The 121,896-nt window shown below is 48.4% G+C and overlaps 1 protein-coding gene across 1 annotated transcript; it reads left to right on the top strand.

The window, feature by feature from the left end:
- Positions 1-3,844: 3,844 nt before the first annotated feature.
- On the top strand, positions 3,845-97,758 carry PDIA5 (protein disulfide isomerase family A member 5). Its single transcript, XM_079704241.1, has 17 exons — positions 3,845-3,907; positions 25,295-25,421; positions 28,323-28,410; positions 38,640-38,723; positions 38,977-39,022; positions 42,942-43,034; positions 46,216-46,276; positions 51,141-51,208; positions 57,967-58,058; positions 58,152-58,223; positions 64,922-65,058; positions 82,005-82,075; positions 82,611-82,771; positions 86,564-86,694; positions 90,765-90,835; positions 96,916-97,050; positions 97,539-97,758. Exons 1-17 carry the CDS (start codon positions 3,860-3,862, stop codon positions 97,617-97,619), a joined length of 1,566 nt encoding a protein of 521 aa, XP_079560367.1. The 5' UTR covers positions 3,845-3,859; the 3' UTR covers positions 97,620-97,758.
- Positions 97,759-121,896: the final 24,138 nt, after the last annotated feature.

Genomic DNA, 121,896 nt, shown 5'->3' with positions numbered 1-121,896 from the left:
TGCAGAGCTCAGCCCTCGTCTGGACCCAGGAGCTTTTAGCCAGTCTTGGACTCAGGAGATACATACAAGAGTTACAAGGGATCCTGAAGATTAGCTGATTCACTCTACCCTTCATTTTTTGAACTTTTAAAAAATCAAGATATGATTTACATACAGTAAAGTGTACAAATCTTAGCATACAGCTCAACTAATTCAGCTCAATTAATAAATTAATTTTCATACATGTAGACTCATGTAACCATCATTTAATCAAGATCTAGAACATTTCTCGTACCCAGAGGTTTGCTCATATTTTTTCCCAGTTGATCTCTCCTCCTCCCCGCCCCCACCATGGGAACCCCTATTTTCCTTCTATCACCATAGATTACGCTTACCTGTTCTTGAACTTCAGGTAAATGGAATCATACAGTATGTGCTTTTTTGTGTCTGGCTACTTTTGTTCAACATCGGGGTTTTGAGATTCATCCATGTTCTTGTATATATCTGTAGTTTGTTCTTTTTTGTTGCAGAATAGGATATCATTTACTTATCTACTTTTTCAAGGACATTTGGATTGTTTTCAGTTTAGCCACTGTATTAGTTTGCTAGGACTGTCATCACAAAGTACCATAGAAGGAGTGGTTTAGACAACAGAAATTTACTTTCTCACAATTCTGGAGGCTAGAAGTCCAAGATCAAAGTATCAGCAGTGTAGCAGGGTAACTGAGGACATGGGAAAAGACGTGACCCAAGAATCGGCTCACCTAACAAGCTGGGTGCGTGAGGATGTTTCAGGACTGCAAGCAGTACTGATTGCTCTGGGCACTGATCCACGCATGTCCTTGGTATAATTGGGAACATAAGAAAGTAAGGAGGTGCATTGCTTAGATGTTCAAGGACGACACAGCCTGTGCTAAAAAGAACCTTTTTGTATTAGATAAAGCTTAAATAAATACGCCATAGGACTGAGGGCTTTGCTGTTTTGCCTGAGAGAGCAACAGCCCTCTACCACTGTGCTTTAACGCATACATCTCGTGTGCTGGACTCATTTTTGTCCCTGACTGAACAACTGCAACAAGCAGGGTTGATTTCTTCTGAGGACCTCTCTCCTTGACTTGTAGCTGGCCATCTTCTCTTTGTGTCTTCACACAGTCTTTCCTTTTCTTTGTGTGTCCTAATGTCCTCTTTTTATAAGGACACTAGTCATATTGGATTAGGGCTCATCCCAACGGCTTCATTCAACTTAATTACTTCTTAAGGCCTTATCTCCAAATATAGTCACATTCTAAGGTACTGGGGGTTAGGACATCAATATATGAACTTGTGGGGGAGTAGGCACAATTCAGCCCTACTATGAATAAAGCTGCTATGAACATTTTGGTACATATTTTATACATATACTGTTGTTCAAAGTGGACGAACCAATTTACACTCCCATCGTCAATGCATGGGAGTACAGGTGCTCTATATCCTCACCAGCCACTTCATTTTACAGATGAGAAACAGAGACCAGGAATTCCCTGGCGGTCCAATGGTTGGGACTCTGCGCTTTCACTGCTGAGGGCTGGGGTTCCATTCCTGGCCTGGTGTAGTCACCAAAAAAAAACAGAGGAGGAGCTGAAAGGCCCACTTTCCCATATGCAGATCATGAGCTTGAGGATGCGGAGCATGCAGAGGAAGCCGTCTCCCGCCTGATTCAGGAATTTCTGAAACTCTCCAACACATTACTTCATTCAATCAGTTATTTATCAAAAAGAACTCTGAGAACCACCTGAGGCTCAGGTCCTATGCTAGGCTCTGCAGTTAGGTGGCTAACAAGAGAGACATGAACCTATGTTCCACTTGTAGCAAGAGACCATGAACACACCAACTAAATGAGTAGTGGCAGACTGTGGCAAGTGCTGGCAAGGAATGAGCAGAACCTGAGCTAGAGGATAAGGGGCTTGGGGGTGGAGATCCTTTAGATGGGTTGCTCCAAGGGCCTTTCTGAGGATGTACATGTAGGAGAGTCCTGAAGGGATTAGAAGGTGGTAGTCAGACCAAGGACCAGGGAGAGTGTTAAGGCAGAGAGAATAGGAAAAGTACTAGCCCTGAAGTAGGAACAGCTCTGATGGTGGGGGATGGGCAGGAAATGACGGTTTGTGTAACTGGAGCCAAGTGGACAGCATAGGGGAGAGGCAGGAGATGAAGTCTAGAGGCCAGGCCCAGACCATGCATGGCTCACAGGTCATGGGGAAGTGTTTGGATTTCATTTTATGGGCAATGGGAAACCATTGGAGGGTTTCAAGGAAATGGCTAACAAAATCCGACTGACATTAACAACTGCATTGTAGGGGGTACAAGGAGGAAGCACCAGGCAAATGGAAGGAGCAGTCTTGCCCTTGAGTGGGTGAGACATGTCAGTGACTTAGACTTGGGAGGTGGCAGAAGAGTTATATTTTGGAGGTAGAACTGACAGGATGTGGTAATGGGTTGGATGGGCCTGTTGAGAAGTGAGGATGAATCAAGGATGACTTCTAGGTTTTGAGCTTGGAACCTCCAGACAGTGAGCAACGATCTTTCAGCTATAACCTATCAATCCTAGACTGTGCACTTCCTTGTCCATCTCACTACTATGTATCTTGAGCCTCAGGATATAGTAGGTATTTAATAAAAATTCTTGAATGAATAACTGATTCCACACATGAATGTTTTAGCACAAGGAATGGATTCAATGAAGGTTTTTTTTCTTTAAAAATTTTTTTATTGTGATAAAATTCACATAATATAAAAGTAACCATTTTAAAGTGTACAATTCAGTGGCACTTGGTATATTCACAATGTTGTGCAATCATCGTTTCTGTCTTTTTCCAAAATATTTTCATCCTCCCCAAGGAGATCTTGTACCCACTAAGCAGTCACTCCCCAATTCCTCCTCCCCCCAGCCCCAGGCAATCACTAATCTGCTTTCTGTCACTATGAATTTTCCTATTTCTGGATGGTTCATATAAATGTAATCATACAATATGCATACTTTTGTGTCTGGCTCCGTTCTTAGCATAATATTTTCGAGTTTCATCCACATTGTTGCATATATCAGTAGTTCATTCCTTTTAATGACTGAATAATATCTCACTGTATGAATATATCACATTTTGTTTATCCATTTATCCCTCAATAGACACTTGGGTTGTTTCTACCTCTTGGTTATTGTGAATAATGCTGCTATGAACATTCGTGTACAAGTATTTGTTTGAATACCTGTTTTCAAGTCTTTTGGGTACATGCCCAGGAATGGAATTGTTGGGTTATAAGGTAATCTCTGTTCAACTTTTTGAGGAAATGTCAAACTGTTTTCCAATAGCTCAATAAAGTTTTCTGAATGAAAAAAAGAAACAGTAGGAGGGAGGCAGGGACGATGGCTTTTCCTATCCTCTACAAGCAGCACTGGACTCTGCCATTTCCGGGCTGTGTGATCTGGGTCATATTAAATTCTCTGGGCCGCCACCTCATCCTCAAAGTGGGGAAAATAAAACTTACCTGAGCTGAAGGAGATCTTGTTTCTAAAGCTCTAGGCACAGAGCAAGCCCCCCCAAATTAACTGCTTTCCCTTACTCTTTGACCCTGACCATGTCGCACTCCACTCAGGCTTCTACCTGGCCTGGGGGCCAAGTTCACACCCGCGGACCCCTGCTCAGCCATGCTGCAAACTACAACTCCCAGCACGCACTTCTCCCCGTCAGGCTCTGCCAGCGCGGTGCGCATGCTTTGGCAGACGTGGCACCGGGAACTCGGAGGCGGGGAGCGGCTGGGAAGTGGCGGCGGTGGCTGCCCCCGGCGGAGCTGCGGTCGCGGGAGCCCGAGTGGGGACCAGAGCCGGCCGTGGGCAGCTGCGGCGGGGATGGCGCGGGTCGTGCCGGCGTGGCTGCTGCTGCTGCTGGCGGTCTGGGTGAGGCTGTGGCGCCGGGGTCCGGGCCAGGACGGCACGTGCGCCCGGCGAGGGTCCGAGTTCCCTGCTCCCGGCCCTCCCGGGACGTGCGGGGAGATAGATGCCTCCGGGCGCCTGGGTGGGGGGCGTGCGTGCCGAGCAGGCGGGGACTCGGTGGCTGCGGGGGAGGCAGCGGGGCTGTCGCCGTGCACTCCCAGCAGGGTGCTCCGGGGCTCAGAGGTCGAAAGGAGCCCGGGCTGGGGGACCCCGGGGGCGCTGGGCGATCCCTCGCGGGGGTGGGGGGCTTGCGCCGCGGACACAACTTTGCAGGGGCGCAGGTCAGGGGGCGGCCGCGGGCTAGGGCCGGACGCCGGCGGCTTGCGGGGGTGCTGCACCCCAGACTCCGGGCCCTGCACCTGTGTGAGTACGGGGTAAGAAGCGGGTGCTTGCCACCAGCACTGCCGGAAACCTTGTTTTAGAGCCAGCCACCTAGTTCTTGGTTTCGGCTCTGAGCAGCCGCGAACCTCCAGTCACCACGTGGATCTCCGCCCACCGGCCAGGCTTGGCGGGGCCGGGTGGGGGTCACCGCGGGGGAGTTCAGCTCCTTCACCCAACTGAGGCTGGCTGGAACCTCAGCCACTTTCTGGCTTGTGATGCGGCCTATCATTTAATGCACCTGACTTAATCTTCTCATCCGTGAAATGGGGACGCTTTAAATACCACTCTAACAAGGTTGCCAGGAGGGTCGGATGAGAAATCAGAGGACGAAGCTCTAAACTGCAAAACCGTACAGGAGTGGAGAAGGGGTGGGCCAAGGTGATGGGAGTGCAGGCTCTCTGGAGGAGTTTGCTACCCTTGTGGGGTGGGGGAGGAATGCCGCAGGGCATCCCTGAGAGGGGTTGGAATGGGTGTGTCCACAGCACCCAGGGCCCCTGGTTTGGCCTTGGTGTTGCTGTGGGTGTGTGACAGGATAATACGGCCTCCTTCCACACCTCTAGTATAACTTCTGGTCTGCCTTATTTTAGGACAATCTTGGCTCCTTTTTTTCCTGAAGTTCCTGAAGGGAACCTCCTGCTGCTGGTACTCTCTCCAACCCAGATTTTCCAGTTTTTTTCTTTTGGGTGTGGCAAGGATGCCGGACGAAACGTGAGGAGAAAAAATGGAGTGTGGCTTGAGTTGCTTTAAATACTTCCATCTCTCAATACCCTGCCCTTCTGGGTTCACCAGTGAGGAGTGGCCCTGTATTTTCTAGTTGTATGAAAATGGGTGGGAAAGGAAGGTCCTTGCCCCTCTAGATCTGACCATTCTCTTGGAGAGAAACGAGGCTGGAGTGGGGCAGTGTCACTTCCCCAAATCTAGGTGTCTTTGATCTGTTTGTATTCTGTTCCTGCTGCCGGTTGGTCTGGGCTGGTTTCTAGGCCAGGCAGGACTGCTGGACTGTGTCGAGGGGGCCATCTCCAGTGCCACCCCCTATCAGGTCTTTGCACTTGGGCTGTTTTAGGAGGTCCTACTTTCCTCTCTTCTTCCCCTTTCCTCTCCCTCCTGTGAAAATAAAAGGCTTGAGACTCAGACCAGAAAGAAGTTTCATTCAGCAAACATTTATTTATCAACCCCATTGTTTGGCTGGCACTGGGTTGGATTTTGGGCAGGGAGCAAAACACACATTGTTCCTGCCCTCTGGTGTTGCCCTGTCGGGCAGGGGAGTCAGTCCTGTGAGCAGATAAAGACAGAACAGTGAGTGCTGATACTTGATGTTCTGGGAGCACCCCTGAAGGGGAGCCATACATTAATTTAGAGGGAGGTCAGCCATGACTTTCCTGAGGGGTGGGTTGAGCCCTCAGGAGGGGGTGCGGGAGTCCTCTAGGCAATTGAGGTCTGCTGATGCCTTCCACCTGGAGGTGTGGAGAGTGGGTAGGTTTGCTGAGAGCCCTAGAACCTGGGAGGCCTCAACAAGGAATTGACATTTTCTCCTTTCCCCAAGCCCAAGATTGACTTAGCAGGTGTGAGCCTGAGGTGTAGGGTCAGTGATGAGTGGCGGGTGGACACCAGGGTCGGCCTCTGTAAATATAAACTCTACGTCCATCTGATAAGGGTTCTGCAGCTCCTGGGAGTGGATTGGGTTTCTTTGTCCACTCAGTATTTACTGGGGGCAGATACGCGCGGAGCACTGGGCTGTGACCCAAGAGATACAGAGAAGTGTAAAGGGGTCTACAGAGATTCATGGACAGGGGTGTACACCCACCACGTTTTTTACAATAGCAAAAATATGGAAGTGGCTTAAATGCTTAACAATAGCAGCATGTTTAAATGATTTCTGGCCCTATCCATGCCATGGAAAGTAATGTTTATAAAGAATATTGGTATTTACTAGAATGCTGGGTTTATTATCAAAATATGTTATGATGCTTATGAAGAATATCTAAGGACATGGAAAAGTATTTGAGTGTGATAATTAGGGGAAAAGCAGGATACAAAACTGAATCCCAGGGTGGCTGAAGATAGCTACAAAAGTGTTTGAGGGATTAGCAGTGCATCAACATGTTTACAGTGATTGTTCTGGAAGGTGGAGTTGTGGGTGACTTTTGCTTACTTCTTTGCTTATGCTTTTTTGGTACTTCCCAAGTTTTCTATATCAATGTGCATTAGTTTTTGATCAGAAAAAGTTAGTAAAGGAACTTTTAAAAAAGTTTCTTTGGGGACTCCCAGCCTTCCACACTCTGGGGTGGAGAGAGCGGCAGTCAACACTTGGGACAGGTTAGTTCCAGCCCTCCCAGGCTGGTGTCTCGAACCTGGGCCTGCAGCTGGGGAGGCCAGGCTGTCCTGTCCCTACCCCTGCAGCCGACTGCCCTTTCCTGCTTTCCCACTCAGCTCCTTCCTGCAGCTGACCCTTCTCCAGGGCCGTCCATGCTGATTGTTGTATAGTCTCCATCCAGAGCTCGCTCAGAGTGGAGTAATGTCAGAGCTGGAGAGGACTCAGCCTCACCCAGCTCAAGGGTTCCATCATCAGGCTGAGGCCTGGAGCTGGGCTGTGATGAAGTTTCCACTGGTTCACAGACAAATTGGAAAAATAACAATGGTGAATGGCTTTTTTTTTTTTTCACGATTCCAAATATTTCCGGTTTAAAAACTTCATTTCTCTGACACGGTGTCCATATTGAGGGAGTGCATGTGGGGGGGGGTGGAGGGGTGGTTTATAGTGTCCTTTTGAAAAAAATGAAAGCAGTGATAGTATATTGTGATTTTTAAAAAAAGCCTTTAATTGATAAAATTTATTTTAAAATATATATGTAATACACACTATATATTTTTTTTTTTTTTTTTTTTTTGTGGTACGCGGGCCTCTCACTGTTGTGGCCTCTCCCGTTGCGGAGCACAGGCTCCGGATGCACAGGCTCAGCAGCCATGGCTCACGGGCCCAGCCGCTCCGCGGTATATGGGATCCTCCCAGACCGGGGCACGAACCCGTATCCCCTGCATCGGCAGGCGGACTCTCAACCACTGCGCCACCAGGGAGGCCCCACACTATATATTTTTAAACATATACTTTAAATACATGTTTAAAAATATATCCTGCCAATCTGTGAGCTTCAGAGGTCTGAGAGCTACTGACCTAACTCAGCTCCCTGATTTTAAAAGAGAAAAGTGAGGCTTTGAGAGGGAAGGGACTCACCCACTTGAGGACGCCAGTTTCTAAAGACAGAGTGGAGATGGGAGCCAGGCCCCTGAATTACACATCAGCGTTCTTCCCCCTCCATCTCTGTCGTGCCAGCTCCCACCTGCTTCCCTCCTCCCAAGCCACTGCTCAGGCCTCTGCCCCAGAGGGTGGCATGAAGCTCAGAACTTGATGGCACAGTGTGTAGGGGTGCAGGAAGCAGCAGACGTTTGCCCTGGTCTCTCCTGCAGAGCTTTTAATGTACATGTATTTAGGTTCTACACCTCTATACATTTAATAGGCTTTTGTGGGCTGGCCTGAGAGCCTAATTGCCATTGATAATGCTGCTTGGAACCTGGAGTGCAGTTTTCCCACAGAAGTAAACACATTACAGAGGAAGTTTTAAAACAGAACTGGCACACGAGTTGGGGGAATGGCTGAGTGCCGTAGGAGTGGCAAACACACAGTGTTGTGGATTCGGACCAGGGTCACGCTCTGGGGCATCAAGGGACCAGAGAAGGGCTGCAGCTCATGCCTCACAAGGAAGGCAGACTCTGAGCTCTGTGACAGCAGGGATCCTCCCTCTCCCAGCACCTCGCCCAGACCTGGCATGCAGTCACCCGCAGTCTGTGTTTGGTTGAAGGAATTAGTGTTGTAGGCAGGGAATCCAAGACAGAAACGTGGGCAATGAGGAGTGATGGGCCAGGCTGGATGGAAGCGAGGATTTGAGTGTGGGGTTGGGGAAATGAGGCTGGAAAAGTGAATTGGAAAGAATCTTAAATGCCTGACAAAGCTTTTGGGACTTGATTCTTTAGGCAATGGAGAGACACGATGAAACCGGCCCTTTTAATAACAAGAGCAGTTACGCCACAGTGGAGGGTTGGGTTGGAGCGGGAGAGACTGGATTAATTTTCCCAAAACAACACTTTCTTCCTATTACTTTCCTCTCTGTTATCTACAAGATGTAGTCCAGTGTGATGTTATAGAAAGAACATGGGCTTTTAGCCAGCTAGACACTCAGGAGCTATGTGACCTTGGGCCCTGCCTATTTTCTTATTGTCAGTGGTGGTAATGATATCCATCTTGCAAAGCTGAAAGGATCAGAAATAATACAGGAAGCACCCAGCACACTGTGTGGCACGTGGACGTGCCCAATAAATAGGAGCCACAGCAGTCACCTCAGATCGTTGGAGAAGGGGCGCCCGGAAGCCAGTGGAGGGCCAGAGCGGGTGTGAGCGGAGGCTGCGAGACATGGCTGGGGGGCCTGTGCAGCCAGGACTCTCCCCGTCACAGTCCCCTGGAGCTGAGCTCCTGATGGCTCCTTGCCCCTCTGCACTGGGCCGCTGCAGAGCCTCTGGATGGGGGGGCGGTGTGTGTGTGCGCACGCGGGCACGTGTGCATGTGGACAGAAGAACTGAGGATTTCAGTGCTCTGTGTTTCCCCTTTCTTCTGAAAGTGGATCCTCTCTTGAGAATGGAGATACCAACCACACCGCCTCCCTGGAAGGTACGCCCAGCTTTGTGGTTTTGTTCTATGGGGCTCTTGTGTCTCCCTTGGTGATTGTGGTAGGTTTTGGAGGCTAAATGACAGTGGACCACAGAGTGCGCATGGGGTGTAGGAGAGCCTAAGTTCTCCTACGTTGCCGGACTTCCATGGTTTACTTGCCCCCGGCTTCCTTTTCCCCCACACCTGGTGTCCTAGGTCTCAGTGGGAGAGGGAAGAAGCACTGTCCTCACTGGGCTGCTCTGTTCCTCCTGCCTGGCCCATCCTGCGTCCCTGACCCAGGCCTCTGGCTACCACCCATTTGACCTGGCAACGAGAATTAGAAGACACCTGGTACATTTGTAGAGGGCTTTAGAGTTTGCAAAGCATTTCCACATATTTCACACCTGTGTAGTTTTGAGTCCCCCATGAGCTGGGTGAGGTAAGCTGGTTGAGTACTGTTACCCCGAAAGAGGGATGAGTAGGTTGACAGAGCAGGAAGAGAGAGACCATTGATGGTCATGGCCTGGAAGGGGAGGACATACACAGATGAGTGGGTCGTCTGAATGTTTGAGCAGCCTCCTTGGCAGGTGCTATTTTCTGAAATCGCAGCACCAGCCATTTACCTGGGGAGTCCGTGAACCTTGCTCTTTAGCTCCCTGATGGCCTGAGTAGGGGCCATAGCCAGGCCCTCACTGAGCATCCTTCCTGCCCTTCTCATCACCCTCCCGCCTGGCTCTAGATAGCTGTCCCCTCTGACCACCTACGTCCAACAGGGCCTCTTTCCACACACCAGTTTATGACCACTTCTAAATAATTAGCTTTGCAGTCATGCAGTGGCGGGGGGGGAAGTCGGGGTTAAACACTCAGAAGGAGTATGGGATTAGAATAGCCTTTTTGCGCCTTTTTATCCCCCAGGGTCATACTGAGCCCCCAGGTGGATGTGCGCTCTGTTCCCAGATGGCCTGATGGTGAGCCTGTGCCCCGCTTCAGAGTTCCCCACTCCTCACGGCTGGCTGGGGCAGGGGTAGAGAATCCATGGCCCCAAAGAATCCCACCATTTCTCTAACCCCTTGGCTTGAGCAGATGTCTTTAATTCGTGAGCAGATCCTTTAATCCTTGCCGTGGAAGGTATTAATGGAGATCTAGGTCGAGGGCCTTACATTGGGGCTTAAAACATTAGGGTGATCCAGCTTCTGAGCCAAGATGTGGGCTTGGCTGGAAAGCTCTGTTATAGGGCCAAGTAGGGCAGGCTCCCGAGGAACAAGCAGGTTTGCTGTCATCAAAGGGTCTGACCAGCTGGGTCCTGGGTAGAGTGTTGTACATGCTCCTTATTTCAAAGAAACGTGGACCACCGTCTGCATGTTACACATGTCACAGATGTTCATTTATTCAACAGGTCTTTCTTTTTTGTTGGTGTTTTGCTTGTAATTAATTAATTAATTAATTAATTAATTAATCTTTGGCTGCGTTGGGTCCTTGTTGCTACGTGCGGGCTTTCTCTAGTTGTGGCGAGCGGGGGCTACTCTTCCTTGCGGTGCGCAGGCTTCTCATTGCACTGGCTTCTCTTATCGCGGAGCACGGGTTCTAGGTGCGCTGGCTTCAGTACTTGTGGCATGTGGGCTCAGTAGTTGTGGCTCACGGGCTCAAGAGCGCAGGCTCAGTAGCTGTGGTGCACGGGCTTAGTTGCTCCACTGCATGTGGGATTCTCCCGGACCAGGGCTCCAACCTGTGTCCCCTGCATTGGCAGACGGATTCTTAACCACTGTGCCCCCTTTTTTTTTTTTTTTTAACAGATACTTCTTGAGAGTATTTTATGAGCCAGACATACTATGCCAAGGCATTGGGGACAAAATATAACTAAGATGGACACCATCCCTTCCTCCCATTGCCTAGTGAGAGAGCCACTAATTTATTATTTAATTCAGGTAGTAAGTGCTGGAAGGAGGAAGATAAGGTGGTAAGAGAATGTGTAACAGGGGTCCCTATCCTACTGCAGGGAGTCAGGAAAGGCCTCTCTGAAGACTTATGGACCCTTTCTTAGAAAAATGTTTTTAAATGTATAAAACAGAATGCATAGGATTACAAAAGAAACCAGTGATATTGAAATATAGTTATTAAAATATAATAAATTGTGACAAAACAGTATGTTTTTTTTAATGCGTCATATAAGAAGATCTAGTGGCAAGTTTGATAATTTCTGTAATTTTAAGTGGTGATAAGCATAGACAGTGTTTCAGGATATCTGCAGCAATCCTCTTGTGATGAGAAAATGTGATTTCTGTTGGTGGCAAAGTCACAGACACTGTAAGTGCTACTGTAATTAGTTGCCTACATTCATAATAAAGGGAAGGCTAAATTTCAGTGAAATTAGTGAAAATAAAGATGTGATATTTTCCCATCCAAATTCATAGACCCCCAGTGTAAGAAAAATTATCACCAAACTTGGAAATAAAAGATGATCTAGTGACTTTCTGATGTCACATTGGAGCATTGTCTAGGAAGCCCACCTCGGCGGCATCCAGTACTTTAGGGAATGTCACTTTGTTTATTCCTTAGGACCCATGCTCTGTAAAGTTAGAAAGGATGCAAATGATTTCTGTTTGGTAGAGAAGAGAGATCCTTCAGGACATTAACCGGCTTGGTATCTCATTTAGCAATCATATCATACCTTTTTTTCATCGACCACTTGTAAGTTTCTTATAACTACTTTTTTTTTTTTTTTTTTTTTTTTTTTTTTGGCCGTGCTGCACGGCTTGCGGGATCTTAGTTTCCCGACTAGGGATTGAACCCAGGCCCCCCGGCAGTGGAAGCATGGAGTCTTAACCACTGGACCACCAGGGAATTCCCTATAACCTCTTTTAAAAATCTTTTTATTAACCTTTTTTTCTTATATCCCCTTTTGACCAAGCTTTGTCATTTTAGTGGGTCCCTTATTAATGAGTTAATAACCCTTTGAAATATGCTCAGTCTTTGTTTGTATGAGAATTGGGTTTTTAACATTTGAGAATTATACTCGACCCCGGTTTAAGAGCCGCTGAGTGAGCAGGATGTGAGGGTGTGGTGCTCAGAAAGGAGGTCTGGGCTGAGGATGTTAATTTAGGGGTGCTGCTCAGGTGGGGGACCCCAGGGGAGGGTGTGGGGCAGGAAGAGAAGATGGGCTGAGTGCGCCCCGAGGAACTCCCGCATTTGCAGGATGGTGGAGGTGGATTTACAAAGAAGATAAGAAGGGTGGCTGGAGAGGTAGAAGGGAGACCAAGCGAGTTCTGCCTGGGTTCAGGAGGCTGAGCAAAACGAGGAATGGAGGTGCCCGTTGGGTTATCCATGTGGAGGTCATTGCTGAACCTCCACCAAGAGCCTCTTTGATGGTGGGAGGACAGCTCTGACAATGCTGAGGAGTGGGTAGAAGGCGGGGAGGGAGATGGAACCTTCTGGCTGTGAGGGAGAGGGGAGTGGTGTGGGGTCCAGGGAGGGGGTTTTTCAAAGATGGAATAAGGGCCTTCCAACCTGGCTGTGAATCCAACCACCTTAGGGAGGTATGCGTAAAAATGGATTCCTGGGCTCTCCAGATCCATGAGATGATTTTCTTCAAGGGGAAGGCCCAGGAATCTGTATTTCCAAAAAGCTTATACTTATTGCTGTTGTGCAACTACAAACCGGAGGCCTTTACAAGTTAACATTAATTTTACGTGGTGGACAGTATTTTGCCAGCCAAGGTTGCAGCTTTGGGCCGAGTAACTTCTGCCCATGTTACAAGCCACATACACTAGTGACACTGTGAGGCGTCACTTGGCTGGAGCATGTGCCGTTTTTGCGTTTCTCTGCAGGCGTTTAGGGAAGTGTGCACAAGCAGGTAGCAGAGAAGATGGCTCAGGCAGTCATCGAAGCTCTTTCTCGTTGGTTGTGCTCAGTAGCTAGATTGGAAGGGAAAGCAGACTTGCTGGGCTTTCGGGTCTTGTTCTGGGTGGAGCTCTGGGGAGTGGAGAGACCTCGAGGGATACCAGTGGGAAGTGTGCACATTGATGGGCAAAGAGAAGAGCTTCTAATCTGTGCCCAGAAGACCTCTGAGTCCCGGCTCTGCCGTTTTAGGCTTCACCCAAGTTGAATTCCTTAAGTTCTTTGAACGTCAGTTTTCACATCTCTTAAGTGGGGATGGTACCACCTCCCACACAGATTGTTTATAGCAGTTTTTCAAACATTTTTACTGCAACTCCTGGAAGAACAATTTTGCATTTTACATTATAACCAAGTACATGTATGTCTATATGAACATAACAGATGCAGATTTTTCACCAAAAACAGTCTTGCTGCTTATGGTACAGACTGATGTTTCCTTTTTTCTTTAATTTAAAAAAATTAGTTAATTAATTTTTGGCTGCGTTGGGTCTTCATTGCTGCACGCGGGCTTTCTCTAGTTGCGGCGAGCAGGGGCTTCTCTTCGTTGCGGTGCGTGGGCTTCTCATTGCGGTGGCTTCTCTTGTTGCGGAGCACGGGCTCTAGGCACGTGGGCTTCAGTAGTTGTGGCTCGCGGGCTCTAGAGCGCAGGCTCAGTATTTGTGGCGCCCGGGCTTAGTTGCTCCGTGGCATGTGGGATCTTCCCAGACCAGGGCTCAAACCCATGTCCCTTGCATTCTTAGCCACTGTGCCACCAGGGAAGCATGGATGTTTCCTTTTTAATGTTATTTTAAAAAATGCTGGTGGTAACCCACTGAAGTGATTTTATGACTTGGCTCTTGGGTTAAGGCCAGAGGGGTAGAAAATGCCGGTTTAGACCCTCAGCTTTAGGGGATTGAATGACATACGGTATGTCAAAGCACAGATGTGCCTCATGAGTCATGAGCACTTGAATTGTTATTTTTCTTTTCAATTAATGGAGCTTTGAGGCAGGGCTGGGTTTCCGGAGTGGGAATTCACCTGCTCTTCTGTCGTCCCTGCTACCTCATTCTCTGCTCCCTCCACCAGCTCTTCCTCGTTAGCAGGCCTGGCACACCAGGCTGGCAGCAACCCAGAGCCCTCTTGGCTCTAGAAGAGGTTTTCCACAACATTAATAGCTTTAGGACTTAAGTCCTGGTTAAATGCACTGCAGTTGCAATTTCAGGATAAGAAAACCTGTTTTCATAAGCTCTCAAATCAGTTGTCCTGCCTTGAACTGTCCCTTGTTGACAGCCACGTTTGTGCTGTGGAAACAGGTGGGAAAACTGTGTAGCCCATGTATAAGGTGTGGCTTTTAAAGGAAGCAAAATATAAGACGCGTAGCTGGCTGTGCATTTAGAGGAGCAAGCGGTGAGAAGTGTGTGGCTCTAGGAATCGGTCTCTCCACTTTGTCTTGAGTCTGAGTCACAGCTCTCTTACCTACTTGCCAGTGACGTTGAGCAAGTTTCTAACTGTTCTTTGTCTCGGCTTCTTTACCTATAGAATAGGTATAATGAAAGTACCTACTTAATTCACTTGCCAAGATAATGAACTAGATAGTCATATGAGCAGCTTAGTTGGCTCCTGGTCACGCAGCAAGCACTCTGTACTTGCAGCTCTTATCATTATCATGGCTGCATCCCTAGGCTCTCGATGTAGGGATTAAAGAATCCTCTCTTGGGTTCTGTGCCAGCCAGGCGCTTTCCTACTTCTCTCTCTTTCTTAAGCACATTTAGCTCCTCAGCTGTAGCTAGTCAGGGGTCCACATCCCAGGGCCAGGCTTCTGTCTTTCTGTGTCTCTCTCTCTCTCTCTCTCTCTCTCCCTCTCTCTCTCTCTCTCTCTCTCTCTCTCTCTCTCTCTCTCTCTCTCTCTCTCTCTCACACACACACACACACACACACACACACACACACACACACACACACACACACACGCCATCCAGGCGGTACTCGTTTTTATTTCAAAGCCTGCTGGGTGGTGGACATTTATTTGAACATTGGGAAATATCAGTGGTGAAATCTTCAAACTAGGTTTGAGGTTAGGCCTTAGCTCCTTGTGAAGAGGGTATTTAGCCGTAGTGCTCGGTGACAGACGCTTAAAATTTGCCCATTTAAGGGGCATAAATTACCTATATTTAAAAATTAGCATTTCTCCCCCCCACACACACATCAAAGCCATTCTAGGTACGTGTTGCATGCAAAGTTCTTTGCAGATTCTGTATAATAGTTCTTATTAAAAAACCACACAACGTCAGGTGAGCAGAGGAGTGAGCAGTCAGCTGGAAGTGAAGAAGGGCAGGTAAGCACTGCTCTTACGTGGGAAAGTGCCAGTGACACTGGATAGATGGCCGAGGATTTCAGGAAGCCTGTGGAAGAGGTGGGGGCAGTATTTGGTTGTATTCTAGGCATCTCTTTTTTTTCTGACTTATTTTAGGTGTTTTCCCCCTAACTCTAAGTTTGAAATAGCCTTAGAGAAGAGCTGCAAGAATATAAAAGATTTCCATCTGCCCTTCGGCCAGATTCCACAAATATTAACATTTTATCACATTTGTTTTATCATATTCTCCCTCTGCGTATATAAACTTTACAGACATGACTCTCCTTTGCCCCATAAACACTTCAGTGTTTCCATTCTCTTACATAACCAGAGTACAATGATCAAAGTCAGGAATGTAGCGCTTGGCTCGGGACTTAATCCAGAATCACATGTTGAATTTAATTGCCATATCTCTTTAGTCTCCTTTAATCTGGGCCAGTTTCTCAGTCTTTGTCTTTCGGGACCTTGACATTTTTGAAGAATGTCCCTCAATTTGGTTTTGGATGATGTTTCCCTTCAGTGCATTGTATCAGGAGACATAAGTTGCTTTGACCCATTACTGATGGTGTTATTGTTGGTCCCTTAGTTGAGGAGGTTTCTGCCAGGTTTCTCAACTGTAAAGTTATACTTTCTTGTGGTGGGGAAATACTTTGAGATTGTTAATTATTTCCATGATGGTAGTCAAATGATGGTAAATTTTTTTCTTTAAATATTTCTATTGGACATGCCTATTACGGTAAGTTAGAAAGATACGTACAAGGACGAAGCCTTACTTTGGTGCATTTTTTCTTCCAGTTATTTTCTGAGCATAATTTTGTGTATAGTTGTAATCATACCATGTACATTTTGAATTCTTTTTTTAAAAACTTAACATTAAAAAAATATCTTTTCATTGCACAATCTTTGAAAACATCGTTTAAATGCACGTTTTATTCTGTTGAGTGGTTTACTCTAAGTAACCATTCCCCCGTTGTTGAATATTTAGGTTGTTTACAATTTTTGACTCTTATGAGTAGGACCGAGCAAATCATGTATGTGTCAGAATCTCTGCTAATTTCCTCGGGACACATTCCCAGAAGTGGAGTTACCAAGTCGAGGAGCGTAAATACTTTTAAGATACTTGATTAATTGTGCCAAATAGCTTTCCAAAAGAATTGTACTGGTTTAGGCTTTTGCCAGCACTGTATGACAGTTGGGTGCCATATTTTAAGAGATTCACTAATGGTGTTTCTCAATTTTTTTAAAAAAACCATGATCCAAAAATCAAGATTTGTGTTGAGATTAATTTCCTGTATTTTGAATTATGAAAGCATAGGTATTTATTTCCAAAAGTAAATTATAGTGTAATATGGCACGTTACCCTCTTCAGGCTCTGCCACCGTGCTCCCAGCCTTGGGGTCGGTCACTCTGGGAACCAGGAACATGGCGGTGTCTAGGGCAGATCATTCAGGACAGTGAGGGGCTTGGGGGCACATGAGGAATCGGGGAATTTCACCTACAGAATCCTAAGAGGGAATGTGTTTGCTGTCTTCAGAGTGTGATAGGCTGGCAGAATGGCTTGGGAGGGGGAGGAATTTGACTTTGTAATGACTGGAGCCATCCAAAAGGAAATGGTAGGACACGGATTTCTATGTATTAACATGTTTAGTTTCCACAGCCTTCCGGGCTCCTCTGTACTGTGCAGCCTCAGGAGATTTTGAGGCCTTGGCTCTGGAGGGCTACCTGGAGGCTGGAGATGGCACGTGAGGAATGTTGAGAGGAGTCTTGTATCTGGGAAACCAACCAGCCCAGCTCAAGCCTGTGAACTACAAGGAATGTCCTGGCCTTCTGGTGGCCTGCACTGGTCCCCTTACTAGTAAAGGGCTGAGGTTGTGGGGAAACTGGAGAGTTACTAGCTAATTTTCCTTTCATTTGTGGGTAGCTGTCACCAGGTGACCAAGATACTGTTAGGAACAGGCATAGTGCAACTCGGGTAATTAGGAGGAACACAGTAAGTCAGATCTTTGATAGCCTCGCTGTCTCCTTCTTTGTAACAGTTTATCTAAAGTGTAATGCATGATTCAATGATTTGAAATATCCCAACTGGAGCAGATGTTAGTATTTCTTTCTAGTTAAAGCTTTTGTTTCAATAGGCACACAAGATCTATTTGCATGTGTTCCAGAAAACCCAGAATGATAGTGCTTTAAAGCAACTGTTTATTTCACTCACATAGAAGCTGGAAAGGGGTGTTCTAGGGCCAGTATATCCCTCTGTGGTATCAGGGTCCCAGGTACCTTCTATCTTGATGACTCCACATTTTTAGCAAGTCCTTCTACCTCATTGTCTCAAGGTGGCTGCTTGAGTTCCAGCCATCTTTCCAAATTCTAGCAAGCAGGAAGGGGGAAGAGGCTAAGAAAACTCATACCAGGTGTCTATGAGGGACAGTTCCTAAAAGTTGCCACATAACACTTCTGTTTACATGCCAGGGGCACTTGCTGCAAGGAAGACTGAGAGGTTTGACTTTTAATGTGGGTGGCCACATGCCCAGGGCAACTCAGCAGCTCCTTCATGAGGTGTAATTACCTCACCGTACTTCTCTGCTAGTGGTCATGAAGCTAGGTCTGCAGAATATCACAATTGGAAGGGACTTTGGAAATCACTTTCAACCCCTTCATTTTACAGAAAAAGGAGCAGAGGAGGAGACATGGCTTGTCCAAGGTCACATAGTCAGTAAATATCAAAGCCAGCACAAAACTTGGGTCTCTGACTCTTTCTACCAAACCTCTAGCTCTCAAATACTTAGCCAGCTGGAGTTCTCTGACCTTGGGTTCAAGTCATCTGTTTTTAACCTTATTCCTGGATCCCTTTACCACTAGCTTCCTAAGAGTCTAGACTTAGATTCTGACATTTCAAAACTATTTTGAGCAAAATGTGGGCTACACTAAATTAAACCAGTTTCTTCACAGCTCCCAACATAAGGGTATCTTTTTTCAGGTGACAGAGCAAAAAAGGTCAAGTCCCACCTCCACCCTTTTTCCTTAATGTTAACTTTCTGTCTTCAGCTCTTCTTCCTTTAGCAAGTTGCTTTTACATAATAGAATACCTCTGGCTTCATGATCTGCATTGAATAGTGAATCTATAACGACAGACAGCCTCCCGGGCTATAGAGAATGTGAGGGTGCTGGCATGCGCCCCAGAGATCTGGAGCTTTTTAAAGCTGAGGGTGTAATGTGGCAAGGACTGTTCTCCCTGTTATTTTCCGGAATTGTATGACTCTTTTTTTTTTTTTTTGCGGTACGCGGGCCTCTCACTGTTGTGGCCTCTCCCATCGCGGAGCACAGGCTCCAGATGCGCAGGCCCAGCGGCCATGGCTCACAGGCCCAGCCGCTCCGCGGCACGTGGGATCCTCCCGGACCAGGGCACGAACCCACGTCCCCTGCATCGGCAGGCGGACTCTCAACCACTGCGCCACCAGGGAAGCCCTGTATGACTCTTTATGTCTAGGCTGCTGGTGATGCTGGGTGAGGTTAAGTGAAGAGAGGAGCTTGTGAGTGTGGTGTGTTAGAGGGACAGCGAGGCAGAAGGGAGCCCGGACCCCTGTACACACCTCTGATTAATGGTAGATCTGGGCTGACTGCCCCAGGGTCTCGAGAAGGGTGGTCAACAACAGGGTGCTCTAGGCTTGCGGGAAGCAGAGGGTTAGTGTAAATCCCTGCTGGGACTCTCCTTGCCAGGGGATTCTGGAAGATTTGGGCTTTTCCTGGCTGCTTTGATGGGCCTGGCTGGGGAAGGAGGTGCTCCTGGGAAGGAGGTACTTCTGGGAAGGTGGTCCACTTGGGTCGCTGCGAGTCCAGGGAGCTTGTGGGGTGGAGGGAAGCAAACACCTCTGGCCAGGACCTGAGAGGCCCGAGCTCTAGTCCGAACTCTGCAACTTGACCTACTGTGTGTGACCTTGGTAAGTAAGGTAACTTCTCTGAGCCTCAGTTTCCTCATCTGTAGGATGAGGCTAGTGCCCACTCATCAGGTTATTGTGAGGGGCAAATGGGCACAAAACCCGGAAGGACCGTCCTCCGTGTGCTGTGTGGCCCGTTGGTTGCTGTGCTGATGGGTGATCATTCGAGGTTTTGATGCTGGATGTGTGTACGTGCACATTTCTTCCTGCCTGCATGTGCTGTTTTGCCTGATTGCCGGCAGGGCACTGGAGAGGAAAAGGTGGTGCCGTTTCTTCTGTTGCCCTTGCTCTGTGATTTGTCTCACTAATGGTGCTAATACAGATAATTATCATGATTGTGTACTGTGTGCCAAGCATTATGTTAGGTTCTCTATGTACTTTTCTCCCCCTCCTTTAATCCTCAGCCAGCCCCGCAAGGCGGATATCAGTATTATCTTCTCCACTTTATAGGCAGGGAAATGACACTGAGATCATTTAGCTATAAGTGATAGTGCCTGGCTTTGACCCCAGGTCTGTCTGACTCCAGAAGCAGTGCTCTTTCTGTGGTGTCAGAGGGGTGTGGGGAAACCACAAAGGGAGGAGAGGAGCACGAGCCTCCAGGCTGCAGGGCCATTTGTCTGGTGGGCCCTGAACAGGGCAGACACCTGTTAGGAGAGCACTGCAGGGAGTCTGGAAGGTGAGGGGGAGAAACCAGTGTCCTCGACCTCATTGCCTGCAACCGTGGTGGAGGGTGGAGGTGAGGACTTCCGTGCCAGGCACCCTGAGTGGGCTCTGCAGAGCGCCTTGCACTCTGATGGGGGAAGGGGCTCGGGGTGGAGGGGGCTGCTTCTCTGATGGAAGGGCCCAGTGTTCTGAGGCGGGTGTAGTACTATGACAGGGGTTGGAGGCTGGGGGGACCGGTACTTTGACGGCAGAGGGGGGCACTGACTCTGATGCAGGCAGGACCTGGCTTTGGGGGCCTGTATTCCCCAGCAGTAGAGGAAGGGAGCCGTCCTTCCTGGCAGTGTTCTGCCCTGCACCCAGGCAAAGGTTTTATGGATCTCAGCCCAGCCCATGGGGTAGCTCAGCCCTGATGTAAATGCTGTTAAGGCTGGGGCAGAAGGAAAACAATTATTGGGGGAAAGTCAGAAGGAGTTTGCATAGGGCACAAAGGGGATTTTTTTTTCTCTCCTCTACCTCCAAAGGGAAAGCCTTAGAATGTAAAGAGCCTGCAGAACCCAGGAACAGTTCCATGGCTGGCTCCGAAGGTGGCTGGCTTCCTTCTCAAACATTGCCCTATCCCCCCTGAGGGCTTGACAAAGCAGAGAGTTTGTGCATTATTAACGTTGTTATAGTTGCCTTAGTTATTGTTGTTATCAACGTTTGTGGGTTGTGCCTTATGAAGTCTGCAGGAAGGCTCTTGGCAAGGAGACCCAAGGCTTACTGGAGCTGTATCTTAAGGAAAGGAAGGAGCGCGCACACTGGAAAGGTTAAAATCGACTGAAGTGGAGGAGAAAGGAGAATGTTAAGTGGCTGGAGGAGAGTCCCCTTGGGGTTAGGGGAGGGAGGAAAGGGCCTCGCTCCCTTTGCCCCTGTGGTTGCTTGCTAAGGTGAGGGTCTGTCTAAGGCCAGACACAAGGGCCTTTCCCCCTCTTCTCTCAGGGATCTTACACTGAGCATTGTAGCTCTTTGCACACCAAAGTCCCCTGGTTCCCCCTGGATCTACCTATCCTATTTTCCTCTTGTTCCCAAAGTTTCAAATCCTCTCCCTGCAAATCCTGCCTCTCCAGTGCCCACAAATACCCATGCAGCTCCCCATCTTAGGTGGAGACAGCCCATCCTTCTCCCGACCCTGCGGCCGCCTGTGCTGCCCCCTGCGTGGGGTGTGCTTCTTTCTGCAGCCTGGCTTCCGGCCGCCCTCCCATCACCAGAATGCTCTCGGAACATCCCTGGGGACTTGGCCCTGACCTTTGCCTGCAAATCACACCTGATTTCCTGTGTGTCTCCTCCCTGGTCTGTGTTGACCAGGTACCAGGTCTGTGGTACCTCCTACCTTCTTCCCACCTTTCTCCTGGTCCTTCCTCCTCCTCCTCAGCTGAGGGGTTTCCTGCCTTCTCCCTCTGGACCCCGACCCCTGAGACTTCATTGACATCGAGGCTCACTCTCCAGCCTGGAGGACACCTGCATTGGAGCGTCTTGTCCACATGCCTGCACCTAAGCTTATCACCTTCCTCAACATAAGACAGAAGCCTCTTCTGCTGCTGCTGCTTCCCAGTTCTTCCAGTTTTGGTTCTTGTTCCATTTCTGAGCACAGAATCCTTGGGTCATTTTAGCCTCTACTCTCTTCCTTCCTTGCTTACATATGAATAGTCATTGAGTTCTGTTGTTTTTCCCTTGAGGCTCTTGGATTGACCCATTTCTCTCCACTTGGGCAGCCACCCAGCAGGTCCCTTCACCTCCAGCCTTCTGATGACTGTCCAGTCTGAGATGGGGCCAGAAGGGGCTCTTGAGCCAGGCTTTCAAGACCCCACCCTCCACCCCAGCCTGGCCCCATCTGCCCTCTCCCACCACTCTCCAGCCCAGACCCTCTCTGCCTGCCCTGGGTCTGTCTGGTTTCTGTGGTCCCTCTGGGTCTCCTGAGAGCTGTCATGGACTCACCTTGTAACATGCTCCCAGCAGGGTACCTCTGCAAAGCTCAAGAGTGTGGCAGCCAGTGTGTTTGTCATGTTTATTATGCTGGACAGACATCTCCTAAGGGCTTTCAAGGGGCCAGGTGCTCCTAGTCTAGGGGGTGGAATAGGGATGAGACGAGATGAGGAGGAGATGGACCCTCCATAAAGGGTTCTTAACCAGGCCGGCCGCAGACCGTGAGTTTAAGCCCCAGCATCATTGTATTTCTGAGAGCTGAAGTTCTCTGCTGTGTGAGGGTAAACACTGGCTCAGAGGCTTTGGTGGCTGGCTGAAAAGTGGTTTGTTTACTCTGAGAGTGGCTGTTGGTTAGATGACCTGAGGGATTTGCCGGGCTTTCTAGGAAGGAAGCTGTGGATAAGCCTTGAAACTTGGTGCTCTTGTGGTTTTTGCTGTAGACACTTTGCTGTCCCTTGGCCCAGCTGCACCCTGCTGTGCTACCCAGGCAGGTGGGCACTGGGCCTGCCCTCCCTTTCCCTTTCCCGCTCCCCAGTCTAGAAGTGCAGGTGCCGGCCAGTCTCAGGAGAGCTGGTTTTCGGGTCAGAGTCCTGAGGCACTGGGCAAGGGTAATTGTTTTTCTTGACTGGCCAGGTTATTTGAGGATTTAAAACAGCAGTGTCAACATGTTTTTCCAACAGATTCTTTTGTTTTTTTCCTTTAACCATGTGCACTGTGTTATGGACCTTTTAGTCTGAAGTGCATTAGCTCCCTGGGAGCAATGGAATAACGTGATAATAAGGTGGAATGAACTTTTTGGTGAGCTCTCAAGGTCGCCGCATGAGGGCAGGGGGTCCTCAGGCATCGTGCGCTGCCCTGCTGGGGCAGAATAAGGGAGAAATCATTCCTGGACAACTCCTCCTGATGGTTTTACCCTGGGGAGAAGAGTAAAGTTGCATCCAATGGCAGATTATATTTAGAAACACTAAAATATGGCCACATTTCCATCTTCTACTCTGCTGAGATGGAAATTTGTATTATATATTACGGTAACTGATCCTATTAGAGTGCTTTATGATTTATAAAGCATTTTCGATAAGTTACCCTATTTCATCCTCACAGCTGTCCCATGAGGGAGGTATCATTTTCTCCACATCAGATGCGAAGCACTAAGCGTCTAAAAGATTGAGTGATGTTGCCCGGGCATCTTAGCTATTGAGTGGTAGAGCTCAGACTCAATGTGAGACTTCTGGCTACAAAGAGGCAGTGGCATGAGAGGGCCTGGGGTCAAACAGAGAGACTGGGGTTCAGATGCTGGACCTGCTTCTTATTAGCTGTGTGACTTTCGTCAGATTATTTAACTGATCTATAAGATCAAGCATATAGGATAATCTGTAGTTGCCTCTTCTTATTGACCATGTTCCTCTGTCCTCTGTCCTTGTTCCATTCTGGGCTGGTTGTTCCGTGGGGTCAGGACATTTGTTCTGGGACTTCTCTTCACCATCAACATGGTACTTCTTGCCTCTCTCCTCTGTTGGATCCTTTGTTTCCTAGGTTCCATGTCTTTCTCATTTTTTATTTATTTCTTGTTTTGGTAGAGCATGAGTTCCAGTCACTTCCTGAGAATGGGGAATTTGGTGGTAAATTTTTCACATCTGAGACCTTAAGTCTGTCTGAGTCAATCTCTACTCAAAATTGACAGGTAGTTTGGCTGGTTATAGAATTCCAGTTGGAAATCATGTTACTTGGGAATTGTGGAGGCAATGCTTCATTGTCTTTTGGTGTGCTGATGAAATGTCCTATGCCAGTTCTGACCCCTGATCTTTTGTGTGTGGTGGTTTTCTTGTTTTGTTTCTTTTGTTTCCCTTTGGAACTTTCAGAATCTCCTCTTTGTCAGCAGAGTTCTGAAAATTTTCAGTGATGTACTTGGTGAGAGTCTTTTTTTTATTGGTGATGTTGGGCTCTCTCACCTGGAAACTCAACATCCTTCAGTTCTGGGATATTTTCTTGAATTATTTTCCTTGATAATTTCTTTTCCTCTGTTTTCTTCTTTTTCTTTAGTTCCTTTAATTTGGCTCTTGCACTTAGTGAATACCTATTATTTGTCTTATCTTGTTCTTCTGCTTTTTATTTCTTGATCTTTTTGTTTTATTTCATAGGAGTTTTTTCAGTTCTACCTTCAGCCCTATTGAACTTTTTTATTTCTGAGAGGATTTTATTTTCTAAGAGGTTTTCATCATTCTCTTTGACTATTCCTTTTTCATAACATTCTATTCTTGTCTTATGGATGCACCATTTTATTTCTCTGAGAATAATAATTTTAGTTGTTTTCTTCTGTTCTTTTTAAGTTTCATCTTTCCATTGTTTTGTTCTCATCTCTGTCTTTGTGTCGAGGGCCTCCCTCAGACATCTGGTGAATCTTGGTTATCTGTGTGTAATGAAGATCAAGATATAGGCTGTGGGTTGCAGACTCTTGAGTGTGGGGAGGGGGTGGAGGGCACTTGTTTACTGGGAGGGCCTCACAGTGGGTATTTGAATGGGAATTCAGCTGTTTCATTGGAAGAGTCTCCAAATCACTATCTTTTGGTTGTTTTTCTTATGCTCCTCAGTTAACCTAGAGAAAAATTCTCTAACCTGCTTGGGGGGATCAGATTGGCAACATTCTGGAAAAGGGAAGGGAGATGCTGGTGGGTAGGGGCTTAGGGGAGATGGGTGATCTCAAGTTTCAGTTTGTCCATACTCCCTCCCACCTTTGCCTGGTGTCTCCTGGCAGAGCTTTTCCTATTCAATCTTTGTTTTCTGCTGGCTAGGCAGGGGGCTGTTTGGTCTGGGTGAGGGGATCTGCTGTGTGACAGCTCTTTGTTCAAACATGTAACAACCTCCCCTTCCCCTGCTTTCAGCCCACCTCTCTTCATGCCTGCGGAGGTGCCTGGTACTTCTAGGGCCCAAGGTTTTTAGGGTTTTCTCTGGGAGAATTGGCTTGTTTCTTGTTGGTTGATCTCCTGAGATCATTGGCTAAGTGGGGAAAGTGGAAAACCCCTCACCCATCCATTCCCATCCTAAATGGGATCACATTAAGAGGTGATCGTACTCCTCTGTGGACTTGGGGCTTTGGTGCTTCTAGGTGGGATGGAGTTTTCACATTGCTCCAGTGTGTGGTGTTTGGGTGCAGTGTAGGGTACAGACATTGACCTCCCAGAGAGGTCTTGATTGAAAGGGTGGCAAGAATGTCCATGCAGCATGCTTATGTACCTGTGCAGTCCATACGGCTTCATAAAAAAGATGAAGGGTGAGCTGGTGACTGGGAGTGGTCCGGAAGAGTCCCTGTGGGAGGGGGGCAATTTGGAGAGGGGATGAGGCAAAAGGCAGGTGTAGAGTTGAGAGAAGGAGGGGTGAGCCTTATCCCTCCCAAGGCAACTGTGCCTAGAGGCAGCACATCTGGGGCACCCCTTCTTGCTCAGGCCCAGCCGGGACCTGAGACTCACGGTCCTTGGCTCCTTGATCCCCAGGTGGTCCTGCCGACGTGGCTGTCCTCTACAAAGTTCTCCTCACTCGTCGAGAGAATCTCTGACCCCAAGGACTTGAAAAAACTTCTCAGGACCCGGAATAACGTACTGGTGCTTTACTCCAAATCTGGTGAGTGCCCCTCCTGGCCTTGGGGCCATCGTCAGGGATGCGGCGGGATGCAAAGGAAGGAGTGGGGACAGAAGTGGGAGGCAGAGACCCCGGGACTAAAAACCGCTCAGGGAAGGTCCGTCAGAAGATGCAGGGGTGTTAGTTCTGCTGCTTTTGGATCCTTAAGAGGGCGTTTCAGTTCCCTTTTACCAGTGTTTCTTAGGAAAAGCCCTCTGGAGTCCCTCAGTACCTCAGGAGGGAGAGGACGTGTGTGTGAAGGAGACAGAGGACAGTGACCACCCGGCATGGACGCTCTGGCTCTCTGGACAGCACGGCCAGCCCTGCCAGGGCGTGCTTCTCCACAGCTGTTGATTAATCGACTGGGCCAACCTGTCGCCAGCTGAATTGGTCCCAGGCTTGGGGGCACACACCCAGGCTGGCAACCCTGGCCCTGCCTGGCCCCAGCCTGTCCCGCTCTGGGGTCAGAACGAGAGACTGAGTTTGGAGTGGGCTCCACGCTCCGGACAGGGTGGCTTCAGTGGGGGTAGGACTAGTGGTTTGCCTCTTCTGACCTTGAAGCTGGCGAGGGCATCACAGATGGAGAGAGGTTTGCTCAGCTCTTGGCCGCGACTTTGAATGTCTGACTGTTGATGCTGTTCCAGCAGAGTTAAGTGTTTTCGCTGCTCCTAAGGATGCCAAGTATTCTGTGCCCTGAAGAAATAGTAGCCAGTGGCTGGGCTGGTTCCGGGCAGAGCTCTCCCTGGCAGCTCATCCTCAACTCCCATTGGCATGGGGGACTGATGGATGTTTTGGACGTGTCCCTCCTGAAGCCTGCATCCTCCAAGCACCCGGGCACATGCTGCTCTTTGCCCTTCTGAGGGCCTGGCACGCACTCCCTGGGGTGGTTGTTGGGAGCCCAGCGTGTGACTAGCATTCCTTTCCTGTCGAGAATAGGGGGAAACCCTTCTGAGGCAGGGGAAAAGCAGAGTTGCTCCTGAGGCCTGGGGTCTAGGGCCCTGGACAAGCGTGGCTCAGCCCCCTTGGCTGCTCCCGGAGCTGGGGGGTCGTCAGTGCCCTCCAGGGACTCACTCACTTCCTTCCCTGGGTAGGTCCTCTCACATAAGCTCATCTTCTTAGAAGGACTGACAGGAACTTGTGTGACACGCTCTCATTTGCTGCTTTGCTGTGAGGTTGCGGGTAATGTCCAGTCGAGGGAGGAATTGGAGTTGAGGGAGAATAGCTGCCTGATCTGAGGTCTACCAGCCAGTGGGCGGTAGAGCTGGTCCCGCTGCTGCCTCCGCCTCGCTTCCTCTGCTGGAGCGCGTGGAGAAATGTTCTGAGTCTGCAGCGACAGGAGGCTCGCCACCAGGAAAGGATTCGGAAAGGAGAGAGTGGGAAGGCGAGGGGTCCAGACCAGGGCTTGCAGGGGCCGGGGGCAGGGCTGGGAGCACTCTTGTTTTCTCTTGGGCCCTCACCCAGCCTCTGTCTCTGCCTCTTGGTGGTGGAACTCTCAGTGCTGCCCGTGTGCCCGGCTCCTCCCTGCTTTGGACCGCTGGTCGCAGGCCGGGTGACTTTGCCTCCCTGCCTCTTGCCCAGCCCTGCCCCTGAGACTGGGGACCTCCAGGGGCTTTGGGAGCAGCGCCAGTAACTGGCTTCTCTCCCCCCGCCACCCCTTCCAACCAGTGCCTCCCCTTCCAAGGCTGAAAGGCAGGGTTGGGAGGACCTTCACATGGCTCTACATTCCCTCCCCTGCCTCCCAGAGCCCAGCTGGAAGGGTGGGGGGCGGCTTTTCCCACCTCGGCTGCGCCCCCTCCTCCTGTGGGCCCGGGGGGTTTCCTGGGAGGGCCTCCTGCAGGTGGCTCCGTGCACGGCTCTTGCAGCATGCTTTCTGTTGGCTGCATGAAAGGCTCAGCATGCTTTGTGTTCACAAACAGCTTCCGTTAGCCACACTAGAAAAGGAGATCTGAGGAAGCAGATAGTTCACATAGCATTTCTGCTTGGCTTTGGAACGTCTCCTGTGGTTTCTGCTGGGGGAAGGCGGCAGGCAGCCTGCGCTCTCCATAGTGTCTGCGTGGAGGACCTTTCCAGGGAGCTCACAGGGGTGATGGGGCAAGGGGACAGCCTGGCCACAGCCACCCAGCAGTGGACCACCGCAGGCTGGCAGCATGGAAATCCTGGCCACAGAGGCTCCGTTTCTAAGCGCCCGCCCTCCTAGTTTCCAGGGGCTTTGCCCAAAGCCTCTTCCTTTCTCATGTTCATCCGCCCGGCCCCAAGGCATAGTCCACGGTCCTGCAGTTGTCCCCCAAGGTACTGCCAGTGCTGGGAAAGAGGGCCGTGAAAGTGACTTGGGTACATTTAGTATCGGCCCATCAGAGACTAGTGTCACACGTAAACCTCATTAAGTCACCACGTTGTACCAAGTCCCTAGGTGAGTGTGTGACGCACAAGTGAAGGAAGGGTCTGGTCCCTCCCTTGTCAGCTCCCAGGTTGGGCACCAGGGCAGACCAGCGTGGAATCAGCAGACTCGGTCCCCGCTTAGTTATAGAATTGTAATTGTTCAGTTATAGAATTTTTAAAATGTGTCCCAGAATGGTAATGAGTCAGAGATTCTACTGGAAGTTGAGGGCCGAGAGATTCTTGGAAGAGTGAGACGTGAGGTGTGGCTAGAAGGCGGGTTAGGGTTAGGGTTAGGGTTAGAGTTAGAGTTAGAGTTCTGTGTCTGTGAGGATTCCGGGAGCAGAACTTTCTGAGAAGAGCTGGGCTGGCCTTACAGAACCGTTGCCACAGGGACGGCGTTCTAACTGGTGCTCAGGACCTCACCTCTAGGACTGGTCTCCGTCCTTCCCTGCCCCTGAGGGGAAGATGGCAGGGGAGGCCATGGTGCACTTGGGTACAGATGTTTAATTTTTTGTTTTTTCACAGAGGCTGCAGCTGAAAGTCATCTCAGGTTATTGTCTACTGTGGCCCAGGCAGTGAAAGGACAAGGCACCATCTGCTGGGTGGACTGTGGGTATGTCCTGGGGACGTGGGGTATGGTGGCTGGAGGGCCGGGTGTGGGCTTTGGTGGGTGGGGTGGGAACTGTTCCTGATTGATACTCTGGGAGAGGGGCTGTGATGGAGAGATGGCTGCAGAAGGACCCCCGCTGGCCCAGCGATGCCGCAGGACCGCTGTGGGCTGGAAGAGGGGCAGGTGTGGCTCCCGCGTCTGTCTTTCCGGCCCCACCCCTCTTCTTCCCTCTTCCGTAGTGCTTTTACCTTTTACTCTGTTGTCATGTGTCACTTGATTTTGCCTTCTCAGTGGGTGGCAGAGGGGGCCTTGGTGCCCAAAGAGCCAAGATGATTTTCAGGGCCACTCGGGGGGCTTGCTTATTGGGTGGGGGGTCTGCAGCAAGAACTGCGGGCTTTGCCTGTAGCCCAGGTCTTAATAGAGGTCTCCAGTGCCCACGGTGCAAAAGCGGTGGAGCCAGCTGATGACCTGTCTGTTGCCTTGGCTCCCGAGGTGGCTCCATTAGATGTGTCAGTCCTGGACAGGTGGCTCAGTCCTTCCGGCTCTCTCCTGTGGCCTGCGTCCCTACCCCCACGCGTCCTGATGATGATGCTGTGAGCTACTTCTCCTCCTGCCTCGCCTGACCCTCCCGGAGACTTCCTTGTCGGTGTTGCGGTGGCAGAATCAAGCGCCGGCCCGCAGGAGGGAGAGCTGCTTCTGAGTGTGGCGAAGGGGGCTCTTGCTCGAATTCCTCTGATGCTTTTGAGTTTGGGAGTTTTGAGTCCACGGTGTGCTCAGCTTCCCTTTCCTTTCAGTCATTAGGAGTAATTGCTACATCTCCCCGTGTTCAGTGCTTTTGCTGCTGGGATTTCTATACACACACCTTTTGTCACATAATTAGCTCCCAGTTGGGCATAGATCGGCAAAAACAGAGCAAAGACACATAGACAGTGAAACATACGGAAAAGGTCGAGAAGAACAGGTTTATTCTTTGCACGTTTGTTGAGCACTGGCTGCACGCAAGGTACTGCGCGGCACTTGGTGGATGCCAGTATTTACATGTCCTTTTGACCAAGGACAGGAGGTGTTTCCAGAGCTGCTGAGTGCAGCCACTCCTCACCTGGACTTGGGGTTTATCGGGAGTTTGGGCTTGGGAAGAGGAGAGGAGAGGAGCATAGGCGGTATTTCAGTCTTGTTAGTACGGGGATGAGGTGGGCTCTCCTGGGAAAAGAGGCAGTTCTTTTCCTGCATGGCCCATAAAGGTCTTTGTAACCTTTACTGTCTCTGTCCTTGCCCGAGTCACAAGCCCCGCTACTACCCTGTGGGTTCAGTGAGCTTTTATGGGCTCCACTCCAGTGCAATCTTCTTCCTCTTCATTCTGAGTTCTAAGTGGCTATTTTGCAAATGAACTTCTGGGACACACAGTTTTATAAGTTGATAGCCTCAAGCTGGTCCTGCCCATCGTTGGAGAGAATTGAAGGAGATTCATATTTTGACAAAGCACTGAATGAGACCAGGAGAAGAAGTCTTAGCCAGTCGGTGTTTGCTGTAGTGTGTGTGTGTGTGTGTGTGTGTGTGTGTTTGTGTATGTGCACGCATGTACACACACACGTGCCTGTCTGGCCTCACGCCTCCCAACTGATTCAAACACCAGCGAAATGGAACAGACGGCTCACTAGACAGTTGGCGAGATTGTGGCTGTTGGTTACTTCTAGTTCATAGTTGGTCTGGAAGTGTTCTTATCTTCCAGCTGTGTCTCCGTCTCCCATATTTTACCAGGCGTGATCTGTGTGACTGGCAAAGTACTAAAGCCTATCAGAGGGGACAGGGTGCTTTGGAATCTCCATACCCGAAGACGACATCAGTCCTGCCAAGCTGACAGAGCCTCATCACGGGGAGTTCTCATCAGGCTTGTAGGTGGCAGAAGTGGGCAGAAGAGCTTCGTTTAGCTGCGCCATCCATCTGGGTCCGTTCAGCAGACATTCCCGAGCACTCACTCTGTGCTTTGAGGTACACACATGGCTAAGTGTCCTCGAGGAGCGCAGTGTGCAAGGAAGAGAGGAAGCAGACACCTAGCCAGGTGATTACAGTCACTTCGTTCTGCCTGGAAAGGTTGAGGAAAACTTCACAGAGGAGGTCGAATTCAAATCTGGGGCAAAGACCTCAGAGTAGCAGGTCTTTAAAGTGCCCTGGCTTTTCCTGCAGGCAGTTCCCTGTGGTGTGGGCCCCTCGGGTCATCTGGCCGATGGGTATGGAGATGATAGCCCCGTTCTGCTCCCTGGACAGGCAGGACTTTATGGGGCCGGGGTTAGTATGTGAAGACAGACCAAGAAGAATAGAATTCAGGACTCATTTGGAGACATGCTGTCTGGAATCAATAAAAGTGCAAATGGGAGAAATAATCCTGTGACTTTTTTTTTTTTTTTTTTTGCGGTACGCGGGCCTCTCACTGTTGTTGCCTCTCCCGCCGTGGAGCACAGGCTCCGGACGCGCAGGCTCAGCGGCCATGGCTCACAGGCCCAGCCGCTCCGTGGCATGTGGGATCTTCCCGGACCGGGGCATGAACCCGTGTCCCCTGCATCGGCAGGCGGACTCTAAACCACTGCACCACCAGGGAAGCCACAATCCTGTGACTTTTGATGTTCTAAAATGAAAATCTAGGGGGGCACCTTAGAGCTTAAAAGCGGCAATCTTAAGACAAAAGGATTGACTGTTCACATAATTGCTACTCAATTTATGCCTCTAAGAGGAAGTATAAACTGCAATATTAAATAGCTTTTAAAAGTTTAGATGGGTAGGTGGATTATGGAGCTATCATGGATGATGTTGGAAGCAGGAATACCTGGGTTCAAGTTTGAAGTCAGAGGCAGGATACAGCTAAATCTTCCCAGAACAGCCAAAGGGATAGAACTCGGAGCTCTGGTCCATGCAGGCCACCCTGGGTGGCAGTTCACGGATCACCGTTGCACAGAGAGATCCCCAAGGACGTGAGCTGGTTCTGCCCGTCTGCTCAGCCACTCCTGCTCTGAGACTTCTGAATGTGCCCCGTTAATTAAGGGAACCCACCGTGTGCGCTCCGGGCCCTGTGATGACAGCCCTCAGCTGTTGTCCTAAACACGCTCAGTTTGTGTTTATGAGTCTGAATGAGACGCCCTGGGATGGGCAGAAGCGCTCTGGTGGGTGCTCTCTGCGGGAGAGTGAGCAGGGAAACGGCAGGTGGGCGGCCAGAGCACAGCTGCCCTCGAGTAGGCCCTGCTGTGTATGGTTCCCCACCTCTGCTTCCTGCCCTGCCAGTGAAGGGTCAGAGGTGGGAATGGGCATGCCAGGGCTTGGGGTGGGTGATGGCCCCTCTGCTTTCCCCCCTTAAAAGGCAGGTGAAGGGGGCAGAGGGCATCCTAGGGGGAGAGAAGACAGTGCTCCGGGGTGAGGCGTCTGTAGAGGTGTGTGCAGTAAACACAGGCCCCAGTTGAGGGGTCAGCTCCACTACTTACTAGCCCCATGACCCTGGACAGGTCGGTTACCCTGAGTCTGTTTCCTCATCTGTGAAATGGAACAATAATACATATTCTGCCTTCTTACCGGGTCTGTGTTGAAGATCTTTGTAGAATAGAATTTAATGTGAGATCCCATTCTACTCTTGTTGTTTTTCATCTGGGCCAGATTGTCAGGACACTCCAAGAAGCTGGAGGGAGGGAAATGGTGTGTTTGTCTTCAAGAGCTTTTCCTTGGGTGAGGACCCCTTGGTCATTGTGAGGATGCTCCTGAAGAAACTTTTGGGTGTGAGAGTCAGCCCCAGTGCACAGGGTGTTTTGCTTTGGCCCTTAAGAACTATGCAGTGCTGTGGAACTTGTAGGACTGCAGGTCAGGAGGCCTGGCTCTGAGTCCAGGCTCTGACAGCAAATAGCTGTGGGACCTTTGGCAAGTCACTGCCCCTCTCTGGGCTTCTGTTTGCTCTTGTGTGAAATATGGAGTTGAATCTTCCAAGTTGCTCTCACCCCTGCATAGCCTGGTTCAGAGTGTTCCAGAAGCTGCCAGGCTCATACGTGTGTACACATACGTGCTCGTGTGTATGCATGTGTATACAGACCCATGTATTCATGTAAATGTGTGGGAGGAGTGTGTCTTCCAGTCTTTGTGTCTCTCCCCACCCTGGGTGTCTGCCTCGTACGTCTCTCCGGTCCCTCCCTCTCAGCATCTCTCCTCTCTCCCCCTTTGCTCCCTCTCCCTTAATAGTTTCTGTTGCTCCTTCCCTTCTCGGGTCCCTGCCTCCCCCATTCTTTTGGTCTTTTTCCTCCTCTCTTCTGTGTGTGGATATTTCTTCTCTTTTTCTTGCTTTTCTGGCGCTTTCCTCCCAGCTCCTGCCTGCGTGCCGGCAGGCACACACACCCCTCTCTGTTGGGCCCCGGGCCTCCATAACCTGTTGCTCTGAAGTGTCCGTAGGGTTTTTGGCTTCTGTCCCGGGATTTGTCAGCTCTCCCTTCCCCTCACTCCACCTCCTGGCTCAGATCTCAGCAGCCATGCTTGGGTTGGCTGGTGGTAGTTGTCCAGCTCTTAAGTGGGTTGAGTGTGAGGGAGTTGGTATTCCCCACGTGCCCTGCAGCCTGGCATCGGGGCTCGGCCTTGGCATGGAGGGCTGCTTTCTGGGCGGCGGAGCTGGAGCCAGCAGGCGGGAGCTGTGCCCGGGGTGCTAATTCCTGGGGCTGGTTCTCACGGGGCTGAGGCTGCCTGATGGGGCGCCTGCTGCCTTCTTTTCCTGAGGGTTTAAGGTCATTATTACCTTACCACCTGCTCTCATTCTCCCATCTGCTTTCTTTCCCCTGGAGCAGTGCTGGCTTCCCAGATCCAAGATGTGGGGCCTTCCAGGGCAGGCATAACATATTTTGAAGCCCATGTTTTCTTCCAAAAATTATTCGAACTTAGCATTTGCTCCTTTACATGTAAGCGTGTTGAAATTACCATGGGATAAAGCAGGCTTCCAGAAGAGGCGCCATGTTTTGTGTCGTGGCTTCAGACACCTTGTGGCACACTGCTGTGCCCTCGTGGGGGTGACGTGTCCCCCCTAGAACTGCTGGGCCGGAGAGGCAGGTGGAGGATGAGAAGGCACACTCTTCTTTCTCGTATTCCCATCACTTTCATGAACTCTGCTACATAATTCATGCTTGATCATGTGCCTTCTTGAGGTTGGCACCAAGAAGACAGCCAGACTCCTGTTGTGGGAGTCCCTTCATCATCAGGGCTGTGACCAGCCATCCAGGTCTGGGCAAGTTGAAGGCCCAGCTGTTCTAGGCTGTTCTCTGTCTCCTGCCTTTGTCCTCCAGCTACCTCCTTCCACATTGTCCTCTGCATGGGGCACCTTGCAGGCATGCTGACGGTGTTGTTTTGCTCACTCGCTCCTTATCTTGCATTTTCTTCATGTCTCTGAAGTGGGGGCACGTCCCAACTCTCCTCTGCTACCCACCCTCTGGGGTCACAGGTCATCCACTCAGAATCCTGTGTTAGACCCGAGCAGATGGAAGAAAGGGATTTACCCCTTCTTTGATGGGGAGAGGGACCCCAGGAAGGCCGAGTTGGCCAAGGCACACAGTGTCCAAGACAGGCTGGGGGCCTTGCCTCTGGTCCTCAGTGTAGTCTGCTTTTTACCCGCTGCCGGAGGCGGCCCAGTCTCCACCATCTGTCCTGGCTTCTGGCTCCTGGTCCATCCGTCAGGATACAGGCAGCCTGCCTTGATATTTTAGAAAGACTTGACCCTGTAGGGGAATAGAAAGCTCCATCCAGCTCATATGGACAACTCCCGCATTTTGCAGCTCGGGGAACCAAGGGCCCTGCCAGAGGTCACAGGCTGGCTAGCGGCAGAGCCAGATCTAGAAGCCATCAGTCACTCCAGTTGACAGCGACTCCAGGGAGGGTTTGATACTTAGGCTGAGACTTCTCAAAGTCGAGTACCTCCCCTTCCCGAGCCTCTAGCACCTTATTTCTTCTCTTCTTCCTACTCTCACCCCCCACCTTCCATCCCTGGGTCTGACTCCCAGGAGTGTGAGTTGCCAGTCTCTTGAATGATCGTCACGGCACGTGTACATCTAGTAAACACAGCACCACGTACCTGCAGCCACTCTGCACTGCTGGCCAGCAACCCACAACAAAGTCAAACGAAAACGCCCATGTGTATGTGTCTGTCTGGGCCAGGGATGGGGAGGGAAGTGTGAAAAGGCCTCGGTGACCTTTCACATTCTCTGTAGAGGAGAGCCCAGGGAGGTGGGGGAGGAGGGGATGTAGCAGGTCATGGGTGAGTAAACGGGCAGAGGGTGTTGAGGCTCCAGCCTCCCCAGCAGAGAAGGCTGGTTCCTTCAGGACAGTCGGGGGTGGCAGACGAGGGCCTCTGCATGGCCAGTCCACTCTCTGTGGTTGTCCCCTCCCTCTCCATCCACGGCAGAGCAGCTCATTTTCCTGCTCACTGCCTTTGTCTTTTCCCCCCAGAGCCTCGGTCACTGGCTAGGGAAGGGCGGCAGCACAATTAATTGTGCAGAATCTGTCAACCCAGATCCTTTTAAGTCCCTGAGCTTGGGTAATTTCTCCCCTTCCTGAACTCATGACTTTTATTGTCCTGTGCAATTAGTGCGCTCTCTCTCTCTCTCTCTCTCTCTCTGTCTCTCTCTCTCTCTCGTCTCTCGTCTCTCGTCTCTCGTCTCTCTCTCTCTCCCTCTCCCTCTCTCTCTCTCCCCCCTCCCCCTCCCTCCTTCCCTCCCTCTCTCTCTCTCTCTCTCTCTCTCTCTCTGACAGAATCGTAGGAGGGAGAGCCAATCTGAGAGCGCACTGTCAGGAATTTTCACCTGGCAGGACTCCTGGAGCTCAATAGGCAGAGCCCAGAGAGCCAGCAGTGAGCGCCTCATCCCAGCGCAACAGCCGGCATCATTCACTCACTCACTCAGGCTATTTATAGAGCGCCTGCTATGTGCCGGCAGCTGTTGTAACCCTGGGGAACTAGCTATGAACAAAACAAAGCCCTCGGCTTGGTGGAGCAAACCTTTCTGATGGGGGATGACAGTGGACATGCTGGTCAGGTGTGGAGACAGCGGGGAAGGGCGTGTGACTGTGTTGGATGAGGGGGGCTGAGGCTCTGGGGTCTGTGCCAGAGATGCTCGGAGAGGACGGGAAGCTGGCTCCCCACCTACCCCTCTGAGGGTGTGTGCGTGTGCGTGTGTGTGCGTGCGTGTGTGTGTGTGTGTGTGTGTGTAGGGGGCAGGGAAGAGGAGAGAATCCTCGGAGAGTGTCCTATAACTTAAGGAGGGGAGAGGGTTGCACAGAGTCTGCCACAAGGAATCCTGTGGCAGAGACAGAGATGTGGTCACTGGACAGCCGTGGGGGCCGTAGGCTGCGGGCTGGATGTGCTCTCGGGGAGCCTCCGTGCCCCTCCAGCTTCACCCAGTCTCTTTGGAATGTTGCTCCTCATCCTGGTCTGGGCTCACCGGGATAGTGAGACTTTTCCATGGAGTGGGTTCCCTCACAGCCGGCAGGGATTGGGGTTGCAATGATGGGCCCCATCGCTCCTCTCTCTGCTTTGTAAAGTCATAGGCAGAGGCTGCCAGCCGGGCTCAACGGAGGAGAGAGCTGGCATGGGGCTGCCTTGCAGTCTGGGTGCCCCTGCTGGATGCTAGCATGGGGCGGGGGGTGCCGTGGGCACCTGGACCTGGTTCCTGCTGCAGCCACTATTTGTTTTCACATTTGGGTGGATGGTGGGTGGTCACAGAAACAGTTGCACGCAGCAGAACAAAGCCGGACAGGGAAAGTGCCACGGGAACAGTTATAAACATCCAAGTCGAGCCCTCCTGTCTCCCCTGGGGCAGGGAAACGGCGCCTCAGATGCAGTTGTCACACACAGACCCTCTGCCTGTCAGTGTGGCTTCTCCACAGAGTGCCCTCAGGACAGGGCAGACCAAACTGTAATCGCCACCGTCAGTGGAGGTGAGCCCGGCAACCCCACAGGGCTCTAGGGTAAGAGTTCAGCCACTGGCTGCGTGGGCTGCCCTTATAGGGCCTCCTGATGCACGCTCTCAGCCCTTCTGGGTCCCCTCCGCAGCCCAGCTTATCCCTTCTCTCTGGACTCCCTATCTCAGAAGGCCCTTTCCAGCCTGAGGGAGAGGTCACAGCCTTTCCCTTCTAAGTTCTTCGTGTGTTTCTTTTTCTTTCTTTTTTTTTTTTTGGTGGTATGCGGGCCTCTCACTGCTACGGCCTCTCTCGTTGCGGAGCACAGGCTCCGGACGCGCAGGCTCAGCGGCCATGGCTCACGGGCCCAGCCGCTCCGCGGCATGTGGGATCTTCCCGGACCGGGGCACGAACCTGCGCCCCCTGCATCGGCAGGCGGACTCTCAACCACTGCGCCACCAGGGAAGCCCTTTTGTGTGTTTCTTTAGTCCCCTGTTTGCTGGGGGTGCCGATGGGGGTGCTGGAAGCTGCAGCGGCTGCAGTGATGGCCACCACAGGTAGGGCTACGCAGGGAGGGAAGGCTCTGGGCCTGGGCTGGGCTGGGGGGCCCCTGGGAGTGGCTGACACTCTCCCTCTCCGACCCACACACCTGTCCCGCAAGACATGCTTCTTGAACTGCAAATTGCACATTTACACTTAAAATGAGGTCCCATCATTTTGCTTGTCCATCGATGAGTGTGGCTTTTAGAATTGAGCTGAATGGTGTAATTAGTCCATCTGCTGTGGGGCTGGTGCTCAGCTGTGTGAAGCTGGTGGCTGTCGAAGGTGCTGAGGTAGGTAAACAGGTGGGAGCCGACAGGACTTCCCTCAGGTGGCTGTCATCCCTGGCAGAACAAGGTTTCTCATGTGGTGTAGTCACCGGGGACCAGTGGGGGTGGGTGTGGGAGGAGATGCCCTCGCTGAGTCCATTGAGATGTGGGGAAGGGTCCTGCAGTGAGGAGCAGGGCCCTGCGGGCACGGTAGCTGCTGCCTCTGGCTGGCTGTTGGGCAGACCTGGCTGAATGTGGTGAGGTGTGGTGGGGAGGCCGTGAGAGCAGGTGAGGTCTCTGGGGCGCCAGCATAGGGCACAGGGGAAGCCGAACCTCGTGGAGGGCGCAGAGATGTCGGGGAGAGGAGGAGGAGCAGGGCGGGGCAGGGGCAGATGTCAGAATCACTTGGGAGGCTCCTTAAAACACAGTCGCGGGCTTCCCTGGTGGCGCAGTGGTTGACAGTCTGCCTGCCGATGCAGGGGACACAGGTTTGTGCCCTGGTCCAGGAAGATCCCACATGCCGTGGATCGGCTTGGCCCGTGAGCCATGGCCGCTGGGCCTGTGCGTCCAGAGCCTGTGCTCCTCAACGGGAGAGGCCACAACAGTGAGAGGCCCGTGTACCGCAAAAAAAAAAACAAAAAACAACAACAACAACAAAAAAAACACAGTCGCTTGAGGACCCGCCGGGAGTTTGGACTGAGCAGGTGTGGGATGGGGCTGAGAATTTGCACTTCTGACAGGTTCCTGGGTGGTGGTGATGCTGCTGGTCTAGGGACCACACCTTGAGATCCATGGTCTAACGGAAAGGGAGCCAAGATTAGAGGAAGTCGTGATTGAGCACTCGGTAAACGGTGAATGGCGCCCGGCAGACTCTTCTTATGAGAAGAGTTGCAGGAGTGTGATATTGCAGACGCTAGCACTTCACCAAACCTTTGCCCTTTCTCTTTTCGGCTTTTGTCATACCTGGTCAGATTTCATAACTCCTTCAACATCGCAGAACATTTCCCTCCTACTCTGGTTTGATGGTATATAGAAGGTGGCATATGGCACACATCAGAGGTTTAAAAACAAAAACTGGCTGGGGCTGCAGGTAGAGCTTCTGAAGTCGTGATCTGTGGGAGGGTCAGGGAATCAGTATGCTGAAAAACTTCCCCAGGTGATTCTAATGAGCATCCAGGACTGGGAACCACTATCCTGAGCTTATTTTCCTTCTTAGAATGGGCCATCTGCCTTCTAAGCTTTTGGGGCACTTCCTTTATCTGGATCCATCACGTTGCCTCTTACAAGTAGTGATGTGTCCTCCCCATCTGCTTGCCCCTGTCTTTCCAAATCATTCCAGATCCTGTTGGTTTCTCTATTTCTTCCTGTTCTCTGAGAACCCATGGGTAGTGAGGGCCTCACTTGCTACTGAGAATTCCAAGCTACCTGCCTTATTCTTGGGCCACCAGCAAATTTTACTCCGTTAGCACCTTCGTGAGGGCTTCAGGTAACAAGTGTCTTTTTCCTGACATTTGTGTCTTTCAGTGACGCAGAGAGTAGAAAATTGTGCAAGAAGATGAAAGTTGACCTAAGCTCAAAGGACAAAAAGGTCGAATTATTCCATTACCAGTAAGTACATGTGGGCATTTCCAATTTCCAAGTAAATGCTGAAAGCTTTCATTGGTATTCTCAGCAAACCGCGATTTTTAGTGAGATTAATTTTATTTCAGAATGATTTTTTTTCTGTGTTTACAATTATTTCTTAAAAAAAAAATTGACCTGTGTTCAATAACTGAATCTTATTAAGATGCTGCAGGAAACCAGAGGTAAGTGTCTTCACAACCATTCCTAAAGTTAACACGTTTTTGTCCTTATTTGACAGGGATGGTGCATTTCATACTGAATATAACCGAGCTGTGACATTTAAGGTAAATTTCCCTCCCTCATTCTCAGCAGAGGAGGAAGGGCAGAGTGTACAAATGCCCTTCTGAATGATCTGAGGGATTCTCATCTCTAGAACATAGATCAGCAGAATGCCTGGAAAAGTTTGTAACTGTTAAACGAGTGGGGATAACCGACCTTGTAGACAGTTTGTGACTCTATCAGCAGTTGTCCAGTGATACGTATGACATCATGCCCTCCCCTGCAAAGGCCTGAGTCTCCCTTCGCTGTGGCTTCAGAGACCTCCCTCACCTCTGCAGTGGTGTCCATGGGGGCCGCCCACAGGCTGGAGGGGGCCAGCTGTGCCCAGGTGAGCACAGTGTTGTAGACCCGGGCAAAGCAGCACCTTTGGGGCTGCTGCAGCTCATTGCAGATGAGATGCCCATGTCAGTGAGATCGTTCCCTGCTACAAATGCAATTCAGAAGGAGATGGAAATGCATCAGTGAAAATAAATATGGAGATCCTCTGACCTGCAGGTGCTGTCCTGTTAATCACAAAGTAGCTCCCCCAGCCCTGAGTCCTTCCACTGCCCTTGGATTCTCCTCCTTCAATATGTGCATTTCCTTCCTCAAATCAGTCTTCTTTTGCCTCTGGTCCAGGCAGCATCCCTGTGCCCTGGCTGGGGCCATGTGTTTCTTCTGCTCCAGCATATGCTATATCCACCCTCTCTGACTCTCCTGCTTCTCAGGCTGTGTTAGACCCTGGGCTCCTCTCTCATTGTCTCTCTCTTTCCATCTGTTTCCTTCCATTCTTTTCTGTCTGTCCATCTGTCTGTCCATCTGTCTGTGCAGCTGTGCCCCTCTCCCTGTGCCTCTCTCCCCCCTACCTCCCTGGTCATTTCTTGTTTATCCACTAATGCTTGTTCTTTTTTAAGTTGCTGCAGCTTTTACCTTACACAGGCTCAGCCTGATTACTCATCATCTTAACACCCACTTAGCCACTTAGAGAAAATTCTCCCAACTAGAGTTACTTAACCCCTCTTATTCTGTGTTAAGACGTCAGCTGAAGTCCTTGGAGGGAACACGTACTCCGCAGGAATCAGACGTCGCTGGGTGGGGTGAGGGAGGTGCTGATGGAGAGAGGGGGCGGAGGCTTTTCGTTTTGTTTTTGGAGGTTGTGCTCAGTTTATATTTAGCTGTCTGTCTGTCCTGGGCTTGTGGAGCAGAGAACGGCAGCTGCTCAGAACTGCAGTAGCAGGAGAGGAGCCCGGGTGGTCTGGACTTGCCTGGGTGAGGGAGGCCAAGTCCTGGCCTCTGTCTGCCTCCTTACAAAGACCAGGTGTGTGGGACCTGCTTGCTCCCATCCTTCCTGTGATTTCAGCATCAAGAAGCTGGAGAAGTGGGCTGAGCATTGTATGGGGTCAGGGTCTTGGGCAGAGAGAGGGCATCCTTGGTCCCAGGGTCCCCTAAGCGCATGGGACCATCAAGGACTGGAGTAGAGTCCCTGGGGTTCTCCAGGGTGGGGGGCGATGGCGGAGCTCCCCGTGGCTGCCTGATGGCTCCTGCTTCTTACAGGGAGCAGCCACGAACAAAGCCCTCCTTGGTTACGGATCAGTTTTCCTTTCAGCGTTTCTCCTGAGCCTCTAACTCCGGAAAGATGAAGGAGACCCCCAGCAGGGTGGGTGCACAGGCTCAGGCTCATGGTCTGGCTGTTGTTGCTGTCACCCTGTATGGTTCTGCGGGGGCCAGGTCACAGGGACTAGGCCAGGGTCCCTAGAGTCCAGGGGCCAGATAAGTGAGAGTGTAAAGAGCGGGGAACTCAAAGAGGGGGCCTTCCTGTATAAGCGGCCTTTTGCTTGTCAGCCGACTGTCCAGCAAGATCCTTACTGTATATGAGTGGTGAGGACCAGAAGTGCCTGGAAGGTGAAATTCGGGGGGCCCTCGGGTGACCTTCTCCCAAGGCCTGTGGCCGTGGGTGTGGTTTCCCAGCCATGCAGACCAAGATGCAGGGTGTTGGGCAATTTCCCTGGGATTCAGAGCACCCAGAATAGGACAGCTGACGGCAGTGTCCCAGGCGCCCCTCCCTGCAGACCTTTCTACCCAAGGTCTTGTTGGTTAGACTGATTTGGAGACTAAGAACCTATGGATGGAATTATTCAACTTCAATTAAAGAAGAATAATCACCTGAAAAGCAAAAGATTGGTAGTATGAATGTTTCAATTATTACATTAAAAGAAGTGATTTTTTTTCCTTTTTCCATCCACATTCGTCTTTTTTCCTTGATGCTGAGGCAGGGGTGGGGGTGGTAGCCCTTTAACTTAGCTCGTGCTGGAATGGGACAGGAGCCTCCCAGAGCAGTAGGTCCTACCTGTTTTGGGTTCCTAATCCCACTGAGAATATCCTGAAAGCCGTGGGCCTTCTCCCTAGAAACAGTGTTTGTGCATACATTGAAGGAAGTGTTTTCCTGTGAGTCTGGTGCTTCACAGACTCCTAAAGTCCACTGTGTACCCCAAATTGAGACACCAGCACTGGATCTTCTGGAACAGCAGGCGGGTGGGCACTTACAAGCATCTTTCTCACATGGCTCGTGGCTGTGAGTATGGGTTTCGGGACGGCCCTGCTGCTTCCACTTTGGCTTGTATTGTCACGGAGAAGCTCTCACTAGGGACTGAGAGAAGGCCGATCTGCCTCTGCCTGGTGGAAATGGCCCACTTCTCTTGCCAGCAGGCATTTCACAGCTCTGTTTGGACAGACAGACAGCATTACCTGAATGAAATTCTGCGAAGTCCTGGCTGTCTCCCACTCTCCCATAGTGCTCTTTCCAAATAGGAATTTCCAGAAATAACAAGCCTCCCAGGTCCTCTGTGTGTGACCGGTGGGTGGGCTGCATGCACAGGCTCACTACGGGGGTGTTTCCTTTCTCACCGCAGACCTCCCTCCCTCCTCCACCCCAGCATACCCGGTTCCTCATCTGCTCCCTGGAGCTTGGTCAGAGTGGGCAGAAGTAGCAGAATCTTGCATCAAACTGGGGGACACTGAGGGCTCATCTGTTGACATGGACGGCCAGCAATCCCTTCCAGGGTTGTAGGGATGGAGCCTCGGCTGGTTTCTGTTACCCGTTTCTGGCTCTCACAGGCTTTGAGCAGCATTTCCCACATGACTGTCTGAGAGGGAAGGGAATGCAGCTTCTGTCCTGGATCAGTGAACTGTGGCAAGTGGGGAGGGGAGCAGAGGGATGTGCCCCCTGTTCCTGCTGCAAGTGTGTCCTGCCCGAGGGGAGCAGAGGTTTGAATTTGCTCACTTGTCCACATGACAAAGGCTAAGTAAGCCCTTTATCCTGAAGGTCTTGGTCCGTCTAGAAGGGGGTCCTTAAGGAGAGAAATCCGGCAACCAGGGGGCCACAGCGATGAGCACCCTGCCCTGGGGACTTCCCACCTGAGCCTCACAGGATGATCAGGATTTAACACACTCCCAAACCAGTTTAGATCATGAAATACCAAGCCGGTTACAAGCAGCTGTGATTACTTGCTTATGCGATTGACAGTTTTAGTGGCTGCCTGATGTGTAAGTATCTTACTTTGCACAGGATTGAAGACCTTTATTCAAATTGATCAGGGAGACTTTCTGGAGGAGGTGAGATTTATTAGAAGTATGTGCCTTTGTTTTGAATAAGCCAACTAATTGTCTCAAATTTCCTCTCTTGTCCATGAAGAAGCATCATAGGTGTCAGTGGACCAGAGTTAGGTGTTATGTTGCTGAAGAATCCTGGTGGGGTGCATTTTTAGGGCCCTTAGTAAGCTGTCAGTGGGTGATAGTATGGCACACCCGCAGTCGTTTGCCCATAGGGCACAATGCATCCCGTTCCAGGCACTTGGGTCTCCAGGTAGGGAATAGGGCAGGTTCCTGATTCCCCCACCTCCCTCTTTTCCTGGCTAAAACGAGTTTTCCCTTCTCTCTTGTCGTCAGTCCGTAGTGGCATTTCTGAAGGATCCAAAAGGGCCCCCACTGTGGGAAGAAGATCCTGGAGCGAAGGATGTTGTCCACATTGACAATGAAAAGGTAATTTTTCCGTATTAGTTCTGATGGGCTCTGGAAGCTTCCCCCCTAACCAGGGTCTCCCAGGAGAGATGCCCAAGGAACTGAGAAGTGGGAGTATTTTGAGACCTCCAAGGGAGCTGGGCCAGGGCCCTAACATTTGGTTCCCCTTCCCAGCTCTGTAACGGAACTAACAGGAGATTACAGGCTGACTGCCTGAGCCCTTCCCCTGTTCTTTGCTGCCTTATATAATGTATTTTAACGTGTTTAGATTTTCCTTATAGGAATATTGTTTAAATGTTTTCTCCTCATTAGGTTATTCAGTTGTTGGGACTGCCTTTGTGTTTTTTGGGTTTTATTTTAAAGTGGGTTTTGCTTTTTTGTTTGTTTTAAGAATAATCTGTGAGGTTTGGGTTGGATTGCCAGAGATTTGGGTCAGGTCTTCACAATTCTGGGTCACTGTGTTAACTCTGAACAAGTTATTTACTTCAGTTTCTGGATTTGGCTGGTGTGGGGGGCTGGGGCCAGAAGGGTGGTTCTGATGTAAAGTCTCCATACAACCCTGACCCTTCTCCTTTCAAAGCCTGCCCCGGGGCTTCCGTGGTGGCGCAGTGGTTGAGAGTCCGCCTGCCGATGCAGGGGACACGGGTTCGTGCCCCGGTCCGGGAGGATCCCACATGCCGGGGAGCGGCTGCGCCCTTGAGCCATGGCCGCTGAGCCTGCGCGTCCGGAGCCTGTGCTCCGCAATGGGAGAGGCCACAACAGTGAGAGGCCCGCGTACCACAAAAAAAAAAAAAAAGCCTGCCCCGCCTGACCTGCATGTGCCTCTTTATCCATGTGTACCTGTGTTTGTGTCATGCACACGTGTGCCTTACTTGCTTGGCTGTGCCTTTACACTAGGATGGGCAAGAACTTCTTTGTCACATTTCAAACGGCCTGTGAGACAAGCAGTGCTTTTCTGTAGATGGAAGGAGAATGTTCGTTTTTCTCTTGATAACATAAAATGTGCCTTTTATCTTCCTCTGCCTCCCCTTTTCATTTAAAATTACTGACTCTTGACGCTTGTTAGCTCAGAAGAAAATGATGCCATTTGTACTTTCTGCAGGAGAGATCATATGTGATCATCGTGGGCTAACCAAGTGGGCCTTTCATCTGAGGGGTGATTCGATTTAGGGGATGGGCATCAACGTTTCTGGGATAGAAAGTGCCAGTGTCCTCAGCTTGAAGATAAAGCCTTTTTAATAGGCATGTTGGGGGAAAGCAGGAGGGGCAGGTGTCAGGAGGTGGCGGCACCTGTGCCTATAGCCAAGAGAAGACCAACAGCCTAAACTGATGGTTTCTCCCGGGTAGATTTTGTGGTAATACGTGTTTTTCAACCTCTCTGGAAAGTGATTGCCTCCCTCCCCCAAAATGTTCATGTCCTGAAACTCCTGAAATTGCTCTTCTGTAACTAGAGATATTAAGCAGAAATATTTTTTCCACACCTGTAGGCAATCCTCTTGTTACACTGCATGCTGCTGCTTTTCTGCTAATAGAATCCCCACATAAAATAACAAGTTCCAAATTCAAGTTTGAATTGCCGATTTCTCTTTGTAAGCTTAGAGTTCCACACTTAATTTGAAGGTAATTAAGGATCTATGAATGTAATGTGATATTGTTACCGTTCAGGGTGTGAAACCAAATTGCTACAGGCTCAGAAAAACCTTTTCTTCTCGGATCTTTTACCGGTTTTAGCTCCAGGGATTTCAGAAGATCATTTTCAAAGCATCCTCCACCCCTAGTCAGGGTCACAGATCTTTGTTACTAATTCTGTCTTAAAATGAGTGCCTTAACCCTCTAGTTATGTAAATAAGAGTAAACATTTTCAGAATTTGTTACACAGTGTTATAAGTTCCCACAAAATATTTGTAACCTTTTTTATCTAACTGAAAAATTATAAGTACTATATGTTCATTGTTGAAAATTTAGAAAATTCAGCTTAAGCATAGAAGAAAAGAAAAGAAATCATCCCATCCCTCCCCACTGAGAGATACCCACTGCCAGTATTTTCTGTAGCCTTCCAGGCTTTCTGCTTAATGCATACATAAATACTGTTACTCACAAAAGTGTCATCACATTTTATATGCTGTTTTGTAACTTGCTTTTCACCCTTACTTAATGTAACATGCACATCTTTTTATGACATTAAATATTCCTCTTCATCATTTATAATAATGCAGTCGTATTCCATTGTGCGGGATGTACCATCATCTATTTACCTAATGCCTTGTTGCTGCCAGAAAGCTGCATTTTGAAATTTCCTCTTATTTTCCTTATTATTCAAGAGAGAAAAACCTCTAATTTTCTTCCATGGAAACTGGTTAGAGGAGCTTATTTTAATGAAAATATGCTCTGTCATGGTGCTACTCTGCAGTCTTTGACAGATTTGCTTTTTCCCAACCGTCATTGACTCTGGTTGGAAGAAAAGTCTCCTGCCCTGCTTTACACTGAAGTATCTCCATTAGCACTGTTGTGACCATTTGTCTTTTTACATTTATTATATTCATTTAACAAATGGTTATATATTGTCTGATAACGAGCCAGGTGCTGTTCTAAGGGTTTTACAAACACAAATGATCCATTTAGCTTGTAGCCTCCTGGGGATGGGGGCGCATCTCATCCTTACGCTCCTGTGTGCACCATGGTCTCCTCGGGCCGTGGATGGTGGCTGTAGGGCTGGGCTGGGGAAGATTCATAGCGGTGGGTTAACCCCGTGTTATGTGATGAGCAGATCCGCACCTGGCCAAGTTGGGCCTCCATGAATACAAGCACCACCACAACAGAGCCACTTCATAGATCGCATAAGAAGAGACAGCCTCATGGGACCCAGTTAGCTCCTTGCCGTCTTCATTGTTCAGTGGGAGCTGAAAGTAACGCTGGTAACCTGGTACCGACTACTTCATCCCACCAGGCGGCCTTTGGAAAGACATCTGTCCCCTCGGGCGCTCAGTTTCCCCATCTGTAACATGTGAGGTGGCTAGAATAGATGGTCTCTGAGGGTCTTTCAGCCCCTCACGTGCCAGGACTCTGCACTGCACCCCCAGCTCCCAAGTCAGACCATGGGATTTCCAAACCCCCGCCGCACTCCACCCGCCACTGTGGTTCCCCGGGAATGTCGTCTCCATTCCTGCGTTGTCTGTAACCTGCAGTGTTCTCTGTGCCTCAGGACTTCCGACGGCTCCTGAAGAAGGAAGAGAAGCCGATCTTGATGATGTTTTATGCTTCCTGTGAGTGACTTTCTCCTTCGGGTTCAAGTTAGACATTCAGACTCTGGGTGGGGCTGCTGGGGGCGCGAGGGGGACCGGGAACTAGCCCCGGGCCTCCACTTAGAACGCCCAGTCACGGTGCTCACACCGTCTCTGCCTGCACCTCTTTTCCTTTGTCTTTGCCTTTTCGTCTGGCTCCGCCTCTCCTGTGGTCCACATCAGTTTTTCTCTCACTAGCTTCCGCATCCTTCTGCCCTCTTCCCCCAGCAGCAACGTGGGTCTCTGCTCCAGGTCCCTCCGCCTTCCCCGCCCTTTGCCTCCTGCGGGCCTGTAGCCCTTTGTTGGCAGCCGTGTGCCCGGTGGAGCCGTACCTCGGCTCTGGCTCGCTCTCCTTGGCTGCTGCTGCTGACCGCCCGGAGCCTGGCCGGCCTCGGGGCGGCTGCACGTCCAACTCTGGCTCCTGCAGAGCCACCTGGGAGGGCCGAGGGATCAGGACCAGGGAGAAAGGGGCCCACTATTGGGGTTCAGTCTCTATATGAGGCAAGAGGTTGTGGGAACAGCAATAGGATCATTGAGATGACGACCAGAAGACCTGAGTTCTAATTCCAGCTGTGCGTGCCACCAGCAGGCTGGGTGACCTTGGTCAAGTCCTTCACCACTCTGTGCCTCAGTTCCCATTTCTGTAAGGGAAGGAAGGGGTTGGATCAGTGCAGTGGCTTTCAAACTTTTTGACTGTATTTGTAGTATTAAACATATTTTACATTGCAGCCCAGTACTATAGGTACATAAAGTGTATATAAGTAAGCTGAAAAGTTTCACTAAACCATATTACCCTTACTACTTGCCATCCACTCCACCAGATGTAGAGCACGTTGATATTTTCTTTTTCATTGTTTTATTTAAACATTAATTGGTTTTTCCTACTACTTCGTAACCCTCTAATAAACGGTCAGCAAATCATGGCCTGTGGGCCAGCTGCCTTTTTTGTAAATTAATTTTTGTTGGAACACAGCCACCTCTGTCCATTTGCATGTTATCTGTGGCTGCTTTCAAGCTACAACTGTGGAGTAGAGTAGTTGACAGTATGTCCTCAAAGCCACAGATATTCCCCCATCTGGGCCACCTCTGAAGTCTAACTGGTCCCCCCCGACAGACTGAAAAACCTCGGTTTAGAGCCTGTGTGCAGCCTTAGAGCTCTATCTCTGTGAGCTACACGTGCCTTCAGGAAGCCAAAGGACTAAAGGCCGGAGCGAGGGGGGGTTGTGTGTGATGGGAGGTGGGTGTGCCCAGGCATGTCTGTGGCTCGAGTGGGTACCACAGGCTGTGGCACAGGGTTCTGTTTCCTCTTAAAAGCCTGCCTCCAGTCCCCCTTCCTGAGAAGTTCTCCCAGCACAGGTTCCTCCCATCTCAACCCTGCTGACCATGCCTCCCCAGGCTGGATGCCCTTCTGTGGGTTCTGCCTGACTTGGGCCTGTGGCTTGTTCACTATGACAGCAGCCTCTCCCCAGCCCATGTTGATGGCTGGGTGACCCCCACCCAGCCTCCCCCACCACTCCCTGCCCCAGGGGTGTGCCTGCCCATGGAAAGAGGCCCTGGAGTCCCACTTCCTATTAGAGCCGGCTCTGCCCAGGCGGTCTGCTCTGTAACCCCGGGTCAGTCTCTCTATTAATATTCACTTGTCGGTTTCACCCCTTTTTGTTTCTCCTTGGAGGGATCTTACTACCTGCCCAGCTGTGAATTGCTTCAGGAATTATCCTGCCTGCGTAGTCCCTTGAGGACGGGCCTCCCTTCGTTTATCTTAGAACCCTTCAGGTCTCAACACATTGGTTAAATGAGACTAAAACAGTGATGTCAGTATACAGTACGTGTCACAAGGCAGGGTCATGGTATAACCGTGCAGGTTTCAGTGTAATGTCAGTAGGTAATCACAGGGAGAGGTCCACTAGCAATGTGTACCGAAGTGTGTGTGCCTTTCCCCCTGCCTCACCCCGACTCCCCAGGCTGTCTGGAAGGGCGACCATCCTCCTCATCACAGCAGGCAGAACTGCGAGCAGGCTTATTATCTTTGTAGAATAGCAAGCTGGGACAGAAGAAGCTAGGATCCTTGTAGGTGTCAATGAGTAGTGGAGAGGGAGGGAGAAAACTCGGGGCTGTTAAGTTTACACTTGTGTGGGATCAGATTGGTTGGCCTCCTGGGTTCCAGGTGTCCCCAGATTGTGTTGTTGCTGTTGTTTTTAATGAAACAAGCTTGTGCTTTTATTATACTAGTCCAACCAAGCAGTCATGGCCTCGTAATTCAGCTTATTCCTGGGAAACACCAATTCCCTAACTGGGAAGTCCTTTAGGATTCTTTGATCTTAAAGGATCAAAGATTGGGATGAAGGAACCTAAAGGCAGTGGAAGCCTTTAGTTGTGACAAGTCTGGGTCCCGAGGACCTACTGATTATTCAGTGAATGTTTGTTGACTGAATTAATGAGAAAATAAAAGGGCTGGTGCTCTAACTTTTGGGGTTTGAGAGTGATAATTAGTCTTCTCTCTTCCCCTTCCTCCCGAATGAATCAGTTGAAAGATAAACTCAAATAAGGATCACAGTACCAGCTCTATTTTTGGTAAAGCTCAAGTGGCAACTGGCTTGGCCCAGAGCTTCCTGTTACTCTTCCATCTCTTCTTCGCCTCAATAACTTCTTCAACCGGTACTCCACCCTTGGGGACAGCTGGCTGACTGACACTTGTTTAGGAGTCACGGGGGATAATGTTGTTGCAGGCTGTAGACCGGCAGAGCTGGGGGAGAGAGGCCACACCTGTGAGGACAGGCAGTAAACTCCTGAGTGTGACCCAGTGGGTGTCCAACTTCCCCCATCTCATGAAGTCACTGACTAAAGCGGGGGTGGTGAAGGGCTTCATGTGTGCCCCCTTCATCCTCTCTCCTGGGGAGTGGAGTGACATCCCCATTCCCGGTGGAAGTGTCACCCCACCATGGACGGGGAGGCAGGCTCTCAGGCCTTGTGCTGGTAGAGGCCCCCCTGCTGGTGCCTAGTTCTGCCTGCCCTCCCAGGTGTTGGCTCTGCCCTCAGCCTGCAGGGCAGGTGTTGTCTCCACCTTACAGATGGGGAGGCTGAGGCTCAGACCGCTTACATTGCTAGCCCGGGGTCACACAGGCAGCAGTGGTCAAGGGGTGATGCACACCTGGGTCTCATTCTCCCCAGAGCTGAGCTCCCTCCTCTGCCTCTGCCGTGCGACCTCCCACCCCTACCCCGTGGCATCCACCTGGCGGAGCTTGGGCACCCCCAGGGAGTTGGCATTGCTGTCTCTGTTTCCATTCTCCTCTCCGAATCCCCACAGAGGGAACAAGGCCCCCCTGACAAGTGTCATATTCCTCCCTTCCAGTGCTTGTGGGGACCAGGCTGTGGTGGCAGCTGCTGGGGAGAGGTGCCTCTTGTCTTCTGAGGGCAGATGCTATGGGATTGCGCTGCAGGCTGACCTCACAGCAGCTCCTGTGTCTCCTTGAGTCTGAGCCTGAACTAATGGCATGCACTTAAGCCCAGGCGTAATGCGCTGATGTGTGTGTGTGTGTGTGTGTCCATCTGTTTGCCGGGCAGGAATGTCAAGGAGGGGGCTGTGGGCATTTTGAGAGTTTTATGTCAAAATATCCTACATTGCATCTTGTCTAGTAGACTTGGTGCTGGGGAGGTTCAGGTGGTCTCCGGGGAGTTTTGACCTGCTCACGGTTCTCCAGTGTCTATATCTGGCCCAGTGGCTGAGAGCAGCTCTCTACCTGCGTTACTCTGCCCACGGCCTGCCAAGGCATTAGCTAAACGTGGATTAGAGCTTGTTCGTCTGCCACTGCATGGCCCTGTCCCCACTGTGCCCTGTCAAGATGACATCCAGACTGACGTGGGTTCCAGGCAGCTTTGGTGTCTGTGCCCTTCAGAAGCATCTCAGAGCCTGTTTTGCAGCAGAGCGGCTGTCAGAAAGAGTAACAGCCTTGTGTGTCAGAATTCCTCCTGTCTGAGGAAACTGGGGCTCGTGTCCTGCGGGGTCAGTGCCTATGTGTGGCTTGTTCTGGTTGAAGGGAAGGGGTGGGTTTAAATCAAGAGTCTCTCTGAAGTAGTAGTGGGTGTTTGGGGCCTGGCTGTCTGGGCCCTGAGCCCCCCAGATTTGGAGGTTTCACCACCCAGGAGAGGAGTGTGACCGTGGTGAACCAGAGAGGGTTGAGTCAAAGACATCACAGAGTTCCCCAGTGTCAGTGCTGGAAGGGGCCTGAGGCCATCTGGTCCAACACCCCTCATTTGCTGGAAGGGGCAGCAGCCCAAAGAGGTGACCTGTCGGGGCCATCCAGCAGGTCGAGGGAAGATAAGAACTTGAGTGTCTGATCCTGGCCAGCGCTTGGCTGCCTCTAGCCATGGTGTGATTCATTGTTAATGAAGGAAAGGAGGCAGAAAATCCTCAAAGCCATTATATGTATGGTTGCACAGTTTTCCTCCTAATAGCACTTGATTCAGGTTCATCTGCAGCCCCTGGCTGGGCAGCGAGGGGAGGCTTTTAGTTGCGCACACAGTGGGTGCTTTCCTGGCACCTGCTCTGGCTCCCTGAATTCCCGTTGAACTCATCCTCAGCTCTAAGTTATTCAGTGCTTTGCCCTCCCCCAGCTGCGTCACACTTGCTTGTCAGTCCCGCGTTTATTGAGTGACTGCTGGGCTGGGGTTTGTCAGCTCTTGGGGGTCTGGGGCCTCTGCCTCTGTCCCCATGTGCTCCCAGAGCCTGGGGCAGTCCTGGCTTCTGGAGGTGGGATAAATGCTTGTTGGTGGAGGTTGGCCTGAGGGGAGAGAGGGCGGAGCATGGGGCCAATTGTAACCGTTTGGTATTTCTCCTGCCGGTGACTAGGGTGCAGCGTTTGCAAGAGGATAATGCCGCATTTCCAGAAGGCCGCGACCCAGCTGCGGGGCCAGTTCGTAAGTGAGGCGCCATGGGCCAGGCGGGGCTGCCTGCCAGCTCCCTACTTCTCCCTCTCTCCCTGGGAGATGGCGGAGGACGGGTGCAGGGCGAGGGGAATGGGCAGGTTTTGAAGTCACGGGAAGGACTTATTCTATTACTGCACCCCTGCCGCCCCAGGCGCATGGTTCAGAGACCTGTTCTCGGTGGATGCTGAGAACTCACCAGAATTGCCGGGACCAGGAGAATTTGGCGCCTGTCAAAAACCAGTAACGACATAGCCAGGAAACCAGCGAAACACCCAGGGGCCAACAACAGACCGTCAGGGGTCTAGAAGGATGGGGGCTGGGCTCCAAAGCAGGCCGAGGCTCTCTCGGTGCCGGGGAGCCCAGTGGCAAAGAAAGGGGGGCACGGTGACACCAAGGGTGGGCCCAAAGCACGAGAGGGTCCATGAGGCAGCCTCCTGCCCAGGCTTGCAGGGCTCTGTGGTTCCTGTGGGGCAGGAAGAACGTTGGAACCACAGCAGGGAGAGGCAGTGGGGAGCTGGAAACCTGAGCCCACGGGTTCTCGGAAGGAGAGTGTGCCGGGGAGCAGGCGGAAGACAGTGTTGTCTCAGGGATGCCTGCCTTTAGGAACAGGAGGGGAGGGGGAGCCACTGAGGAAACGGGCCTTCAGAGAAGTAGGAGCAACCAGGATGGTCAGTGAGGCAGGAGGGGAGGCCGGGGCAGTCAGACCTCACCCAGGGCGGAGCATCAGTCACTGACAGGCCTGGTCGTCTCTGTGTGTCCTTCGCCTTGCCAGGCTTGTCTCTTCTGTGCCATAGGTCTGTCCATTTTTGCACTTACCCCGAGCCACAGAGGTTTGGGGGGTTTTGTTTTGTTAGTTTTGGGCGTTTGTTCTTTTTTTTTTCTTTTTGGTAGCAACAGAAAAATAACTGCTAGCTCCTCTGAGAGCATGGCAAAATCCATATTCCTTTCATGAAAGGTCATCAGGTGCCATCTCAGTGGGGTGGGCCAGAGTCCCACCAAGGGAGTCCTGAGATCTTAAAACTGCATCATGATTTTTATGGATCAAATTAAGTTGCTGATTAGTTCAGAGTCAATTAAAAAAAGTTTAAATGGCAGCCCCTGAGCATGGTGACAGCCCTGCTAGCTGGCCCCAGGGTTGGGTTGCAAAGAACCAGGTGCTTTCTCTTTTGACCTCATTTCTGGGGAGACACCAATGTCCTGCTTGTTTCTCACTAATAAACTTTTAGCAACTTGCCTAGAGACGTTTGGCCCTGGGGCACACATATATCACTTTGGGGAAGTTTCACTTCACATTTTGGGGCCTCAATAGATACCATATTTTAAGATTATTTCGCCTGGAGAAGAGACTTAATTACCCACAGAGTTCTTTCTGCTGCACCTATATACACTTAGACAACCGTTCAGCTCACCCTCCAAACTCTGTAGTGCAGTGGAGGGTAAAGAACTCCAGCCCCAATCAGATGACAAATAAGCTGGCCAGCTCCGTCAAAGCAGGTGAGGTCTTGGTGCCAGTCTCGTGCACTTTCTGGAAGATTCTCAGCCAATGCTGCCTCTACCTGCCAAACTCAGCATTCCTCCAGGCCCCTCCTGTGCTCCCCCAGAGCCTGTCCCTGCCTTGCATGGTTGTGTCTGCTCATCTTTGCTTTTGTTCTGGATCGCTTTGTCCCCCAGTTGATACTAATTATAATAAGGTTTTCTCACTGAGATGTGAGTTCTTGAGTATATCTTCAGCACAGAGCACAGGCTAAGCTCAGAGTAGGTGCCCAACACATGCTGATGAATGAATGAATGAGCATGTGGCTTACTGGGTACATTTTATTTTAAGCTCTATATTTACATTAAAAGCGATTTCTCCTTTTTGAAAGGAATTCAGAGCATCAGTTCCTAAGGACAAAGGCAAAGTGGGAGGACGTTTGTGGGACAAGGGCCCTGGGTTCTTTTCTGGCCCTGGGTTCACAATAGGCTCACTTGCAAGGTTAGCCCTGAAGATTACTTGTTAAGGGTACCTGCTTCCAAAAATGGAAAAAGAAAACAAAACAAAACCCAGTGCCTGCTTCTCTTGCTTGGGCCCAGGTCAAGAAATAGAAAAAGGTGACCCTCCCAGTTCCCTAGACAACGTTATAGAAAAGTCAGTGGGATTGTTCAGGTACCCAATGAGGCTGGCCAGTCAAGCCCAGCTTTGGCCAGGTGTTAGTTACCTCTGTGTTATGTGAACTCATCCATTACTTTGCTTCTGTATTTTCTTACTTGGGGTTTGTTTTGTTCTGCTTTCCCCTTAGTTTCTTAGGAAAGCACCTTTTGAAAAGTTCTCACCCTTTCCCAGCTCCATAAAGGAGGAAGGGTCCGAGCCACCGGGGACATCACCTACTTCAGGAGGCCTCTAGAGGCCAGGGCTCATGGTGCAGCCACAGCTTCCCAGGAACGGGGCAGCCAGAGGTGTGGATTCCTTTTCGTCCTTGCACACGAGGCAGAAATGGGCTGCTGGTCCCCTGAAATCAAAAGCTTGCTCCCCACCGCGCTGCTGAAATCCAGCTGGGTTAGCACCTCCTGTTTCCTCTTCATCTCTGTCATCTTTGGGCCCTTTTTGGCTGGCCGTGTCTGTGGCAGGGGTTAGAAACCTTCCTCCTCTACAGGTTTCTTGGGAGGTGTCCAACCTAATGATGTCATTAAGTTGGAAGCGAGGCTGGGTCAGGGATGCACAGCCTTTGCCATTCTCCAGACTCAGATCTGCCTCTTTTTTTTGCTGTCACTGACATCTGGTGAGTCATCGGCATCTGTCCCACCTACTCCTACTAGCTGACATCCTCATCAGCAGCCGCTCCCCGTCTCAGAGCAGAGCCCATCCTCGTCTGTCTCCTCTTCCCAGCCTTGCCAGTTATTGACGTTCACACTGAGTCTTTTGTTAACCTTGGCCATGATGGGCCATCTGGGTGTAAACAGTGAAATGTGTCGGTCTTGGTGCCAGATTTGTGCAGATCTGACTGTGGTGCTGGCTGTTACTAACCGACCAGGAGATCTCGGGCAAGTTGCCTTGGAGCCTTCACTTCACCCATCCTTAAAATGGGGATGATGACACCAACCCTGCCCACTTCACTGGGCTGTTGGAAGAGCGAATGGGCTGGTGCGTGGAGACTGCTCTATAACCTGCAGACACTTCACAGGTACAGATGACTGACACCTCCACGCGGCTCCCACTGCTCTGTGCTTACTGTTCCTTCCACTCACCGAACGGGGTGCTGCCAAGGGTCTGCTTTTCACCCTCTTTCCTTTCTTATTAACACACTGGAACAAGGGCCTGGCACTGTACTCTCCTTGTCTCCTATGGACTGTCCTTCAGTGATTTTTTTTTTTTTTTGCGGTACGCGGGCCTCTCACTGCTGTGGCCTCTCCCATTGCGGAGCACAGGCTCCGGACGCGCAGGCTCAGCGGCCATGGCTCACGGGCCCAGCCGCTCCGTGGCATGTGGGATCCTCCCGGACCGGGGCATAAACCCGCGTCCCCTGCATCGGCAGGCGGATTCTCAACCACTGCACCACCAGGGAAGCCCTCCCTCAGTGATTTTTATCTACATCTATAGCTCAACAAAATGTAGCTCCATGGAGCCTGAGTCTCTAAGCTCCAGTACCACATGTCAGACTGCTTGCTTCCCATCTTGGTCTGGATTCTTCTCCCTGGGTCCCAGACGCAGGATGTCTAAAATAAAATTCAGTGTCTTTCCATCTGGCAGGTGGCCAGCTTTCCTTCACGACTCCTCCCGAGCACCGCAGGCTCTTCTGTCAGTGTGCCCTTTTGCCAAGCCATTGTCATCCATCTCTCCCCCTCACATCCTGCATCCTCTCCCTGCCCACCAGCCCAGGTCAGACCCTGGTTAGCCCATACACGGTAGTTGCCAAAGACTGCTGACTTGTCTCCCTGACCTGTGACTTTCCCCTCACAACCCCTGATAGCTCTCTGGCACCTCCTGAATAAAGTCCTGGTTTCTTAGACATTAAAGCCTGGTCCACAGCGACCTCAGTGAACTCGCCCAGCCTTCTCTCCCTACTCCCTTCTGTGTGTCCTACAGTTAAACCAACATGGTCTCGGTTCTTGAGCCACACCTTGTTTTGTCTTGTCTCCATTTTCTCTTCCTGGAATGTCTGTGGAAATCTTACCCTCCTTGACCACTAGCTCACACGCTCCTGCTCTGTGGAGTTTCCTTGATGGTTCCCGTCACAATATGGGCTGGACATGGGAAGATCATATTGTGTCAGCCGACTGGCCCCCCAAGCACACGTGGCTCGGTGTCAGGCACAGTGACCCTAATTTCTCCTTAGGTTGAGACCAGTTTTGCTTCATTTGGATTCACAAACCCCAAAAAGTGTGTGTAAGTAGTTGTTCAAAAAGCAGTTATCTCATTAACTAATAAATGACCCCAAAGTAGTCAGAAGTGCTATAGAAACTCAGAGAATTAAGAGTTCATCACAAGCAAAGGTGGTTTAGAAAGGCCACCTAGGGGAGTGGGATTTGATTTGCCTTAAAAGATGGATGAGTCTTCGGTGGTAGCCGAGAGAGGGGGAGTGGGCAACATGAGCAAAGGGGGTAGAATACTCGAAGTCAGGGCCAGGAGAATACAGCATGGGTTCTGGGAGTGTGAGCAGATCTGCAGAGCTTCTTAGTGGTATTAGTGAAGACGGCTAACAGATTTTGAGTGTTGTAGATACTTTACTTGTACCATCTCATTTAGTCTTCACAGCAGCCAGAGGAGGGGGCTGCAGATGAGGAGACTGAGGCACAGAGGTAACTGTGACTTGCTCAAGGAAAACATCTACTGAGAGAGGAGTTAGGATTTAGACCTAGCATCCTAACTCCTGAGCCCAGGCTCGTAGCCACTGTGGTATATTCCCATCTGCAAGGGGCCCCAGACGGCAAACAGTCCAACTTCCTCCCTGTGCAGAAATCTCAGACTGTCTCATTCCTGGGAGAATTAAAAACCTAGACCCTAGCAGGTGCACAATTAAGGGTTTTGTAGGAAACAAGAATTAAAAAACGAGACAGGGACCACATGGTTTTTGAGTGTGGAGTTAGACTTTAGCCTGCATTCAGTGGAACTGAAAGGTTTTGCACCGGGAAGTGATGTAATGAAAGAGGAGGATGTGGAAGATTAATCTTGTGGTGAATGTGCACTGACACTGGGGAGATCAATTAGACATTAAAAAAGAACTCTAAAGTAGACAATTATTACTGGAACAGGCTGCTGAATCAGTCTGGGGAAGTGAGCAGACGGGCTTTTAGAGTGTTCCAGGGCTTCTAGTAAGTTCTGTCTCAGGCTTATTTTCCCTGTATTCCTTGTAGCATCCCACAAGGGGGTGGGAGAAAAAAAAAACAGATTTAACAAGCATTTATTGTGTGTCGGCTGTATGCCAGGCACTGTGCTAGGTACTTAAAATGGTTCATAAGATATGTTTAGACGCCTCTAGGGATGGAGCTGCCAGAGGCACAGGTAGCTCCCATCACCCAGGATTTGGTAGGAAATAAAGAACTTGAGCATCAGTTTTGTGCTAAAACCTCTGACTTGGGTCATCCCATTCAGTTCTCTTAAGAGCCCTGTGATAGTCTCCTCACCCACATCTTCCAAACAGGGAACCTCAGGGAAGGTGAGTGACTTGTCCAAGGTCACGCAACTGCCAAGTAGAAACAATCCTCTGAATCAAGTTCATTGTCCACTGAGACTGCTCTTTCCCGTTTTCTCTCCCTATGCCTCCTTACATATTATTCAGCAAAATTCCGCTTCCTGGTTTCTTCTTTCTGCTTCTATAACTGCTGCTGGCTTTTTTGAACTTCCTCTCCCTGCCCCTCTATGCCACCCGGCGTTGTGGAACAGTCTTCTTGCATCTAGCCACACTGTTCTCTTGTAAGAACAGATTCAAAGTCCTTTTTCCGGGCACCTGATCCTGCCATATAGAAAAAAGTTCCTGCTTCAGGAAAGGAGTTCTAGGGGACTCATTCTGGGTTGTTCTTAGTACATAGGCTTGTCATCAGTAATACAGCTACTACAGTTTTCCTTTCCCATTCAGCAGTGTTGGATATGTGGACCCCTGCAACCAGAACATGTTCAGACTCCAGAGAGGATGGTCAAATGATGCTGTAGGTGATGATCACCCACAGGAGGCCTAACAGGGTTTGGAGGGAGGAGAGTTAGGCAGGCGGATGGTCATGAGAACCATGCAACCTCCTTGGCTACATTAACTGAGATCTGAGAATGTTGCACATGAAGCTGGGGCAGACAGACTGAGGTATCCAGGAAGGTGTCCAAGGGTGCCTTAGAATGGTAGAGTGGCTCAGTGGTGATTCCATAACTTGGGAGAAGAGTACAACCTTAGTTGACATGGGCAGAGAAAAGGCATAATATGTACTTGGGTGGCAGTGAACCCACTCTAGGACCTGGTTGACCTTGGTAACAAGGCCAGGTTTCTTCTTCAACCCTCAGAACTTTGTTTTGCTCTGGGATGGTTTTTCCCACAGGGCAGGCAGGAGGGAATGCCTGTATGGGGGGCAGCCCTTGGGCCCAGATGACTGCTTCTTCCAGAGCACTCGGGCATCGTTCCCAGCTGGCTTGGCTAGCCTTGCTCCCCCGCTGCCCTGGGCTGTGCGTCAGGCTGTGAGCCTTCGTCCCCATCATCTGTTTCTGGTGGGACAGCTGGGCAGGCATGGACAAGGTGAGGGCGTCTGTGGGCGGAGAGTGGACAGGTCTGTTCTCCCTTTGCTCCCAGGTGCTGGCCGGGATGAACGTCTACTCCTCGGAATTTGAAAACATCAAGGAGGAGTACAGTGTGCGCGGCTACCCCACCATCTGCTATTTCGAGTAAGTCCCCTGCTTCTCTGCTGACGCTCGCTCCCCTCCATGACAGCGTTTGCCTCCCTGGCTGAGCCCACGTTGTCTCCTCATGTTTCACAGGAAAGGACGGTTTCTGTTCCAGTACGACAGCTATGGGTCCACAGCTGAGGACATTGTGGAGTGGCTGAAGAAGTAAGTTGGCGTTTGCCTTGGTGGAGGGGGGGTGGGGGGGAGGGTACGCAGAGGGGGAGGGGCATCTGCCGGGCCCCAGGGTGTCCCTGGTCACAGGGCTCCGGCTGGTGGTTGGGAAGAGAATGAGGAAAGAAAGGACCATTTTGTGCTGCCCACGCAACTGTCTGTGGGCTGCATCTAGGTGAGGGTGGGGATCTGTGCGTGCAGAATGTGCAAGTTGGGAGGATTTCGTGTGACTGGCCGTGATGACTGCATTTCAGATAGGTTTTTTTCCCCTCAGTCTACCCGATGGCTAGAAGTATTTCTCACCCAGGACGGCAGGTGTGAGAGAGGTTCCGCTGCAAGTCTCTCTGAAAATAGAGTTGTCACTCGAACACTCATTTCAAACATAACACTTTGTATTATGTGCCATGAAGCTAAGAAGTGTCCTCATGCCTTAGATTTGCAGATTGCTTTGTCGTTCACCGTGCAGCCCCGCGGAGCTGCTTCATAGTAACCTGTGGTCCTGTTTATAATGTGATTAGATCCTTATAACCCAAACCGCCCGTGCACCTGGAGTCCCCCGCCCCCCATGCTAGGTGTGTGACTTTTGCATGATGCTTGGACCCTTACTGGTGTGTTGGATGGGGAGTCTATCTCCCCAACACCTTCTCCGTGGCCGGAGCTCTCCTGAAGCCCGCCCCGGAACACTCACCTGCTCTGGGCTCTGCCTGTCACCGGCCTGGCACTTGCCAGTCACTGCCAGTGTGTGGTTATTTGTACACAGTGCTTAGAATAAGAACAGCATTTTGGAGCATTTTGGGAGCTCCACTTTGTGGCTGACCCTGTTAAAAGCACTTTATGTCTCATGGAATCCTCAGGACAGCCCCATAAGGAAGATATTATTATTACCCTTATTTCATGAAGGAGGTAACTAAGCAGAGTGATGAAGTAGCTCGTCCAAGCTCCTGCAGCTGACAAACAGAAGGGCTAGGGTTGGCCCCTGGCAGCAGCTCCCCCGAGTTCTGGCTGGAGCCTCTGCCCTTTCCCCAGCTGCCAGCACGGTGGATATTTATTGACATCATTACCACAGGGGCAGAGGGTTAAAGAATTAGTTATCCAAAGCAATGAGGTTGAAAATGTGTATTTTCAGAATGGGAAAGGAAGATAAATTTTGTACCAAAACAAAAAAAACAAAAAAAACCCCCAAAACCCACAACAAACTCTTTGATTCTAAAGGTTGAAACTCTCAATCTTCCGTTCCATGGGTTCCCGGGGGCCCAGGAGATAAAACACCGTGGCAGAACCATGTTTGCATGGTGTCCTTTATTTCTTGGAAGCATTTTCACATCTCTGTCTCCATCTATTACCTTATTTCCAGCCCCTGCCCAGGAAGGCAGCTCCCCATTATCCTGTACTCATTGTCTTAACTTGGGCCTTCGCACCCCTGTTTTCATTTTTCACTTGATAATAAGCATGTCCTCTCCTCCAGCCAGACATATCTCGCTCTGCTTTGGGAGAAGGTTTCAACAAATGGCAGTCTCATTTGTCACCAGAGCATAAAATCTGTTTCCCTCCCCCTTCTCTAACCTTTTCTGGCTTCAAAGTACACTCGTATCTTCTTGGAAGGATAAGGTTTATTATTTTTTTTAGAAAGTGTTCAGAATTGCTTGCTAGCCCTGGACCAGGGGAACACGTCAGGGGCTTTTCTGAGACGGGGTATTATCTCCCCGCTGGACTCCGCCACTCCGTCCCCCACCCCACCCAGGCCCACCGCAGCTCCTCCACCAGACCCTGTCCCGGGCCCCACTCCTACCCCCAGGGCTGCCTCCTGATCCCTGTCCTGGGCTGGCCCTCCGCACTTCCCACCTCCGCCTTCCTCCCTCTCCTCAACCCCATGGTCAGGAGACCTTGTTAGCAGCTTTTGGTTCACCCTGGGTCTCCAGTCTCCAGGCAGCTGAGGTTGGTGGGGTAACGCCAGGGAAGGGAAGACAGCATCCGGGTCCCCCTGGGCAGCACCTCCGGAGCCACCCAACCACCTGTGGTCCCTATGCTGGAGGTGCACACATGGGGGCAGCTCCTCCAAAGGCATGACCATAACCCACTCCCCCAGCACAGCCGGGGGCAGGGAGGCGACTTCCTTAAGGACCCCCAGTGAGCTGCCTCATCTCATGCCTCAGCAAGATCTAGCAATGTGGGCTTCCCTGGTGGTGCAGTGGTTGAGAGTCTGCCTGCCAATGCAGGGGACGCGGGTTTGTGCCCCGGTCCGGGAGGATCCCACATGCCGCGGAGCGGCTGGGCCCATGAGCCAAGGCCGCTGAGCCTGCACGTCTGGAGCCTGTGCTCTGCAACGGGAGAGGCCACAACAGTGAGAGGCCCGCGTACCACAAAAAAAAAAAAAAAAAAAAAAAAAAAAAAAGATCTAGCAATGTTACTGTGCTGCCAGCTAGCTTAAGTTTTTAAAAAGTCTTTTCTGATTTTAAGGCTATTCAGTGAGCTATATCATTATTGAAAAACCTAAATATTTAGTTAAACAAGGGGAAAAGTGGCCCCCTTACTCCACTACCCAAAGATAATGCGTGGTGATATTTGGCAAATTTCCTTCTAGGTTCCCCCCAACATATACCCGGGTGTGTGTGTGTGTGTGTGTGTGTGTGTGTGTGTGTGTGTGTGTGTGTGTGTGTGTGTGTGTGTGTGTGTGTGTGTGTGTGTGTGTGTGTGTGTGTGTGTGTGTGTGTTCGTTCGTTCCTGGTGCCAGGTGTTTGAAGTCTTCACCAGGTTTCCACCAAATCCTGGTGGGTGGGTAGCAGTGATCCTACCTTTCCTGCTGCCCTGCACTTCTTCCTTGGGCCTCTCCATTGGCTGCTCATGGCTTATGGTCACCAAATGTAGAAGGATGAGGGTGGATCCAGCCTTGCTAATTCTCTAGATCAGGGGTCCCCAACCCCCGGGCCATGGATCGGTAGTGGTCCATGGCCTGTTAGGAACCGGGCTGCACAGCAGGAGGTGAGTGGCGGGCCAGCGAGCGAAGCTTCATCTGCGGCTCCCCATCGCTTGCGTTACTGCCTGAACCATCCCCCACCCCCACCCCCATCGTGGAAAAATTGTCTTCCACAAAACCACTCCCTGGTGCCAAAAAGGTTGGGGCCGCTGCTCTAGATGACTTTCAGAAGCCCAGGAGAGAAGAGCCAAATCCTGCCCTCTGACATGTGACTGATGCCCTCTGACATGTGACTGACGAGTAGGCCAGGCAGGGCATCCCTGGTGTCGGAGTGCCCCAGGGCTCTGGGGTAGATGCGATGATCCTGGCAGTGTGCCCTTTTGTGCTTCTGGCAGCTGCGTTTCTCATTCCACTCTCTGCAGATTTCCTGCTACTCACTTGGGCTTGGCTGGTAGAGGGTGCAGAAGTGGCAATCCATTTTGACCTAGCTACCCATTTCTGCCTGTGTATTTTAATACTAACCAGAAGTGGACTGAAAACAAACACAAAGCGTTCTTGACTTGTCATGTTTTGAGTTGCATCTTCTTATCAATGGCATGTGCACCTGCCTCAGGCAAGGACGTGCTTTGTGTGAACTTCCCAGTCCTGGAGAACCTGGGAAGTCAGAGTTGCAGGATTGGAAGGGAATGTGAAAGTCAGTGAATCTGCCCCCAGCAATTCCCTTTCAGTGTTGTGTTACCTCTAGGACAGATGTAGTTACTCCATCCCGCTTAAACACCTCAGAGGACAGGGCCTCGACTCGTTTTGAGGGTGTCTACTCATGTTTGAATGATTCTTACTGAGGTTATGAATGATATCTAGAAACATTTGGGTAGTACTTCATACATTCACGTCCATTATCTGTCTAGATGACCCTGCAAGGCAGATGAAGAAGGGCCTACAAATATACTGCCTTGTAGATGTTTTAAGTCAGGCTGGTTGCCTAAGCCCCTAGAGCTGGAAAGTGGAGGAAACAGGACGCAAAGCCAGGTCTTCTGACTCCCAGTCCAGCTCTGTCTCGCTTTTCTGTTGTAGACAGAACATTCTTAGTTCTGTTGAGCTAAAGTTTCTTTCTCCGGAGCTTCCACTTGGTGTTCGTTCTCCTTTATGGAGCCATAGAAAATAAATCTTAGTTTCTCTTCCCAGTGCAGTCTGAAATGTTTGAAGACAACTGTTGTGTTCCCCATGTCTCCTCTTCTCCTGGTTAGACACCTCCAGTTCCTTCAACTATTCTTCTCTCATTCCCTTGTTGATTCAGAAAGAGTTTATTGGGTATCTGCTTTGTGTTAGGCGTAGGAGGTAGACAGATAATCTAGAGGGAGCCCCATTCTTTAAGGAGAGAGACGGTAAAAAGCATAGTTCATAGTGCCCTCTTACTGCTGTGGCCAGCTCTGCAGGCCTCTCCAGAAAGCAAACTTCCTGCTGTCCACTGAGTGGGAGAGGGACACCCACCTGGCTGCTGGGGAGACGGACAGGGTCTGAGGGCCTCCCATTCAGCCCCAGGCCACAGCCCTGCTTTAAGGGCGTCCTCCTGGTCCTTCAGAGCCTTTGCATATTAGGGTGGTTCTTGGGCCCCTGCCCCCTCTGAACACCCAGCACCTCAAGTTTCCACCCTCTAAGAAAGGCAGAAGTTTTTTGCTAAGTCGGTTTTCTAGCTTCTAAATTTGCACTGACCTCTTTTTCTCTCTTTGCTGCTGTCTTCCCTGTTCTTTTTGCTCTGGTGGGTTCATCCTTTTTTTTTTTTAAACTCTTGTACTGTTATTTTAGTGGTTTTGGACTATGTCCTCCGTGTTTAACTAGAAATTTCTCAGGCACTTTCATATGCTTGTACTGCTGCTAAGGCATGGCTTCTCCATTCTGTGTGTATAGTCTTGCTGGATTTTTAAAAATTATTTTAATTTTAGAATAGATTCCCTTCACATAATTAAAATAATTTTTTAAAAGATACTTAAAAATTATACATTGAAGTTTTCCTTTTATCTGGTTCCTCCATCCTATTCTCCCTCCTACCCCTTAGAGGTAACAACTTTAATCAGTCCTTATGCAGATAACACGCAAACATGAATAAGTATTTTTTATCTCTCTCTATTTTATGCAGAAGTTAGCACATTATGGCCTGTTGTGTATATCCCAGCAGTCCACCCACATCAGAGTGTAGGGGAGCTTCCTTGTCCTTCTTTACCACGCTCAGCCCTCCATCGTGCAGAAGGACTGCAGTTTACCTACCAAGGGACACTGGGTTCTTCTAGTCTTTGCTATGACAAGTCATCTACAATGAATACCTTGGAATGTACGTAATTTTGCATGTGTCCAGGTGTACTGGAAAGATAGATTCCCCGAAGTGGAGTTGGTGATGTTTTCAGGGATTGGTGTTTTGAGCCCAGGTTTTGGAACCTAGGTTTCTTGGTGTTGGTCTGGGACCGTTGTCTGGCTGGTGACTCATTCTAAAGCTTGATTTTGCCATCAGCGCTACCTGACATTGGATGTGCATGGGCTCAGAGTGGTTTGCCCTCTCCCTGCCACTTCCCATTGCTTCAGACCAGGGTGGCTGAAGCCGCCAGTGGGGCCTCGTCCAAAGCACCAGAGAGGGCTTCTGAAGGTGCCGTCAGACCCAGGCTCTGCTGTAGGGTGGGGCTGGCAGGTTCCACTGTGTCAGCTGCATGGGAGGGCTGCAGATTCCATTGCGTGGGCAACATTGGTCTCATGAATTCTCAGCCCTGGCTGCTGGAACTTTACACTTTTTTTCTACTGTAAGCTCTCAAAGGCAGGAAACAATGGTTGTCTTTTCACATTTGTCATCCTAAAGCGTTTTTCCAAAGTAGCGATTAAGGTGCTCTGGCAAAGGTATTCATAAAGCATCAGGGAGTTTTTGTCACTAGCAGCCTTATTATCCTCAACTTTGGAGCAAGAGAGGGCAGCTATGAGCCTCCCCCATCACAACAGCTGGTGACATAGATGTCAGCACATGGCTGTCCCAGGTGGAGGCAGGCTCCAGGGAGGTTAAGCACCAGCCTGAGGTTTTGCAGCTCGTGGTGGCAGAGCGCGGATTTGGACTGACCTCTGAGCCTGGCCCTTTCTTCTCCAGCATACTGCCTCTGGAGAACCAGATAACTTTGTTCCAGTCTCTAGGAAGGGTTTGTGATGTAGCCTGGATGCTGTCACAGTTAGGGTGCCTTGTTCCCCTGGGCCCCACTCTTTCTCATTACGACCCTCCTCCCACCCTGGTTGGTGAATGCCCAGCACCCGCCTCCCCAGCCCCCAGCCCTTCCCAGGTATTTGGTCTTTCTCAGACACTCTGCCTTTCCTCCTCTGCCTTTCCTCCTCACCACCACCCCTCCCCTCTAACTCCCTCTCCCCGCTCCCCGCCCTGTGGGCACCACGCAGCACAACAGTTAACTTTGCCAAAGGTCACTCTTTGCTGTTGCTGTTTATTCTTGCCAGTTGGCTGAAAGTTTGAAAGACCTTAAGATGCTAACAAACGCCCCCGATTCTAGGGAGGAAGTGAGGTTTCTTGATCTGCCTAGAGGGCTGCAGCTGAAGTGACTGTTTGCCACAGGCTATCAGCTGAGCACCTCTGGGCTCTGAGGGGACGGTGGAGGTGGGCAGGGCCGAGGAGTCCTGCTCCAGTCCTCCGGGGGGTCGCGGTGCGCCCCTGAAGCAGGCCGTGCGAGCCGCTGGGGGTAAGGGCTGTGCGGGCCCCGGCGCGTGCTCTGAGCTCTGCCTGTTTTTGGTCTTCCAGTCCACAGCCGCCACAGCCCCAGGTCCCCGAGACTCCCTGGGCAGATGAGGGCGGCTCCGTTTATCACCTGACCGATGAAGACTTTGACCAGTTTGTGAAGGAACACTCCTCTGTGCTCGTCCTGTTCCACGCCCCATGTGAGTGGAACCTTGCTCCTCTCTGCCACCGCCTCCCTCCCTCGGGCGCTGCAGGGCGGGCGCCGCTCTGAGCCTTTAGTTATTACTTAGGACGGCAATCATCCCTCAACTTACAGGTGGGGAAACTGAGGCCCCAAGAGGGCCCGAATCTTGCCCAGTAGTTGCAAGGGCACAGTGAGGCCAGGGCTGTAGCCTCAGACCCCGCAGCATCTAGAACAGCTTCTTTCTGCTTCAGCTGACATCCGTCACAGCCTGAAGCAGCCTTTGTGGATCAAGGAAGGAAAACATGTGAATGCTGTAAAATGTGTTTGCCGTATTGGCTGAAAAGCCCTGTAGCTCAGGAGTTTTCTAGGCCAGTGTCCTCCCCATTCCCGTGGAGAATGGAAAATTGATTGTAATTCATTTCTGAGAGGGAGAAGGCTGCTTCTGGAAAGGTGAGCAAGGGAGTGACAGCCCCTGGGCACAGAGTTCCAGGGAGCAGCTCCTGGGAAAGGTGGGCCCATCCTGATGGGTGAAGAAGGTGGGTCCCCAGCACCCTAGGACAGAGTGCATGTGTGTGGGGTGCTCCTCTCATAGCTTCTTGCCAGCTCTTGGGCCCAGTGATGGTGGGTAAGAGGAAAAAAAAGCAAAAAGAACTACTTCATAGATCAGTGTCATAATTGCCCAGTCCACAGAGGCATCTTTAGTGAGAGGATACTTCATTAATCATCTTTGTCATAGAGATCCTTACGCTATTCATTGTGTATTGCCTTACGGTGGCCAAGTGGCTGCCTGCAGGGTCATCTCCTTTTATCTTACCCACAGTGCTGCAAAGCGAATATGATTAGCCCCACTTTACAGACAAGGAGACTATTGCGTGGAGAAATGGCACTGCTCTGTGAGTCCTGTACTGCTGAGCCCTGGACTTCCTGTCTTCCGCTTCCCCTGTAGTATCACATGGGTTTGGTTAATCAGGAATTGTTCATATACAGACAACTACTGGGGATTTCCCCAAGTCCTCCTTTCTTATAAGTGCCAAATTCTTAAGAGAATCCAAAGGAAAATTATTTTTGGCCTTTCTTCTTCTGAATTTCTAGAAAAATGACCACAAAAAACCTTAAAAAAACCCCAAAACACGAAGTTTCAAAGGGCCTCCTAATTAGGGGCAATGACAGAGAGGGCCTTAGGAGCACTTCACGCCCAGCCCTGCAAGGACTCAGTGCGGATATCCCTGTGGTTGAAGGTACCTGATGAATGCCCGCCAGGCAGCACTGCAGTGCTCTCCCTGCTGAGGTGTGCTGGCCAGTCTCAGAGTTGCTGATGGAAGCAAGTCTCGCAGGGAGTCATGCTGCATCCAGAGCTGAACTCACCCTGCCTGCGTCCCTGTCCCAGCAGTAGAAGCAGATACCAGCTCACTGTTTTCAGTTCCCCCCTGGGAACTTCCCCCCGTGTGTCAGTGCTTCCAGTCTGTGTTGAGAGAGCCGTCTGGCTCCTGGAAGAGCGCAGAGTGGTTTGAGCAGTGCTTTGTGGTTTATGCATCACAGCATGAAGAGTACGTATCCCCTTTGATGAATCCTAACAACATGTACCTGATAGATTGGAATTGTTTAATAATTGTTTATTAAGCCCTTTCTTTATAGAACCCTGGTTGCAGACCCGCAAAAATTTTGGTCTGTGTTCTTTCTTGTGCTCTTAGGTTGTTAGCAATCCATTGTAGTACCTGATGCTTGCAGGGTCTGGGCCCCAGAGCCTGGCTATAGAGTTCTTCCCCGCCCCCTCCCCTTATAATGCACCCTCCTCGTTCTCTGAACCAGAATGATCGTCACTCCCCCAATCCAAGTCACCTATGGGTATAGAGTAAGGGCTTAATGAATGAGAAAACGAACAAATGAGGTTGTTGAGAGTTAAATTAGAGAATGAGAACTAGAAACCAGATGGCAGCTTTTGTTTTCCCCATTAGTCATTATTAATGAGTACACTACCCTTGTTGAGAGGGTTCCGATTCAAATTTAGGAAATGGAAATATCTGAGGCTTCTATTGGTGGGTGTCTGCCTGTTAGGGACCCTACATTCTCTGATGAGGTGTCTGTCAGCCCCCTGGCTTTGCGTGCGCGTGTGTGCCTGTGTGTGTGTGTGTGTGTGTGTGTGTGTGTGTGTGTGTGTCTGTCTGTCTGTCTGTCTGCTGGACTGGCAGAGTGAGAGGGATCAGGGCAAAAGCCCGAGGTGAAGCTCCCTGAAGAACTGCCTGTTTAAATTCCCATCCGATGGGAGTGGCTTTGCATTAAATAATCTCTCTACACAGTCCTCCTCCTTTATCTAGGAGTGTGGGCTTTAGAAGGGATGGACTGTACATGGTTTAGAGAGGAATCTGAGCCCAGGAGGGGTGAACTGACAGCAGGGCCCTCTTAGCTGCCTAGCTGGGCATCTCGTGCCGGAGTGTTCCCGAGAGCCCACAGTGATCAGAAAACCACTTTTGTGGTGTTTGAGGGACCTAGAGAAAAGGACAAATGTCAGGAGGCCAGAGACTGGCAGTGCTGGCTCATGTTTCCCAAGCTAATAAAATGTGAATTCCGGAAATTACAGTGTTACAGGTGCCCATCCCAGACCAAATAGGGAGTGGTTAAGAAACAGACCATTTTGGAGACCTAGGAAAACAAGTTGGGATCTATCAACATAGAAGACCATAGATTCTACTAAGGATTGCCAATTATGTCTTATTCCCATAGATTCTACTAAGATGTGCTTGGTTTGTTTCTTGGGATAGGATTGCTAAGTTGATGAATTAGTGTGTCTTTCTTTTATCAAAAATGAGTTGTTGTTTTCCTAAGTGCAGTAGGGAGAACCGGGCAGTATGAGGCCACCATGAAGGGACCATCCCCTTGGTGCTCTGTGACTGTCAGTCTGGCCTGGTTCTGTCTAGAGGGTGGTACTTGTTTTTTTATAAGCAGTTTTGTTGAAACTATAAAAAGCAAGGCAAGCTTTCAAATCTGCAAGGGTTAGAGTTGGGAAAAGGGAGCTAGTTAAAATATCGAACAATTGTATTAAGATTTTAAAAGATCCCCACAGACTGAAATAGTGGAGCTCAAACTAAAAAGCTGAATTTATCTTGATGACTTTTGATAATTAAAAAGGAGTGTGTGTATGTTTTATAAAGGGATAATATAGGAAAATATAGAGAAGAGGATTAACATTATTCCTGATACAGACTCCCAGAAAGAGCCATGGTCTCTCTTTGCAGTGTTATTTCTGTACAGAGGAAGTGCTCAGTGTTCATTTCTTTCCGGGTCCCACTTGCCTGGAACCTTCTTTGGGTGCCTTCGGAGGAGCCGTACTCCTCGTTTCTTGGCAGGAAAGGCACCTGGGCCGCTGGTTGTTGCATATTAGTAAACATCTCCATTGGCTCCCTGCTTCTTTACCCTCTTTTCCAGCTTTCCTGCCACTTTAATTCCCATCTCAGCCTTTCCTCCCTTCCCCTCCCAGCTGGAGTCCCTTAGAAACCCCACACAGATTCTTCTGCAGCCTGTACTCCTGGTGCCTGAGTTGTCATTGAACAGATAAGCTCAGCCCCCCAGCACAGTGCGGGGCCCTCCACGTACGTGAGCTCCAGTCCTGGCCCCGCTCACACCAAGGGAGCAGGGAGAGCCAAGATTCGCAGGCAGGTGTGCCCTCCAGAGCCCACTGTCTAGGATCCTGGGCCTCCTGGGAAGGACAGTGTGATGTGAGCAGTGACCTCCTAGAGGGGTGTGGGCACCATGCTGTGCGAGGACAGAGCCCGGGCCCCTCTGCCGTCCATCTGGCCCTTGGCGCGGGGCCCTGAGTGGATGGGGGAGGCCGCGGCACCAGGCCTGGCCCCCTGATCCCACAGAGCACTAAGTGGTGTCCAAAGAGGGCGAGGCAGCAGGACACCAGCAGCCACCGCCCCGTGGTGACTTTTGTTTCTTTCCGCAGCGTTCTGAACGAGAAGAGTCACTGTACATTGTTACTCGTCTTCTCTTGTCACTGTACATTTTGCTGCAGTAATGTCTACCTGCTTCTCCCTCTCCGTGTACCTGCAGCCCTGCGTTAGGCCCGGAAGGACATAGTGCTGTAATGACCGCCCCCCCGCAACGAGTGAGTGTCAACTCACATGGGGAGGTAGAAGGGACAAAGTGGGGCTCCCAGGAAGGGGTACCCTGAGGAGCAGCCCGTCTCTCCCATGCGGGTGCTGACGGGGCAGACAGGGGCCTAAGAAGAGGCTGCTGGGGCACCAGGGCACCCCTGCTGCCCCTTCCCCAGGGCTACGGCGACCCGTCCACAGCTCTGCCCCTTTCCTTGGCAACGGGCCGCCTGGGATGAGATGTTTCCTTTGCCATAACTCCCAGCAGCAGGTGTGTGCTGGAGGCCACAGGGCCTGGCCTGCCTTCCAGGGCTGGGCTGCCTCTCTGGATTCAGCAGCAGGTCCCTGTCAGACTCCAGAATTTCTGCTTCTTACTTCATTTATGTCTTATTCCCAAGTAATATGTGATCTCTGTAGAAAATGTAGACAGTACAGAGAAATATAAATGATTAAGGAAAAAAACTAACTATAATCCCATACGTAGGAACCACTTTCCATTTTTTGTCATCATTCTTCCTAGTTGCATTTTCTTTTATTATTCCCTCGTTTTTAACTTTTATTTTTTTAAATTACCATAAAGTTAAATTGATTTGTTTTCCTAACACATGTAGATTTGTGTAACCATCTTGCTATAAAACTCCTTTGTGCTACCACTTTTATTTTTTAATTACGCAAATAATTTAAGAACAATATTAACAACATTCCTGTTATTGGCAGTGCAAGGTTCAAGGGATGCATAAGAATATGGTGTAAACAGTGGAAGTCCCCTCCGCACCCGGTCTCCCTTCCCAGGTTTGACCGGTGCTGACAGTTGGTTATCCTTCTCCTCATGTGCTTCTACCTAAACAACAGGGATCATTTCTTATCCATTTTTCTGTGATTTGCATTTTTTTCACTTACCAGTAAGTCTTAAAGATAATTTTGTGTAAATATAGATGTTAGCATATAAATCTACCTCAATCTTTTAAACTAACAAATAGTATTTTATAATTTACATATGCCATAGATTTTAAACCATCCCCATCATAGACATCTATTTCCAGTCTTTGTTCAAACAATGCAGTGAACATTTGTAAACATATGTATTTGGGAGCGTGTCTAAACGTTTAGGCATGTTAGCCTCCCAGAAGGGAAGGTGCTGGGCCCCGGGGCAAGTGTGCTTGAGCCTTGATAGATACCTGCCGACTTCCCTCCAGAAAGGGCTCACCACACCTGGCAGTGCATGGCGGAGCCTGCATCCCCGCCAGTCGTGGATGCTATCAGCTGTCTACATTCCTGCTAAAAAGGGCAAAGGGGCAACTTGTGCACAGCTCCCTGGCTTCCAGGGGAGGTGAGCATCTCTTCGTGTGGTAATCAACCTTCCATGTTTCTTCTGTGAACCACCTGTTCATTCCCTTTGCCCATTTTTCTACTGGATTGTCTTTTTCTTCTTGACCTAGAGCTCCATACTTATGGATATTAATCTTTTTCTATTTTCTGTGTTCCAGATGTTCTCTGTTAGTCTGTTGCTTACTTTAACTTTCTTTATGCTGCCTTTCAGTGTACAAGAGCATTACATTTTCGGGACTTCCCTGGCGGTCCAGTGGTTGAGACTTCACCTTCCAACGCAGGGGTGTGTGGGTTCGAGCCCTGGTCAGGGAGCTAAGATCCCATGTGCCTCATGGCCAAAACACCAAAAACATAAAACCGAAACAATATTGTAACAAATTCAATAAAGACTTTAAAAATGGTCCACATCAAAAAAAAAAAACTTAAAAAAAAAGCACTACATTTTGGTAGTCAAATAAAAGCTAGAATGTTTAATGAGCACTTACTGTGGATCAGGCATTGTTTGAAGCACTTTCCATATATTAACTCGTTTAATCTTCAGAACAAATCCTGTGAAGTGGATATCGTGATTATCCCCATTTTACAGGTTAGGAAAGGGAGGCACCAAGAGGTTGAGAAGGTTGCAAAAGGTCACATAGCCAAAAAGATAGAGCCAGGATTAAAACCCAAGTTCTAGAGGCCACAGCCTCATCACCAAGCCCTCTGCGAGCCTGCCTTTTCCCATCCTGACATCCGGGATTTAAAAATAGTGCCCTGCATTTTGTGATAATATTTTTGTTTTTCTCATTTTGTTTAATTCATCTGGATTTTTCTTTTCTTTTTTTTTTTTTTTGCGGTACGCGGGCCTCTCACTGTTGTGGCCTCTCCCGTTGCGGAGCACAGGCTCCGGATGTGCAGGCTCAGCGGCCATGGCTCATGGGCCCAGCCGCTCTGCGGCATGTGGGATCTTCCCGGACCGGGGCACGAACCCGCGTCCCCTGCATCAGCAGGTGGACTCTCAACCACTGTGCCACCAGGGAAGCACCAATTCATCTGGATTTTTCATTTGTTTGTTGTGCCACGTGGGAGGAAGGGATTTCATTTCATTCGTTAAGTTCTTTTTTCCTTGCTTTTTCCTTTACATTTTTCTTAACATTATCTTGTAAGTATTTTCTTATGTTATTAAAAATGCTTATTTGTACATACTTTTTGTGGTCACATAATATTCCATTATATAATGGCACCATAAATTACCTAACCAGCACCATAACGTTGAAGGTTTGAGTTGTTTACTGTATTTCTCCACTATAAATCAGGCTGCAGAGAGCATTTTCATGCATAAATATTTGTCCACATGTCAGATTACTTCCTTAGGGTAGAAGCCTGGAAGAAAAAAATTTAAAGCTTGTTATCTACATTTTACACTAACGTAAAGGAAGAAAAAAAATCCCAACTTTCTCTTTGTGCTAGAAGAGGGCTGCGTGGTAGATGAGGCATTCATCAGTGTGTGTCTGCCCCAGAGTGTCTGAGTGTCTACAACTCAGCTTTGGTGCGTATACAGCGGGAGACCTCGAAAGAGCCCAGAGGTTTCTGGGGGGGCCATCACAATGTTACAGCATCATTGTTTCTGCTAGCATCTGTAGGAGCCCCACCTCCCTGGCACGCCCAAGCCAAGGTCCAGGCAAGGCAGTAGGAATGTGGGTAGGAAAATCCAGGCTCCTCTTGAGAACCAGGTACTAGGGAGCTTTCCAAAGTAATCTGGTCTCTGGACTTCCCTGGTGGCGCAGTGGTTGAGAGTCCGCCTGCCGATGCAGGGGACACGGGTTCGTGCCCCGGTAGGGGAAGATCCCACATGCCGTGGAGTGGCTGGGCCCGTGAGCCATGGCCGCTGAGCCTGCGCGTCCGGAGCCTGTGCTCCGCAACGGGAGAGGCCACAACAGTGAGAGGCCCGCGTACCACACACACACACACACAAAGTAATCTGGTCTCCTGGAAAATTCTGGTTCCAGGAGCCAGGAGAGTCTCCATAGCTGACCTGCAATAAAATCATAGGTGTAACTGAAGTTAACGGAATCCAGAGGGATCTGGAGGTTTGGGATTGACGGGAAGCCAACATTCCCACAGCCAGAAAAGAGTGTGGTCAAGGAACTGACGGGCAGCCTCTTTGCCAGGTCATGAAAGTCAGTGTAAGTGTACTTACACAGCTGATAAAAACCCAACAAGGAAGTTTGGCAGTAAAACTTAATGGCCCATCAAATCGCAATCAGGACAGTAAAACGCAGTGGGCTGGAGTCCTGCTCCTGCTTCTGACCATCCTCCTCTGGCTCTCCTGAAGCCCACACTGCCAGGACAGCCTGAAGGCCAGGCCCGGAGGCTGGGGTCAAGGCAGTCACTGCTCATGACCCACAGTTCCCCAGGCCAGGCAGGTGCCAGCGAGGGGGACGTTTGCTCCGCTAGACCTCTCTCTTCCTTGGGGCCTGGCTGGTCTCCTCGTCACAAACTCTGTTTACAGAGGTTTATTGCTTAGCCTTAGTATCTTGTCTAGGGAGCAGAGGGAATTGATGTTAGTAGTGAAAACCATAACACTATCAAGAGAACTCTTGGGAATGTATGGTAACTTCAGGACAACATCCAGAGATGTTGGAGATTTCCAAAGGTGTTTTCCAGACCTAGTAAGGAGCAGGGGAAGTGTATAAATGGTGATGTGGAGAGGAGGGTATGCACATAGTAACTGGCTTGGCTGCTAGTTTCACTAAGTAGAGGTGTTTAGTTAAACTAGCAACTTTTGTTGCTAGTGTGTGACTTTTGCCCCAAAAGGATTTAGTTCAGTTAAACCTTGTGTGCACAGGTATAACCTGAACAACACAGCCATGAGGTTCATTGATTCACAAAGTGTGTGGGATGCCATCCACAGTTATAACCTGAACAACACAGCCATGAGGTTCATTCATTCACAAAGTGTGTGGGATGTCATCCTCAGTGGTGAGTGAGACGGACATCCAAGCCTTTAGAGAGCTTACATCCACTTGGGGGATTGGAAGTTTCAAGTAAGCAGATTACTCCAGCTGTTTTGAGTACAGTCAAGAAAATAAGCAGGCTATTGGAAGTGAGTGTGATGGGTTGAGGCTTCTTGGGGTTAGGTGGTCAGGTGGTCAGGGAATTTCTCTGAAGAAGTGAAGTTTGAACTAAAGCCTGCGTGATGTGAAGTGATCAGCCACACAGAGACCTGAGGGAAGATCGTGTTCCAGGCGAACAGCCCGATAAGAGCCATGGGGGTAGAAATGAGCTTGGTGAGATAGGAAAGCAGCAAGAGGCCACAGGCTGCAGAGTAGAGGACAGGAGGGAGATGGCCTGAGTTGAGGTTGGAGGGTAGGAAAGTCCGATGGTGTGGGACTTGTGGCTGTGAGAAGGAGTTTGGATTTCGATCCACTTGTGATGGGAGCCATTGGAAAGTTTTTTTTTTTAATTTAATTAATTAATTAATTAATTTATTTTTGGCTGTGTTGGGTCTTTGTTGCTGCACGCCGGCTTTCTCTAGCTGCGGCGAGCGGGAGCTACTCTTCGTTGCGGTGGCTTCTCTCATTGTGGAGCACGGGCTCTAGGCGTGTGGGCTTCAGTAGTTGCGGCATGTGGGCTCAATAGTTGTGGCTCACGGGCTCTAGAGCACAGACTCAGTAGTTGTGGCACATGAGCTTAGTTGCTCCGCGGCATGTGGGATCTTCCCGGGCCAGGGATCGAACCCGTGTCCCCTGCATTGGCAGGCAGATTCTCAACCACTGCGCCACTGGGGAAGCCCCATTGGAAAGTTTTGACCAAGGGAATTTGATATGATTTATGATTTGAAAAGATGCCCTGGCCACCCGTAAATACCAAGAGACAGCAATATAGTCACAGGGCCCTACAAAATGAAATGCCATAGGAGGATATGAATAAGATGTGTTTTGTGAGTAGAAGAGAAATAGGTGGTTTGGTGGGGCTGGAGTGAACTGGAGACTCAAAGTAGGGGGCAGAGGGCCTCCCTGGTGGCGCAGTGGTTGAGAGTCCGCCTGCCGATGCAGGGGATACGGGTTCGTGCCCCGGTCTGGGAGGATCCCATATGCCGCGGAGCGGCTGGGCCCGTGTGAGCCATGGCTGCTGAGCCTGCGCATCCGGAGCCTGTGCTCCGCAACGGGAGAGGCCACAACAGTGAGAGGCCCGCGTACCACAAAAAAAAAAAAAAAAAAAAAAAAAAAAAAAAAGTAGGGGGCAGAGCCCAGGTGGACACTCTGCATGGAGAGGTCTCATCCATCAGGGCAGGGGCTGTGATGAAGTGAGCTGGGTGCTGGGGGACAGAACTTCAGGGAAAAGGTCAGCTCATGTGGTCACAGCTCCAGCCAGAAGATCCACCTTCTAATCCCATCTTGTTTAATGGTGGCCCTGGGATCCCCAGTTTATCACTATCTCCCAGAGCCGTCATTTCTGATGATCCCTGCCCTGTGTCTCGTGGGGCTGCTGAGATAGTGTGTGGAAGGCCAGTGCAGAGAGCGAGCGCTTTTATTACTTGGCAGAGTCCTGGGAGATGGGGCCAGAGGTTCAGGAGAGAGCTGTGAGTACAAGCCAAAGAATCTGGCGCCTCCTGGCATGTCCTCCAGCCACCCCTCCTGTGTCCAGTGCAGAGATCATGGGTCAGTCACAGCTCTTCTTCCCAGTGAGCCAATTCTCTGTCTTAAGAGTCCCTCTCCGGCCCGCCACTGATAGAAGCTGGCAGGCGATGTGGAGTCTATTTGCTTCCCCAGTGGCCAGTGGCATCAAAGGGCTGAGCCTGGCAAAGGTATGAAGGTGAACTCTCTCATCTTCAGGGGTCCTGCCTCATTGACTGGGACATTTTGGAAAGAAACAGTGGTTTTCTATGAGTGGGTTTGTCTTTTTTTGTCTTCTTTCCCCCCACTCCCACCCAGTCCCACCACCCACCTTGACCGTGGGGCCTGCTAGCACTGGCCTGACAGCACCAATCATAACGTGGTAGAGGAGAGGGTGGTCAGGGGAGCATCCCCTTCCTGCCCCTCCCGCCTGCCATGGACACCACTTGGAGCCTGAAGCCCGGGTCTCCTGAGGCCTGCCCCGGTGTCCTCCCTTGTGCTCTGCTGGGCTGAGTGGCTCTCACTCAGGCCGCTCACTTCCTACTCTCCAGGGGAGACCGAACTCTTGGGTGACAGACCCTCATCAGCAGGAGAGCCTCTGAGCTTCCTTTTCTCCGTGTCTCTTCATGCAGGGTGAGCTCCCTCTGCCCCTGTCAGGGGAGGTCACCTCGGGGCAGGGTGCAGCGAGCGGTCAGCCTGGAGGCAGGCCTGGGGGTTCCTTTGAGAGTTGTAGAGCCTCCTGATTGTAAGCCCCAAAGAGTGATTTATTCTTTTTATTCTAGTGAGAATCAAAAAAAAAAACAAAGTTTAAGTCTTAATATATGTCATGTTAAGTCAGTAGAATCCTCCTTAGGATATCTGATTTACTCCAGACATGCGGATCTTTGTGGAAGGATACCTGAGCCTGGACACCTGTGGGGACAACTCGTTGTTCTTCTACGGCCCCCACGCCGGGAAAATGACTGTCTTGTAGTCAGCCCTTCGTTGCCTTGGCCTCTTAACCTGGGGTCTATGAGCCGGTCAGGGCATTCGGAGCCCTCTGAAGTTATTCATAAGTATGGAACATATATGCATCAGTACGGGAGAAGTTGGGGAGAAGCTTAAATTCTCAACAATGTCAGTGACCCAGAAAAGCCCAGAGTCTGCCCTGAGCTGAGGAGGATGCTCTCCCTTTTGCTTTTGTGGGCGGCTGCTGCCTGCAGGGAGAGAGGCCTGCTGGGAGTCCCGAGCTGGACCATGGTCTGTGTGCTTTCCATCTGGGGCACGGCTCAGTGAAATAAAAATAGCACTGTGTGCTCTACATGCTTCAGGTACGTCCTGTTAAATGGGCTTTTGTGGTCACTCTTGAGACTCTGCATAGAATCTGTGTATAAGGTTGGTTCTGTGGGGAAATCACACTTTCAGTTCCAAACAAACAATTTACCAAAACAAAACAAAAAATGCTTTTGTAACTCAGTTGTTTAGAAAGTGCAAATGGGTTGTGATAACACTAAGTGTTCATTTCTGGAAAATAATGTTCTTACATTTTAATATCATGATGACTTTGATACCTGTATGGTTCATGGGGGTCCCAAGTGGGCTCTAGTCAGACCATGAGCCCACAGGTGTCCCTCCCCCTTGCTTGGGCCCATTTGAGAAGAACCAACATGTTGGTACGGCTGAGAATTGTAGCCACTCCCTGGGCTGGATTCCATCAGTGAGTTTCCTCCACCGAGTCATCTCATGGCTCCCCCAGAGCACTCTGTCCAGAGGAGGGCTTGATAACACTGGCCTGGGTTTTCTGTTATCAGCGTGTGTGTGTGTTGAGCGGGGCAGTTAGGGTAGCCACTGTGGGGCCCCCTGTCCCTGGGAGGAACAAGTTGAGAATGGACTAAGGAAGTTGGAACAGGCAGGAATGGACCTGTTTGTGTCTCAGTACCATGTGGAGCTGAGCTCTGCAGGAATGACCTTGGAGGAGAGAGGAACTTTTGTCCCAGCCAAGTGCTCAGATGGAGGCAGGAAAGCTGTTCACAAGGCTCAGTGGCTCCTGGAGGGTGTGGGAGGTGTTCTCTGATAATACTGGTATGTGTCTGTCTGCCTTCCTTTGTTTCTTTCTCTTTTTGGTCCAGATTCTTTGTTTTAAAAGTAGAGTAGAGTTGATTTACAATATTGTATTAGTTTCAGGTATACAACATAGTGATTCAATATTTTTATAGATTGTACTCCATTTAAAGCTATTACAAAACAATGGCTATATTTCCCTGTGCTGTATCCTTTTTGTTTATTTATTATATACATAGTAGTTTGTATCTCTTCATCCCATACCCCTGTCTGGCTCCTTCCCCCTTCACTCTCCCCGCTGGTAACCACCAGTTTGTGCTCTATATCTGTGAGTCTGTTACTGTTTTGTTATATACATTTGCTTGTTTTACTCTTTTAGATTCCATATGTAAGTGATAATGTAGAGTATTTGTCTGTCTCTGTCTGACTTATTTCACTAAGCTTAATACCCTCTAGGTCCATCCACATTGTTACAAATGGCAGAATTTTATTATTTTTTATGGCGGGGTAATATACCATTGTATATGTGTATCTGTCTTCTTTATCCATTCATCTGTTCATGGACACTTCGGTTGCTTCTGTATCTTGGCAGTTGTAAATAATGCTTCTATGAACATTGGGGTGCATGTATCCTTTCAAATTAGTGTTTTTGTTTCTTTCAAATATATACCCAGGAGTGGAATTTCTGGGTCATATGGTAATTCTATTTTTAGTTTTTTGAGGAACCTCCATACCGTTTTCCATAGTGGCTGCACCAATTTACATTCCCACCAACAGTGTACCAGGTTTCCCTTTTCTCCACATCCTTGTCAACATTTGTTATTTGCAGACTTTGATGAGAGCCATTCTGAAAGGTGTGAGGTGATAACTTATTGTGGTTTTGATTTGCATTTCTCTGATGATTAGCGATGTCTTTGGGAAAATGTCTGTTCAGGTCTTTTGCCCATTTTTTAATCAGGTTGTTTTTTTGTTAGGGTTTTTTGTTTTTGTTTTTGTTTTTTGGGGGGGGTTGATATTGAGCTTTATGAACTGTTTATATATTTTTTATATTAACCCCTTACCAGTCATATCATTTGCAAATATTTTCTCCCATTCAGTAGGATGTCTTTTCATTTTGTCAGTGGTTTCCTTTACTGTACAAAAGCTTTTAAGTTTACTTAGGTCCCATTTGATTATTTTTGCTTTTGTTTCTTTTGCCTTAGGAGACAGATCCAAACAAATTTTGCTACAATTTGTCAGTGTTCTGCTTGTGTTCACTTCTAGGAGTTTTACAGTTTCAGGTTTTACATTTAGGTCTGGAATCTGTTTTGAGTTTATTTTCATATATGGTGTCAGAAAGTGTAATTTAATTTCATTCTTTTACATTTAGCTGTTCAGTTTTCCCTGCACCACTGCTTGAAGAGACTATCTTTTCTTCTTTGTATATTTTGCCTCCTTTATCATAGATTAATTGACCATAAGTGTGTGGGTTTATTTCTGGGATCTCTATTCTGTTCCATTGATCCATTGTGTCTGTTTTTGTGCCAGTACCATACTGTTTTGATTACTGTAGCTTTGTAGTATAGTCTGAAGTCAGAGAGCGTGATACCTCCAGCTGCTTTGTTCTTTTTTCTCAAGATTACTTTGGCAATTCAGGGTCTTTTGTGGTTCCATATAAATTTTATGATTATTTATTCTAGCTCTGTGAAAAATGTCATGGGTATTTTGATAGGGATTGTATTAAATCTGTATAGATTGCTTTGGGTAGTATGGACTTTTTAAAAATTTTTATTTATTTATTTATCTTTGGCTGTGTTGGGTCTTCGTTGTTACATGCAGGCTTTCTCTAGTTGCGGCGAGTGGGGACTACTCTTCATTGCGGTGAGGAGGGCTTCTCATTGCGGTGGCTTCTCTTGTTCTGAAGCACGGGCTCTAGGTGCACAGGCTTCAGTAGTTGTGGCACGCAGGCTCAGTAGTTGTGGCTCGCAGGCTCTAGAGTGTAGGCTCAGTAGTTGTGGCTCATGGGCTTAGTTGCTCCACGGCATGAGGGATCTTCCCGGACCAGGGCTCGAACCCATGTCCCCTGCATTGGCAGGCAGAGTCTTAACCTCTGCACCACCAGGGAAGTCCCAGTATGGACATTTTAACAATATTAATTCTTCTAATCCATGAGCACAGGTTATCTTTCCATTTCTCTGTATCATCTTCAGTTTCCTTTATCATTGTTTTATAGTTTTCAGAATATAGGTCTTTAACCTCCTTTGTTAAGTTTATTCCTAGGTATTTTTTCCTTTTTGATGCAGTTTTTAAACAGGATTGTTTTCTTGCTTTCTTTTTCTAAGAGTTCATTATTAGTGTAAAGAAAACAACAGATTTCTGTATATTAAGCTTCTATCCTGCAACTTTACTGAATTCATTTATTCTAATAGTTTTTTGATGGAGGTGTTAGTGTTTTCTATATATAGTATCATGTCATCTGAAAATAGTGACAATTTTATTTCCTTTCCAATTTAGATGTGATGCCTTTTATTTCTTATTCTTGTCTGATTGCTGTGGATAGGACTTTCAATACTATGTTGAATGAAAAGGGCAAGAGTGGGCATCCTTGTCTTGTTCCTGATTTTAGAAGAAAGGCTTTCAGGGCTTCCCTGGTGGTTCAGTGGTTAAGAATCCGCCTGCCAATGCAGGGGACACGGGTTCAAGCCCTGGCCCAGGAAGATCCCACATACCGCGGAGCAGCTAAGCCCGTGCGCCACAACTACTGAGCCTGAGCTCTAGAGCCCTCAATCCACAACTACTGAGCCTGCGTGCCACAACTACTGAAGCGCCTAGAGCCCATGTTCCACAACAAGAGAATCCACCACAATAAGAAGCCCGTGCACCGCAATGAAGAGTAGCCCCCGCTCACCACAACTAGAGAAAGCCCGTGCACAGCAACGAAGACCCAACACAGCCAAAAATAAAAAAATAAATAAATAAATTTATAAAAGAAAGGCTTTCAGCATTTCACCATTGAGTATGATGTTAGCTGTGAGTTTGTCATGAATGGCCTTTATTATGTTGAGCTGTGTTCCCTCTATACCAACTTTGATGAGAGTTTTTGTCATGAATATATGTTGAATTTTGTCAAATGCTTTTTCTACATCTATTGAGATGATCATGTGATTTTCATCCTTCCTTCTGTTAATGTGTTATATCATGTTGATTGATTGGCAGATACTGAACCATCCTTGCATCCCTGGAATAAATTCCACTTGATCATGGTGTATAATTCTATTACAAATTCAACTTCACTACTAGTGATCAGTCTGTTCAGATTGCCTATGTCTTCCTGATTCAGTCTTGGAAGGTTGTATGTTTCTAGAAATTTGTCCATTTCTTGTAGGTTGTCCAATTTGTTGGTATATGACTATAGTATTCTCTTATGATTTTTTGTATCTCTGATATCGGTTGTTATTTCTCCTCTTTCATTTATTTGGGTCCTCTTTTTTCCTGATGAGCCTGGCTAAAGGTTTATCAATTCTGTTTATCTTTGCAAAAAACCAGCTCTTGGTTTCATTGATCTTTTGTATTGTTTTCTTGGTCTCTGTTTTATTTATTTCCTCTCTGATCTTTATTATTTCCTTCATTCTGCTGATCTTGGGGTTTGCTTGTTCTTCTTTTTCTCACTCCTTTAGATGGTAGATTAGGTTGTTCATTTGAGATTTTTCTTATTTCTTGAAGAAGACCTGTATCACTATAAACCTACCTCTTAGCTGCATCCCACAGATTTTGGAAAGTTGTGTTTCCATTGTCATTTGTCTCGAGGTATTTTCTGACATCCTCTTTGATTTCTTCATTGACCTGTTGGTTTTTTAGTAGCATGTTGCTTGGTCTCCACGTGTCTTCCTTTCTTGTCTTTCTTTTCCCCAATAATCAGTAGTAGAATTGTGATGCTCTAAGCTCCCAAGCAGTAGCACACCCCATGAGAAGGCCAAGTCACATGTCTGCCATCCATTTAACCTTGTCTGTGCCGCCCTACCCCACACTCCCAGCCAGGTTTCCCTTTAGAGTCATCTCCAGCCTGAGCCAGTCTGGTCCTACTCGCCTCACAGCCCCTTCAGCGTAGATGCCAGAGAGTACTCTTTCTACTAAAATGAAAGCAATTTACAAATGTCCTGTCATCACTGACACAAAGTGCTTGCTTCCTTTTTAATGTATCAAATGTCATTATTCATAACATACTACTGCATTCAAGTGTTGTAAGGAGAGGAGGGCAAAGCAGTCTTTATCCCAAGAAAATACCTTTTATTTGGGAAAGACAAGTCAGATCACTGTGCCTGTCATGTCATACCTCTTCCCTTATTGGGACAATTGGAACTTGATGTTTTCCCATACTCTTGCTTATGCGAATTCTTATTCCCAGTTCAAGGCCCTGAATCCCTTCTGCCCTGGAGAAGATGATAGTGGTGACAGTAGCATGGTGCCGGGAAGCACATGCTGCCAGTGGCTGTGGCCTCCAACCAGATTGCTTGGGTTTTCAGCCCAGCTCTGTGACCTGCGGCTGTGTATGTAGCCTTGGGCAGTCATCCACCCTCTCGGTGCCTCAGTTTTCTCATCTGTAAAATGGAGATAATGTAGTTCATACCTTGTAGGGCTGTCGTGAGGGTATAAAGCACTTAGAGCCATGCCTGGCACACAGGACCTATATGCATATCACCAGTGTTGTTGATGTAATTATTTCATTTTTGCCTCTTGTGCCCCTCCCACCCCCCCACCCCCAGTGGATCAGGCAAAAGATTTCTTTTCTCTGAGCTGGTGCTGTTCTTCTTTTCTCCTGGGTACCCCTGGTATCTGGGACTAGGACCCAGCTCTCTTACGGAGGCAGGGGACATCCCTGGAGCCTCTATGCCATGGACATGGTTTCTCGTGATTTCTTCCTGCAGGGTGTGGACACTGTAAGAAAATGAAACCAGAGTTTGAGAATGCAGCAGAAGTCCTCCACGGAGAAGCAGACGTAAGCTTCCTTTCCTTAACTCCTGCACCACTCTCTCCTAAAGAGTCAGTGATAAGAATCATCACAGTGACTTTCCCCTGCAAGCTCTGTAGCGGCTCTCCTGGTCCTGGAGGCCTGCGGGACTTCTGTGTCCCTGAGTAGATGTGTCTTAGTCAGATAGGTGAGGTGTCTACCAGGGATGGAGGGGTGCAGAGAGATTAGGGTCACATTCCCATACCCTTCCAGGTGACCTCTGCCAGGTCATGGCTCTGGGGTGAAGCCCCAAGTTTCTCCCTCTTTTCTGTGGGAGCCTGCCGATTGGGAACAGCCACAGTCTACACAGCCTGGTTGGTGGGGGAGATTAAAAGGCTTCATCTCAGCCCACAAATGAGAATGATGGATATGCCCGTGTCCAGTTGTTCCCGTGATGTATGAAGTTCCCGCCCTGTGAGGTTTCGGCAGGCCCTCGGTGGGTTGGCGGCTGGCGTCCGGGCTCCTCTTCTGCCAGCACCACATCTGAGGCTGTCATGCATGGTTGGCCTCTCCCCCGTCCCAGAGCTCTGGTGTCCTTGCAGCTGTTGATGCCACAGTCAACAAGGCCCTGGCAGAAAGATTCCACATCTCCGAGTTTCCTACACTCAAGTATTTTAAGAATGGAGAGAAGTATGCAGTGCCCGCGCTCAGAACAAAGAAGAGCTTTATTGAGTGGATGCAAAAGTAAGTCTGCTGGTCTTGATAGCACATCTTGGTCCCTGGCTGTCGGCCACTGGGGAAGGCCTTGAGGAGATGAAGTAAACCTTAGGAGCCGCTGACCTTGGCTCAGGGCCTAAGAGCCAAGACAGCTATGACTTCCCAATCCTGACGCCACCTCTGGTGTGCTGATCACGTGTACTCGTCCAGCAGGTCACGGGTTGCCTTTCTGGGTGCGGTTTCATCAGCTCCAGTAAACCATGTATTTTTATTTTTAGGACTCCTTCCCCAGTGTCCTGGCCCCAGATTTCATCATCTACATTTTATTCCATTCCCTTTGAGTGAACGAAGGAAACACACAGCTCTTCACATCCAGAGCTGGACTCACAGTTGCCCAAGTCTGGGCCTTCAGTAGTGTCCACAGTGCAGCCTGTGGTGGTTTGGGGTTGAAAATAAAGGTTTGAAGAGCTCCCTCAGCCTAGGTATTAGTTTGCTAGGGCTGCCACAAATGGGAACACAGAGCCGGTGGCTTAACAGCAGAAGTTTATTTTTTTTCACAATTCTGGAGACCAGAAGTCCAAGATAAGATGTCAGGAGGGTTGCTTTCTCTGAGGCCTCTCCATGTCCATCTTCTCCCTGTGTTTTCACACGGTCTTCCCTCAGTGTCTGTGTCCTAATCTCCTCTTCTAAAAAGGACACCAGTGTGAGGTTGGGTTAGGGTCTACCCTAATGACCTAATTTTAACTTAATTACCTCTCTAAAGACCCTATCTCCAAATACAGTCACATTCTAGGGTAGTTGGCATTGGAACTTCAACATATGAATTTGGGGCGGGGGACACAGTTCAGCCCACGACAGCCTATAAGTCCAGAGAACACAAGGAGCCTTGCAATTGCTCATCCAAGGACCGTGGAACCCGCAGTTCTTAGCATTTCCCCCTCCTGTGAGGGGACTAACTGGGCCACCACATAGGTGCTTTCTCCTGTCCACACCCCTCCCCCGAGACACACACATACACACACACACGCACATCCACACATAACTTGAATATTTGAGAATACTGCCTTACTTCAGCACTGGGGGGAACATGAAGTAAAAGAAGACATACTCCAGCCTTTGCAGAGGCCCCTGGTACATGGCATAATATGTCCACGTGAGAACCAAGACTTTAGGGTCACAAAGTGACGTGAGAACTGTGCAAAATAGCAGCATCCAGAAGGAGTTACTTTGTTAGGACATCGGTCCTCAAACCTGGGTGGACGTAAGCGTTACAGGTGTTGAGGTGCTTCTTAAAGTGCACATGCTAGGGCTGCTGTCCCTGAAGCTTTGATTCAGGAGGTGTAAATGAAACCCTCAGCCATGGGGTTTTGAGAAACGCCAGCTTATGGAATGGGATGAACCGCTAGGTTCAGGAGAGGCCCTGGCAGGAGGTGAGCGGGCTGGCCAGGTCCAGGTCTCAGCTTCCTACTGATCACTGGGGGTAGATTCTAAGAGTAGCCAGGCCTTGTCTTAGGGACCAGAATGGAGCAGTGGTTCATCTCCAAGAGGGACGAGGTGTTCTCTCCTCCGGGCCTTTGGTGCAGGAGGCAGGTTGCTCTTCACACCCGCCTCTCTGGCCTCGCTCTGGTGCCAGTGCTGGTTTACTGGGAAGGACTGAGCAGGGTGGGGCCTCAGGTGAGGTCCCTAGTGCTTGCACTGTGGTTAGAGAGCTGGGGAACCAGAGCATTAATCGTTGCTAATCCCCGCTCCAGAAGCCTGGACACAAATAGGGAGCATGGAGGGTCTCTGTCCTTCCTGTCCATAGTCACCACTGCTGAGTGCCTGAAAAGCACTAGGGTTAGAGCATGGACTTTGGAGTCTAAGAGCCCTGCGCTCAGATCATGACCCCAAGCCATTTACTTGATCCTGCTAAGCCCCAGTTTCCCATTTGTGAAGTGGAGACAATACTTTTCCCATAGACTTGTCCAGAGAATTACGTTGGATTATTGTGCTTTAGCACAGTGCATGGTGTGTGGAAATACTCAAAGGAAGCTGTGTTTATTATTGACTGCAGCTCTCATGCAGCACTGTAACTGACAGCACCACCCCCTAAGTGCTAGAACCTTCCCAGCCTTTGCAGAGTGCTTTGATAGCTGTTGCCCCATTGCATACTCAGATCCTACTGAGGCCAGAGTTTTTATTCCTATTTCCTTGGTGAAGAAACTTAGGTTCAGAGAGGCAAAGGGCCTTGCCTAGGGACAAATAGTGGTTCTTTGGGGAGCTTGGAAGGAATCCTCCAGGCAGAGCATAAACAGCAGATGCTCTGAGATGAAGGGTTGAGGTCACCAGCAGGAGGGCAAGCAGACAGTGTCGGGGGAGGCTGATGGCACTTCCAGGCTTGTGCACAAGTGGCCGCGCTTGGGTGACTGAGATGTGCCCACCAGCAGGCCAGCCCGGGGAGGCAGGATGCAGGGACAGGGCAGAGCAGAAGGTTGGTGTCAGCCGAAGAGTCCAGGGTGTTTGACAGGGCACCTGGAGGGCAAAGAAGTGGGGAAGACAGGAAGGGTGGGAGGGGCCGGTCTTGGTCACGAGAGCAGGGGTGCCATTAACCAAAACGAAGAAGTTGGGGAAGAAAGCTGCTTTGGGAAGTGTGGACGAGAGGGAAGAGTTCTAAGTCCTGTTGGGATTGGGGTGACAGTGGGACCTCCAGGTGGAAATACCTGAAGAACACCTGGAAATAGGGGGCTTGGATGAGAGGCCAGGGCTCGAGTCATCCTCAGCCTAGGGGATTATGGAAGCCACGCAGATGGATGAGATCTGATGAGAATTGCAGGGGCACGGAGATAGAACCAGAAGAAGAGAGAAGTCTCTCGGGAAGGTAGGGAAGGGGTCTCTGGTAGGAGGGCTTCTGAAAGGTGAGAGAGGCCGTGGGGTGCCTGGTGCTGCGCTCATGCTGCCCTCGCTGGGTACAAGGCCTGGTGGTCAGAAGCCAGGTGGTGCTGGCGTGAAGGAGGGAGTGCAGGGGGTGCGTGTGGCAGCACGGGGTCTGGACCACTCCCCAGAGACACTTCTCAGAGAAAGGAGAGAGAAGTGTGGTTGTAGGGAGGGGGACAAGGGCAGCAAAGGCTTTAAAAGACCCTGGAGATCTATACTTTTGTGAGGCAGAGTGGAGGGAACCAGTGAACAGAAGGAGACTGAAAAATTATAAACCCTTATCGAATGCCTGTCATTTATGAGAGCATATAAGCTCTTAGCAACTGTTAGTTGCTTGACCGACTAGGTGCTTTATATACACTGTCTCTGCTCTTCATAAGGAGCCCAGGAAGTAGGTCTCAATTGTACTCATTTAGCAGAAAAGAAAATGGAAGCCCAGAGGGGTTTGGTAACTTACCTAAGGTCACACAGGTGATCAGTAATCTGGATTTGAACCCAGACCCACCTCACTCCGTGACGCATGCTCTGTCCACCAGAACAAAGGCTCAGGAGCAGAAGATAATGGAGGGTGCTTCAGGGTCCCAGAAGAGGCAGGAGGGAGGGGAAGGGAACCCAGGTGCAGGGGCTTCTCCCCATGGCAAGGAGACGACTGGAGAGGTCCTAAAAGCGACTCAGGTCTTCCACACCTTCACAAAATGGCTTCTTAATAGGCTCCTTAGAGGGAATCTTTGTGGATGGTTCACACTTCTTCATGTTTAAACTGAGGTTTTAAATTCAGTTTTAGAAAGGATGCAAAGTGATTTTTTTCCTCACGTGCTCCCCTGAGCAGTTGGGGGCGGCGGAAGCGCTTGCCTGTACACGAGCTTCTCCTAATGACTGTCTCCCCTCCACCCCCGGTTCTTGCAGTCCTGAGTCCCCTCCACCCCCGGAGCCTGCCTGGGCAGAGCAGCAGACCAGCGTGGTGCATCTGGCTGGGGACAACTTCCGGGAGACCCTGAAGAGGAAGAAGCACGCCTTGGTCATGTTCTACGCCCCTTGTAAGCAGCTGGGGCGCTCGCTGAGGGGCGAGGGAGAGGGGTGGGCCTGACGGAACTGAGATTTCCCCAGGGACCAGGGCAGCCGCAGGCCGACTCTGGGCTGTCTGCTGTGAGCAGGTTTCATTCCAGGCTGAGGTCCTTCAGAATCCAGGTCCAGCTCTGTCAGGTTCTGTCCTCACATCAGTCCTGAAGCCCTCTGCTTCGGTCTGTGCCAGGGGCTTGCCTTGTGATTATTAAGTCCCCTCAACTGCCTGGAAACTCCCACCCGGCCGCTTCCTCCCTCCATCCCTGCAGGCACTGACTTCACCTTTGAACCCTGGAACTTAGCAGCTGGGCATTCAGCCAGCCCGGTTAGGCCTCTGCTTCCCTCATCTTGCTGAGCACTCCCAGCCCAGCCTCCTTTCCCTGACCTTCCCAAGTGGCTCTGAAGCCATGGATTTGAAACGGTGGTAAAAGTACCGTCATAGTCACTCCGAGCTCCTCACCGTGATCCCCACTTTAATCCAAGCCTAAGTGGAGGGAACGACACGTCTGCTAATGTTGGTGTTCGTGATCTCATATTTTGTGTATTCCCATTTTAAAGTTGTTCATTGATACATAAAGGAAAGGCTCTTGAATTTCTCACTCTTCTGTTGCCCTCTCTCTCCCCCAGGTTACAGCTTCCTGTAATGGAATGGGGATAATAAAGCTGGGCTCCACAGAGAAGCAGGCAGCTCAGTCGAGTCCTAACCTCCTGCCCCTACCTCTCCAGTGTCAATAATCTGTAAAGTCTCTCCTCAGTTCTCACTGTCTGGGCAGGTCGCCTCCTGGCCCAGCCTCAGACCCCGCCCTCAGGCAGCTGACACTTCCCTCTGTTTTTGCCTTTTCTTCCGCAAGTGGGCCTTGTGCCCTGTCGGTTCCTTATAGAGCTTCTTGCTGTCCTCCTTTGTCCTTAGAGTAAGCCTGGAAGACTGAGTGGATTTTAAGAAGTTGTCTTCCTTCTGGGCAGAGTTGGGGGTGCAGGACTGAGACTCAGGGGATGCCTGACTTGCCCAAGGCATGGCAGCAAGTCAGTGACAGAGCCCTTCCTGCAGCCTGGGCTGGTGCTCTCTTTTAGTGACAGTTCCGACTCAGAGGGTGATTACTTTCCCTGCGGGAACCTGGCCAGAGAAGTAGGAGTCCTTGACCAGCCGCTGGGTGGATTTGAGAAAGTCCAGACTAAATACTTTCCCTAGAAATGCTCCCCCCTCCCCGCCAGACCTCAGGGGATGCCTACCCTGCTGGGGTGCTAATGACCTGCCTCAAGTAACCACTGTGTGCTGGATGTTTTCAGGGACCCAGGATACAAGGGAAGGAGGCCTGGTCCCTGCCGGCTTCAAGGGCCTCACAGACTGCCCTGACAAAAATAACTAAACACAGTCCACACGGGGCCCCCGTCACTGAGCGACTCAGCTGTTGGCAGAGGGCTTGGTGCCTGGAGTCTCCCATCTCCTCTGCTGCACTTTCCTGTCCTGAGCTCTGCTCCAGGCTCCTGAGACGTGTGTGTTCATCAGTGGACAGAGGCAGGGAAAGAGGGAACTAGCTAAAGACAGAAAAAATCTTTAAAATGTTTTCAATGATAAAAATAATATATCCTGATTTATAATTTACGTAGTATATAACATATACTTATATATAAAGAACCTAAATCCTACAGAAAGGTTGCACACCAGATAAAGGTAGGTATAAAGTAAAAAAGCAAACACCAACCCCCATTTCTCCTCTCCCCCCACTTCCTACCTGCCCAGTTTCTACACAGCTCTTCCTCCTGCTGTTTCACTGTTCTCTTCTGTTCCAGGCCCGCCCCCCCCGCCATTGCTCTGAATCATGGTCTGGTCATGGTGACTGCCCTTCTTAGGCCAGCTTGGCTGAGTCTCTAGAATTGGAATTTTCTGTCCTGTCCTTGGTCTTTGTTCCTCTTTCCCCACTCTGGGAGGCTGCTTTCGTTTCCAGTTACACAGAGGTGGTACCTTTTTAAAGAGCCCAAATTAACAAATCATGCCTCTTCTGGCCCAACTGACACGTCTGGGAAACATCTTCATGCCCTTTCTAAAACAGCCTCCCCTCTAGTTATTCATCTGCCATGCTCTTTCTTTTGGATAATGAGAAAATGAGATGTACCAGAAGGCCATTAGTCTGAGACCTAGGTGCTTTAAATTGATGGCAGCAGGAATTTGCACTAGGCTGACAGTGACCTTTATACTTTCAGTAAGCAGAGAGGTTAGAAAGGAGAAATGAGTAGTGACACCAGATTTGGGGGAAGGGAGTAGCTTATTTCCGGCCAGCCTGATGTCTTAATGGGAGTCCATGTGCCGCTCACAGGGGACCTCTAGGTGCTACAGGGCACACTTTGACACGCTCTTAACCAGCACGTTGTGCTCTTTACATGTTTTGAAAGCTATATACCATCATTCCTTTGTAGTATGATGTTTTCATGAATTTGAGCCATTTTTCCCTCCGTTGGGTCAAATTAATACAGTGTTCTTGTAATTGCCATTAGCACCTGCCGTGAGTTCGGCTCTGCTAGGTACTTTATCTCAGTTCTGGTGTAACACGTAACCAGTCTAGCTTTCTTCTCTACTCCTGTGATGGATGCTGGGAAAATCCCCTTAAGCCACCTCCCCATCACCATCCACACTGCTCTGGGGCCAGCTGGCCACTCTGCCAGCCAGGCCACATGGGTGGTCCCACCCATCTCAGGAACCGGCTCAAGTGCTAAATTCACGTGTGGCTCAGCCTTAATTTGGATTCACAAAGCCCTTTGAAATGCCAGTCATTATTATCTTACTTTAGAAAGGGAAAGAGCAGATAAGCCAAGGTGTCTCAGTTCCCCTCCCCGCCGTGGGAGGGCTGTTTGTCTGGAAGCTGGCTGCAGCCAGGTCTGCGCATGGGGCATCTGGCCTCTCCCACCTGTGTTTTGATCAGAATTAATCACCACAGTCAGGGAACTCCTTCCCTCAAAGCGGTTCTGTTCTCTTGGCAGTTGCGTTCAGTGTCTGGAGAGTGGTTGGGAGGGGTGGGCTTGGGTTTTAATTGGCGAACACTGAGGGAAGGGCCAGGAAAGCGGGTCTGGGACAGAGTGGCCTGCAGCTTCCTGGGCTTTCTGCTCAGTGGATGCTGCCCCAGGCTTGCTGAAACAGGAGGAGAAAGTGGTCCCACACAGGTCCCAGCCCCGGGCCTGAGACCTGTCACTGGAGCTGGAGGGGCTCAGGGCACCACATACACCACTGTCCCATCCAGGGCCTCCAAAACTACGGATCCTCATCCCTGGGTTGGGAACCCAGGCCCTGAGAAACGGCAGGGACTCCTGGCAGCTTATCCTCCTCTTAGCCTGACCTTGAGTCTCCCTTCCCTGGATCTGGGGTTCGGGTGGATTGTGGAGCAGGGAGGAAGGACAGCCTGAGGACCAGGGGCCTGGTTTGGCTGCTCAGTCTCGGGTGAGGGCTGCTGGAATGTGGGAATCAGTGGCAAAGCATGAGCTACCGGGGTCAGGCAGAGGGGCTGCTCCCAGCCCCCTACTTTCCCAGCCCCACTTTCTCAGTCATGACGTGGAGAGATTTGCTACTGTCACTGGGGCGAGAGAAGGGACCTTGTGACAGGCTCAGAGAATCTCGAGCATGCGTCCTCCTTTCTAAGCCCAAAGCTCCCGCTGCACCCTGGATCAGGCTCTTCTGGACCCTGAGGGCAGCCCTGTGTGGAAGGAGCTTGCAGAGAAAGACCACAGTGTCTGTCTCCCCGACCCCCAGCTTCGTGGGTGGGTGTGTGATGGGAGAGTGTGGGGTGGGAGGTCCTGGGCAGGAATGGACCTGACGCTGGCACAGGCCTTCTGCAGAGCCCTCTGGCCAATGGCAGACGCGCAGTGGAGGGTCTGAGTGGTGGGGTTGATACGTGAACCCTCACAGTGGGGTGTGCAGGGGGTGGGAGTCAGATGAACCCCAAAGTCTGTTGGGTGGAGAGAAACTCCTGGAAAGGCTTCTCTGGAGGTTCCAGGCAGGGCCCCTGGCTCTGCAGCCTCCCTCACATGTGTAACTCTCTCCTCCCCTCTAACGCAGGGTGCCCGCACTGTAAGAAGGTCATTCCACACTTTACTGCCACTGCTGATGCCTTCAAAGATGACCGAAAGGTAAGGACCCCTTTCCTCTTCACCTCTCGCCCTGCCTCCAGCTTCCCCCTGCCACCAGTGCCCACACCTTCCTCCCTTCTGTTCAGGTGCCCTCCCTCCCCAGACAGGTTCTGCTGAGACCCGGGGATTCCTGGCAACCAGGACATCCTTTTCACAAGGCAGGATAGAGCAGGCTGCATTTACGCTGCAAAATCAACTAAAAGGGATACACTGAACTGTTACAGCCCTTCCTTGGAGGAGGGGGTGGTAAAGGGGTCATTTTGTTTATTCTTCTTTAGTGTTCAAATCTTTTTACGGTAGGATTTGTAGTCATGCATTACTTGTATAATTAAAAGTACAAATTTAAAAAATCCAACAAAAGTCAACTGGAGGCGGCCATGGTGGAGGAGAGCACGGCCGTGTGTGCAGAGCCTCATCCCGCCTAAGTGAAAGGCTCCTGCAGCTGCTGACTGATGAAGCATAAAATTAACAAGCTAGAGCTGCAGATTGGATTAGAGAGCGGGGAGGGGGCCCCAGGCACATTCCCCCAGGCCACTCCAGCAGCCAGGGCAGCCTCCAAGGCTGAGGGAGTGTATGGCAGGGAGAAGACCCCGGAACTCAGACTGGTGCATCTGGGCTGCTGCTAAACTACGTGAGCTGGAAGACTCTCCAGGCCTCGAGTTCCCCTCTTCTAAAGTCAGGGTGCTGGTCTAGATTGTCTCAAAGGCTCTTCCCAGCCTGGGGCTCCATCATAGGAACCTGTCCCCTGAAAGGCCCCCAAAATGCGCTCAAGCACACCCAAGGCCAAAGTCCGACGCATCTCTGCCTGCTGCCTTATTTTCCCCGGGTGGAATTGTCAGGTGCAGCCAGGGCAGGTGGGATAGAGATGCTGAGATCACCTTGCATCAGCCCTACGGTGGTGGAGATGGGATGATGAGAGCTGTACAGGGACAGCGAGTCAGAGGAAGCCAGGTTAGGCCACAGGCACGTATGTGAAGACTTAGACTCCAAGCCCCTTCCCTGAACTCGGGGAGTCCCGTTGTCACCCAGAAGTCCTGCCTGTGCCCTTGAGGCACCCTTCACCATCAGGAGGGAATACAAGGACCAGAAAAATTTTTCTCCTCTCCCTGCCACTTGGCCTGCATTGAGAGGGGCACACAAGAAGGGACTTCCTGTCTTCTGTCTCCCTCACCATTCCACCCGATTCTGCCACCTGGGGCCTGAGCAGAGTGGCTGCCTCCGGTCTGGGAACTCCGGCACAGCCCAGGCTGCTCGTCCCTGCGGGGCTGGGTGTTGGTTGGTGTGGGGAGGCCTTTACTCCCCGGGGCCAGGACTAGACTGGCAGTCTCTCCATATCAACTCCCATCATTCTTTACCCAGAACACTTGGTGCTCTGGACACACAGGAGAGTGACAGGTGTGGGGGCTCCCTGCCCCACCAGATGCTCAGGTCTCTGCGCTTCAGGGTCTGTGAAGGGATCACATCAGTCCCAACGAGGCCAGGCTGGCCATGCCCACGGTAGGTAGCTGAGGGCCATTCCTCCTCTTCCCTGTCCCCTCTGCTGATGCAGAGGGGTCCCATTTCCATGGTGACCCCCTCCTTCTCTGAGATACTGATATGCCTTTGCTTAATTGTCTTAACTTGGGCCAGTAATGTTGCTGACCTTTTCCTGGAGTCGTTCCCCCTGTTATTCCCTCTGTCCCTCCTTCCAACTTCCCTTATTCCAAGCCAGGCATCACTCTCACTCATTTTCAGAAACACACTTAACTTCTCTGTCCCAGGCAGCAGGCAGGCCTGGGGTTCCTAGAGGCGGCTCTCAGTAATAGCAGGGAAGCATTCTGTCTCTGGTCTGGGGTACTGGTGCCATGATGGCTGGGTGCTATCCTAGAACTATCAGCTCAGAGCTTCTGGGGGATGGTTCCAGGAATGTGTGATTTTTAAGAGCTGGCTCTTCTGCTGGCCACAGGCTGGTGTTTGGGGACCACTGGCCTGTCCAGCCCTCTCCTCCTCCTCAAGCAGATCAAGGCCCAGAGAGGAGCTGCGTCTCTTGCCCAGGGACGCGCAGTGGGTCACTGACAGCCAGAACTGGGTCTCCTGACTCCTTCCTGACACCCCATGCTGCTGCCTCTGAGCCAGAACTGCATTTTTTTTTTCCACCCAGAAGCTGGTCCCTGTTCCTTCCCCAATCAATATGCGGTTGGTTATTCACTTCCATTTTCATAGCCAAAGTCAATATTAGCTCCTGCAGAGATTTATTTTACTGAATCAATAAAGCCGCATGAGGCAGCTCATATTTTAACTGGGGAGCCTCCCCCTCCCAGGAGGTTACTGGGGACTTTAGCAGTTGACATGCTCGGGGGGAGAAAGGGCTGCACACTGTTAGTGTTGGAACAGAAGCTTTCTGGACGTGGCCATGGAGGACAAGGGTCTCAGGTGGAAGGCTGGTGGGTGCAGGTGGGGGTCAGGGGATCACCGGGCTGGCAAAGTGGGGCCCGTCTCTCCCTGTACCTCAGGGTGTCCCAGCCTGGGGGTAGGGGCTGAGGGAACAGCAGTGCAGCACAGCTCCCGGCCAGGTGCAAGGTCGTCCCAGGAGTGGGCTCTGGGGCAGCAGGAGCCCCTCTGTGATTGGCTGATGAGGCTCTGGCCGTGTTGCGTGTGCTGTGTATGGTCCCCCGAGTTCCATCAGAAGGGAAAGCTCCCTGAGGGCAGGGACCTCGTTTGTCCCCCCCCGAGTCTTGACGCCTGAAACCTCTGTAAACGTTGACTGGATGAAGGAACCAGATGACATGTTTGATGTTTCCTGCGAGCGCCTCTTCTGCTAGTACTCTTAAAGCCTTATGTTGTGTTGTCCTCACAGTCATTTAGTCAGCTAGGTATTATTACTCATTTTACAGATGAGGAGATTGACTCTCAGAGAGGTTAAATGATTAGCCCAAAGTTACCCAGCTGGAAAGGGGCAGCATCAGAAGTGAAAGAATAGGCATTGTCAGAGGTCTCCCAGATGTGGACTCAGGGCCTGGGACTCTCATGCAGGGGATTTTGGGGGAGGTGGTCTTAGGAAGCAGTTGAGGGGATGGAGGAAGGGAAGCCAGAGCAGGTGCGTTAATGAGCAAATTACCGCATGGGTAACTAGGCTCAGTCCCTGGAGACCTCAGCAGGGACAGAGCCATCCCCCTCAGAGGCGAGAAAGCCAGGGGACATGTCCGCAAGCCCCATCCATTGTGGGCCTTCTAGCTCCCTTCAGCCAAGAGTTGCAGGTGCCAGTGGCAAGTGCTGGGCGGAGGGCACATTGCAGGGCACGACAGCCACCTACCATGGAACAAATCTAGAAGTCAGTGTACGTTTGGTGCTGTAGGCGAGTCATTGCAGATCTTGAGTGGGTATAAGGGGGGCAGGCGCTTAGACAGGTGAAATTGGGATAGATGCGAAGAGGTTTTTTTGCTGCCTTCTTTCCAAAGAGTCTCAGTCACTTCCTGTAGAGGGGCCTGTGCTTGTCTCCCCTCTTCCTACAGAGACTGAGAGCAAAGGAGCCTTTGCAGCCAGAAGTAGCATTTTGTATATGTGGCTGGCAGCTATTTGAGGGGATTCAGAATAAGGACCCATTTTTATTTTCGTCGATTTGTAAAACTATACACGACATTTCCCACTGCTCCGGGGCATGTATACAAATTAAATTCATAATTTAAACTGGATGCAGGGAGAGCAGCGGCCTGGAGCAGTGCTCATCAAACACTTCCACAGCCTAGCAGGGGAGTGACAGCCCCTAGCCGAGGGCCGGACACAGAGGCTGCCCCATGTGCATGGTCCCCCCTGGGCCGGCCACTCAGCACCTGCCCCTGAGGACGGCCAGAGGAGGCTCTGCCTCACATTTCTGGATAATTCAGGAGGGGCTTTGGAGGGCAAGCTGGGGTTCTCAGAAGCCTGCAGGGGCTAGCCTGCTGGTGTGCATGGACGCGGGCACACAGCAAGTTGACCCTGCCTGAAGGAGACAGCCGCCCTTCTTTTCCAGCCACATGTTGCCTATGGGAAGGCAGGGTAAGTGCCCTCAGATTTGGCTTTTAAAGAGAAGCTGGAGAGCCAAACTTTACATAAAATCTTCTGGCTCTTTTTCTAGGTTGGCAGCTAATTCAGATTTATGTTTTTAAAATATTCTGCGTGGGCCAAATAGAACAGGACTGAGAGCCAGATAGGGACTGTGTGCAGAGTTTGCAGACTCTGCTCTAAGAAGTCTCATCATGTAGAACGTAACGTAGCCGAAGCGGTAGAAGCGGGGGCGTGAGGGCGGGTGAGGGAGGATGAGTGACTGGTAACCAGAGGGCAGGCCACAACTCACTCTTCACTGCCTGTCAGCGCTGCTGCCTGCGGAACGGTAGCCCCGCTCACCTGGGCACAGGTAAGAGACCGGCAAGCGTTGACTGTTGGCAGCCTGCAGGGCTCTCCTACCTGGAAAGGGGGCCTCCATCCAAATGGAAATAACCAGCAGCCAGAGAACTCTGTGAGACACGGCTGTTCAGTAGTTTTAAACCTCCAGCATGGCAGTAGTTCTGCCAGGGCTCCTGCATGGGTTCCAGCCCTCGGAGGCACCGCGCCCATTCCTCTCCCAGGCAGGTCCCAGCATGGGCTGGTCCTAGCTGGGTGCTCTTCCCTCGGGCCTTCACGCAGCTGGCTGCCTCCTCATCACTCAGGTCTCAGATCAAATGTTATCTCCTTGGAAAGGCCTCCTTGGCCATAGTGGCGAAAGCAACCCCTCTGGCCATGGTCTTATCCAAGCACCCTCTTTTGATTTCTTCAGAGCGTCCCTTGGACTTTGCAGTGATCTCGCTTGTTATGTGTCTGTTAACTGCCTTCCTGCAGTAAGAATGTCAGTCGCTTGAGGATGGACTTTGTCAAGGTCACCACTGTCCTCGTAGCATCTAGAACAGGCTTGGCCCATAGCAGGACTTCCATCAAAGCCTCTTCTCATGAGAAGCTGCCGGCCCCTCTTCTGTAATGCTTGTGGATTGCTGTTGCCATTAATTGACCCTCTCCCCTCCTTCCCTGCTCCGTGACCCTCAACAGGAGAAAAGTTTCCCATGTCTGCTTTTTACCCTCTTATTGGGAAAGAACAATAAATAAGGAAAAACTACCCTGCATGTGGAATTTGTTCAATGGGCAAGAATAGGCCAACGGCCAGTTAACCTCCTCCTGACCAAAAACTTTGCTTTAGTCATGCTGAACTCTGTCCCGGTTTCTGGAATGTGTTCCCCTGGCTGGAACCTGCTTCTCCTCCGCCATCAGGCCTTGGCCCAGGCGGCAAACTTTGCAGAGCACCTCTGTGCCACTCCCTGGGCCGTCTTGGCACCCTGGACCACCTCCACACACCTCCTGTCATGCCTTGGATTCACCTCTTTATCCAACTCCCTGACCAGCTGCTGACCTCCTACTGGGGACAGAGCTTGTGTCCGGGGCCAGTAGGAGCCATTATAACAGCAGCTCACATGTACTGACCATTAACCATGTGCCAGGGCCTGTGCCCTTTCACCTCACCTGACTTCTCTCACTTAGTCTTCATAATGTCCTGATAGTCTAGGTACTGTTATCTCCATTTTATAGACGACACATTGAGGCACCAAGAGGCTAGGTAATTTTCCTTAAGTCTTAATATGCAGCCAAGCCAACAGTTGCACATGGGAAACTTGACTTTAAAGCTCTTATTCTTAACCTTGGTACTACCCCGTCTCCCCCAAAAGATGTTCAGGAAATATTAGTTGATGAACGAATGAGTCCCACAGTGCCTCACAGAAAGCATCACAAGACTTGTGTTTACAGATGCTTTCAAGTCATAATTTCCTTTACAGTCATTATACTCTTGATTTTAAAGGGTAGTCTGAGGGCATTCCAAGCTAAGTCCCCTAACCTCACCTGTCTGCCTGGGGAATTGAAAACAGGCACTCTCAGTCTCAGTGGAGCTCTGGGCTGGGGATGCTTTGCTTCAGCGTATCCCTGCTTTTGGGGAGGAGATCAAAAAGCAAATGATGTGGGCCTCAAGTACAGCCTGGTCCAGGCCTCAGCTCTCAGACTGGAGACCCCAGGGCTGACCCTCCCTTTCTTCGGCCCCGCAGATTGCCTGTGCCGCTGTTGACTGCATCAAAGAGAAGAACCAGGACCTGTGTCAGCAGGAGGCCATCAAGGCCTACCCCACTTTCCACTACTACCACTACGGGAAGTTTGCAGAAAAGTACGACACCAATCCGACGGTGAGTTGCAGGGAGGCACCTGCCCCAAGCTCTGTCTGCTGACGGGCTGGGAAACAGCCGCTGAGGAGGCTTCCCGGACAGCACAGAGGTCAGCTGCAATGCTCAGAGCTGAGAAGGCAAGGCTCTGGCCGGGCTGAAAGAAAATCCCCACGGATTTTCACACAAGTCCTGGCCCCAGAACCAGGGGGTGCGGGGGTGCGGTGCGTATTCCAGGGTGCGGGACAGTTTCCTCACCCACTTTTCAGGGCTTCTCTGTAGCCAAGCAGACCCTCCCCACATGGCCAGCCGCCGCCAACCCCCCACCGGCTCCCCCCTGACCCCACCTCCACCCGCTCCCCCGCCGCCCTGCTCCCCCACCCCCTGGCCGCCTCTCTGTGTCCGGAGGAGTGAGCAGGAGGCGGCGGGTCAGGGAAGGGGAGTGAGGAGGCGGGGCGCACACATCCGCATCAGGTTAAAGTTCCTTTTTTTTCTCTTTCCCTCCCCTACAGGAGTTGGGATTTACTAGTTTTATTCGAACACTCCGGGAGGGAGACCATGAGAGACTAGGAAAGAAGAAGGAGGAGTTGTAATTTCTGCCTCAGAGAAAGCTTTTCCATTACACTGTGAAGGACACCTGTTTTGTTGTCGTTTCTGATTTCCACGTGTTCTGAAGATGAAGTTTTTTATAGCCGCTTACGGCCGTTTTGTACAATTTTGAAATAAAACTAAACCAATTGTTTGGTGGTGGGGGTTATTTCCAGGGAGCCTGTTCTAACAGATAGATACCCGTGTTCTCCCTCCTTCCACGTCCTCTCCTGGGAGGTGGAGAGCCCCATGCCATAGTCACGTCTGCCCGGAAGGGACTGGGGGGCAGGTGGGTGAGGAGGGAGGCATGGGATACGGGCCCCTATCAGCCACTGGAGAGCAGAACAGGGGAATCGGACCACAAAATACCCTGTTGGAAAATGACTGATTTTGAGGGGAAATATGTTAAGATGATCAGGGAAAATGGGATTGTGAAGCTGACGGGAACCAAGCATTAGCTTTTTCTGGATCATTGCGGTTTCAGTTTTGGTGTGTTTTCCTGGAATGCATTTACATATTTCTCTTTCTCCGGCTATTTCTGTCTTCTCTTGCTCTCTCCATTCCCTCCCAGCTCTCCCTTTAAAGAAAAGTAAGTCTCCACTTAGGGATGAGTGCAGCTGTCAAGCCCAGGCTGGAAGGAGCAGCTCAGGTGGACTTGGGGAGGGGCCTCTGTGCAGCTGCTTGCTCGGCACGCTGGCTGGAAGGGACGGTGTGTGGGACGTGGTGGCCTGTTCTCCGTGTGCAGATGCCGGTCTGTAAACCAGCTCCCCCCGCCCCGCCACAGGACCCTCCACATCTTCGCACTGCGTTCTCATGGATGGGCGCCACCCAGGCCTCACTCATCTCTGTCACGTCTCTCTCCTGACTGTCTTTCCCACTAGGTCTGCTTTCTGCATCCCTGCATGACTAACACCAGGCCTGTGCCCAGTGCTGCTGCCAGAGCCGTGGTCCTTCTTCATGGGGAGAGGAAGGGAGTAGAACAGCTTCACTCCCCTGTCTTGACTTCATGGTAAGCGGCAGTCCTAGCCTTGGGCTCCTCGGGGTAGTTCAGAGGTAGCATTGCCAGAGCTGCAGCACTGGGCAGCACACTTTGGTGGCCTTACAGGGGAGTTGGCCTGTGGGCACAGCCCTATTTCCTGGACCGGCCCGTCCCTTGCAGCCCCTGCCTTCTTTCTGATGTGTCCCCCAGAGGGGGTGCGAGCCACAGAGTTTCCCATGGCGCCCCTGATGAAGTGCCACTGCACACAGCTCTGTTAAGTGAGATCAAAGGTTTTGAAAGCCCTTGTTCTGGTGCCGTGTCCCAGCTTCCCTAAGGTCAGCCTTTTCTTTTCCCTAAGCACCCACTTTTTTAAGTGGCCCCTGGTCTCCCCCCAGGTGCATGGCTATGAAAGAATCACGCGTTTAAATGTCTCATTTACTGAGCTCAGCTGGTGCCGTACGCTGTCAGACAGAGCCATTTAATCCTGACACTGAATATCATGTATCCTCTCCTGCAAGGGGCTCATGAGGGAGTGTGTGTGCACATGGGCACACTTAATGGACACTTGGAGTATTTGTGGAGGAACATATTGATTTGTGCCTCCAAAAACGTTGCTGTTTTTAAACTGCATCTTTATTTAATACCTGACAAAATCCACTTCCTGGCAGAGGACCATGGGCGCTCACATTCAAGGCACAGGGCTTTCTTTCCATCTGTTCCATAGCCTGGGTTGGCTTCTGTGTGAGGACTTGAAAGCATCAGGAAATGGCATCCTTTTCACTGTTTATATGCAGGATTTGTTAATTATGGGGCCTTTGTCAGAAGGTCTAGTGTTTACCATGACTTTGGGCATGACCTGAGCAAGTTCATCCCAGCTCTGGGCAGCTGCCTCTGCAGACAGAGCTCCACTCCCCCCGACCCCCACCCCTCAACCCCGTGCCCCAGTTCTGGAGCTCTGCAGATTGGTTAGATCATGGCCCTTGGTTAGTTCCATTCCCAGTGGCCTCGCTTGTTTCATTTGGGGTTCACTGATCTTCAGTGCAGACCCCTCCCTAGCCCTCACTCGAGGACCTGCCATTATCCCCTCAGTTCCCCTAGGTCTTACCTCTCCAGGCTGATTTCTCTGTAAGAAGCAAGTGTAAAGTTAGGAGAGAACTGATTCCCAGTCTTCGTTCTGGTGGCTTTGGCATAACCTCAGTTTCCCCGCTTTGGGTCATTGATTCTGTTTCCATTCCCCATGGGTCTGCCTTACTCTGCGTCCCGCATGCCTCTCGCCCACCAGTGATTCCCCATCACCACTAACCAGAGCTGGCCCCCCAACCCTTCTCCTCTTCCCCACATGGTGCCCTCCCTTTTTAGAGATGTTCAGCTTCCAGAAACTGTTCTGTGCCAGGCACAGAAAGGTGATGCTCTGGGTTCAGGAACTGATTTGCTCCACCAGTGTAAAAAGATGTGGAATCTCATCTGGAAAGCACTGGGCCCTCTTATGTATCAGAGGTGAAGCCTGTGGCTCACGTGACTTGCCCAAATCACACAGAATGGAGGAGGGGCCAGTCCTGTTCCCAAGAGGCTCCCAGTTAGAGTGACTGGGCATTGCTGGTCAGAACTGAGCTCCCTGCCGGTATGCTCTTACTGTTTACCATTATTTTATTATGTTAAGGCTGGAAAGATGAAACTGATATCCTTGAGCTACATGTGAAAATCAAATTACTGTTATGAGCCCACCAAATATATGCCTCCCCCCAGATCCTTTACTTTAGGCCTAGAATATCCAGCACAGTGGCCATTAGCCACATGTGGCTATTAAGTATTTGAAATGTAACTACTACAACTGAAGAGTGTGTGTGTGTGTGTGTGTGTGTGCCTTTTTGTGTTGTAAAATACACATAACATAAAATTTACCATTTTCAAGTATACAGTTCAGTGGCACTAAGTACATTCATATTGTTATACAACCATCATTAATATCCACCTCCAGGACTTTTTCATCATCCCAAATTGAAACTCTGTATGCATTAAACAACAACTCCCCATACCCCCCTCCTCCCTGCCTCTGGTAACCACCATTCTACTTTCTGTCTCTATAAATGTGCCTATTATCGGTACCTCATATAAGTGAAAGCATGTATTTACCCTTTTGTGTCTGGTTTATTTCACTTAGCATGATGAACAAGGTTCATCATGTTATAGAATGTGTCAGAATTTCCTTCCTTTTAAGACTGAATAATATTCCATTGTTTGGATACACCACATTTTGTTTATCCTTTCATCTGTCAATGGACATTTGGGCTGTTTGTGCCTTTTGGCTATTGTGAATAATGCAGCTGTGAACAAAATTGTGCAAATCATCTGTTCGAGTCCCTGCTTTCAATTCTTTTGAAAGTGGAATTGCTGGATCATATAATAATTCTATGTCTAGTTTTTTTTTTTTTTTGGCGGTATGTGGGCCTCTCACTGTTGTGGCCTATCCCGCTGCAGAGCACAGGCTCTGGACGCACAGACTCAGCGGCCATGGTTCACGGGCCCAGCCGCTCCGCGGCATGTGGGATCTTCCCGGACCGGGGCACGAACCTGTGTCCCCTGCCTCGGCAGGCGGACTCTCAACCACTGCGCCACCAGGGAAGCCCTATGTCTAGTTTTTGGAGGAATCATAATACTATTTTCAATAGTGGTTGCACCATTTTACATTCCTACCAGTAATGTACATGATTTCTGATTTCTCTACATCCTTGCCAAAAGTTGTTTTCTGGGTTTGTGTGTGTGTGTGTGTGTGTGTGTGTGTGTGTGTGTGTGTGTGTTTTAATAATAGCCATCCTAATGGATGTGAAGTGGTATCTCATTGTGGTCTTGATTTACATTTCCTTAATGATTAATGATGTTGAGCATATTTTCATGTGCTTTTTAGCCATATGTATATCTCCTTTGGAGAAATGTGTATTCAAGTCCTTTGTCCATTTTTGAAATGGATTGCCTGTGTGGTTCTTTTGTTGTTATTGGTCCCATGTAGGAGTTCTTTATGCATTCTGGATATCAATCCCTTATCAGATATATGATATGCAAATATTTCCTTCCATTCTGTGGGTTATCTTTTCACTTCCTTGATAGTGTCTTTTGATGCACAAAAAAGTTTTTAATTTTGATGAACTCTGATATTTCTATTTTTTCTTTTGTCTCCTGTGCTTTTGGTATGATTTCTAACAAATCATTGCTAAATCCAATGTTGGAAGTTTTTCTCCTATGTTTTCTTCTAAGAGTTTTATAGTTTTAGGTCTTACATTTAGGACTGTGATCCAGTTTGAGTTAAGTATAAGGTAAGGGTCCAGCTTCATTGTTTTGCATGTGGATATCCAGTTTCCCCAACACCAGTTGTAGAAAAGACTATCTTTTCTTCATTGAACAGTCTTGGCACGCTAGTCAAAAATCATCAAGCTCTAGTTCCCAAAGATTTTCTTCTGTTTTTTTCCTAAAGTTTTACATTTAAATATATGATCCATTTTGAATTAATTTTTATATAAGATGTGAGACTCAAGTCAGGGTTAATATTTTGACCTGTCAATGTCCAATAGCTCCAGAACCATTTGTTGAAGACTGTCTTTCCTCCACTGCATTGCTTTTACATTTCTGTCAAAAATCAGTTGGCTGTACTTACAGAGGTCTATTTTGGGGTTCTCTGTTCTATTCCATTGATCTATATCTATCCCTCCACCAACACCATACAATCTTAATTACTTGTATCTGTATAGTAAGCCTTGAAATCAAGTAGACTGATTTCTCCCACTACCTTTCTTTTTCAGAATTGTTTTAGCTATTGGAGTTCCTTTGCCTTTCCATATAAATTTTAGAATAATCTTATCTATATAATAATTTTTTCTGGGATTCTAATATCCTTTCAAATGATTCAGAAAAATATATATATATGTGCAAACACACACATAGATAAGGCTAAAGAGACAAAATGTAAATAACTGGTGAATCTAGGTAAAGGGCATATGTGACTTTTTACATGTGAAATTACATCAAAATAAAAAGTGCTTCTCCCCAAACCCCCACACCCCCCAAAAAAATTACACATGCCCTAAAAAGAGCATGCCCTAAATATATAAACTAAGTGACCCAATTTAGCAAAGAGGGGGGCCTGAGTTTTAACTCTCTCTAGGCAGCCCTGCTTCTCTGGCCAGGACCCAGAGTTCCTCTGTGCCCGCACAGAGGGGTGCAGAAATGGGCTGATAATCTAGGTAATGTGCTTACCAGAAGCTGTCACCTCAGTGAGATCACAGGCCAACCTCGGGGGTCCACAGCACCAGCGGGAATGAGGTGGTGCCCCAGCCAGGTCTAGAGAAGGAAGGAAGTGCATGAGCTCAAGCTTTAGGAGCAGACGGCGGCGACAGAATACCCCAGAAGCAGGAGGACCCTGTGACCCTCAGTAGCCACCACGCCAGGTCAGCCTTGACCAGCAGGGGGCGCTAGGATCTGCAGAGCCTGGTGTGAATCTAGGTCCCTCTCTGACTGTCAGTTTCACTTTGTCCACACCTCGTGGAGACGAGGGGCTTTGAAAGACTAAGACTGGACCTTTACCTAGGGAGCCATCCTAGAGTTACCTAAAGAGAACTTTCAGTTTATTGGATCAGACTGAGGTAACCACTTCTACTAAATCAATTAATAGGAAAATACACACACACACACTTTTCTCTGTATAAATAGGCAGAGTGTAAACATACATCTTCTACCTTCCTGATAAAATGTGATGGCCAGTCCTGAACATAAGAGTCCAGGTGAGACCTGGCCAGCACAAGGGGGAGAGGACCATGAATCCCTCATTCCAGATCTTATAGGATATATCTCCATTAGTCTAGTCTAAGATTACAGGCTCACTGTCAGCAAAAACCATCAAAACTTTTTCACACTGCTCACAGAAAAGACCAATCCTTGATAATTAATTTTCATGGAATATTTTTCTTTACTTATTTTCAAGGTAATACATGTGTTATAAGAAACTTTGAAAAATGCAGAAAAGCATGCAAAAGAAAATTTAAATCATCCATAGCCCTGCTACTCATCAATTACTATTGATTAGCGTATCATCTTCCAATTTTTAAAAATCACACACAATAAAATCTCTTAGTACTTTTTTTTTTTTTTTTTTGCGGTACGTGGGCCTCTCACTGTTGTGGCCTCTCCCGTTGCGGAGCACAGGCTCCGGACGCGCAGGCCCAGTGGCCATGGCCCACGGGCCCAGCCATTCCACGGCATGTGGGATCTTCCCGGACCGGGGCATGAACCCGTGTCCCCCGCATCGTCAGGCAGACTGTCAACCACCGCGCCACCAGGGAAGCCCTCTTAGTATTTTATAACTTAAAAAATTAACAAAATGTTTAAACACTCTCCTGTATCATTTCCTGTTATTATTCTTTCTCCACATAATTTTTAAGACGATACAGCAGAGTTTCTCAACACTATATCTGGGCACTATTGACATTTTGGAACAGATAATTCTTTGTTGTGGGGAACTTTTCTACACACTGTAGAATTTTTAGTATCTCTGGTCTCTACCCCCTAAATGTCAGCAGCATCTCCCCTTCCCCACAGGTTATGACAACCAAAAATATCTCCAGACTTTGCAAAATGTCCCATGGGAGCAAAATTATCCCCAGCTGAGAATCACTGCTTTATAGTACTTTATCCTATGTAAATACTATCCTTTACTTACAAATTCATACCATTAGATATATGTTATATATAGTTATTCTCTATCATAAATAATGCTGGGATGGCCAGCTCTGGTTTTGTTATTTTATGCATCTTACACATTTTCAAAAGTGGCTTTCTGGGTCAAAGAATATACTTGTTTTTAAGGCCTGTTTTTTTAAGCCCAGTGATATATATTGTCAATTTTCCTTCAGCAGTGTACCTATTTATACTCTTACCAAGAGTTTATGAAGTAACCTGTTTTCCTAGCCCTTGCTAGCTCTGGGATTTATATTTTTGTTAAGATGTTTGCACATTTTATTTTTGATATACAGTTGACCCTTTGACAACACGGATTTGAACTTTGCAGGTCCACTTATATCTGGATTTTTTTCAGTATTAAATACTATAATACTACACAATTGATCCACGGTTCCTTGAATCCATGGCTACAGAACCATGGATACAGAGGATTGGAGGATGTGGTGGGCCAATTCTACGTTACACGCTATTTTTGACCACGCAAAAGATCGGTGCCCCTAATGCCCAAGTTGTTTAAAGGTCAACTGTAATTGTAAAACACAGTTATTCTAGTTACCTTTTATCTTGAAAATTCTTTGTTTTAGCCTGCCAGGATGTTTTAGATTCGGTTTCTGTCTCTGACAAATTTTCTGTCTTTAACTTCATGTCCCTTGCAAATTTGATGAGAATTAAAACATTGCAAAAGATAGAGTGTAACCTAGACTCCTGTATAAGGCCAATAGAAATTTCCTGTCAGTCTACTAGTTCAGCTTCCCTAGGCACAGTCATTCCACAAGTTCCTCACTTGTCCCAGCATCTAACTCATATTTTCCAAACTTTCCTAAAAGATACAGTGGAAGATATTGTCAGATGTTTTGTTGAGGTCTGGATATACTGTGTTTACCACATTCCTCTGATGAACCAATCTAATAACCCTGTGAAAAAATAATAATCCTTTACCTGTGCACAGCCCCTTACAGTTGGGAATCATTTTTAGGACCCTTTCATACAACGCTCACACAACTCCATGATGTTGCCATGAGGAGGCCAAGGCTCCGGGAGTTTAGGTAACTCACAAAAGTTGACAGAGGTGGTAAGTAGCAGAGCTCAGATGCAATGCAGGTTTCTTTCCTTACTGCCATGACCAACAAAACTTTCTGTTGGTGATGCTTGCTTCTAGTAATTACTTCTTCCTTTCCAAGCCCCACTAGTCAGTATTGAGCTACCCAGCATAACGCCAGCTCAGTAAGTCTTCCCTTTCCTGGACTATGACTTAGCCATGTCTCACATTCTTTCAGGACCCTGAGGGGAGATTTGTCTGGGTCAAAAAAATCTGAAATTATTTAGAGCATGCAAGTGCTTTTCTTCAAACTCTTAACCAGTGTTGATTTTTTACAGTTTTTAAAATTCTTTGTATCTTCTCTATAAAACTAAATAAACTAATACCTAAATACATATTAAATATATATTATATATAAAATATGTATTTAGTTATTAACTTAGTGTATATATATCTACATCTACATGTGTATCTTTATATATATAGAGAGAGAATATAAATGGAGAGAGAGGAGAGAGAAACTGTCTCATTTTATTGCCCTCCAGTTTCATGCCCCAGAAATAACTTCTGTTAAGTGTGGTGTGTATCCCGCCAAGAATTTTGTCTGGGGCTTTTTTTTTTTTTTTTTTTTTTGGTTCATAAACAAACATGTAGTGTGCTTTTTCTTTTATATATTTTATTTATTTATTTATTTGGCTGCGCCGGGTCTTAGTTGCAGCACGTGGGATTTTCGTTGCCGAATACGGGATTTTTAGTTGCAGTATGAGGGATCTAGTTCCCTGACCAAGGTTTGAACCCAGACCCCCTGCCTTGGGAGTGCAGAGTCTTAACCACTGGACACCGGGAAAGTCCCTGTAGTGTGCTTTTTATGTGTGTGTATATATGTGCGTACATGTATATGTGTATGTGTATATAGATATATAGATTCAGAAAATTCTACTCCAAGATCATATATATATATATATATTTACTGGTGCTTTTCTGTTATCTAAAAATATACCTCAAATTTATTTTGATATAAGGAGTGAGGTACGAATCCAGCTTTTTGTTTTTCAAAATGGCTAGCCACTTGCCCATCATCATTTTGATTAATTTACCTTTTCCCCACTGAAATGCCACTTTTATCATATGGTAAATTTCAAAATGTGTTCAGATGCCTTACTTTTCTGCCCTGTTCCACTAATCTATCTATTCCTATTTTAGTTTATTTTTAAACCCCATTTTAATTACTTTCTTTTTATATAGAATTTTCGTAGCTGTTTTGGCTTTTTTTTTTTTTTTCAGTTAAAATTTCTATCTTGGATCTCAGTTCTTTCTAACCAAAGACCATCCTATCTTTTTCAGTACACTGATCATGTTCTTTGACAGAGTAAACAGAAATAAAAAGTTGTGGAGTTTAACTTTCTTTTCTCATCCATCAAAATTATGCAGTTAGCTCCAAATAGTGAGCCCAGATGTCCCTCCCTGAACCTCTTACTCTAGACTTAATTAAAACAGCCCTTTCTGTTGTCATAGCTTTTTGTTGCAAGCCTCAGTAGCTAGGCTTTCCAGGAACGCTCCTCAAGGCCTCTAACGTGTGCCCTCCTTGCTCCCTGTCCTTTGTGATCTGTGCTCCTCCCAAGTGCAACCGCCACTGGATTCTTTTATGTAGATCCTCCTTTTCTTTTCACTGAACCACTTCCAGCAATAAAGTCTCAATCACTTTGAGAATGTCCTCATCCTCTTGGCCCACATCTCCGACTCTGAGTATTTAGCTGAGAGGGAGGGCATCCTTTCTATGACAGTTACCTTCACAGCCTGAGCTGAGAGTTGTGTCCCACAGACCCCAGGTACCCTCCTATTTCAAGCCCTAAGTACCTCATGATGAGGAAAAGGAAGGAAGAGGTGACATCAGCATGTTGTCACTGGAAACTGGTAACCCCAGGGGCTGAGTTCCCTGCAGTCACCAGTATAGTCTGCTTCTTTGCTCTTTGGGAACAGGATAGATCACATTCCTGCCCATCTTTTCCCAGGTGCAACGGTTCTCAATCCTGGCTGCATGATTAACCACCTGGGGAGCTTGAAAAGCTATCAGAGCCAGGGCCCCACCCCAAAAACAACTGAACCTGAGTCTCTGGGGATGAGATCCTGGCACTGATATGTTTCAAAAGATCTCCAGGTTGTTCTGAAGTGCAGCTGGAGTTCAGAAACGGTGGGCTGAGTACAGCAGGCTTCACCAGAGTGCAGTGCTTACTTGTATATATGGAACCAAAGCTGGGAAAATGGAAAAATTGAAGGGAAAGACGTTTTTCCAACAACTTTATCCTCTGAAAGGTTGGTAATTTTTCATTATGATTAAGTAATTAAATTGCTTTTCATCTAATGCTACCTTTAACTCTCCTGAAAATTGTTTCTAAAAAACATTCACTAGGGAGCTATATATGTAAATCCATCCACATTATCATTGCAATATAGGATCTATGGAGCTAAATAATCTTGGCTCTAATACTCAAAAGGCAGCAAAGTAAGTGACAGTAATAATACCTCCCTCTACTTTTCCAGACCATAGAATAAGCAGCACGTGTGGAACATGGCATTTCAAACGCTGCCACATCACTGAGTGTTCTGCGTGGCATCGAGGGTGGGAGTGTGCCGAGCAAATGTCTCCTCTCACAGGATGTTAGAACCTCAGCAGACAGACTTTAATTCCTTCATCACCTGACTGCTTTAAAACCTTCCACTTTCTGCAGCGTGGAAACAAATTGGTCTGGGTTTCAAAATTCTTCTGTCAAGAAATAAACGAACCCGTAAAGGCATAGGGGGGCTTATCTGAGTGCAAGCAGACCCTGGGTTTTCAGAAGAGTTTGACATGTTAAAGAAAAACAGAGGTGTCTGAAGAAGGTAAATTGCTGATAACAATAGCTTAGAGAATGAATTGGAGTAAACCAAGCTCCATCAGCCAGGGTGATGCATGAGGTGGCGGTGGAATCTGGGCACATAACTTTTTGCTATATGTGTATTCAACCCATCCTCTTGTTTCCAGCATCACTTTCAGATGTACTTGGGGCCCCAAATCTTTTTTGCCACGCCCCCGCAGCTAGTGGGATCTTTGTTCCCTGACCAGGGATCAAACCCGGGCCATGGCAGTGAAAGTGCCGTGTCCTAACCACTGGACCTCCAGGGAATTCCTGACCCAAATCTTAAACCTGCCCAGAATTATGTAATGTGAATCTGCTTCTGGGCTTTTCCACTGCCAGACTGGTCTTCTGATCTGCTAAGCCAGTGACCACCCATCAGTATGGTGGAGTCTAAGGACTGACGCCCAACATCATTCTCCCTTTGTCTGCCAGCCCCCATCGCAGAGAGCACTGCCAGCCACAGATTTGCGATTTGTGAGCACTGATGCCTATTCCATTTAGGGGCCCTCTTTAAGAAAAAGAATACAAAATTTGAGATAAAGGCAGGTATTTATTTAGAATGAAAAGAGAGGGACTTCCCTGGTGGTCCAGTGGGTGAGACTTTGCCTTCCAATGCAGGGGGTGCATGTTCGATCCTTGGTCGGGGAGCTAAGATCCCACATGCCTCATGGGCAAAAAACCAAAACACAAAACAGCAGCAGTATTATAACACATTCAATAAAGACTTTAAAAATGGTCCACATCAAAAAATCTTTTAAAAAAAGGATAAAATGGAGAAGTTTCAAGTTAAACACTTAAAAAGTGGAAATCCACTACAAATAACACAAAATCCAGAAAAAATATACTGTATTTTTAAAATTTGTTTCTTTAGATGTCTGCTCAGATATCATCTCCTTGGGTGTCCCTCCTTCTCTCACCACCCCATACAAAGGAGCCAGCACCCTTTACATTGTTCTCCATCCCCTTGCTCTGCTTTCTTTTTCCCTAGCACCTGTCCCTCAGGATGTCACATCTGTTCTTATTTGTTTGCTTATTGTCTTTCTTCCTCACTAGAAAGTAAGCTGTATGAAAGTGAAGGCATTTTCCATCTCCTTCTCTATATTTCCCAACACCCAGAACATACTAAGTGCTCAATGAATGTTGAGGAAATGTTGAAAATTTTTACACAAAATTCAATATTTTATAAAATATATGTAGAGTATGATCCAGCTTTTGTAACAATATGCATAGGAATAAAGACCAGAAATAAACAGATCAAAATGTTAAAAGTGATTATCTCTGGGTGATTTTCATTTTCTTCGTCTTGCTTTTATAGATATTCCAATTTCTTTTCAATGAGGTATTACACGTTTTAGATAAATTAGAGGTGAAATGCTTGTGATGAAATATGAAGTGAGAAAAGTTAGATACAAAATGTATCTAATAAGATCCTGATTTAAGTTTTTGTTGTTGTTTTTTTTTAAATGAAAAGAAGACAAAAGACATACAGGGATGAGTTAATAGTAGTTACCTCTTAGAATAACTGGTGGTTTTCAATTCTTCCTACATTTTGTGTTTTGGCAGTCTTTGTAATGGGCATGAATTACTGTGATACTCTATGAAAATTAGGACAACAAATATTAATATAACAAAAGAATAGGAGTTATGAAAAATGAGATAACTAGAGACACAGCTAGATATTTGGTGGTGTTCAAAGAAAGGGCAGGGCAAGACAAAAGGAGGGGCACCCAGAAGGAGGGAATAAAGTGGGAATACGGACCTGGATTAGATAAAGTTAAAAGAGTAATAGGGAAAGAAAGAAGGAACCAACCACAGGGAGGGATGAAAATAATAATGGAGGAAGAGAAGTGGAACAGAAAAATGCCCTCGTTTTGATTCAAATAAGTGCCCACCCTCAGAGCTTCCTAAATTTCTGAAAAATCCAAAGTTAAGTGGAAAGTAAATGGATATCATTTTGTAAAAATTTTTTTTAAATTTATTTTTGGCTGCATTGGGTCTTTGTTGCTGCCCATGGGCTTTCTCTAGTTGCTATGAGCAGGGGCTTCTCATTGATGTGGCTTCTCTTGTTGCGGAGCACAGGCTCTAGGCACGCAGGCTTCAGTAGTTGTGGCATGAGGGCTCAGTAGTTGTGGCTCGCAGGCCCTAGAACGCAGGCTCAGTAGGTGTGGCACACGGGCTTAGTTGCTCAGCTGCATGTGGGATCTTTATGGACCAGGGCTCGAACCCGTGTCCCCTGCATTGGCAGGCGGATTCTTAACCACTGTACCACGAGGGAAGCCCCATTTTGTAAACTTTTGATGGGCTCTTTTAAAAAGCAGTGAAGAAAAAATGTATTCTGAAATTGCCCCAAATGCCTTCTTAACTTCGTTTTTTCAAGGTAGACATCTGAATTGGGACATTCATGACTTGACTTAATTGTGCATTAATTTCAGGTGGCGATGATTGACCTTAACTGCAAGTAACTGGACCAAATTCTTGTGGTCTCCTGACCAAGGACTACCTGAGTAATGGAATCATAATGATAATTAGGATGTGGTGAATCCACCTTCTCACTAAGAAATAGAATGCCAAATAGAAGTAGTATTCATTGAAAGCAGTGTGTGAATAATCAGATAAAAGAAAAGTACTCAGTGAAGGCACAAAAACACTTAATGAAAGTCCTTTAACATTTATTCTGTAGCACAATAAAATAAAATGTGGGTTAGTTTTAAAATTCATAGCTTATCTAAAGGAACTCCTTGGGATTTATTGGCTATATTTAAAATTACTTTAAAGAGAGAAATAGAGGCCGTATTACAAAATGGAAAGAATTCAAAGCTCCTTTTTACTAGAATACACATTGATATGCAAAAGTGCTTTTAATTGGAGATAATTAAAATAATAAGCTATATTTAAAATAATACATACTAAAAGATGTCTACAAAATGATGGGAACTTGGCTATAAAATTTTAACAGGAGCAATATCAAGACATAATAATACCTTATCTAAATGAATTTTTTTTTTTTACTAATTTATCTTTTCACCCCACTTGCCCTTCAGCTTAGGGAAAAAAAGTCTCACTAATATACAGACCCTGATTCAACAAGTACAGAAGAAATTTACTAGAATTATATCTCTATGGCAAAGTTATAAACATAGATTTACCATTGAAATAAAACTTGAAAGTAGTGGATCCCCTGAAATATATATTTGTATTCATATATCTATAAATATAGATAGCTACATATTTAATATATGAGAGGCTTAACTGTGTTCCTCACATTAATAATTAACTTAAAAGGAAATGAAACCAGAACATCCCATCTATGTGGGCTGTTTAAGGAGTAATAAAATGAAATGCCAATTAAAACAAGAAGGTTTTTTAAAAACTTAAATTAACAAAGTATTTTTAAAATGATAGTACCCAAAGCATCATCATCAATCATCATCAATAGCATTTCAGAGTGACTCAAATCTTTTGGAAAGTAATCAGGCAATATAATATTGAGAGACATGAAAAAAATTATAACTTTCAATTTAGCAATTCCAGTTGTAGGAATGTATCTTAAGGAAATAATCCCAAGCATGGAAACAGTTATAAACAATAAAACATTAATCTATGCATTACTCATAATAGGAAAAAAGAAAAAAAGGAAGAGAGAAAGGTTCCAGAAAAAATACCAAATATCTAATAAAAGAATAGTTATGTAAATTATAGTACATTCATTTGATATATTCTACAGCTGGTAAAAATGATAGTTATGAAAACTAGGGAGAAACATGGAAGAAATCTTATGGTGTGTTAAATTTTAACAGCAGAATGCAAATTTGTATATACTGTATGATTGCAATTTTTCAAAGATATGCTTTAAAAAAAAGTACCAGAAGAAAATACATTAAAATGATAATGATGGGGCTGTTATGGTGATGAGATTATGGGTATTTTTGTTTTCTCTTCTTTCTACATTTTTGTAATGTAATTATATTACTTTAAATATGAATGTTATTAAATTTTTGGATTGGAGATTTGATTTGCTAGTTTGGGATTTTTTTTTTTTTTTTTTTTTTGGCAATGTTTTCCAGCAGCTTCTCCAATCCCACTATATCTCTGAAGCCTTGATAAAACTAAATAGCAGGGCTTCTCTGGTGGCGCAGTGGTTGAGAGTCTGCCTGCCGATGCAGGGGACACCCGTGTCGGGTTCGTGCCCCGGTCCAGGAAGATCTCACATGCCGCGGGGTGGCTGGGCCCGTGAGCCATGACCGCTGAGCCTGCGCGTCCGGAGCCTGTGCTCTGCAACGGAGAAGCCACAACAGTGAGAGGCCCGTGTACCTCAAAAAACAAAACAAAACAAAAAACTAAATAACATAACCTTAAAGTAAAATTTGGGGGAATTTTTTTAGGTAAATTACAGGTGAAAATGCACATGATGAAATATGATGTGAAAAAATCTAGATACAAAATGTTTCATCTAATATGATTCTGGTTTATTTAAAAGTATTTTTATTAAAAATAAGGCATGACCTTCTTATATATGACATCAAAAGCACAAGCAACCAAAGAAAAAAAATAAATTGGACTTCATGGAAATTAAAACCTTCTGTTCTGGGCTTCCCTGGTGGCGCAGTGGTTGAGAATCTGCCTGCTAATGCAGGGGACACGGGTTCGAGCCCTGGTCCGGGAAGATCCCACATGCTGTGGAGCAACTAGGCCCATGAGCCACAACTACTAAGCCTGCGCATCTGGAGCCTGTGCTCCGCAAAAAGAGAGGCCGCGACAGTGAGAGGCCCGCGCACCATGATGAAGAGTGGCCCCCGCTTGCCGCAACAAGAGAAAGCCCTCGCACAGAAACAAAGACCCAACACAGCAAAAATAAGTAAATTAATAAACTCCTACCCCCAACATCTTTAAAAAAAAAAAAAAAACAACTTCTGTTCTTCAAAGGATACCATTAAGAAGGTGAAAAAACTACCACAGAATGGGAGAAAATATTTACAAATCAGATATCTGATAAGAGATTTGTATCCAGAATATTCGAGGAACTCTTATAACTCAACAATAAAAGAAATAACCCAATTTTTAAAATAGACAAGGGATTTAAATAGACTTCTTCTCCAAAGAAGATATGAAAAGGTGCTCAACCTTACTTATTATGAGGGAAATGCAAATCAAAACCACACTGAGCTACAAAGTCACTCTCAGTAGGTTGGCTATAATCAAAAGACAGACAACAACTAGCGTTGGAGAGGATGTGGAGCAATTAGAACTCTCATTCATTGTGGTGGGAGTGTAAAATGGTGCACCTGCTTTGAAAGATAGTTTGGAAGTTCCTCAAAAGATTAAACATAGAGTTACCTTATAAGCCAAAAATTCCATTCCTAGGAGAAATGAAAATGTATGCCCACACAAAACACCTATACATGGATGTTCAAAGCAGCATTGTTAATAATAGCCAAAAAGTACAAACAACCCAAATGTCCACAACAGATGACTAGAGAAACAAAATGTGGTATATGCATACTGTGGAATATTATCCAATGAAATGAGGTTCTGATACATGCTATCCAATGAAATGAGGTTCTGATACATGTTTAGATACATCATGCTAAGTGAAAGAAGCCAGTCACAAAGGACCACATATTGTGTGATTCCATTTATATGAAATGTCCAGAATAGGCAAATCAATAGGGACAGAAAGTAGATTAGTGGTTGCCAGAGCTGGGAGGTAGGAGGGTGGGGGAATGGATGTGGAGCATTTTTTGGAGACAAAAATAATCTAAAATTAGATGGTGGTAACGATTGTACAACTCTGTGCAGGTACTAAAACCACTGAATCCATAGGCTTTAAAGGGGTGAATTATGTGGTATGTGAATTATATTTCAACAAAGCAGTTAAACAGAAAAAAGAATGACACCTTTATTTTGACCCAAAGCTGTTTTAAAAATGGTTGAAGGAGGGCTTCCCTGGTGGTGCAGTGGTTGAGAATCTGCCTGCCAATGCAGGGGACACGGGTTCGAGCCCTGGTCTGGGAAGATCCCACATGCCGCGGAGCAACTGGGCCCATGAGCCACAACTACTGAGCCTGTGCGTCCGGACCCTGTGCACCGCAACGGGAGAGACCACCACAATGAGAGGCCCGCGTACCGAAAAAAAAAAAAAAAAAAGAACTTAAGCAAGCTCTGGAGCAGACAGACCTGGGTCACAGTCCTTGCTCCAGGCTGCTGATAACTATTTATGCAACTTTGGGCAAGTCACCTGGACCTCTCTGTGCCTTAGTTTCTTCTTCTGCACAAAGGACATTATGATGATTTCTCCATACTGGGTTGTTTTGAGCATTAACATAGAAGAGTTTGTGTAAGTGCAGAACAGAGTGCATGGAGTATGGCAATCTCAATAAATGTAAGTTAAGGACAGGAGTCGTAATAGTAGTGGTATTAGTACTAGTAGTGGTAGTACTAAGGGATCCACAATGCCAAAAAGTGTTAAGAACCACCACCCTCAGTGGCAAGGCCCTCTGTCTGCCAGTTGGTCATTCATTGTAAGTGAGGAGGGCAAGGAGGGTACCTCCCTGACTCACAGGGCTTTTGCAGATTATGTTGAGAAAAGCATTCTTTTGGTGTCCTGGACATTTTGAATTCCTAATACTGGTTATTTTTTTTTTCTGTGAGCTTTGTGGAATCCAAAGGGAGGCCAGGCAATGGTATTTTTTTCAGTTTTGCTGCTATGTACAATTAATTTGCTCCTTTTCTTTCTTTTTAAAATTCACATCCAAATAAATGGTTGAATTTTGAATTTTTTCAACTAAATAAAATTACCTTGTTGGGTTCAAGACTACACTTCAAGAGATACAGAGTAATGAACCTTAATGAAATACAGGTTTATTTACTACTATCAGATCTGTCTCAAGAGGAGCACCATAAATTCTACCATTTTACTGAGCTTCTGCACAACTAGGGGAAAATTGGGCTGGATTTTTGCTCTTTTTATTCTGAGACTTGCTGTCCAGATCAACCTGAAAAATTGAGATTAGTTGTTTTAATGACTAGCATACTGTGTCTATAAATAAGTGGTCACATATTGTGTATTGTCACAAGCATCAGAAGGTAGCAATTTCGGATTTCTTCAATAATTTTCCTGATACCAATTGTCTGGCAGAGGCAACACAGGGTGTTCTTCATTCTGTTTGTTTTTGGATGCTGGGGAGCGGGGGGTTCTGCATTTCCCAGCTTTCCTTATAGTTATGCTGTGGGGTCTATTACTGGCTTCTCTGCGGTGAAATGCAGGGGGAGCTGTGGAAACAGCCTTCAGTCTGACTCTTAAAACATCCTGTAATGATCCTCCAGCTCTCTCTTCCCTTGGATGCCATGTGTTCTAGATGAAGGAACCAAGATCCCTGGGTCCCCCTTTGGAGGAGAGCTGCTAAGGGAGCAGCCCAAGACACTGGACCATGACATGAGTGATACGTAAAATTTTATTGTGTTGAGCCTACCTTGTCTTATCTAAAACAAACCTGCATTTTAACACAGAAACTCCCGAATTCTCCCATTAGACGTTTGGTGTCATATCACAGTAACTGTGAATAATTTTGGTTTATATATTCTGCTTTAGTAATGTAGCTAGGATCAGATGTTCACGCAGTCTGCATCCTTACATGTTATGTGTAGCATCACTTGGATATTTGCCTTTACATTCTTTTCACTCCAAAACAAAAGAGGGGCTCCTGTTTACCCATGCCAGGGCTGTAACATCTTTCACCAGGCTCACTGTTCTCCCTACGGCTTCTCTCTAACCTGTGTGCCTTAGTTCTTCACTTGTAGCCAAATTTGACAGTTCAAAAGAGATGAATGCATGAAGAATGGTGTAAACTATGAGATATCTTCCACTGAATGCATTATGATAGTCTTTCCCCCTTTTTGAAAAAAAATTGTTTTGTTAACCAAATTACTAATGCATTAGGGTAACTCATTAAGTGAAAGATTACTGTACTATTTCTTTGGCTAAGAATCCAGAAGTTCTTAGTACCTTACAAGCTATCACATTTATATTACAAAATCTTTTTTCCTCTAATATATAAGCACCTTAAGGTCAAGGGAAGGTCCAGGTTGTTTTGTTTTTGTTTTTTTGTATTTTGAATTTTTTTGTAATCTCGAGTGCTGAGAGCTGGATTAATCTTATTCTTCAATTCATAGCAAATTATTGTCAGTCCATATAAGGTCCCTTTCTAGTTTTATATAATTTTATTTTTACCCATTCATCTCTACTCTCCCCCAGATAGTCATCCACCAATGCACCTGATATATGTTTTTAAATATGCATGTATCCTTATGAAGTATGTGTTGTGTTGTGTTGTGTGTGTGTGTGTGTGTGTGTGTGTAAAATCTTTGTTTCTTCTCCATGGGTATTAAATGACATTGTACAAAGTCTGATGCAAAAGTCTAGGCTAGTTTCTAGAATGTCAAATAGGCCACTTTCTCCACAGACTCTCAGATAATGTGCTGATAATTAGACTGTGCAACTTTATTACATTTATATGCTTTTCAATGCCCTGTGAAATGTGATTAGTTCTTTTAAGGATCAGGGACCCATATGACACTTAGCTTATAAATAATTAAATCCAATTAATATTCCAGACTGAACCAAACCTAATTTATTTCAAGTTCTGGTTCTTAGCAGAGGAGGCCTTGGTTCACTACTTTTGAAATAATTTCATCTTCCCTTCAATTCATATGAGTAGAAAAATACAGGTGACAAGAAAGGGGAAGTTATGCATGTAGAGTTTATATTAAAATATGGTATTTTCTAATATGTCTTAAAATAATGGTACATTTCCTTGGATTAAAAAAAGTGTGGTATTTTGGCCAAAATAAATAAATAAATAAAGCAACACACAGTATAAGACCGAATCGTCTCTGTGTGAGGTTCTATATTAAAAATCAGATGACTAAGATGAAAAGTTCCAAGAAGTTTATTATCCTTTAATCCTGAATTTAATTTCCCAAATTAAATTCATTTTATGTTGCAGTTCTGAGGTATCAAAAGCTTTTCTTTTCTTGATATTATATATTATCATAATAACTCAGTATACCATAGGAATTGGAATAAAACTCCAGCTTTCGTTTCTTAGGAATATACTGATAGTCACTGAAATTCATTTCTTTGTCTCTAAGCTTATTTTATTTTAAAGAGTATATATTTTACCATTAAAAAGAATATTGACAACTGACTTTTTTTGGAAACAAAATGGTATTTTATTAATTTGAAGAAACTTCAAATTCCAGAACAGTAGAGAGAATAATATAATAAACTTCAAGCCTCTAAATTTCTTTTTTGAAAAATAATTTATTTCATATATATATATAAAGGCATTAAAAGAATATGAAGAGCATCACTGTGTCCATTCCTTGGTTACATCTTACAAACACAGTTGAAGGCAACTTCCTGACCCCATTCCCCTCCATTCTTCCACTGCCAAAACACCATCATCCTGAATTTCATGCTTATCATTCCCAGGTAAGTATTTATGCTTTTACAAATCATATATGCATCTAAAACAGAAGTATTATTTTACAGATTTTAAACTTTATATAATTGATATCATACTCTTAGTATCCTTTCGTAACTTTTTAATTTTTTGGAGGTTTTTTTCTTGTTAATGTGTGCAGTTCGAATTCATTCAAATACCACTGCCATCTGTTTTATTACACACACGACTGAAGTTTATTTTTGCTATGACGAACAACGCTGAGACGGATATTCTTGAGCATGTCCTCTTGCGTACATGTGAGGGAATTTCTTGAGAATTGATGCTTGGGAGTGAGGGGATTATAGCTTCCGGTGCCCCTCCCTGGCAGGCCTGCCTGGACTTCCTTGCTCATCCTGTTACCAGTGCAGCTTCCTCTTCTGTCTCTTGCAGCCACCTGGGCAAATACCCTGATGAAGGCAGCATTGTGTTGGTGGCTGAGAATATGGAAGGTGACACTGCCTCTGGTTCCCCTTGGCTGCAACAGTTTCTCTGACTGAGCCATCTCTAGCCCTGGCACCCAGACTCTCACTGTAGCCTCTAGAAGACCAGTTGGTAACCCTTCTGTGTGAGCCCCCTGGATCACTGCCTATCAGCAGCCTCTCGGCATTGCACCCCATCTTGGCTCTGACCTTTATATACTCATTGTCTCACTCCCTCTGGGTGTACCCTAACACCACCTCCATTCACTCCTTTCCCCTGTCACTGTCTTCTCTCTGCCACCACTCTGCCATTGCTCTCCTGTCCTCACTTACCTTTTTTCCACTCCTACCAATGGTCTTATTTCCTCTGTCTCAAAACCCTCCTTGCCACTGGGTTTATCATTTTCTTATCCCATCACCAGCTTTCTCATCTTTACCACCAGAGTCCTTTCTACTCCCCCCAACTTTTTCTTTCTCTCCCACTCAATATAGGCCTTCTCTCTGTCACCAGGAACCTTTTTGCCACCAGTTCCAATCAACTTTTTTTCTTTCCTTTCTTTCACCCTTCACCACTGGCACATCTCTGCCACTAAATTACTTAATTCCTTTGGATCCTACATTCTTTTTTCTTTTTTATATTGGAGTATAGTTGATTAACAATGTTGTGTTAGTTTCAGGTGTACAGAAAAGTGATTCAGTTATACATATACATGTATCTATTCTTTTTTCAAATTCTTTTCTCATTTAAGTTATTACAGAATATTAAGCAGAGTTCCCTGTGCTATAAAGTAGGTCCTTGTTGGTTATCTATTTTAAATATAGAAGTGTGTACATGTCAATCCCAAACTCCCAATCTATCCCTCCCCACAACCCTTCCCCTCTGGTAACCATAAGTTCATTCTCTAAGTCTGTGAGTCTGTTTCTGTTTTGTAAATAAGTTTATTTGTATCATTTTTTTAGATTCCACATGTAAGTGATATCATATGATATTTGTCTTTCTCTGTCTGACTTACTTCACTTAGTACGATAATCTCCAGGTCCATCCATGTTGCTGCAAATGGCATTATTTCATTCTTTTTAATGGCTGAGTAATATTCCATTGTATATATATATTCCATTGTGTATATATATATACCACATCTTTATCCATTCCTCTGTCAATGGACATTTAGGTTGCGTCCATGTCTTGGCTATTGTAAACAGTGTTGCAGTGAACACTGGGGTGCATGCAACCTTTTGAACCATGTTTTTCTCCGGATATATACCCAGGAGTGGGTGGATCCCACATTCTTTTTTTTTTTTTTTTTTTTTTTGCGGTATGTGGGCCTCTCACTGCCTGGCCTCTCCCGTTGCAGAGCACAGGCTCCGGATGCGCAGGCCCAGCGGCCATGGTTCACGGGCCCAGCCGCTCCATGGCATGTGGGATCCTCCCAGACCAGGGCACGAACCTGCATCCCCTGCACCGGCAGGCGGACTCTCAACCACTGCGCCACCAGGGAAGCCCTTCATCCCACATTCTTAACAGGTAGTCTTCCTCTCCCATCATTTGCCTTTTCTTCTTTCTCCTTGGGGCATGCTCAGACCTGAAATCTTCGTCACCAATTAGACCTCACTTTCTGTCACTGGGCCCTTCCCTGTCGTCTGGCCCACAATACACATCACTTTAACTCTGATTCAATCTGACTCAATACATTGACACCACTTTAACTCTAATCCAGTCCCACTGAATATTGTCCCACAGAGCTCATCTCCATGGAATCCCTGTTTGTGGCTTGGCCTTTTCTGTCCCCAGAATCTCAGACATTGACCCCTCAAGGTCAATTGCCTAAGAAGGTGGGCTCCTCTATGCTGATTTCCACATTAGGAAAACAATGTGAGAAATTAATTTAGGAATTCCTTCAAGGGTCAAAGAATCCAAGAAAATGATGAAGGATGAACTCCTCAGCTACAATCAGGAGATGTCCCTGGATCCAGTGAACTGGGAAACTCCCTAAAGGAAAATGGGTATCGGGGTATTTATACCCAGGAATACCCTCCACCATAAGGAATGCTGTTGTCATGCCTTACAGAGCAGCTTGCTGGTGATTTGAAGCTCATTTGAGATGAAGTCACAGAACCAGTCCCAGGTCTGCCTCTTGGTCAGCTTGGCTTCTCAGATCTCACTGGCCAGAGTGTGCCCAGTGGGGACACAGCAGCTTCTCAGGAACTGGGTGTCCTATGGAGGCCACAGAGAGCTGCCTGGGACAGTGGGAACACTGTTTCTGAGCTTCTGGCCCCAGTGAAAAGCCAAAACAATTGTTTATCCCCAATGGAATAGTGAGAGGACTCTAAGAGATCTATCTAATACAGGGGAGCAAGGAGGAGGGCAGGCAGAATTGAGGACCTCCCCAGCCAGAAGGAAGAGCCAACATGCCCAGGTCAGAACAGAGATTCTTGTAAGCAAGACCCCACAACTCCTGGCACAGAATGAACAGATTCCTGCAGAAAGAAAATTGGGGGAAAGGTTGGAGCACTTTTTACAGTGGCTTTATTCCAGGGAAAAAGGCAGGAGGCAAGAAGATGCCTTTCAAAAAGCCACGTCAGTGTCAGCTTCTGCACCAAGCCAGGCCCAGTAGAAACTAGAGCTGTCTTTATAGGTGGTGGGGATGCTGAAGCTCAGGCGTGCATGACTGTCATGGGCCTGATCCTGAGAAGAAACTGAGGCTTGGGTGTGCACGTCACACATGGAAGGAGGGTTAGGACAAGGAAGAACTCTGGTCCTGGCAGAGCCTGGAGATAGGCATTCCCGCAACCACAAGGCTTCCTTCTTCCCAGAGCAAAGGAAAGTGATGAATGCCATGTCCTGCAGCCAACAAGAAGGCCTCAAGGGCCAGAACTGTCCCAGCAGCAGTAGTAAGTCACCACTAATAAGACGTATTGACATCACGTACCCCTCAGTGTATGGTAGACTGAGAAAGACACAACATGACTTCTGGGATATACTTGCCCAAAATGCATAAGCTCAATCTGATCAAGAAAAGAGAGGGACATTTTACAAAATAACTTGCTGTTATTTTTCAAAAGTATCAATGTCATGAAAAACAAGAAAAGATTGAGGAAATGTCACAGATGGAGGAGACTAAGGAGATAGGGTTACTAAATGTAATGTGGGATGCTAGATTGAATCCCAAGACAGAAAGACATTTGTAGGAAAACGTAAAATTCTCTGTAAGTCTACAGTTTTTTAGTTATTGCACCAATGTTAAATTCTGTGTTTTGATAATTATACTGTAGTGATGTAATTTGTTAGCAGTAGGGGAAGGTGAGTGAAGATTATGCAGGAACTCTCTGTACTACTTTTACAACTTTTCTGTAATCCATGATTATTTCAAAATAAAAAGTTAAAAAATCTAGGCCCCATGCCTTGGGAGGGATCAATTTTTGATTATTGACACAATTTTTGAAATTAGTTATTGGTCTATCTAGGATTTATATTCCTTCTCTAGACAATCTTGGTATTTTTTTCTGAAAAATTTTCCATTTCAAGGGTGTTTTCAGGATTATTGATAGGATATTAATTTGTATTATTCCCCAATGTGTTTTGAAATCTATATTGGGTTTATATTTATTCCACCCTTTCCATTAATTCATTTATGACAATATTCATTTGTGATTTTTCTTATTTTGTTTTCCTCTTTGAACAGGATGGCAGGAGTTCTGTCTTTTATTTGCCTTTCAA

This window comes from Hyperoodon ampullatus (genome assembly GCF_949752795.1).
Source record: "Hyperoodon ampullatus genome assembly, chromosome: 5".
Lineage (NCBI taxonomy): Eukaryota > Metazoa > Chordata > Mammalia > Artiodactyla > Ziphiidae > Hyperoodon > Hyperoodon ampullatus.
This window is presented reverse-complemented; position numbering and strand designations above follow the sequence as displayed.

Bases quoted from the DNA above. Each gene is read 5' to 3' on its own strand.
- PDIA5 (XM_079704241.1), top strand. From the start codon at position 3,860: ATGGCGCGGGTCGTGCCGGCGTGGCTGCTGCTGCTGCTGGCGGTCTGG. The intron at 43,035-46,215 runs GTAATTTTTCCG...TCTGTGCCTCAG, and splicing joins TCCACATTGACAATGAAAAG to GACTTCCGACGGCTCCTGAA. The intron at 46,277-51,140 runs GTGAGTGACTTT...GCCGGTGACTAG, and splicing joins GATGATGTTTTATGCTTCCT to GGTGCAGCGTTTGCAAGAGG.